This window comes from Wyeomyia smithii, chromosome 3 (assembly GCF_029784165.1).
Source record: "Wyeomyia smithii strain HCP4-BCI-WySm-NY-G18 chromosome 3, ASM2978416v1, whole genome shotgun sequence".
Classification (NCBI taxonomy): Eukaryota; Metazoa; Arthropoda; class Insecta; order Diptera; family Culicidae; genus Wyeomyia; species Wyeomyia smithii.
This window is the reverse complement of record NC_073696.1, coordinates 101,611,076-101,748,663: the sequence shown is the minus strand read 5'-3', so window position 1 is coordinate 101,748,663 and position 137,588 is coordinate 101,611,076. Positions and strand designations below refer to the sequence as shown.

General features: G+C 38.8%; 4 protein-coding genes across 5 annotated transcripts; all 4 read right to left on the bottom strand.

The window, feature by feature from the left end:
- Window positions 1-7,810: 7,810 nt before the first annotated feature.
- On the bottom strand, window positions 7,811-11,040 carry LOC129730972 (thioredoxin-2). The gene is made up of 2 exons (XM_055690645.1): window positions 10,842-11,040; window positions 7,811-8,477 (listed from the first exon to the last, which is right to left on the bottom strand). Exons 1-2 carry the CDS (start codon window positions 10,863-10,865, stop codon window positions 8,178-8,180), a joined length of 324 nt encoding a protein of 107 aa, XP_055546620.1. The 5' UTR covers window positions 10,866-11,040; the 3' UTR covers window positions 7,811-8,177.
- A 14,010-nt stretch (window positions 11,041-25,050) lies between these two features.
- Window positions 25,051-112,500, bottom strand: LOC129731443 (protein rolling stone-like). 2 transcript variants are annotated; one of them, XM_055691449.1, is made up of 6 exons: window positions 111,870-112,500; window positions 79,452-79,586; window positions 79,167-79,389; window positions 27,980-28,099; window positions 27,725-27,905; window positions 25,051-26,099 (listed from the first exon to the last, which is right to left on the bottom strand). In XM_055691449.1, exons 2-6 carry the CDS (start codon window positions 79,545-79,547, stop codon window positions 25,823-25,825), a joined length of 897 nt encoding a protein of 298 aa, XP_055547424.1. In that variant the 5' UTR covers window positions 79,548-79,586; window positions 111,870-112,500; the 3' UTR covers window positions 25,051-25,822. The 2 variants fall into 2 exon arrangements, with proteins under 2 accessions (XP_055547424.1, XP_055547425.1); XM_055691450.1 differs by lacking the exon at window positions 111,870-112,500 and adding an exon at window positions 79,672-79,692.
- Window positions 101,477-104,017, bottom strand: LOC129728447 (uncharacterized). The gene is made up of 2 exons (XM_055686890.1): window positions 101,878-104,017; window positions 101,477-101,798 (listed from the first exon to the last, which is right to left on the bottom strand). Exon 1 carries the CDS (start codon window positions 104,015-104,017, stop codon window positions 102,269-102,271), a length of 1,749 nt encoding a protein of 582 aa, XP_055542865.1. The 3' UTR covers window positions 101,477-101,798; window positions 101,878-102,268.
- A 6,369-nt stretch (window positions 112,501-118,869) lies between the features above and the next one.
- LOC129728649 (serine protease inhibitor 28Dc-like) lies at window positions 118,870-126,882 on the bottom strand. The gene is made up of 3 exons (XM_055687101.1): window positions 126,730-126,882; window positions 120,314-120,976; window positions 118,870-120,254 (listed from the first exon to the last, which is right to left on the bottom strand). The coding sequence occupies exons 2-3, from the start codon at window positions 120,970-120,972 to the stop codon at window positions 119,354-119,356; spliced, it is 1,560 nt and encodes a 519-aa protein (XP_055543076.1). The 5' UTR covers window positions 120,973-120,976; window positions 126,730-126,882; the 3' UTR covers window positions 118,870-119,353.
- Window positions 126,883-137,588: the final 10,706 nt, after the last annotated feature.

Here is a 137,588-nt window from a genome sequence, read left to right as displayed (position 1 = left end):
AGCGCAACCGGTTGCTTCAAAAATACCGAAACACAGGCGAAGATTTTGGATTGTAAGCAATTGCGGTCCATGTCTCTCGTCGGCGGTAGAAAAGTTTACACTCCGTCAGACTCGTTTCGCGTTACGTTTGCCGGATCTGCTCTCCCTAGCCACGTCTCAATCGATCGGGTTCGTCTGCCTGTGCGATTGTATGTACCCCGTGTTATGAATTGCACCAATTGCAAGCAGTTAGGCCACACAGCCGCCTACTGCTGCAATAAGGCACGATGTAGCAAGTGTGGGGAGACTCATGCGGAAGATTCTTGCAGTGTTAATGCTGAAAAATGTATTCACTGTGGGGAAAACCAGCATGAGCTCTCCACATGCCCGGTGTACATGCAGCGCAGAGATAAAATCAAGCGGTCACTTAAGGAGCGTTCAAAGCTGAGATGCTGAAGAAGACCGTGACCACTTCTACCATAACATCGAACCCCTTTGATCTGTTGCCCTCCGATGAAACCGATTCTGACGATTCATCAGCGGGAACATCTTATGCCAATCCTGGGGAGTCTAGGAAGAGGAAAAATGTTTCTTCTCCTAAACTTCCCCGTAAAGGTCCTAAGATTTCCCAAAGTGTAATGAAAAGTACGAACAAACCAAACAGTGCTGCGGAAAAACCGAAGCAAACTCCTCCTGGGCTTGCAAATTTAAAGTCCCAGAAGGAGTTCCCAGCACTGCCAGGAACATCTAAAACCCCAGTTGTTCCTTTTGCACATCCAATTGATGAAACAAACTCTGGATTAGTGAAATTTTTTGACATTGTGGACTGGATTTTTGAAAATTTCAATATACCCGATCCAATTAAAATTTTTCTTACAGCATTCCTCCCAGCAGTTAGATCATTTTTGAAGCAGTTGACTGCCCAATGGCCCCTCCTTGCAGCGATTGTATCCTTCGATGCCTAATTCAACTGAGTATATGAAGGATTCTATCTCTGTCTTACAGTGGAATTGTAGAAGTATTTTGCCAAAAATTGATTCGTTTAAAGTTTTGATAAATAAAAACAAATGCGATGCATTTTCCCTTTGTGAAACTTGGCTTACTTCAAATATTGATCTCAACTTCCATGATTTTAATATTATTCGCCTTGATCGAGACACCCCATATGGAGGAGTACTTTTAGGGATTAAAAAGTGCTATTCTTTCTATCGTATTAACCTCCCCTCGATTCCAGGCATCGAAGTTGTCGCATGTCAAATGACAATACAAGGTAAAGAGCTTTGTATTGCCTCAATATATATTCCTCCCAGAGCACAGGTTGGGCAACGGCTGCTCTTTGATTTAATAGAACTTCTTCCCTCGCCACGTTTGATTTTGGGAGACTTCAACTCTCATGGCGTGGCTTGGGGTTCCTCATACAATGATAACCGCTCCTCTTTAATCTATAACCTTTGCGATGACTTCGACATGACTATTTTAAACAACGGTGAAATGACACGTATCCCGAAACCTCCAGCGCGCCCAAGCGCTTTGGATCTATCCTTATGTTCGACGTCGCTACGGTTGGATTGCACATGGAAGGTAATCCTTGATCCTCACGGTAGCGACCATTTGCCTATTCTTATTTCAATTAATAACGGGTCGACTCGCATGCGACCAATTGACATTCCGTATGACCTCACACGGAATGTCGATTGGAAGTTATACGAGGAAATGATTTCAAAAGCGGTCGAGTCGATTCAACATCATCCACCACTTGAAGAATACAACCTCCTCGCGGGCTTGATTCTCGACGCCGCGTTGCAAGCCCAAACGAAGAAATATCCCGGCGTAACGATCAAAGAACGGCCTCCCACTCCGTGGTGGGACCAAGACTGCTCCGATGTCTACACGCAAAGATCCGACGCGTTTAAGGCCTACCAGAAGGGAGGTATACCTGGCGACTATTTACGGTATTCGGAGCTTAATACCAAGCTTAAAAGTTTGGCTAAAGCAAAGAAACGCGGATATTGGCGTCGGTTCGTGAACGAGACGTCGAGGGAGACATCGATGAGCACTCTTTGGAACACAGCCTGAAGAATGCGGAATCGCGTAACGGTCAACGAAAGCGAGGAGTCTTCAAGTCGGTGGATATTTGATTTTGCCAGGAAAGTATGTCCGGACTCTGTTCCTGCGCAAAACTTTGTTCGCGATACGTCTCCGGGTCACGACGCGATAGAATCACCTTTTACGATGGCAGAATTTTCAGTTGCCCTCCTGTCCTGTAACAATAACGCGCCTGGGTTAGATAGAATTAAATTCAACTTGTTGAAGAATCTACCCGGCAATGCCAAGAGGCGCTTGTTGAACTTGTTCAATAAGTTCCTGGAGCAAAACATTGTACCGCAGGATTGGAGGCAAGTGAAGGTGATCGCCATCCAAAAACCAGGGAAACCAGCTTCTGATCACAACTCTTATAGGCCGATTGCAATGCTATCCTGTATCCGGAAATTGATGGAAAAAATGATACTCCGTCGTTTAGACCATTGGGTCGAATCAAATGGCCTACTATCGGATACTCAATTTGGCTTCCGCCGTGCCAAAGGGACGAATGATTGTCTTGCGTTGCTTTCAACAGATATTCAGCTGGCGTATGCTCGCAAAGAACAAATGGCGTCTGCGTTCTTGGACATTAAGGGGGCTTTTGATTCCGTTTCTATTGACATTCTTTCGGGTAAACTTCACCGACAAGGATTTTCTCCAATTTTGAACAATTTTTTGCACAATTTGTTGTCCGAAAAGCACGTGCATTTTACGCACGGCGATTTGGCAACTTTTCGGATTAGCTACATGGGTCTTCCCCAGGGCTCATGTTTAAGCCCCCTTCTTTACAACTTTTATGTAAATGACATCGACGAATGTCTGGCAAATTCATGCACGATAAGACAACTTGCAGACGACAGTGTAATCTCTGTTACAGGAGCCAAAGCTGCCGATTTGCAAGGACCATTGCAAGATACCTCGGACAATTTGTCTGCTTGGGCTTTACAGCTAGGTATCGAATTCTCTCCGGAGAAGACTGAGATAGTAGTTTTTTCTAGGAAGCATGAACCTGCTCAGCTTCAAACACAATTAATGGGTAAAACGATTTCTCAGGTTTTGGTACACAAATATCTTGGTGTCTGGTTCGACTCTAAAAGCACCTGGGGTTGTCACGTGAGGTATCTGATGAAAAAATGTCAACAAAGAGTGAATTTTCTTCGTACAATAACCGGACAATGGTGGGGAGCCCACCCAGGAGACCTTATAAGGCTTTACCAAACAACGATATTGTCTGTCATTGAGTACGGGTGTTTCTGCTTCCGCTCCACAGCAAACACACATCTGATCAAACTGGAGCGAATACAATATCGTTGTTTGCGTATCGCCTTGGGTTGCATGCAATCGACCCATACGATGAGTTTGGAGATCTTAGCTGGAGTACTACCATTGAAAACCCGCTTCTGGAGCCTGTCTTCTCGTATTCTAATCAAATGTGAGGTCTTGAACCGTCCCGTGATTGAAAATTTTGAAAGGTTAATCGAACTTAATTCTCAAACCCGTTTTATGACCTTGTATTTCAATCACATGTCCCAAAATATTAACCCTTCTTCGAATATTTCAAATCGTGTCGACTTATCAAATACTTCTGATTCTACTGTGTTTTTCGATACATCCATGATAGAAGAAACTCGTGGAATCCCGGATCATTTACGCGTGCAGCAGATCCCTGAAATTTTTTCCAATAAATATCGAAACATCAACTGCGACAATATGTACTACACTGACGGATCACTTCTTGATGGGTCCACTGGCTTCGGTATCTTCAATAACAATTTAACCGTCTCCCATAAGCTCGATAATCCTGCTTCTGTTTACGTCGCAGAATTAGCTGCAATTCAGTACACCCTAGGGATTATCGAAAAAATGCCCACGGACCATTATTTCATCTTTACGGACAGTCTCAGTTCCATTGAGGCTCTCCGATCGATGAAAGATGTTAAGCACTCTCCGTATTTCCTGGGGAAAATACGGGAACACCTGAGTGCTTTATCCGAAAAATCTACTCAGATTACCTTAGCGTGGGTCCCTTCTCACTGCTCGATACCGGGTAATGAGAAAGCGGACTCTTTGGCTAAGGTGGGCGCAACAAACGGTGATATTTATGTAAGACCAATTGCCTTTAATGAATTTTTCGCATTTGTACGTCAGAATACGATCATCAGTTGGCAAAATTCTTGGACCAAGGGGAAACTGGGAAGGTGGTTACATTCCATAATCCCCAAGGTATCGACGAACCCGTGGTTCAAGGGGTTGGATGTAGGTCGGGATTTCATTTGCGTGATGTCCCGGCTTATGTCCAATCACTATAGATTTGACGCGCATCTCCGTCGTGTTGGGCTCGGGGAGAGTGGTATCTGTGCCTGTGGTGAAGGTTATCACGACATAGAGCACGTTGTTTGGTCATGCCCTGTACACCGTGACGCCAGGTCTAGATTAATAGCTTCCCTGCAGGCCGAAGGTAGGCAGCCGGCTGTTCCTGTTCGTGATGTCTTGGCGAGCCGTGACCTATCCTACATGTCCCTTATATACGTTTTCCTGAAATCCATGCACGCCCCAGTTTAGTCCTATCCCCTTCCGCCTACATCCAACCAAACGACAAGAACACGTTAAGACCCCGGATCCGGAAACAGCAATCAGACCCGCACGATACTCTCAAGGCCCGATGGAAACAACCCAATATGCGAGTCCGTAATATCTTGGCCCAGCAGCGGAACAAATTTAATATGCTGCTTACCTATGGCAATGAAAACCATCAAACAGCAAACCTGTGCTTTTAATGCAAAATATCCTAGCTTTAAGTTAGATTTAGTTTCAGCTCGTAGTCGGCAGCGAGGATAAAAAATTTGCTATTAGTTATTAAGATACTTTAGAAAGTAAGCTACCAGATATAATTGGCGCCGTTAAACATTGAATTGTATTTGTGCCGTGTCAAATAAACTATAGATGAGAAAAAAAAAAACTTGTGGAAACGCCTAGTACATTGCAGTACTTTGGAGGTAACCAGTTGAAGAATATTATGCGTAGTGTACAAAAACAATCTTGAAAAATACATTTGGATTATCTCAGCAATGGATGTATTGATTTGATTTCCTTGGCTGCAATTGGAAGGGCTTGAAGGCCATTAGGCCATCATCGGACATTTGTTTGATCCGATGGTTCATGCGAAAGTTACAAAACAAAACGTGTTTACATGATATGAGACCAATTAAACATGCTATGATAGCAATTGAACAGAAAAAATTCTTACATCGGTTTGACCAAATGAAGCAAATGTTCGTAAGAATATTCTGAAATCTATGCTAAGCAAAGTAAGCAAAGCCTTGGTGCTTCATTCCGATTCGTTCATTATACACAGACTTCGCAGTCAAATGTTTAGTGTAAAGGACAATTGCAGGGTTAGCGCTACGATCATACTATCACTAACAGTTTCTCCCGAGCCGAGACTCGAACCCACGACGACTGGCTTGTTAGACCATCTCGGGAGATCCATTCTAAATTGATTTCAATATACCTAAAAGTGCGAGTATACTTGTCTTGCAGTAGACATAAAACTGTGTAATGTTGAACACTGCTCAACCAGGCTGTGCAAACACTAAATAGGTACTTTTAGCATTAGCGTATTCGTAACCCGTATGTGTGAAAATTCTTACACTGGGATGAAACAAATAAACACATACTTTTACACATGTCCCACGTAGCCTTTTGATTGATTTGATTTTGATGCGAATTACAAGAATGCACCTTATAGATTTCTAAAATCAGTCAAACCGATGAAAAAAATCAATTAGCTTATCAGTTCCCATGTAAATTGATCACCTTTTCTTACGTCATTTTTGAATGAACCTTCGGATCAAAACGATATTTTCCATCAACTAACTAAACTTTTAGCTCAAACGCGACTAAGAACAATCAAATCGGTTCAGCCGTTGCTGAGAAAATCGAGATACATTGGTCGTAAGAATGAAAATAAACACACATACAAATACTTCCGCACACATACATACCTTATTCGATTTTTGAAACAGGAATCATTGGTACCCATAGCTTCAGGTATGAAAGCACTCAATGAAAAAAATATGTTTGGAGCAAAATTTAGTTGTTTCTTGTCCAAAATAAATTCGAATGTTGTATGTGTGGAAATCCACACACCAGGGTGAACAACGTAAGTTTTTAAATATCTCATCAACCAAAAATATTTTTCCCTTGGAGAAAATGTATTTTGTGTAAGATTGATAGTTTAGGAATTGTCAAGAAATTTCATCAAAATCGATCGAGAAGTTTCCGAAAAAAAATCAAAACAAAATTCATTTGTGTGGTTTTCCACACAAGGGTTCAATGAAGGTTAAGTCGGAAAACCATGTCGTATATTAACAATCAAGACCAAATTTAAAGCTTTTTTAATTGTAAGTAATTGAGCTTAAGGCTGTAATTTTTATTTCGTAATTTGGGATTTGGGATACTTAGACATACATAAAATGCATATTATGCAAGCATTCTAATCTGAAATAACTCAACTTAATATTATTATTTTGAATTTTTTTAAATAGTTCGAACCAGGATCAATTTTTGTATGGTTCGAACCAGGATCAAAAACCTTAATCGCAATTCAAGTGATTCATGGTGTAAAGAAATAACATAAACTTACACATTTACGATTGAGTGAGCACTGATATCAGCTACCTACTCAGTTTTCGACTGAGTAAAAATTTAAAACCATTTTTGATGATAACGCTAAAATTGAATGATATTCTATTGGCTACGTAGATAACTGCAACACGCTTGAAAGTAGATAGCTAAAATGTTTCTAGACGTTTACCAGGAGGATGGAAAAGTAACAAGTGAATGGGGCTTACAGGCTATACAGCTTTCCCGATTAAACGATCCAAAAACAATTGTTTTCACAACGTCAGCGTCACGTTCGCTACAGTTGGTGCATACGCCAGATCTTATCCACCGATAGCTTGTCTGTGGTATGACGTGTTATCGGGGTTATCGGTCGAGGATTGAAACATCTTCCAAAAATAAAATTGTAGCTGCGCAGCGGACAAACCGGTAAGAAATCAACAGCGTGAATAACGCAGGTTTGTCATATGTGCACTTCTTCAAAGTAAGATTAGCGAAATTGAAATTTAGTTCACCTCATTTCAAGCCCAGGTTTTCAACCAAATTCGAATCCCATTCACTAAGCGACGTCATCCAAAGAGAAGCAGTCTTGCGATTCTCAATCTTCTAGATCAGCGGTTCTCAACCTGGGGTACGCGTACCCCTGAGGGTACTCGAAAGCCTTCAGGGGGTACGCGAAAAAAATATCAGTAATGGCGGACAAAGCAATTTTTCTTTTAAATACCTCATTCGTGGTTCAATCTTACTCTAAGACTGTAGCAAAAAAACAAACAAACAAAAGACGATAGTTGAATTTGAAACTTGGACTAGACTACCACAACATGATCTACAGCTACTCTCTCTCACTCTGCGAAAACATTTTAAGCCAGGGGGTACAAACGATATGAAAAATATCGCCAAGGGGTACGCGGACAAAACAAAGTTGAGAATCGCTGTTCTAGATCTTACATTAAATGACCTTAAAAGACAACCAGTCATGCAAGTGACAGTGAGTAACATGTTCTAGAAGCGAGAGTTCGATCAAAAAACCTGAACTTTCATCATGACTAACCTTGCCGTAAAACAAATCATCGTCATTATCAGCTCCAGTTGAAGCCAAGGTCTGTGATATCGTGAAATTAACATGTTTTGACGTGAACAATTAGAGTGTATTCCTCTGTCACTTTCTTTGCTTCATATCTCCAATCAGTTGTGCTGAACTTCGTGTCTGTCGCTATCCAAACCTGTGCCGCAAATGGCTGTTATGTTATTCTACTTTTTGAGTGTGTATGGAAATCGTGACTAAGCTGCTAACTGGTTTGTGGCAAGCATTTTGAACACCGCATCAATACTAAGGGCACAATAATTGGAAATGTTGATTATCGAAAATGTTTTACAATTATGTAGACGGTCAACGAGGAGGCCCAATCAGGCAGACAATCTTCAACGTACCCCTCTCTCATACTCAAGACACGGTTGCATTTCTATACAAATGAGGATACCATCTAACACGTTTATTCGATGAGTTTCTTGATACAGGAGCCCAGCTTTTCGGCGTTGGCACCGGAAAACGACTGGACGACGTTCTTATCCTTGAGGAACAAAAAGGTCGGCATACTAGTGATGTTGTACTTGGCGGCCAGGTCTTCGCACTCGTCCACGTCGACCTTGATGACGACGATTTTGTCGGCGTACATACTCTGGAACTCCTCCAACTTGGGAGCGATCACCTTGCAGGGGCCGCACCAGGTTGCGAAAAAGTCCACCACGACCAGCTTGCTGCCTGCGGCTTCCAACTGGCTGTCGAAGTCAGCCTAAGGGGGAAAAGCAGCAAGAAAGAAAGTTAGAATCCCAAAGAACCAAGGTTGAACCGTATAATTATCTTTATGATAATTATCAGTTCCGTTTGTTTGTCTAACTATAGAAATGTTGAAGGTATGTCTCAAGAAATAATTAATTGAATTATCCTGCACAATAATTTATTGTGCGAGTAAATCAACACAAAAAATACAAAGAAAACACAAAAAATACGATGACATTATTCACGGTCTTGTAGTTATCGTTTGCAACAGTCCTTTTTATAAAACAGCAAATCTTTCAGTAAACAGAATGATTCAAAACTCCAAACTGCAATGGCAGCAAACAAACAGACACTCAAGTGCAATTTTCATTGATCGAGTATGCAAAAACACCGGCATTTTACGGCATCGAATATCAAACGAAACGAGAGTGCATAACAAACACACTCTGAAGCACATAATCGTTAAAATGTTTACTCACTGGCAGATTTGTGCTAAGCGACGGATGGTTTGGTTTTGAACGTAATTATCGGTGGAAAACGGTTCTGCTTTGCACCTCAAATAGAAAAAAATGTTTTTTGTTTCTCGTGAATGTTATATGAAGTTCAATTCTAAAAATTATTACTCATATTAATATTAGTTTTAAACTGAGGAAAACAGATAAATGACGTTAACAGTTTCACTCCGAACCGGAAGATGTATCATTCCATATAAATAGTAGCATTATATGCAACTCGTAGTATTGCTTTGAACTGGTTTAGAGGTACATTACCAGTTTCTTGATCGATATTGGCTTATCATCGGAAAATATATGTGAATAGAGTTTTGTGTGCACGACAACTGAGGCCATATGGACCAACCAGTGTGTGTTAGTAAATTAACATATCATCGTTGTTGGTGCGTTAGTAGATATGGTTGGCAGTTTAGATTTTCCACCCAGCAGTTTGTTTGTTGAAAACAGGTTTAAGATTGTTCTGAGCAGGCAACTACTATTTCAACCGCAAATTCCATCCATGCTTGATTGAAGAAAATCAATTAGTGTGTTGGAATCTTTCAGTCGAGAATGCCAAACAATACAGCGACTGAATGCAACACAAAGCAAAGCATGTGTATCCGAAGAAAGTGCGCATGCAATAGACAATTCTTTTTAAAAATACATTTTAACTAAACACAACCGTCAGAAAAGAAATGTAAAATTAAATATAAACTGTTCAGTTATCTTACATGGTAAAATACCAAGAATTCGGGTGCTACCAAAGTGCACGTTTCGTAAAGTTAGTTCCTCTTTTCGTTGGTAGGTCTAGCATGAATTTTCTATCGATACCCTGACATGCGTGGATATGTACTAGATGGCAAATTCCTCAGTACATTTGTCCCAGTGGGTATTTTTATAAAATAATATTGCACATTAAACAAAAATAACCTTGATTTATTCAAAACCATCCATTACATTGTAGAATTTTGTAGAACCCCCTGATTCCATTTACTATATTACTCACACTTTGATATCCTTTTTTTTTTTTTTTAATTAGGAACATGGGACGAATATGCGTAGAGCATTAGGAAAGCAGTATGATGAATAACTTTCCCGCTTAGTCAATTTAAAAAATTAAATTACATTCAACCAACCACCATTAGAGCTGTTATCACGGTTATCACCGGCACCAATTGTTAGCAAAATTTTACATAACCTTTACCACCTTTAATCATTGCCGATAAGTAACCGTTAGAACATCTCTCTTAATAATTACATACGTATCGCTCATAACTAGAAAACATCACACCTAGCACTATTCCTTGTCATACCCCAACAAATCTCAAACACACCTACCTAACGCGACATCGTCTCACTGTCACTGCCACTATCGTGACTAAGCACTTCTAATACTAAGAAATCGAATCCAATGCCATGAAGTAAACGCAAAAAACACTATGTACCGGACAAAACTAATTTGTTCCGATTAGAGAAAGCGTGGGTAAAAAACTTTCCGCCATATTCACGCAGCTTTTGAGAATTTTTTTTATCAAATTTTGGTTCATTTTTAGATAGATACTTTTAGTAGCATCTAGTATGGGAAAAACTGTTGCATTTGCTCATGAACTTCATGAATACGATCTATATTGGATGGATTTAAGCATTACCTTAGATGTACCAAAACAATAACTATAAAATTAAGCACATCTAATTATGGAGTAAGATGTATGAATTAGTTTCCTGATTCACACAACTATTCAAACCTTTTCACCTCACATCCTGGTATTGATCGGAAGACAATTAATACCAGTGTGTTAGTCATCAGGCGGAATTTTATGAGGCGTGGAATTACACAATTCCCCCCAACACAAAAAAAGAGCAAGCGGAAATCACGTTCTACTTACAGCATCCTTTACGACGTACACCATTGTGGCTAGAAGGCAAGCAAACTCACGAAACGGAAACCGAAAGGCACAATTTTTCTCCGATCAGGCCAAAAGTTGACGGACGAAGTTTAGATTTAGCAGCAGCGAGTTGCCTCAAGCGAAATTCACGGATCGCGTGTTGACCGGCCGACTGACACTTTACAAATGCGATGTGAAGCTGGATGTGAATGCGATTGTGAATGTTAATGCAGGGATGGGCAGTATCCACGTACCGTCGAAACAATGTCGATATCGTTGTTATACAAAAAGTATCGATTTTTTGACACAGTATTCGCAGTTAAAAGCTAAATATCACATGTAGTTGGTAGGTAAGAGCCTTTAATCTGCAATGTAGTATAGACGTAGAAGTAAAAAGTTCAAATACAGGACTTTAAACATTTAGTTACTTTAAGGAGATAATTTTGCAAATAATAAATAATTGTTGTAATTGATCAAAATTCATCTGACAAAGTGTATGTCTTAATGAATAACTTGATACTAGAACAATGTCAATAAATTATGACAAATAAGCTACCTAACTCAAATTCCATTTTTAAAAGCTGCGCCAATCATATTAAAATCAAACGCATCTGCCGCTGTGTTAAAACTGGCCGAAATGAAGCGTATATAGGAGATCGTTCGTATCGATTTCATCTATAAGTAATTTAACAATGAATGCAGCTTGTGCCTCGAATCGTCTCTGCTCAAGAATTTGCATTCCTGAAAACCGACAGCGTTCAGTGTAGGCTGGTAGATTTGAGGCAAGGCAAGAGGCAGATTACGCCAAGGGAGGAAGCTTAGCGCACATCGTACAAATTTACGTTGCACGGATTCAATTCTAGCAATCCAGGAGTTGTGGAATGGACACCATTCAGCAGAATTCCAAGATATATAGCGAATATAGAGAAATGTAGCGCTCTAAGACAAAACAGGCCACGAAACTCGTTGGCTATCTTAAACATGAATCCGAGTTGTCGATTAGCTTTAGCGATGATCTCGTTGTAGTGTAGTTTGAAAGATAGCGCAGTATTCAGAATAACTCCCAATACCCGAATTTGTGTCACTATAGATAGAGGTTCACTCAACATAGTATAGAGTTCTCCAAGCGAAAACACACGAACACTACGACACAGCCCACTTTACATTGAAATTTGTGAGAGTGTGAATCAAATTCGGTAGTTTTTTATTCTCTCTTTTAGATGACAGTTCTCACAGGTGACAAAAAATTCTTACAGCTAACAAAGAAAAATCGAATACATCGCGCTAATACAAACGCGCCTGGCGAACTCTATAGTCAAATAAGATTGGTTTTCTTGTCCGATAAAAATAGTTGACACTACTTCTCTGAATGCTCACAGAAAGAAGGAACTGTTGGCTGAAAATATTCACTAGTTGCTGAAGCTCAACACAGTCCGCGGAATTTCTCGCAACTTTAAACAGTTTAACTTCATTGGCGTACAATTTACGACAACCTTCCGGAAGCAGCAAAGAAATATCATTGATGAATAACACGAAGAGTCGCGGTCCTAGGTTGCTATCTTGCGGGACTCCAGAAACATTCGTGAACTGCGCAAAAAATTGAAGATAGCTTCACACAGAGTGTTCGATTCATCAAATAGTAACCAAGCCATTGCACGAGAGCAAATGAAACTCCAAGTTTTCAGTCTCCTTCTATGGTATTCGGAACTCTTAGAAGCGGAAAACAATCAGCAGCGTTTCTATGGAAAACTTGTACGCGAGTGGAAATAGTTGAACGATAACTGATAAATCAAAGAACACATTTGCATAAAAAATTGCTAGTGTGTAAACTTTTCCATGCTTGGTCGTCGCGCGACAACACCGTCTGGGACGCTGTCATGCAATCTTATACATATTTGGTAGTTCCCCATTTGACACATGCAGTGAAGCTAGCGCTTATTTTAAAAATACAAGACGCAGCGCGAACACGGCAGCAGATGGTGCTAGCACAGACTAACAGACGTAACACTGGAACTTAGCTTCATCGCCACAAAAAACGATCGTTTTATATTTCCAATCGAACAACTCTCGTCACGCCGTCTGGGGCGCTGTCATGCAATCTCATACACATTTTGTGGCTCCCAATGTGACACATGCACGTACGTTAGCGCTGATGTCGAAATACAAGAAGCAGCGCGAATACGGCAGCAGATGGTGCTAGTGTTACTATCGTAAAGTACTGGTATCATCCGAACCAAAATTTTATTGAAAATTTGTTTTTAATGTTATGTCTGTTAGTCTGTGGTGCTAGTGTCACTAACGTAAAGTATCATCCGAAGGACGATTTTATTGAAAATTTGTTCGAAGTGTCATGTCTGTTAGTCTGTGCTAAAAGTATTCTGTGGTCTACTCGAATAAACACCGCTTTCAGATCGGTGTATACTGCGTCAATTTGAGCACTGTTACTCATGTTTCGCAAGCAGTTCATAATGATATTATAACAAACATTCTGTGTAGCAGCACCGATGTGTAGCACCGGTTACTCAAAATAATGTTTTTGGCGCTTGGTTCGGTCTGGCTGCACGCCTACTAATTGAAAAGATATTTATCTTCATGACTGAAAAATTGAATCAAATCATTCCGCACGAAGCGTTTCGGTTTGAACCGAGCCAGTAACATTGACAATGAACTCATGTCCTGGGCTCAAATTAAATTGACCGCAGTGCTGTAAGATAAAGAAGTATGAAAAGAGGCGGTGATATGCTATCTCGTTTACAGATATGTTGAGAAGTTCATTCTTGAAACATGGCGCGATGCCATAGACGTGGTTTGCACCTAAGACGAGCAATAACAAGACACACAGCTCCTTGCATGTGATTGGAAGCAAGGTCGAAACGCCCTCAACGCATCCAAGAAACATCAACTGTGTCTGTGTGCGTGTGCGTGTTAACGGTTTGGTACGATTGACATGACATTTCTGTAGTTGTTATTGTCAAGCTCGCATTTGATAGTTTATGCACATTACACACATTCACCATTAATGTTTCTGGGAGTCGTTCAGGGCGCCACATCACTGAAAGATCGCAAGGTATATGAGAGGATCTGACACTTGTGTATCATGTTATCTAGTCTTTGTTTTAACTCATATGCGTGTGAATTTACGCCATCTATGTGAGTATAATCGTTTCGTCATATGCTACGAGTAGAGTGCCTGTATATTATTAGAGTGGCGCCATGTCATCTAAAGTAATGCTGGTATCATTCTTTTTTTTTTCACACGAGTTTAATAGGTTGTTTGCTCGATTGGAATGACACTGACAGATCCTTTTTGTTCCAATTTTGACAGTGCCGCCACTCTATATACAGGCTCTCTAATTACGAGTACAGACTCCAAACCGAAACATCATATTGAGAAGACTGGAAACTCTGTCTGAAATCGAGCGCCAGCGTTGGCAGCGTAGTCTTTGAAGTAAAGGTGGAACTAACGCATGCTAATGTGTGTGCTGGCGTTGCGAATGCAAATTGAAGACACAAGCAGGATCATCGATGTATTAGCGATGTAATTACTACCTTACTTACTTATTTACTTTTACCACAGACAGACGTTCATATAATAACAACATTGATTAAAAATTCCGTGTAAATTTTCAAAGAGATTCAAAGTTATAAATCACTTGTACACTACGCCGCCTGATGAGCTTATCGCTACAGTTCATTTTTTTTCGCTGTTGAACGAGGCTAGCATCACTGGTAGCGCTATTTGGTTACGAATTGCCACTACAAAAAACTTTACACCAGTTTGGAACTCAGCTTGGACGTTTGTCTGCGCTTTTACTTTCACAGCAACAGACCGATTATTGATCCTTTGCCGAATCCAGAATACATCGCCATGTCACTCGGCTACTATTCTCCAATATCGCCTAGCACCTATTTCGCGGGCATCCTCGTCTACAACACACATCCAACGAGTGCGGGGCCTACCTCGAAGCCGACGCCCTTTAACGGGATTAAATACAGTCTTCGCTGATCGTTCTTCCGGCATTCTAGCTACATGCCCAGCCCACTGCCACCTACTGTGTTTTAACATGGTTCAGGCGTCTGCGCTAAACACCATTTTCTAGTTTGCCGCCAAGGATTGAACGCAAAATCCTACACTCAAAAATACCAAGTGCACCCGCAGTAAAAGGGCCTTTTTGCAGCTGCTATCCGCCTTTTTATCGCACGGCTGACCTCCTTGTCACATGTCACTAGTGTACCCAAGTAAATAAATTCGTCGACAACTTTAATAGTTCCCCTATCTAACACCACCTCAGCACCAGCATCCGTCGGACTACCACGTTCTCTACCAGCCGCCATGTGTTTCGTTTATTTTTAAGTTAATGATGAGCCTTATTCTCGCAGTTTCCCTCCAGAGAGATCCGAAGGCCTCTTCCACTGCTCAACGGATGATACCAATGATGTCGATATCGTCTGCAAAACCTAGCAGCGTGTGAGACTTCGTAATGATGATGCCGCTTCTTTGCACGCCAACCCTCCGTATAGCACCTACGGTATTGAACATTAAGTTTGACAGCCAGTCTGCCTGCTTCAAACCATTTAACGTCACGAAGGAGTCCGATATCTCACCGGATATCCTGACGCATGATGTATAGAGCCTTCAAGGGTGGCTCGAATCAGCCTATTTGGTTTTGCTGGGAAACGCTACCCTAAAGTCTATGAACAGATAGTGAATCTGCAAGCTGAATTCTCGAAATTTATCGAGGATCTGTCGCAGGGTGAACATTTGGTCCGTAGTGGAGCGTCCCTCTCGAAAACCACATTGGTAATCGCCAACGAAGGTCTCCGACAACGGCCTCAGTCTATGAAACAGTAAACGGTGTTGAGAAGGGTTATGCCTTGATAATTACTACAGTGCAGTCGGTGGCCTTTCTTGTAGATCGGACATATGAGAACCTCCACCCAGCCCGAGGGTAATTCTTCATCGGACCACTCTATCAGCATGATCCGGTGTAAAGCACGATACAGCTGTTCGCTCCCGACTTCAAAGACTTCAACTGGAATGCCGTCCTTACCAGCTGCCTTGCAGTTCTTCAGCTTCAACAGACGTTATTACTACCACTTTCACAAAAAGTTTCCAGTTTTTATAGATAGAGTGCGCGACTTAATTTGGCGATTGTTCTTTTGGGATCGATCCAGAGATGCCAGTCTTCTTGATATGATGTTTTTTGCTGCAAGCAAAAGCAAGGCTCCAAATGAACAAAGTAAACAAACTCATGCTCACTTTTACAAAGGAGCAACGTAAACAACCTAATAAATAATTTTCGTAAAGCGCGAGTGTTACAATCAATATAAAATTTTTCCTGCAATTATGTTGTCATTGGAAATTGTGTTAGTCAAGCTCAATAATATGAGAGCTACACGCCGAGTAAAATATGTGTAGTAATAGTCCCAAGACGCTCAAGAATTTTTTGAACATTCATTAATTCACAGACTAACAGACATAACACTTCAAGCAAATTTTCAATCAATCCATAGTTCGGCAGATAACAGTAGTTTACGTAAGTAATACTAACACCACAGACAAACAGATGTGTAACTAGATGACGACTTTTTCGTCCAAGAAATAACGAATATTTTAAATTTTTCGTCAGCAGGCAGTACAGGTCGGACTCGATTATATACAGTCTCCGAAAATTTTTTACTATATATAATCGAATCCTGTATATAATCGAATCAGAAAAAATTTTTTTTTTGTTTATTTTGCATAAATATTTTGTTGTTTTTGAATAAATAAGTAGGATTTTTTTGACTAACCCCCTTAAAGTCGCAAAAAACCTTTCTTACAAAAATATATGTATGTATAGATTTCGTAGTTATTCTTTATGTTATTGCAGTCAGCCATGGCAAGAACACTGCACCGTGCTGCACGGGTGCCACTTTTGCATAGAATCACTACACGGCGTGTATTGCAACTTGCACTGCGTGATGCGTATTGGATAGATAGTAGATTAGCTAAAAACATCGCCTTTAATTTATTTAAATTTTTGCTCACCAGTATTGATTTCAACTTCATAAAAATAAGTATTTCAAAAGAGTCAATCTCTACCACCTCAACCTTAACATTGAAATAGTAATATTAGGGTCCATTCAAATTTAACGTGACATAAATATTAGACTTCCGGAAAACCCTCACCACTTTGTCTAGCATGTTTCCAATACTCAGCACACCAGGCATAAAAAATTTTCTCAGCCCTGCTTGCGTTATGTAACATTTAAACAGGCTTTTATGAATCAATAAGGAAGCGCTTATTTATAACGTAACGCAAGAATAATAATTGTTGATCTCCTTTCCCCCTTTGCCATGCTTTTTGGTTAAATTTTCCCTATGGGTTGCAACACTTTGCCAACCCAACACTCTTTCCCGTTTCCTGAGCGTTACATAATTTGTAAACGTTCCCTCGCGATAATTCTGTTTTAGATCAGCTTTACTTTACTTGAAACATTATGGCTCAAAAATCAACGTTTTGGGTCAAAAAATGTTGCGTTACGTCATATTGGACTGAAGGGAACGTCCATTAGTTACGTACCGTAAATAAAAACTATTTTCGAAACCCTCTTTCCTCTAGGTAACGCTATTGGTTGTAACGTTTTGTATTGATTGTGACGTTTTGTCAGATCTCTACCTCTCCCTAAGCGTTACGTATTTTTGGACGATCCCTATACGACATTGTTGCTTTAGGTAAGTTATATTTAAAATTGAAAAAAAAAATTATGATTCGATTATATACAATTTTATATATAATCGAATCATATATATCAAGTGGCATCTACAAGGTCGCGTGTAAGATACGGCCACTGTGTCACAACACGAAGCTGGATCGTCATTGTTTGTTCTGCGGAGACACTCTTCCAGATTGATCCTACTAGCAGCCGTGAGGTCGTGACTTAGACGTTCGGTGAAGTATTACCTTTAGAATTTTTACTATTATTATCAATATTATTACTATGTTATAATAATATTATTAATATTATTATTGATATTATTATTATTGTTATTATTATTATTATTACTATAATTATTATTATTATTATTACTATTGTTATTAGTATAAGTATTACTGTCTTTTTTTTATTTGATCCATTGTAGTTTGAAAAATTGTTTTTAAAATTTAATATCAACTACTTGAAAACGAAATTGCTGGCTACGAGCTCTTCACGAGAGAGTATCGTGTGTACATCCCTGCCAATGATGTAGAAATCGACGGTGTGGTTACCGAGGGGAATCTCACTGTCGATGACATTTTGCGTCATGGAGTTGGCTGTTTTAAAAACCCCTTGATGCAAAGTGTAAAGATACTGGATTGCAAATAATTGCATTCAGTATCCATCGAAGAAGGGAAGAAGAAATTCCTCCCTTCGGATTCCTTCCGAGTAACATTCGCCGGATCCGCGCTTCCGAACTACGTCCGCTTGGACAGGGTTCGTCTACCTGTACGCCTGTTCGTACCGCGGGTCATGCATTGCCAAAACTGTAAGCAGTTAGGTCACACAGCCACCTACTGCTGCAACAAGGCACGCTGTAGCAAGTGCGGAGGCAATCATGCTGAGTACGCTTGCAGTGGGGATACTGAAAAGTGTCTTTATTGCGAGGGAACTCGGCATGACCTTCCGGCATGTCCCGCGTACAAACAGCGCGAGGAAAAAATTAAGCGTTCCCTTAAGGAACGATCAAAGCGCTCTTTTGCAGAAATGCTTAAGAAGGCTGAGCCACCCTCGACAGGAAACATCTTTTCCTTCTTGCCAACCGATGAGGGTACATCTGACGATCCCGTCGAAGGGTGTTCCTATGCCTTGCCAGAGGGATCTAGGAAGAGGAGAATGCTCAACTCTCCTAATCTTTCTCGCAAAGGTCGTAAGATAACCCCTAGCGGAATGACCAATAAAACAACACAAAAAGGAAGCGGTGAAGAAAAACCGAAGCAAGTACCCCCCGGTTTTAATTTCAAATCAAACCAGGAGTACCCACCGCTTCCTGGGGCACCAAAAACCCCTCGTGCACCCATTTCTCGATCAGAAGACATAAAAGAAACAGGGTTCATAAAATTCTCTGATATTGTGGACTGGATATTTAAAACGTTCAACATACCAGATCCCCTTCAAAACATTCTTCTTGCCCTTCTCCCTACAGTGAAAACCTTTTTGAAGCAACTCACAGCAACTTGGCCCCTCATTTCAGCTATCGACGATATTTCGATGGCTAATACGTCGAAAGAGGTTAGGAATTTTGTCACTGTGTTACAGTGGAACTGCAGAAGTATCATCCCCAAATTTGATTTATTTTCACATTTGATAAACACATACAATTGTGATGCGTTCGCGCTCTGTGAAACTTTTCTCAATTCAAATGACCAACTTAATTTCCACGATTTTAACATCATTCGTCGAGATCGAGACTCGCACGGTGGAGGGGTACTTTTAGGGATCAAAAAGTGCTATTCTTTTTTCAGAATCGACCTCCCCTCGATCTCGAATATTGAAGTTGTTGCCATTCAAACGAATATGAATGGAAAAGACCTTTGCCTTGTTTCGTTATATATTCCCCCATCCGCGCGGATTGAACAGAGCAACTCCTTGATATAGCAGAATTGCTTCCCGCACCTTTTTTGATTTTGGGAGATTTTAACTCTCACTGTTCGCTATGGGGGTCGCTGTACGACGACAACCGATCTTCTTTAGTTTGTAACTTGATCGACGACTTCAATATGACACTTTTGAATACTGGGGAAGCGACACGTGCACCTAATCCTCCAGCACGTGAAAGCGTGCTTGACCTATCCCTCTGCTCGACAACACTAGCGTTAGATTGCCAGCAGAAAGTAATCAACGATCCCCACGGTAGTGATCATCTTCCAATCGTTATATCAATTGCTAATGGTTCTACTCCCCCGAGCCCAATCAATATTTCCTACGATTTTACACGTAATATTGATTGGAAGCGTTATGAGTTTATTATAGCGGAATCTATCGAGACTCACGAGGAACTTCCTCCGGAGGAAGAATACGCGTTCTTAGCTGTCTTGATAATCGACGCCGCGACTCAAGCTCAGACGAAACCGATACCCGGGGTAACGATTAGACAGCGCCCTCCCAACAAATGGGACAAAGAGTGCTCTGAGAAGGTCCGCGGCGTATAAGGACTACCGGGAGTGCGGCACTGTCAACCTACTTCGAAAGTACGAGGCACTGGGCAGGCAGATGAAGAGCTTAGTAAAGGCGAAAAAACGCGGGTACTGGCGGCGGTTCGTAAACGCGTTGTTGAGGGAAACAGCGATGAGCACTCTTTGGGATACCGCCAGGCGCATGCGGAACCGGGACGTTTCGAATGAGAGTGAGGAGTATTCAGATCGCTGGATACTCGATTTTGCCAAAAAAGTTTGTCCGGACTCTGTACCGGAACAGAAAACCTTTCGCGACGCGTTTATAGTAACTACGGAAGAGCCTCCATTTTCGATGTTGGAATTTTCAATGGCTCTCCTGTCGTGCAACAATAAGGCTCCAGGGTTAGATAGAATAAAATTCAACCTGTTGAAGAATCTACCCGACTCTGCAAAAAGACGCTTGTTGAATTTGTTCAACAAGTTTCTTGAGCTAAATATTGTTCCGCATGACTGGAGGGAGGTAAAAGTCATTGCTATTCGGAAACCCGGGAAACCTGCCTCTGATCACAATTCATATAGGCCGATTGCGATGCTCTCTTGCCTCCGGAAATTAATGGAGAAAATGATCCTCTTACGGTTAGACAAATGGGTCGAAACAAACGGTTTACTTTCAGATACTCAATTTGGCTTTCGCCGGGGCAAAGGGACGAGCGATTGGCTAGCGTTGCTTTCTACTGAAATTCAACTCGCATTTGCTCGAAAAGAGCGTTCTTGGATATTAAGTGGGCTTTTGACTCTGTCTCTGTAGAATTTTTAGGCGCGAAACTTCATTCGCAGGGACTTTCACAAAATTTGAATAACATTTTGCTCAATTTGTTGTCAGAAAATCATATGTATTTCTCACATGGCGATTCGACAACTTCCCGAATTAGTTACATGGGTCTTCCCCAGGGCTCATGTTTAAGTTCTCTCTTATATAATTTTTACGTCAATGACATCGATGAATGTCTTGCAAGTTCATGCACGCTAAGGCAACTTGCAGACGATAGCGTTGTATCCATTACTGGTAGCGAGGCTAGCGATCTGCAAGGACCATTGCAAGATACCTTGGACAATTTGTCTGAATGGGCTCTTAAGCTGGGTATCGAATTCTCTCCGGAGAAAACTGAGAAAGCATAACCCAGCTCAGCTGCAGCTCCTACTAACGGGTAAAACGATTTCTCAGGTTTTAGTCGCTAAATATCTCGGGGTCTGGTTCGACTCTAAATGCACCTGGGCTTGTCATATTAGGTATCTGACACGAAAATGCCAACAGAGGATTAATTTTCTTCGTACGATAACCGGAACCTGGTGGGGAGCCCACCCAGGAGACCTCCTAAGGCTTTACCAAACAACGATATTGTCAGTTCTTGAGTACGGCTGTTTCTGCTTTCGCTCTGCCGCGAACACGCACATTATAAAATTAGAGAGAATACAATATCGTTGTTTGCGTATTGCCTTGGGTTGCATGCAGTCGACCCATACGATGAGTCTTGAAGTGCTAGCGGGTATTCTTCCGTTGAAACGTCGTTTTTGGAATCTCTCTTACCGGTTGCTAATTCGATGCACAGTTATGAACCCATTAGTAATTGGAAATTTCGAGAGGTTGGTCGACCTTCAATCTCAATCCAGATTTATGACTTTATATTTTGACAATGTGGCTCAAGATATTAATCCTTCTTCATACGATTCCTCCAATGTCGCACTTTAAGATACTTCTAATAATGCTATATTCTTCGACACCACCATGAAACAAGACATTTCTGGTATCCCGGATCAATTGCGACCCCAAGAGATCCCTAAGATTTTTTCCAATAAGTTTAAACATGTTAGTTATGATAAAAGGTTTTACACTGACGGATCTAATCTAGATGAGTCCACTGGCTTCGGTGTTTTCCACGAAAATTTCACCGCCTCCTACAAACTCGATGCTCCTGCTTCCGTGTACGTCGCAGAACTTGCTGCTATTCAGTACTCACTTGGGATCATCGAAACCCTGCCCATAGACCACTACTTCATCTTCACAGATAGTCTCAGTGCCATTGAGGCTCTGCGATCGATGGAAAATACGGCGGTTTTTAAGTGCTTTAACAGATAAAAATTACCGGGTTACCTTAGCGTGGGTCCCTTCTCATTGCTCGATTCCGGGTAATGAAAAGGCTGACTCTTTAGCTAAGGTGGGTGCTATTGATGGCGATATTTATGAAAGACCAATTGCTTATGATGAATTTTATAGCATTTTGCGTCAGAGAACACTCAACAGTTGGCAATCATCATGGAACTCAGATGAACTGGGACGGTGGCTACATTCCATTTTTCCTAAGGTATCGACGAAAGCATGGTTCAAGGGGTTGGATGTCGGTCGGGACTTCATTCGCGTGATGTCCAGACTTATGTCCAATCACTACACGTTAAACACGCATCTCTTTCGTATAGGGCTTGTAGACAGTAATCACTGCGTTTGTGGCGATGGCTACCATGACATCGAGCATGTTGTTTGGTCGTGTACCGAATACTGTGGTGTTAGGTCCGAGCTTATAGATTCCCTTCGGGCCCGAGGAAAACAACCGAACGTACCCGTTAGAGACATTCTGGGAAGCGGTGATCTCCAGTACATGACACAGCAATACTGCTTTCTGAAAAACGCTGACATTAAAATTTAAAATTTTCTTTGTCTATTTGTCAGATTAAGGACAACAAATTTTCCATGCTGAAGACACGGAAACGAAGAGCCCGCATCTATGCTTACACAAATATTTTGAACCCACAACAAACAAGTATACAATTGCTCTACCAGTTCCAAAATAGTTTTAAGCCAAAGTTCCAAAATAGTTTTAAGTCAAAATTGTACCTCCCCTCCTCTCCCCTTTAATCCCCACTAGCTCGTAGCCGGCCGCGAGAATAAAAAAAGGCCTCCTTCTTTTCCCTGCTAACGTAGAATTAATACGAATTGTACTTGGCTCAGTAAAACAGAAAATGTATCGTGCCGTGTCAAATAAACTAATTTTAAACCTAAAAAAAAAGAATCATATATAATCGAGTCAATATATAATCGAGTCTGTATATAATCGAGTCCGACCTGTAATGCCGCCATAAGCAAGCGAACACTCTCATTAGGAAAGACAAATGCCGTCAGTTATGCTGCTAGTACCATTATAAGCAAGCGTGCACCTATTATTAAAGACGAAAATCGTTTTCACGAGAATCAGTGAGTTGGCTCACATGGTGGCGTTACACTCATCGTTTCAAACAAGAACGAAGATATTTCGAGATTTTTCAAGATTTTTCTTCGAAGAGGCACGTCTGTTTGTCTGAGCTGGCACCATCTGCTGCCGTGTTTGCACTGCATTTCGTATTGCGACATCAGCGCTAGCGTACGTCAATGTCTCAAATTGAGAACCACAAAACATGTATGAGATTGCATGATAGCGATGATAGCGCCCCAGACGGTGTTGTCTCGCGACGACTGTTGTTCGATTGGAAATTTGAAATGATCTTTTTTGTGCCAATGGAGCTAGGTTCCAGTCTGTTAGTCTGCCCTATTTGCTTTCTTTGTGAGGTGAACAAGGTATTTTTTGTTTATTAGTCTACACACTAAATTTGTTTCACCGATCACAGTGATCTGCTCGGTACCTTTTTACCGAAGAAACCCGTCAATACTCACAAATTACAGTACAATGCACAGTTTCTTTACTTTTTACTGGTATTCAGCAACATGCGGAACCGTAGACCAGCACTTTTTTCCAAAAATGTCATTTGAACTGCTGATTCATTCGGCTGTGTGAAACGTCTTCGATACAGTAAAATTTTCCAGTAAAAATTTACGGGATAACCATTACTATTTTGCTGAATTTTTGTATAGGTTTTTTCTTGGTTGCTTTTTTGAGTGTGACACGACTCGAAATCAGTTTGACGCCATTTTGCTAATAAACGTGACCAGTCAGCTCTCGGAACAAATATTGAAAAAGTGAAAATGGACGACATTTTGAACCAGATTTTACAGCCTGAAGACGCGTTTCCTACGAAAAGCGATTCTCCAGTATTATACGTGAAAGGAGAAAGTAATGAGGAACAGCTAAGTGTAGCTCTTGTATGGAAAGAAAATATTCCGAACCGGAACTGAATATGCAGCATTGTTTCCCCCTTTTTATGTGAATCATTATTAGTGTTTAACACTTTTTGTCATCCGGTAAACAAACAGTTCTTCATTTTTATGTCTTATGTTTTGCTCGGTGTCGGAAATCTCGAAACAACCGGTGAAAGATTGATGCAAAGTATCCAGTAACCCTGACTTATTTTTATATTTCTATACTATACTGTTACTTATTCGATAATACCAGAAAATAAAAAACACCTGATTCCAAAATTTCCACAGTAACTTTTAAATGACCTTATCACTTTAATTCATTGTAACTCCACATTAACTAAAGATAGTTAATGAAATTTAAATACAAAAGTTTATACAATTGAAAAAAAAACGAAAAAAAATACTGAGCATTCAGTAATATTTTTCGAAAAAAGACGTTTCATAGTTTACCGAACTTTCGTCATGTAGTAAGATTACTGAATTGATTACCGAAAATTCTTCAGTTCTAATATCGTCAAAATTTTTACGGAATTCGGTAAAAAAAACTTAGTGTGTATGCTTACTAGCCTACTGTATGCTCGCAAGTAAGGCGGCATCCATAAATTCAGGGAGTATCCTTGAGCGTTACGATTTGTTACATAGGGGAGGGGGCAGGTAAGATCAGCGTTACGTAACAGAAAATCTCTGGACAGACTCTCCAAAAACGGGCATTTTTAATAAAGCAAATTCTTCTACAACGTTACGTTTTTTTTTATGGGGAGTAGGTGTTGGCGTTACGTTGCGTTACACATGGGGGGTAGGGGTCCAAAAATTGAAGAGAGACTAGGTATTAATTTGGTTACAGAGAAGAAGGGTAGATAGAAGAATAGAACGTTTAAAGTAAAAAGTGTGGTTAAATTGTAGATAGTGAGTTTGTTCTTTCAAGTTGCGCAGTAGAAGGAAAATATTATTTTCTTATTTTATTTTATGTGCCTATAAATCTATGAAAATCTATTTATAACATACTCAATCGACGACATTTTGAATATGAATACAGTTTCTATGTATTTCGGAAACCCCCTAATCACAGTTGCACTGGCATACCTACGTATTATATACGAGTTATCCACGTAATATATGTTTAGGAATGTGGAGAGAAACATATTTCTGTCATCGCACATTTCACTTTTTACGCAAAAAATACTGCTATTTTTGATTTAAACATTTAGATTCTTTTACAATTACGTATACATTAGGATATGGTAGTGCTTTTCTTATGATACATATCTAAAACATTCATATAAATTAATCTCGCTTCAGAAAATGTCAACGACATCTTGTCGTTGTTTTTTTAATGTATTCCTCCTGCTAGTTGGAAATAAGCTCTGTTGAATGTCACATCACCAAATAACCTTCCATATTCTATGTACATAAGTTTCATTACTTTTGGAACCTTTTTACAGGTTTCTATTAAAATGCAGATTTCTGCAGTTTTTTGGGCTATCTATTTTCAATTGTGCATCTTCGATTCGTTGATGCTTAGTACCTAGTGTTGGTTTATGGTACATCATTGTATAACAAATTCACAAAATCAAATCCTAGAGTTAACCCCGAATCCAAATGTGTCCTCTTGTCAATTCAAAATCATGATTTCTGTATTTGAACATTCGTAGTTTGTATTTGCAAGAAATATCTCACAACACTATTACTCAAGCCAGGCCTACTGCCTGCTGAATGTTCTAATACTTTTCGGGAATGGTGAATCCAGGATTGTCGCCCCCGTACACCATCGATATACCGTCACAACCCTTGCCCTGCTGGAGATTGACCGTAGAATTGGTCGGCAGAATTGGCTTGGGGTTGAAGTAGCGTAGATAAATGAAGCTGCGCATTTTGTACGTGAAGAACATTAGCAGTTGTACGATGATGGCCAGCACGATTGTCCCAACGACGGTCACCATGGCTCCGCTGGGTTTACTCCAATCGAGCACTTTGTAGATGTAGGGACGGCCTTTTCTGGAATGAGAAAAAGAATGTTTCATTAGGAGATAAATAATTTCTTGCAAATACTTGCAAAGTTGCGTTAATGCATTCTTTTTAAACACAAAATTCGAAACGTGTTTCGAAAACACGAATTTAAAAATAAAATAAAAAAAATTCTGCACAAAATCTGATTGGAGTATTGTTAATATATTAGTTGTAGACCGTCCCAGAAAGTATGGCTACAATATATTTTTTACATTCAAACATTAAAGCGAGTGCGACAAAATGAAATGTTCCGCGTCCTTATTGAAAAAGGGTTAAATTTTCTGTGGAAAAACGTAATGCCATTGTACACATTTCAGGCTTTTTGAAAATTGAGCAAAAGAGGAGAAAAGGACATTAATTTTCGGTTGTGATAGTTGTTGAAATTTCCACTAAAAAAGTCAATGATTATAACGAAATTTCGCATATTTACATGCTGACATGCGGTATTCTATCATTATTGTTGGGATCATTAGAGATTGAGAGAAAAATATATGATGATTGTCCATACGAACGCGATCATTTCCTGTCTGCGATAATTATCATCCGGCGATTGTTCTCTGTATTATTGACGCAAGAAGCCAGCCAGTTAATGGCGAACTGTTGGATCAGAACGCTGTTGTCGTTCGATCCGGTATAATGATTAATTCAACACATCGATAAACACGGGTGATTCAACACTGAAACGAATCGAATGTCGTTCGCTGATGTGATCGCTTATCACCAGCAGTGCTTCAATTGTTCCGAAATGTTGGGAAAAGCATATACACGGTAATTCTTTTAATTCAATGCTAAATATTGTTGAATAGTTTTTCTCTATCTTAAAAAGCACTTTTGTCAAAAACCAACTACGGGCCGAAATCAATAATTGATTCGAAGCAAAGCCCAGTACTAATACAGCGTTACTAAATAAAGATACTCACTCGATCAGTGAATTTCTATAGCAAAACCCAAGAAAAAGGCTTTATTGAACCAATCAAGATTACCCACTTTGCTAAGCCAGTGGACAGACAGGTATCTTTTGTTCATACGTGGCTATACACCTTGCCCCAGACAGGAATGTTGGCACCTCTCAGTGCTTCAAGCAGTAAATTTTTCTATAAACCGAAGGTTTCTCGATATAACGGCATGAGACTCGCGAGGACCAACTTTACTACAGCACTAATAATCTCCAATATGGGATCTCTGACAAATTTCTCGTTACAGTTACAGGCACCTTGCATGCGTTATGTAATTCGTTTGATAGTCGTTCTCTGTTTCTGAGCCGGCCGATGGGTCGGTCGCCTCAAAGTGTGGTGGACCCTGTCACTAGTGCCCACAGCCCAGCACGCAATTATATGAAACTGTACCAACAAAGAATCTGTCCAGTACCGTCGGTAATAATTTTTACATTGGACGCACAGCAAACGCTGCAGAAATTAACCGTTTAACAAGAACATAAACTGATCGGTGGCGTGGCATAGTTTACAGCGTTGTAGTCCGCGTTGTCTTACTGCAAGCGTCATTAGTCAGTTCTGCAGAAAGAAGGAAAAAACCGCAGCCGTGCATTTTCTTTGTTGCTGGTCCGCAGGTTGTTTTATGTGGGAAAATAATGTGAAAAAAATCAGAATACTTACTTGTCAGTTCCATCGCACAGATAGTAGACCACTGAAAACAGACAGTAAACCAGACCGAAGAGGATCGGTTGCACCACGTGCCAGAGCCGCACAGGGTAGGCCACAATGATTAGATCTATAACCATAAATACGCAGTTTGTTGCGTGGATCAGGATATTGTTAGCGTCCACTGGCATTTCCTCTGTATCAAGTAAAAAAAATAAAGCGTTTTATAGCGGAAGATCATTACAGGCAGAACATCTGCGAACAACTCACCATTATGTAAGATGCCCCAGTAAATGATTGTTATGCAAAACGATACGACCAGCGTTATGTTGTGCATCATCCAGTAGACCTTGAAGATCCGTGGCATTTCTTCGCAGTTGCATATTTTCTCTGAAAAAAAAACCGCGAAGAACTAAATATATACTCTTGTCCTGTATTACTAAGTATCTAAAGTGTAAGCAGAATGAGTTGCCATTATTTTGAAGAGTCTCTGCCTTATTCAAACCAGTCCCAATCCCAACAAATAACGCTGAGATGTTATCGACGCCTTTATTTTCTCAACACACTGAATAATTTATAAAACTTTTCGAAATTACATGCTGTTTTGATCTTGACCCAGATTCGTGCCCTAACTGGAAAGTTTTACCGTTGTTCACGATTTGACTGAGATAGGCTAATTTATTTGCAGCTGGAATTTCGACGACAATCGGCCGTTTTACCATTGGAGTGTGTCTGGCCGAAGTCTCTCACGATATATGACTACATGACGCGGGGAAAAAAGCAAACAACATGAGCTCTATCAATCCTTCGGTAGATAATAATCAATGAGGTTTGAAGGTGCGTCCCGTCGGCAGTGCAACTGTTTCAATTGATTTGGCCGACACGGGCCGAGGCAGTGGCGAGGCGATGTTACGTAAAGATGTCGCGACATTGCCGGTCATCTCGCGGCCTTTGCTCGAAATCACTTGAATTTGTTTGCAATAAGTTGCCGCTGCCGTAAACGGTGGGAAAACATCTAAAGGGTTCTTGACTCTTACAACCCACATGAAGGTTATATTTATCCTATATATATCAAAGTCTAGACAAGTATGGAAACGCGTGACTTGGCAAGGAAAAAGTAAAATAAGGTATAAAAACTAAGCTTCTTGTATAGCTTATATTCTGTTTACATATTTAACATCAATTATCTGGGTAATTCATTTTTTGAAATTGCCTAGCACAGTTCCATAAGCTAAGTTGATAAAATACTACAAGATTCACAACCCTGGGGGTTGTATGAAATGGTAACGTATAACTAACAATTTAGTAAAGGTAGAAAGTCCACTTAAAAACGCCTAGTCGTAGGCCCGAATCGTGACCGAATTAGCCAAGAGCCTCATTTAATCTTCCATCCACCAAGTTGAACGATTTGTTCTTATTGGTTCTATTTATTATATGAATCTTGCTCTGAAAAGGTATTGAAACCTCCATATAGAGACATTAAAAACCAATGATTTAGGCAGAAAAAACAATCAAAGAGAAAAAAATATAAATTTTCTCATATAATACATAAAAATTACGAAAAATCCCTCTCACTAAAAATACTTTTTTTAGTTTAAGTTTGGTTTATTTGACACGGCACGATACATCTTATGTTTTACTGAGCCAGGTACAATTCTTATTATGTCTAAGTTAGCAGGGGCAGAGGGAGGCCATTTTTTATTTCTCGCGGCCGACTACGAGCTAGTGGGGATTAAAGGTTAGAGGAGGGGAGGTACAATTTTGAATTAAAACTATTTAGCACTTTGTTTTTAAACTGGTAGAACAGTAATAGTGATGTGGCGCAGTTTTGGTCTGAAGTGTTTACATAGATGTTGGCTCTTCGTTTTCGTGTCTCCAGCATAGTGGTATTCTGACAAATAGACAAAATAATTCTAAATTTTAATGTCAGCATTTTTCGAAAAACAGTATAACTGTGTCATGTACTGGAGATCCCCGCTTCCCAGAATGTCTCTGACGGGAACGTTCGATTGTTTTTCTCGAGCCCGAAGGGAATCTATCAGCTCGGACCTAACACCACAGTATTCGGTACACGACCAAACAACATGCTCGATGTCATGGTAGCCATCGCCACAAACGCAGTGATTACTATCTACAAGCCCTATACGAAAGAGATGCGTGTTTAACGTGTAGTGATTGGACATAAGTCTGGACATAACGCGAATGAAGTCCCGACCTACATCCAACCCCTTGAACCATGCTTTCGTCGATACCTTAGGAAAAATGGAATGTAGCCACCGTCCCAGTTCATCTGAGTTCCATGATGATTGCCAACTGTTGAGTGTTATCTGACGCAAAATGCTATAAAATTCATCATAAGCAATTGGTCTTACATAAATATAGCCATCAATAGCACCCACCCTACCTAAAGCGTCAGCCTTTTCATTGCCCGGAATGGAACAATGAGAAGGGACCCACGCTAAGGTAACCCGGTAATTTTTATCTGTTAAAGCACTTAAAAACCGCCGTATTTTCCCCAGGAAATAAGGGGTGTGCTTTACAGTCTTCATCGATCGCAGAGCCTCAATGGCACTGAGACTGTCTGTGAAGATGAAGTAGTGGTCTATGGGTAGGGTTTCGATGATCCCAAGAGAGTACTGAATGGCAGCAAGCTCTGCGACGTACACGGAAGCAGGAGCATCGAGTTTGTAGGAGGCGGTAAAATTTTCGTAAAAAACACCGAAGCCAGTGGAATCATCTAGATTGGATCCATCAGTGTAAAACCTTTTATCCCAACTAATATGTTTAAATTTATTGGAAAAAATCTTGGGGATCTCTTGCGGTCGCAATTGATCCGGGATACCAGTAATGTCTTCTTTCATGGTGGTGTCGAAGAATATAGCATTATCAGAAGTATCTAAAAGTGCGACATTGAAAGAAACGTATGAAGATGGGTTAATATCTTGAGCCATATAGTCAAAAATCTGGATTGAGATTGAAGGTCGACCAACCTCTCAAAATTTCAATAACTAATGGGTTCATAACTGTGCATCGAATTAGCAACCGGTTAGAGAGATTTCAAAATCGATGTTTCAACGGAAGGATACCCGGTAGCACTTCAAGACTCATCGTATGGGTCGACTGCATGCAGCCCAAGGCAATACGCAAACAACGATATTGTATTCTCCCTAGTTTCATAATGTGCGTGTTCGCGGCGAAGCGAAAGCAAAAACAACCGTACTCAAGAACTGACAATATCGTTGTTTGGTATAACCTTAGAAGGTCTCCTGGGTGAGCACCCCACCAGGTTCCGGTAATCGTGCGAAGAAAATTAATCCTCTGTTGGCATTTTCGTGTCAGATACCTAATATGGCAAGCCCAGGTGCATTTAGAGTCGAACCAGACCCCGAGATATTTAGCGACTAAAAATTGAGTGATCGTTTTACTCGTTAGTAGGAGCTCCAGCTGAGCTGGGTTATGCTTCCTAGAAAAAACGACCAACTCAGTTTTCTCCGGGGAGAATTCGATACCCAGCCTAAGAGCCCATTCAGACAAATTGTCCAAGGTATCTTGCAATGGTCCCTGCAGATCGTTAGCCTCGCTGCCAGTAATGGATACAACGCTATCGTCTGGAAGTTGCTTTAGCGTGCATGAATTTGCAAGACATTCATCGATGTCATTGACGTAAAAATTATATAAGAGAGGGCTTGAACATGAGCCCTGGGGAAGACCCATGTAACTAATTCGGGAAGTTGTCGAATCACCATGTGAGAAATACATATGATTTTCTGACAACAAATTGAGCAAAAAGTTATTCAAATTTGGTGAAAGTCCCCGCGAATGAAGTTTCCCTACCTAAAGCGTCAGCCTTTTCATTGCCCGGAATGGAACAATGAGAAGGGACCCACGCTAAGGTAACCCGGTAATTTTTATCTGTTAAAGCACTTAAAAACCGCCGTATTTTCCCCAGGAAATAAGGGGTGTGCTTTACAGTCTTCATCGATCGCAGAGCCTCAATGGCACTGAGACTGTCTGTGAAGATGAAGTAGTGGTCTATGGGTAGGGTTTCGATGATCCCAAGAGAGTACTGAATGGCAGCAAGCTCTGCGACGTACACGGAAGCAGGAGCATCGAGTTTGTAGGAGGCGGTAAAATTTTCGTAAAAAACACCGAAGCCAGTGGAATCATCTAGATTGGATCCATCAGTGTAAAACCTTTTATCCCAACTAATATGTTTAAATTTATTGGAAAAAATCTTGGGGATCTCTTGCGGTCGCAATTGATCCGGGATACCAGTAATGTCTTCTTTCATGGTGGTGTCGAAGAATATAGCATTATCAGAAGTATCTAAAAGTGCGACATTGAAAGAAACGTATGAAGATGGGTTAATATCTTGAGCCATATAGTCAAAAATCTGGATTGAGATTGAAGGTCGACCAACCTCTCAAAATTTCAATAACTAATGGGTTCATAACTGTGCATCGAATTAGCAACCGGTTAGAGAGATTTCAAAATCGATGTTTCAACGGAAGGATACCCGGTAGCACTTCAAGACTCATCGTATGGGTCGACTGCATGCAGCCCAAGGCAATACGCAAACAACGATATTGTATTCTCCCTAGTTTCATAATGTGCGTGTTCGCGGCGAAGCGAAAGCAAAAACAACCGTACTCAAGAACTGACAATATCGTTGTTTGGTATAACCTTAGAAGGTCTCCTGGGTGAGCACCCCACCAGGTTCCGGTAATCGTGCGAAGAAAATTAATCCTCTGTTGGCATTTTCGTGTCAGATACCTAATATGGCAAGCCCAGGTGCATTTAGAGTCGAACCAGACCCCGAGATATTTAGCGACTAAAACCTGAGTGATCGTTTTACTCGTTAGTAGGAGCTCCAGCTGAGCTGGGTTATGCTTCCTAGAAAAAACGACCAACTCAGTTTTCTCCGGGGAGAATTCGATACCCAGCCTAAGAGCCCATTCAGACAAATTGTCCAAGGTATCTTGCAATGGTCCCTGCAGATCGTTAGCCTCGCTGCCAGTAATGGATACAACGCTATCGTCTGGAAGTTGCTTTAGCGTGCATGAATTTGCAAGACATTCATCGATGTCATTGACGTAAAAATTATATAAGAGAGGGCTTGAACATGAGCCCTGGGGAAGACCCATGTAACTAATTCGGGAAGTTGTCGAATCACCATGTGAGAAATACATATGATTTTCTGACAACAAATTGAGCAAAAAGTTATTCAAATTTGGTGAAAGTCCCCGCGAATGAAGTTTCTCGGTTAAAACTTCTACAGAGACAGAGTAGAAAGCCCCCTTAATGTCCAGGAATGCAGAAGCCAGAATTTCAGTAGAAAGCAACGCTAGGCAATCGTTCGTCCTTTTGCCCCGGCGAAAGCCAAATTGATTTCCGGAGGCAAGAGAGCATTGCAATCGGCCTATAAGAATTGTGATCAGAGGCAGGTTTTCCGGGTTTTCGAATAGCAATGACTTTTACCTCCATCCAGTCGTGCGGAACAATGTTTAGCTCAAAAAACTTGTTGAACAAGCCCAACAAGCGTCTTTTTGCAGAGTCGGGTAGATTCTTCAACAGGTTGAATTTGATTCTATCCAACCCTGGAGCTTTATTGTTGCACGAAAAGAGGGCCATTGAAAATTCCAACATCGAAAATGGAGGCTCTCCCGTGGATACTAAGAACGCGTCGCGAAAGGTTTTCTGTTCCGGTACAGAGTCCGGGCAGAAATTTTTGGCAAAATCGAGTATCCAGCGGCCAGAATATTCCTCGCTCTCGTTCGAAACATTACGATTCCGCATGCGTCTGACCGTGTCCCAAAGAGTGCTCATCGCTGTTTCCCTCGACAACGCGTTTACAAACCGCCGCCAGTATCCGCGTTTTTTCGCTTTAATTAAACTCGTCATCTGTCTATCCAGTACATCGTACTTCCGGGGCAGATCAAGAGCACCGTGTTTTCGGAAGGCCAAATACACCGAGGACCTTTGCGCGTACAGTTCAGAGCACTCTTTGTCCCACCACTTGTTGGGAGGACGCTGTCTAATCGTTACCCCGGGTATCGGTTTCGTCTGAGCTTGAGTCGCAGCGTCGATGATCAAGCCAGAAAGGAACGCGTATTCTTCCTCCGGAGGAAGTTCTCATATGACTTCCAATCAATATTACGAGTAAGGTCGTATGAAATATTCATTGGGTCCGGGGGAGTTGAACCATTAGCAATTGAGATAATAATTGGAAGATGATCACTACCGTGGGGGTCATTGATTACTTTCCACCGGCAATCTAACGCTAGTGATGTCGAGCAAAGGGATAGGTCAAGCACGCTTTCACAAGCTGGAGGATTAGGTACACGTGTCGCTTCCCCAGTATTTAAAAGTGTCATATTGAAGTCGTTGATCAAGTTACAGATTAAAGAAGATCGGACGTCGTCGTAATGTGACCCCCATTGCAAACAGTGGGAGTTAAAATCTCCCAAAATCAAAAAAGGTGCGGGAAGCAATTCTGCTATATCAGAAAGTTGCCTCTGTTCAATCCGCACGGATGGAGGAATATATATCGAAGCTAAGCAAAGGTCTTTTCCATTCATATTCGTTAGAATGGCAACGACTTCAATATTCGAGAGCGAGGGAAGGTCGATGCTGAAAAAGGAATAGCACTTTTTGATCCCTAAAAGTACTCCTCCACCATGTGAGTTTCGGTCTCGGCGAATTATGTTAAAATCGTGGAAATTGGGTTGGTCATTTGAATTAAGAAAGGTCTCACAGAGCGCAAACGCATCACAATTGTATGTGTTCATCAAATGAAAAAAATAGATCGAATTTGGGGATGATACTTCTGCAATTGCACTGTAATACAGTGAAAAAATTCCTAACCTCTTTTGCCGTATTAGTCATCGAAAGATATGATAGCTGAAATGAGGGGCCAAGTTGCTGTGAGTTGCTTCAAAAAGGTTTTCACTGTAGGGAGAAGGGCAAGAAGAATGTTTTTAAGGGGATCTGTTATACTTGTAATTATTGAGGTAGTGCTAACGTAAGAGCTTCACAATACAATACTGATAGAACGGACACGTAGACGGGACCAGACCACAACACTTATTGCTCTTACTTAATATTAGGTTAAATTGTGAAATTTACCTTTTAGCGTCGACCGGACGGGACGAGGCCTGATGTCCAACTGATAACAAGATGCGCTGCTGCAGCTTCAACGACTCAGAGAGATGCGGGGCTCTGAGTTCTAGACGATGTTTTCGCCGTGACTAAGGAACGCCTCTTGCCACAAACACTCAATTTGTTTAATGCGCAGTACCCTTCGATTAAATTCACAGTAGAAAAGGAAAAAAAAGGTAAACTACCATTTTTGGACCTTCTTGTTTCTAGGAAAGAAAACAACTCGTTAAAATTTGGGATATACCGCAAACCAACATCAACAGACCGCTACATAATTTACGATTCAAACCATTTTGGTGCACAGAAACAAGCAGCCTTCCACTCGATGGCGCATCGTCTCTTCAACATTCCGCTAGAAGAAGAGAAATTCAACACCGAAAGAGATAAAATCCGAAAAGCTGCTGAACTGAATGGATTTGACTGGAAGTTTGTTGAAAAAATCCTTCGGAAACATGAACGCAAAAAACATCGCCAGAATGCAACAACACTACAACCGGAGAGAGATGAAACAGTTTGAAGAATCAGCTTGCCGTTCTACCCAGAAATCACTAACACCATGAGGAACACACTAGAACAGCATAAATTTGCTGTTGTCCACAAAAGCGGTAACAACCTAAGGAAATTACTGCGCCATCTCAAAGATAAAGTCCCCCCCGACGAACGATCCGGGATTTATCAAATTGGTTGTGAAAGTTGCACAGCAGTATACATAGGGCAAACCCGTCGCAAATTCAAAACCCGCTAAAAAGAGCATAAACATGCTGTGAAAAACAATAAAGTTAGTGTTTCAAGTGTAGCTGCACACTTATCCAGCTTGAAACACGATATCGACTGGAAGAGCGCAAAACTAATCAAAACGGTCAGGAAAGTCTCTCTGTTGAATGCATGGGAATCAATGCTCATTGCTAATGCGGAGAAACCTTTAATGAACGAAGATGAGTCACCAATCGTATCGCCTCTCTTTAGCCTAGCTAGAAAGAGAACTCAGAGCCCCGCATCTCTCTGAGTCGTTGAAGCTGCAGCAGCGCATTTTGTTATCAGTTGGACATCGGGCCTCGTCCTGTAGATGAGCATCATAATGCTCGAAACCGGTCGACGCTAAAAGGTAAATTTCATAATTTAACCTAATATTAAGTAAGAGCAATAAGTGTTGTGGTCTGGTCTCGTCTAGAGATCTGTTATGTTGAATGTTTTTAATATCCAGTCTACAATACCAGAGAAATTCATAAACCCTGTTTTTTTTATCCTCTGATCGATAAATGGGTGCACGAGGGATTTTTGGTGCCCCGGGAAGCGGTGGATACTCCTGGTTTGATTTGAAGTTAAAACCGGGAGGTACTTGCTTCGGCTTTTCTTCACCGCTTCCTTTTTGTGTTGGCTTATTGGTCATTCCGCTATGGGTTATCTTGCGACCTTTGCGGGAAAGATTAGGAGAGTTAATAATTTTCCTCTTCCTAGATCCTTCTGGCATGGCATAAGAACACCCTTCGACGGGATCGTCAGATGTACCCTCATCGGTTGGCAAAAAGGAAAAGATGTTTCCTGTCGAGGGTGGCTCAGAAAACACCGAAACCAGTGGACTCATCTAGATTAGATCCGTCAGTGAAAAACCTTTTATCACAAGCATTTCTGCAGTAGAGCGCTTTGATCGTTCCTTGAGAGAACGCTTAATTTTCTCCTCGCGCTGTTTGTACGCGGGACACGCCGAAAGGTCATGCCGGGGACCATCGCAATAAAGGCACTTTTCAGCGTCCTCACTGCAAGCGGTCTCAACGTGATTCCTTCCGCATTTGCTGCAGCATGCCTTGTTGCAGCAGTAGGTGGCTGTATGACCCAACTGCTTGCAGTTTTGGCAGTGCATGACCCGCGGCACAAACAGGCGTACAGGTAGACGAACCCTATCCAAACGGATGTAGTTCGGCAGTGCGGATCCGGCAAATGTCACTCGAAAGGACTCCGAAGGAAAGAATTTCTTCTTCCCTTCTTCGATTGATACTGAATGCAATTGCTTGCAATCCGGCACCTTTACACTTTGCATCAGAGGGTTCTTGAAACAGCCCACCCCGTAACGCAAAATGTCTTCAACAGTGAGATTCCCATCGGTAACCACACCGTCGATTTCTTCATCCTTGGCAGGGATGTACACGCGATACTCTCTCGGGAAGAGCTCGTGGCAAGCAATTGCGTTTGCTTGCTTCAAGCTGTTCACGACAACTCGCAGTTTGTTCGGTCTCACTTTCGTAATTTCAGTGACGTCCGAAAAATTTTTTGCCAGGTCCTTGCCGATTTGAAAAATATTCAATGGCTTTTTAATTGGCCTGAAAAAAACTACGGAAGGATCGCCAGCGGCATCTGGGTAAGCTTTTGCCCGTACCGGGACCTTCGGTACTGGCTAGGTACAGGGGAAGGCAGGGGGAACTGCAGTGGGAGATTTCAATCTCTTCCCCATTTGTTTCCACATCCAGGAATAGTTCCATCTGGATGTTGTCCATTTTTTCGGGAGCGTTCTGCTCTACCGCACGCAAACTATAAATATGCGTATATAGGGGGGGTCAAATAATTTTTGTAAAATGTGAAAACAATTTTCCAAAATAAGATGTGTTGAATAGAAAAAAAAGACTATTGTATTGAAAAAAAAAAAAAAAAATATATATATATATATATATATATATATATATATATATATATATATATATATATATATATATATATATATATATATATATATATATATATATATATATATATATATATATATATATATATATATATATATATATATATATATATATATATATATAATAATAATAAAAACAAGACCTACGCGCCCCACTGGCTGATAGTTGGGTTGATCCAGTAGGTGGCAGGAATCGCAATCAGTCTCCTTCAGCTGAGCCAGCACTATGGACTAACTAGCGGTTGGTGGTGCGGGAAGTTTCCTTCGGCAGCTGAACGGTTTATATAGTACTGCACTGGTAGGACAAACGACATGTGTAAAAATACTTATGTTTATGCAATTTTAGCGCTCGAAGGTTATATAAAGAACATGTATTTTCCCTAAATAGACACGTTTTTTGCTTGGTCAGCATTTATGTGGTAACCCCCATTGAGCACCAGCATTGGTGATGTAGTTATCACTTGGCTGCACACAGATGGAAATCAAGTTCTGCTGCACTAAAAGACGACGAGTGACTATCGCTGTGTTAGCATATTTCCTTTCAAGACATCAGACCGATGCACCTACAGTACCAATTTTTACTAGCAGGGACTTCATTCACAACGAACCAACCTGCGCTTACTTCAATTAGCCCTTGCCTTGTCATGTTTCTGTGAACCATAACATTTTAACTGCAGATCGTTAAATTGTTTGATAAAGAAGATTGTTGCGAACTTCTAAAAAAAGTCTTACCATCGCGATATCAAAATGGTCTAGGCTCATGGAAGCAGTTTAGTTGATGTATTGGAACGGGAAAATTCTGTCAGTTTTTGTTGCCACTGATATAGAGGATATCACAGCAAGCGGTTTGTGCCTATTCATGACGTGCTCGCCCGTGATTGATTGATTGTTCGTGGGAATTCGTCCTTGGAACATTTCATCAATTTTGTCTGCTAAACAACCACTTGGGTATCACTAAATTGTCCATCATCTTATCAATCCAACAACATATTACTAAATGCAATCCGTTATGTGGCTACGCAAGTATTGCCGTTCGAAATATTTCATTTCACCGTTACCGCTCGGTTATAGTTTCCGCAGAATGTACTTACTTTACTTTTTTGGCGTAACATCATTAAGATATAGCCTGATGAAATTTCTCCAATAAACGCGGCCAGAAGCGTTTCTCTAATCCCACGGTCATCCCATGCTTGCCAGGGGTTGCTCCACTTGGTTTAACAACTGCAATCGCTGCGCTCATCTTCGCCGTGTTTCAATCGGATATCAAGCAATCACCAATTTTGTAGCGTACTTGTTCGGCATTCATGCGACATGTCCTGCCCAGCATATCCGTCCAGATTTACGCACCTTTGAGATACTGGGCTCGCCAGCGAGTTGCTCCAGCACGTGATTCATCCTCCGCCGCCACAAACCGTCCTCCTGCACGCCGCAGAAAATGGTTCTTAACACCCATCGTTCGAAAACTCCGAGTTCTCGTATGTCGTCCTCGAGCAGTGTCTCCATCTCATGCCCGTAGAGAACAACCGGTCTTATAAGCGTTTTGTAAAGGATACACTTTGTGCGGGAGCTGTGTCTGTTCGACAGCAGATGCTTGTGAAGCCCACCGGATCGCACGGCTGGTGTCGAACAGTGTTTTATTTTACCGTTTTCGTGCGATTAGTTAAACAGCGTTTCAAATGTTGATTATAGCCATAATGTACGTTCGGGGGAGTTTCTTGAAACTTCTATAAACACATATTATGGCTATAATCAACATTTGAATCGCTAAATAATTAATTGCACGAAAACGGCAAAATAAAACACTGTGTGTCGTTGTCCGAAGTTACCGCCGAGCCAAAGTATACATATTCGTCGACTACCTCGAGCTCATCGCCGTCAATTGTCACAAAACATACTGCCTAAACGGGCACGACAGGGCTCGGTTCCGCCAGCCAGCATGTATTTCGTTTTAGACGTATTAATCTCCAGCCCAACCTTCTCTACTTCGCGTTTCAGTCTGGTGTACTGCTCTGTCACCACCTCAAATGTTCTGCCAACAATGTCTACGTCATCAAGAAAGCAGGTCACTTGGCTGGTTCGGTTGGAAACAGTAGGCAAGAGAAACCATCACCTTGCCGATGTCCTCTGCGGGATTCCAATGCACCAGATAAAACACTCGAAATCCTCACCTAGCACTGGTTTCCATCCATCGTAGCCCTAATCAATCGGATCAGTTTCCCGGGAAAACCCCTCACATGCAATGCCAACGGACTATTGTTTTTCCTCTTTTCATGTCTGTTGGTTTTTCCAAGCTGTCGCTCCGAGCGGGATGTCAGGTGATTATGATTCACGAAAGTAATGCCGATGCTATAATGGAAGCAAGACGAATCACGTTTTTTTTTCTAACATGGGGAAAAACATCAACAATGGGAACACATATGAAACGGTTTGCTTCATATTCATTATGGAATCGGCCTGAAAAAGGAGAAACGAAGGAGTGCGAGTCCAATATCATCGATGACAACCGAAGCCGATCAGCAGGCTGTCAACAGCGCATCTACAACTTTGCCAAAGAGACTATGCCATTCAAACAGACCGTCTTATCTGTAGAAATATATTAAAAATATTTCTACAGCCAAAACGGTTTGAATGATAGGCATAGTGACAGGGTGACCAGCGAACCGGGAAAACCTGGAAAACCGGGAAAAAGCCGGGAATTCGAAAATGAACTGGGAAAACCGGGAATAAGCCGGGAATTTCAATACTAAACCGGGAAGTTTGTCATGTCTTTTTAAAACATTATTTTTCATTTACTACATGCTTGGGATCTGTTGTATAAGTTCAACACGCTATACATTTTCTGCCATCTCACAAACACTGGTAGACTCAAGGAACCATTTAGTTAGTCTCGGGGTAAGATGCTAGAGTAACAAGCCAGTCGTCTTATGTTAGAATCTCGGCTAAGAGACACGACCTTTAGAGTCAATAGGATCCTAGCGCTAGCCCCGCAATTGTTCTGTACACTAACAGTTCACTGCGATTGTTTTTCTCTAATTTGTCTACCTTCTCATTCGCATTGATTAGGGATTCAACAGTAAGTGGCGATCAAACATCAAAACAATCATCACTTTACAGGATCAACGTCTAATGTCATTTATGTCTCGGTATCTTTCAAAGTTGTGTACCGAATTGTTCATAATTGACGTAAAAACATTCTTTAAAAAGAAACAAGATTTGAATCTTAGGTTACAAATCGCCAACAAATACTTACAAAACCCAGGGAAGGTTAAAACTTTAAATTACTAAAAAATATTTTAAAGGTCAGAGAAGTCAAGAATGATTCCAATAAGGCTTTATATTTTAACTTGAAATAGGCAAAAACTAAACTATGGTAAAAAATATCTAAAAACCAAAACAAGTAACGCCTCCACAAACCACCAACGCCATAGGTGTCGATGGTTGTGTGGTGACGTTATCCACCCATACTCTACCAAAACTGATCTAGATTCAATCCTCCAAAGATTTCTGAGGCGAAAAATCTCTGGATTCGGGCCGTTAGTTAAGATTCTAGTTGGAGTCGCCTCGCCGGGTGTCGGGGATTGACACAATAGTGGCGGAAATAGACCGACAGAAAATAAGCAAAAAATAATAAAAAATAGTAACCCATTCCCGGCGGTGATGCCATATGGCATCACCTGACATTCGAACTTTGATTTGAGTTCAACAATTACACTTGAAAATTTGCACGACGATACTATTCAGCATTGTTAGAGAATAGATTGATGTTTAATATGCAATACAGTTTGTGGTAACTATGCATATAGTTGATTAGTAATAAGAGTTTAAAGTTCATTGCTTGAGGTAAAAACTGATTTTTCTCCACCGGGAATGGGTTAAGCTTAAATCTGCTTGAGAAAATGTCTTGAGGCCAGAAATTTTAAAAATCGATTTTAAAGAATTTACGTTTTCAAAGACCAGAGGCAAAGAAAATAATTTAAAATTCAATTCAATATTTATGAAATAGTATTGTAGAGGCTTAAAAATGCAGAGCCTGTCTTTGTTTTTTTTTCTCAAATTGCTTGCATACTCCTCCAAAATCAAAAAGACTTATTTCTCAAATAAAAAATTCAAAACTATAAGGGCCATAGCGAAAATTAATCGTTTAAAATAATTCTGGAAAAATACCACGCAAGGATAACAATGGTATCAAATTAGTCCTTTCTCTATTGTCGAGGCAATGATTGAGCCTCAAGAGATCCTTAAAAAAACGGAAAAAATATTTTGAACGACAGAAATACACACAATTGTTCATAATTCAGCTCACAATTGCCATGACACGTTTACAGAGACTAGAAAAAGATAATAAATATGTTCAAATATTTCTGAATATTTATAAAGTCAGCAATCAGATTTTAATTTAAAGTCAGAAATGCACCAAAAACATAAAAAAAAATCAGTTATAATATAAAAGTAATAAATTCAATTTTTTAAATAGATTTTTGTTGAAAATTTGGAAATTTAGAACACGGATTCAGAAAACACAAAACAAGCTTCTTATTTAGCTCAAAAAGGCAAACATTGTTTTTAAGTAGCAGTAAAATTGTATTGAAGCCTGAAAGAAACTAACAACATCAATGTAAAATCAATTTCGAAACTGAATCTAGAAAAGTGTGTGCAAAAATTTATTCTCAAACAAATTTAAAATTCCCAGAAACGGCTATCATTGCAGTTTCAGGCAAGACGAAAAACTATCTCGATTCGAGGTCAAAAAAAAGGTCCTCTAATTATTTTGAAAACTCTGAAAAATAACTAGAATGTTTTCTCTCATACACTAAAAATGACTATGAAAAAGTTATCAGAAAACAAGAAAAAAAAATATTAAATAATTTTTAAAGTCAATTCAATAAAAAATTTTAAAGTCAATTCAATTTAAAATTAAGTTTTAAAAGAGAAAATGAAGTCAGAAATGGGGAATTTAGTTAAAAAAATTATATTTTATTTTTAAATAAGCACTTTGAATAAGGCCGAAATCCGTAATAAAGCTTAAGAACAATTGATGAAATTTCTCAAGGCTTGAAATGATAGGAAATGATTTGCAGTTGCATTCCTCAGCCATGAAAATTCGAAAAATCAACAGCAAATAGATGTTGGCCGAAGTAGTTAGCCCTTTTGAGAGTTTTAAATGAAATAATAATACATATTGAAATCCAAATTCTCTCACAAATTTATTTTGTCAATAAATGAACGTGGTTGAACTTTTATATTTATGCGTTTTAAAACCGGGAAAAACACCAATTTCTTGCCGGGAAAAACCGGTAATTTAAAATTGGAAATCTGCTGGCCACCCTGGCATAGTGTCTTCGGAAAATTTGTAGATAGCGATTTTGTTCTTCCAAAAAAATGCCCCTTGAAAAAAAATTTTTTTTCCAAAAAATCATAACTTTTTTTACTTGATTTCTCCATGATCGGACTGGCTGCATTTTTTAGGTAATCTTTTTTGGTTTTTTATAAAAATCAGATTTTAAAATATGAGCTTTTTTAGATTATTAATTTTTAATTTTTCTTTTACCTTTTTTTTAAAGATAATTTTTTTAGAGTGTATATTTTTTTTCTGAAAGACAAAATTATTATCTACAATTTTGCTGAAGACGCCACACCGATCTAACAAACCGGCCTAAAAATATTTGTTATCAATACCTTTCCAAATTAGCATTTTTCAATAGCTTCTCAAAAATGAGTCATGTTCCAAAAAATTAAACTAATAGCACAGAATAGCATCTTTTGCCTATAGAACCGTCTATGCAAAGTTTCAGCCAAATCAAAAATGGCCGATTAAATTGGTTGCACGTTTTTCAGTGGAATTGCTCTAAACTTTTGAGACCGCGGTTACGGTGCTCCCACAGACCGTTATTATAAAAAAAATGCACCAAAGAATCTGAGTACACCATTCGATTCGTTATAACGTCCAGAATGTCTGGTCTAAATTTCAAAATCATCGTACGGTACATTTTTGAGTAATGCCCTTTCGAAGGTTGTAAAGTACAAAAAAGTGATATAAAAACGACGAAATACTTATTGTAAAGCACGTTTTTCAAACACCATTTCATGAAACAACTTCCAAAATAGTTTCTACTCATTCCAAGGGTTATATTTCAAGACAATAACAATTGGTGGAGAGATTTATTTGAAAATCCCACAGTGCACAGTGGTCTAAACTCGAAAAATCGTGATAGTCCTAGATTTGACTGTGAAAAATTGATTTCATGTACTCCATGTCTTCAGCAAAATTGTTTCATAGAGCAAGTCCCTACTTTTGGCGTTTTTAGTTTTTCGATCAATCCACCTAATAGTGAGATGAAAAAAATATTTTTTCTAATTTTCAATATATCAAATTGCTTCCTTCAGCAAAGTTGTGGAAAATTTTAAAAGAAAAGTAGGAGGGTGGAATTCAAGACACGACCGCATGACGTTGGACTACGGTATTCTTATATTCCATTAAAACAAATAATAGAGAGAATTGCAACTCTAGTATTTGCTGCAATTTTATATAACAGTGCATTTCTGAATGCTGAGACGTTAAAACGTTATAAATAATGATATATACTAAAAGAATGGATATCTTTTATTTAATCGCTGTCATTTCATACATATTCGAATCAACCCTTTGTTTGCTGCACTACCAAGACAATCAATTAATTGAGCGAATTGGTAAAATTTCCCTATCTAAGCAAAAAGCAAACTTTACGAAACTATCTGAAATTGGAGCCCAGAACGATTCAAACGAAAATTTTAAATTTGAAAATTGTTTGACGTTTGATCGATAAAACTCATGCTAGGTTAGTTCAAGCCCAGCATATAACTTCATGTATTTGAAAAAAAAAAACGTTTGGTTCAATAACTCAATATAGCAAGAGCTCAATCACACGTTTTTCGGTAGTTGTTATCAAGGTTTGGGCGAGTGACAGGATAATATCTTAACTTCTTCAGTTGTGATTTAGAGCATTTCTAATTGTTTTGTTATTTTTCACGATAGCGACAAGTTTGTTTCTTTCTCTGTGTGCGAGAAACAAAATCAAAACCGCGCACCGAGAAACAAAAACGAAAATCTAATGAATGCTCATTGAGAAAACTTGCAACTCTTTTTACCAATAATTTATGATACTCAAAAGAACCCGTTTTGATCTAAATCAAATTTCTAGTAAATAAGTGTTGATCATCATAGGTAGTAATTTTTCCTCGATGAATAAAGACTGGCTGAAGAAGTTAAAATCGCTGCTGTAAAATCAAATTCACAACTGTGTTCGTTAAGACGTTTTAATATTTTCAATGACAATAATAATCTTCGATAAACACCCGCTATAGTTATTCACACACATGCTATAACTATCTAAACACGCGTTAAAACTATTCATACACACGCTGTAGCTATAGTTTTTTATACACACATGCCGAAGCTATCCATACACACGCTATTCCTTTCCATACATCCGATACAACTATCTATACACACGCATAAGCTATCCAACCATGTGCTATTACTATCCATACATACGCTATAACTAATCATTCCACACGCAGCAGCTATCCACACACAAGCCAGAACTATCCGTACACACGCTGAAGATACACGCAATAGCCATAATATGCTACACATGCTAGTGTCTTACACACGCTATAGCTAGCCATACACACGCAATAGCGCCATACCTATCATCGCAAATGTCATAGCAATACAGATGCACATACGCTATATGTGCACACTGCACACACACTTAATGGCGGTAGCTTTCCTAGTGGCGGTGCTGGCTCGTGCAGTTTCTGGCTGTTTTCACCCAACGATATCTGAATTGGATTACCGCTGGTGGGGTCCAACTCGGATCGAAGGGGAACCGAACTGAATGAAGAAATGCAGCTGCCCACTACCTCCGCCGCTGCTGCCTGATACCACCGCTCAGATTCTGCTGCAGCTCAGTTTCGCCACTGGAATCAGCCACCGCTGCTGGTTATTCAGGACCGTTCTAGTGGCCTTCCACTTGTTAACTGATGACTGCTATGAGACGACGCATGCTATTATATAGCCCAAAGCAAAAATCCATCCGCGAGCGAAGTAGAAGCGAGCTTGTGATTGGTTGAATGTGCACGACTTTTAACACAACTTTTAACTAGTTTAGTATCGAAAACATATTTAAATTATTATATGACAATCTTGCGCAATATTTCCCCTATCAATCAAGCCATTGGTGTTTAGAATCTGTTTAGTGGTAATGATAAAAGAAGCATTTTAAAACGGTGTTGAAACACCTGTTGCAGCTACCGAAAGCGAGCTCGTTATTGGTTGAAAGCTGCGCGAGACTGTTTACAAAGTCAGATAGGTTGTATCCGTTAGTGTCGACTGTGCTTGTGAAGAGAGGTGGTGATTGGTTGCACGGTATGATTTAGACAATCGATGTGATTTATCAATTTTTCAATAGTGTATCTCGAACAATAGGTTATTTTTGTTACATAAATTCAACCGTAAAAGAATTTCTGATCGGTTGATGCCAAAACCTCGGAATTCTGAAAAGAAATGACTGATATATAAGCTCTCAAAACCTGACCACTTTTCCCTGGTTTTCCCTGGTTGAATTACTAGATTTTCAAATTCAGGTGCCTAACTTCGATATAGACGTTAGTCCAACGTCAAAAACAATTGCTGAATACTGCGATGTCCTATCTGTACGTTGAACACGACAAAATAGAGTTTTTTGTGGAACACCCCTCCTTAAAATCAGTTTTTTGTCTACTTGAGAGAATATTAGTTGAATGAAAAAATCTTAGAACATTTTGCATTGTTTTGACCATTACAGACAAAATTATAGACAAAAAACTGATTTTAAGGAGGGGTGTTCCACAAAAAACTCTATTTTGTCGTGTCCAACGTACAGATAGAACATCGCAGTATTCAGCAATTGTTTTTCTTTTAAAATTATCCACAACTATGCTGAAGAAAGCAATCTGATATATTGAAAATTAGAAAAAAATAATTTTTTATCTCACTGTTAGGTGGATTGATCGAAAAACTTAAAACGCCAAAAGTAAGGCCTTATTCTATGAAACAATTTTGCTGAAGACATGGAGTACATAAATCAATTTTTCACAGTCAAATCTAGGACGATCACGATTTTTCGAGTTTAGACCACTGTGCACTGTGGGATTTTCAAATAAATCTTTCCACCAATTGTTATTGTCTTGAAATATAACCCTTGGAATGTGTAGAAACTATTTCGGAAGTTGTTTCACAAAATGGTGGTTGAAAAACGTGCTTTACAATAAGTATTTCGTCGTTTTATATTACTTTTTTGTACTTTACAACCCTCAAAAGGGCATTACTCAAAAATGTACCGTACGATGATTTTGAAATTTTGACCAGACATTCTGGACGTCATAACGAATCGAACGGTGTACTCAGATTCTTTTGTGCATTTTTTTTATAATAACGGTCTGTGGGAGCACCGTGCGGTAGGTTACTTCTGAACAGGACTTGCGTAGTAACCGATATTTGAAGCCTAATTTGGCTTTGGATGTACATAACTTGTTCATATTTCTTATTGACTTTGACGCTGCAAACACTATAATAGTTTCCCCGTGATTCCCCGTGATTCCCTAATGAAGAGCGAAGTACTGGTCGCGGTGATGAATCTATTCGGGTAAAATATAAGTGCTCGGATTGCGTAATGAGCACTTCATTTCGCATTCTAATCGCATTTCCAGAATCTAGAACTTGAGAAGACAATTGAATAAATTTATTTTTGTAAATAAGATTCGTTATTTTTTATCTTTGCATTAAGTGCCATCTGTGTGAACAAAATAAAGTGTCATCAGCTTGAACTCATCAATTAAATCCCATAAGTGTTTATTCAATGGTTCATTAAACGCAAATAATGAAGTATCCCTGCATTTATGAAAGTCAATAGCCCAACTGTGGTGATCAGATTCGAAAGAACAAGAAGCTGATTTCTTTCCTACGAAGAAAAGTTCTTAACGATAAGTACACAGTGCTCGTTCCCAGCACGCCCAGCACGTGCCTAGTGTAAGCTCGACCAAAAGCAGCAGTCATCATGAGTTGGTTCCAGTGAAAAGAAACCAACACCTGTTTCTCTTTAGTCAGTAGGTACGTGTCTGCATGACCTTGCAGACAAACCATAAACATTAACGGTGGTGCCGTTGCTCGCAAACGGCATTAGAAGGCGGAACTGAATAATAAATATATGTGTTTACTAACATTTTTCGAGAATTGCGCCACCAGTTGAATTCGCTAAAGCAATTCCGATGTTCTAGTGTCGCGTAGACCGCACAGCGGTGGTTCTATTTGAGCAGAATACTTAATTTCTCATTGCGCTCAACCAAAATCGAGTTCTAGTTCAGAAGTGGTAAAGAAATCTGTGGATATGAACCTTTAAATGCTCGCTAGCAGAGCGGTAAATTAACCGCATGGCAGACCGGTTCTTTGGCGTCTAGTTTTTCGAACGGTGGTTACTTTCAATCCTAATGTGCTTAGTTCAAGTGCATACTGTAATTTGCATAAATTTTTCTGATTCTGGTTCTCAAATGCCTTTTCAATCTTGAAGCGAGATAATAAGATTGTATAGCTATAGTGTTTAATCATTTATGCATAAACGAGCAAGTTGAACGGTAATGAAAACACATGGATATAGTACGAAAGTAGCAGAATCAAGATATTTTCAATATTTCTATGAAATGGGATCGATACTTATGCAAATAAGAAAAACTTCCCATACACATTTTGTACACTGCGAAATCCGTCAACGAAAAATAATCGGGACTCTGAAAATGTCGAAACCTGCCTATATTCCATCTATAGTAAATATTGGAATAGTATTAAAAATATTTCTCGCTAACACGCCACATTTGCATTCCAGGATATTTGCGTTTCATTATCAGGCCGATGTTATACTGAAAACGATGCGAACTGTGAACTAAGTATTTTGTCATGTGTTGAAGTACATCCCGAACTATTTCGACGCAGTTCGCGCCGCATTGCGTTCAGTATAACATCGGCATTAGAAGAAGATCAGAGCGAATGCGTAATAGAATATATATACCGTCTTCCTGCTTTGAACTGTCAGAACCGGTCGATTTAACTAAAACGACCGTTTCCAGTATAAACCAAATAAATCTGAACGTTTCAGCTCGCGTTAAGAACTCTCCATCATTGACACTGGTGGTCTATGTGGATGTGCTCACTCAGCTGTCAAAACTTATTGTTTCGATGTTAAAAAAATCTTAAAATCTTAAAAAGTATCGCTTCTTCGAAAATTTTCAACCTGTAAAGATTCCACAATAGCATTGCATAAAGCAAATAATTTTGACCTTTGAAAACGATAGTGGCGTTGCATATCGCTTGGCCTATTGCACTCTGTACGGTGGCAAAAGCGCGAACCGAAGCAATCTTTCGTGCACGTGTTTCTTCTATCCGGTATAATTGGCCAAAATGAATAAAACGGCAGCGAAATGGGTGAACATATTTACCGTTTTCATTCGCTTTTCATTGCTTTCCTCGATTTATGAAACGTTTGCGGCTTCGATCGCTTGCGAATTATGTTGCATTGAAAGAATTCCGAGTGGATGTCAAAACGTGCGCAGCGTTACAGCGGAAGCGATCTTGCGAGCAGGTAAGGCACGATGCATCGCGAAGGTTACAGGGTAGAAATAGACTCACAGCACAGTAAGTTCATTACCAGTGAGTCTCAGACGCAAGCTTTTATTGTGATAATTTATACCTCATGCATATTCCGCAACCGACAACCGGCAGAATAAAGATTGTATTGGCATCCAGTGAGAACTCAGTTGTATGTCTTCCTCTGAGTGTTTACTGAATCTGTGAATCCGATGAAATCTTCACGGAATAACACCTTCGTGGGGTGATCAGATGTTTACACAATTCATCAGGATACTAAAACTAAAACTTCATAAAATTTTGATTACCAAGGCGACAACAAATAGAAGTTATGAAACATTATCAGAACGCGGTACAGAATGGTAAAGATGCAAGTATCCCAAAAAATGTCGGAATATGTCGAATAACTTTCTTATTTTGATCACAATGTTCAGGAAGAATATGCACTTTAGAATGTCTGATAACTTTGTAGAAGATTTGAAAATTTGCAAAATTTTTGAAAAAGAGATAAAACAAAAATTGGGATTTTTAGTGCCTTTCCATAGAAAACTTTACGTGACTCGTAATACGTAAAATATAGAACTATGATGTCCTTGGCAAAGTATTTTGTTTTGACATCATCCAAAACATTGTTGAAGACACTACGTGTCCATCTCAATCTGATGAAAAAATGATTTTTTTTAAACTTCTCCGAACACACGTTATGGCTATAATTGACATTTGAATTACATACTATTAAATTAAACACACGAACATGGCAAATTAAAAGTTAAATTTTTATTGTAAACTATGTCCAGAATGATGTTATTCTACACAGAGTTGTGCAAAAGTAGTAAACTATTGAGTCTAAATGATAGATCAGTTCACTTTGACATTTAAAAAACATTATATAATGATAAAATCGGTTGAAAAGGTGACAAATTCGGGGGCAGACAAAATAGGGGTGCGATATAATTAGCTGTATTGCTTTTTTATATTTTCCAACAAAATATATAATTTAATACTTATTTTCAAGTCAACAAATGTTGTATCATTTTTCGAAGTCTACGACCCCACTTAATTCCAAATCATCCCAATCATGATTTTTCCATCTTCCCTTCACTTAAAACCATAAAAAAGGAACACACCAAATAAACATCTTCAATGTCATTTGGATGCGAATCCAAATCTGCACCGGAAGCATGACTGAATACAAGGCATTTTCTCAGCCTTCGGTGCCTGCTGCTCGAGCAACAAAACACTGTTACAGTGTTTCCAAAATCCTTTCGGCTTCTTGCCACTTCAGAGCAGTTAAAGTTTTTGCGGCATTTTAGTCGTTTTAATACATTTACTGCTTCACAAAAAAAAACTGCTCTAATCACCGAGTCGTGAACCGTCGTTTTTGTTCTGTTTTCATCGAACCGTAATACCACGTCAAGCATTCAGATCCCCAGTGTTACCAACAATTCAAGTGTAATCATTTTGAGACGAATGACAATACTAAATATCGGGAATGATTCGGTGTTTGCAAACAACAAACTAGAAGAACAAAAATGTCCTGTTTCTACACTATTTGAAATTCGAATTTTTTGATAATGGAATCCGATATGAGCACTTTGCCAGCACTGACCGACGATTGCTACACATTCTTGTCATGGCAACTGCAAGACGATGCATAAAACGAATCGGTAGGTCGTGTTAGTCGTGTTTATAATTTGAAGCTCCATGAATTTTGAATTAGTTTTTGTTCGTTTATTATACTAAATCGCTTAACAAATGATCCGTACAGTATGTAGGGTTATATTAACATAGCATAGTATGAGCAGTTGCTCAAATACGTATACCCCCTCTGGACCCCTCCCCGTTTTTGTGAGACGCAAATATGTCTGTGTTTTTTTCTAATCTTTCAAACAGATTGAGCAAACACTGGTAATTTCCATACGTATTAATTGCTCCATGTATCAAATCATGTCAGGTGGATGAAATATGGTATGTAAGAGTGAATTTTGGAGTTTTCAAATTATTTCAGTACAAAATCACAAAACTACGTATTTTTATGAAAATTCAAACAACAACACCGTTCTTCAAATTTTAAGCTCTACATTTTTGCGGTAAGGTCTCCTGAATCCATACGGGATGAAATATTTATTTTAGCATGCAAACATTTTGAGAAAAACCTGTTTAAATTCACCAAAGTACGTATTTTCATGAAAACCTAATATTCTCAGTCTCCCACGGTAGGTTTCAACTTAGCTCTTCAATTTTCAAGCTCTATATTTTTAGAGTAACGTCTTCTGAATCCAAAGATGCTGAAAGATTCATTCTAGCATGCACAGATTTAGAGAAAATGAAGTTTTCATAAGAACTCGTACTTTAGTGAATTCAAACTCGTTTTTCTCTAAATCTGTGCATGCTAGAATAAATCTTTCAGCATCTTTGGATTCAGAAGACGTTACTCTAGAAATATAGAGCTTGAAAATTGAAGAGCCAAGTTGAAACCAACTGTGGGAGACTGAGAAAATCAGGTTTCCATGAAAATACGTACTTTGGTGAATTTAAACTCGTTTTTCTCAAAATATTTGCATGCTAAAATGAATATTTCATCGCGTATTGATTCAGGAGACCTTACTTCAAAAATGTAGAGCTTAAAATTTGAAGAACGATGTTGTTGTTTGAATTTTTATAAAAATACGTAGTTTTGTGATTTTGTACTGAAATAATTTGAAAACTCCAAAATTCACTCTTACATACCATATTTCATCCACCTGACATGATTTGATACATGGAGCAATTGATACGTATGAAAATTACCAGTGTTTACTCAATCTGTTTGAAAGATTAGAAAAAAACACAGACATATTTGCGTCTCACAAAAACGGGGAGGGGTCCAGAGGGGTGGCACCTTTACCAAAACTTAGAGCAACTATTCCCCTTGAATAAAAGTTCAAGTTTTCCCAAATCGGCAGTTCCAGTGCTGAGAACGAGCATTTTCAAAAAAAAAAGTTCCGTCCCGGGTCTTTACGGGTTAATAACAAATTTGCCCAGTCGCATGCGGAAACATTCTCTAAAGTGCATTTATTTCGATACGCTCAATAGTCTGTACTAAAACAAAACTTGTTTCGAAAGTCCTGCTTTTCAGAGCGAAAGGGTTAAGGTTTGTTTTTATTGGGTTAATTAAATCACGCGTGTATAGGCAAGCAGCTCTGCCGTGGGCGGGGATTCTGACGTAAGCGCCAAATTTTCAAATTTCGTTTTTTTACGTATTACTATAGTAAAGGTAGCCCACTTCAAGATGCTTGTTGCCGTATTTAAAAATATTGAAAAATAACTGAGAAATATCAAAAATAAAAAGTGACGTTAGCGCCATTTCATATAGAAATGACGATGAGGTAGGAGTGCTGCGATGCTTCTGGAGCGATTTTGTGTTTCTGGTGCTTACGTCAAAACGCCAGCCCACGGCAGAGCTGTTTCTGTTTTTTTTTTACACATCATAGCTTCCTCGGCACCGGAACATCTGTTTGTTAAGCTGCTTATGGAAAGCTCTTGGTGCGTTCGTGCTGCCTCCTCTTCAGTACTCTAGTTGAAATAGAAATATTGATTGCTTCGCACTTACCATTTCGGTAACCACTCGATCAGTTTTGCTAGAACAATCCAAACACAAAACAAGTGGAAGTGAAGCAGAAGGCACTTCAATTCAATTTTATCTATCGTAAATGTTTTCAATCAAAACTTCTTTATCTCTTTTATCTTAGTTAAGAGTTGCGATTTGATTATATTAGCATGCATGATGTACATGTGAAAAATCAAAACTTTGATTTTGTCAGCTCAAATGGAATAGAATAGAACCAAACGCACCTGGAAAACCAATTGTTTTTGATAACGGAATGAAGTATGTCTGTTAAGCCCTCCGTGTAAAATGAAGATCTGTTGAACATATTGCGGAAGCCAATTATTCTATAAGTAACTGGAAAAATCCCCTAAATAGACTACCTTAAAGTAGCTTTATTTGTTTAGCGCGTTATAGACCAAAACGACTAAACGGATTTTGCATTGATGTATTCATTAGCCACGGTAAAATAATTGATCTTTTTTATCTCTTCCAAGTACGTCGTCTGGTATCACGTATAACCTTGAACTTGATTTGTCGATCTGCAACCCACAACTGGTTGCATATCTTGTTTTTTTATAAGCCTTTAATTTTATTGTTGTTGAGCAGAGCGCCCATAAAAAAACTTGCCTTGCTGCTGACGCTGGCTCAACAGCCGATCGCTCGACTGTTTGTCACGCTAACAATACCTACGAAAAGCACATGCGTTGGTCTGCTATGTTTTCCTGCTTCTGTTTAACTTTTTCATGCATCGCCGAATGAATATTAATTGCCGCAAATACGAACAGGTTAATCCAAAATATCGCTTCACTGCGTGATTTTAGCATAAATAATGTAATGCGTTAGAACGGGCATTCGCTTTCGTATAAAAAATATATATTCAATAACTAGATGAATATCAAGCTCTGCTTAGTCATGCGTGTATGATTAAACCCAAAACCAGACTTTGAAAAATTAGCATAAGGTATTTTTTTTAGGTCTCACACTATCGAACATCAATTGAGTCATTATGTAAGCGTTAGATTATAGGGTTTATCTTTTAGCACTGCTACCAGCGTAAGTTAGCAAGGTCTGTGCCGTGCTTCCGTGATCAGTAGAGAGCTGACCGATACGGTCAATGCCGTTTGGTTTGGTTCATAGCTTTCAGCTTAATTATTACAATAGTCGGCATATTACTAAAACCGATGCTAAGTTATGACCGCGTCGCGTGATTATATATGTACATAGCTGTCATGACTAACATCTCTTCTCATAATTTGCTTGTCATCACAGGAAGTGGTTTTCGTCGAAATTTGAACCGATTCTCTTAAGCCGTAATTAGCGAGAATTAGCGAGTAGGTGCAACTAAGGGATAGAAGGTTAATTTTGGTTTTATTTCCGGAAAATATGAAAAGAGTAATATATAATAACAGTGGCAACCGAAGACAATAGAACAAGTCTATTTCAACCACTGAAAGACCATAAAAATCTAATATTTCTACACCATGAAATTTTCTGCAAAAATACATACAGCTGTATGAGGGAATTTTTTTCATTTTTTTCTCTCCAATTAAAATTCATGAATGTAGTACAGGTTCACAAGTTCTCTCTCTCTCTCCTTTGAATAATATTGTAATAATTTAAGAAAATACTATTCATCAGTGATAGAACATAAACTGCAATCTTCTACAATTTATTTAAAAGTCCTGTTGAACCTTTTCTCAGAGAAATCACTGCTCTTACTACTCATACTAAACCGCATACTTTTACCATAGCTAAATTATTCAGCATAACCCCTAACTAAGAGCCAGTTATAATTTATTCTCACCTGACAAGAAATGTGCGTTGCCACCAAATATCCAAACTCTTCTCCGCTGATGTTTGGTAGTATTAAAGTTGTTCACCTTGAAATACCCCAGACATCCAATAAAAATTCAAACTAATTCGGTGCGATGACACCAGAAGAGAGCTGATTGGAAAGCGGCGATACCCGAAACCAATGAAGTTGGGCTTGAGAAATGTTGGCGCTGCAAATAATTTAATTTAAAAACCGATGCAAGGCCGTCGCAACGCCAAATTCAGAGAGAAAATATGATCAAAATGCAGCTTCTTCTCAACACAATCTGCCGACGTTTTAAATTGTAGTACCAACCCTTTGACTGCTTTATGGCGGCACTTTTGTAAAACTCTGCCGCAAACTTTATGTTGGCGGATCAACAGAGTTTAGCATGCTATTTAATATTTAAATCTGTGTTAATCCTATTATTCAAATAAATATCTTCCGGTCAAGTACTAAATCATCTTCAAAATTTTCGTGGCATTTGTTGAATGTTTATCATTTTCATTGTGTATTCTCCACAACTGATTTTTGTTGGAACCCTTTCACAACCAAGTAAACCAACATTAAAATGATATCATTAGAGTGCTGTAGAGGACGGTATTCAAATAAAGTCTTCTAGTCGCTAACCTTTTTGGTTGCATAACGACTCAAGGTTGGGCTCTAGTAACAAACCATAAATATCCAATATCCAAATTGGACTCTAGTACCAAATTCACACGCATATGTGTAACTCAGCATCCATCTGGTCCGGACACACTCGCTTACTCGCTGCGCGCAAGCATTTTACTGGGTCATCGCCTCTTGTCTTCAGGTGTTTGACCAAATTTCAGAAACGCTGGAAATTGTGTCATGATATTTTTTTTTTTGACAGTCATCTATCGTTAATAAAACTTTTCTCTCTTTTATCATACAATGGCCAGCGTCAGTAACATGCAATGCCGTTTATTGCTCGTGAATAGAGGCAGGATAAAAACTAAAATTATGCAAATGCGTATAAGATAGTTTTGCCGTCCAAAAAGACAACGCTACTGTTTTGTATTTTTCTCGCAAGCTTTGCGGCTTGACTTGTTTTGATAAATTACTTGAATAGCGTAGTTGCGAAGCATTTTGACTAATTTTGGTATTAACGACAAGAGATAAAGTCTAATATTTTTGCAATTCACTGCTTATAAATCCGAAGCGGTTTCAGAGTCATTGTTCTTTCGTGGTAGGTTTCAGATTCAGCTTAATAATCGTTGTTGATAATAATGTGGGTAGCACTCTCTAAAAAAGTTTGAAGTTGAAGTTTATTCACTCGTGAGATAGTTAAGCAATCAATTGCAAATTAAATAGTATGAGAGGCCATCAAATAAAATACTACAAGGTATACAGCCCTAGGGTTATATGGAATGGTGACGTGGGACTGAACACTGTAATAAGGGGATTTTTTGTTACAAAATATACAGAGTCTGCAGACAGAATCAATGTGTTTGCTCAGCGACTGTACGTATTTTTATTTTCAGCCTCCCCCGGAAATCAACTTTTGAAATATATTCAACAACACTCGAAAGAATAACCTTTATATTTGGCGATATTGTGCCTGTAGTATTTTTTTGTGCAAACAACATGTATATGACAATGCACAAGCATATCGTGCTTGTTGAAGAAGCACCAAGAATTTCTCGTAATGCGTCAAAGTGAGAATCAACTCTCTATCCTCAAAAACCAAATCCAATAATACGTTATAATAATGAATGGTTTTGTCTTATTTAACTCTAACTAAATCAAATTTATCGTATGGATCTTACTTTCAAAATAATTTTATTTATTTATTTCGTCAATCATATATGTAGACTGGTTACAATAATTTCTAAACTATACACTAACATAAAACAAATTAATTTTGTGTCCTCAGCCTCAAGGACTTGAAATACTGTTTTAGTTTATAACGGGACATCGTAAAGTCAATGGCTTCGCAGTGTTGATTATAAGAATTCATCATACTATTTATAGGTCCATTTTTTGCGTATTCCGTACGACGATGGTTTAGAGCAAATAAACTACGGTGTCGAAGTTGTCGAATGGGTGCATCAAAGTTCAATTTAGAAAGTAGTACTGCTGAGTCAACGTTCTGCGAAACGATATCGTTTACAAATGAAGCCATCGCGTACTCTCGCCGTTCTTTTAATGTTTGAATGTCAATCAACATGCAGCGTGCTTCATATGACGGAAGACGATGTGCGGTCCAACCTAGCTTACGAAGAGCATATAGTAGAAATTGCTTTTGTACTGATTCTATTCTTTCTTCACGTACGCCAGGACGGGGAGACCACACAATGCTACAGTATTCCAGTATTGACCTCACATAGGCAATATACAAAGTTTTGATAGTGTACGGGTCTGGCAAATTTTAGCAGAAGCGTTTGATGGACCCTAACATGTTGTTTGCCTTGTGTATGATAGTGTTATAGTGGTCGATGCAATTAAGTTTAGAATCTAAGATTATTCCTAAATCCCTAACTTTATCACATTTCTTCACATTCTGATCCCCTAATGCAATTACAATTTTGGGCGTTGTTAATTTTCTGCTAAAGGATAGTACATTGCATTTTTTTACATTTACTTCAAGTAGGCTTTTCTTTCACCAGATGTAAAATGTGTGGATTTCATTCTGAAATACATTGATGTCTTCTTGACTTTTTATTTCCAAAAACAGCTTCATGTCGTCGGCATATATTAGAACTTTAATATTTTTGAGGATGAAGGAAATGTCGTTTACGTACAAAATAAAAAGAAGTGGTCCTAAGTGGGAGCCTTGGGGAACACCTGAAGTAACTTGAATGGGATTTGACTTTTTCCATTAAATTTTATTATTTGTTGCCTGTTTGTTAAATATGATTCAAGCCACTTCAGGAGACCAGACTCAATTCCAATTGTTTGCAGTTCAAAAAGTAGCATTGGTATGTCAATACAATCAAATGCTTTGCTAAAGTCTGTATAAAGAGCTTCAACATGGTTCCCATTATCCATTGCATTCAATTAGTAATCTACGAATTCAAGTAAATTTATGGATGTAGAGCGGCCTTTGAAGAAGCCGTGTTGTTTGTCAGTTATTCGATTTTTGACTTGAGCAAATATCTTTTCATTGACAATTGCCTCAAAGAGTTTAGGTATTGAAGAGATAATAGCGATTCCACGATAATTACGTATGTCAGATTTACGCCCAGATTTGAAAATAGGCACTAAAAATGAGCTTTTCCATATATTTGGGAAGACTCCAGTTTCCAACGACATATTGAACAGCTAGAACAAAGGAGATGTAAGTTCCTTCGAAAGATTTTTCATGAGTGCTGGAGGTATTCCGTCAGGTCCAGGTCCTTTGGAAGGGTCTAAATTTCTCAGACCCTGCAAAACATCCTGTACCTGAAGTTGGTTGACACCAATGTTTCTTGGATATTCTGGATAAAATGCAAAATAATCGCGGTCGCGATTTTCTTCGGAAAATGTGGTATAGATTTCCTGGAAAAATTTTACAAAGAGATTGCAATTTTTCTCCGAGTTATCACCAACATGTTCATCGAGTTGCATTATTGATGGAAAATTGTCTGATTTTAGTTTTGTTTTGACGTAATTGAAGAAGTTCTTTGGACACGACTTAATTTCTAGTTCAGTTTTTGCATTGAATTCTTCAAATGCAGCACTGATTGCAAAGTTCAGTTGATCACATATTTCCAAGTAAATTGCTAGATTTTCACTGCTATTGTGTTTTTTGAAAATTTTGTGGGCTTTTTGTTTGCGGTTTTTAAAATTTTTTATTTGTTTGTTAAACCAGACTGGATGTTTAGTAATATGGAAGCCCTTACAAAGGTTCATCAATTGGCAAACATAAGAAAATATTTTAAACAAAATTATTAACAAGTTCCAGTAAAAAATCGTAGCAATCCACAATTACATTTTTATTTTTGCTTGAGATTTTTTTCATTTTCCTACAACTACATTCGCTGTATTACGAAGACAGCTAATATGCGTTACCATAATAAAGCTTAGAATAATAATATATCATCTAACAATTTTGAAATGTAAAAAGAGATTCTGTACGAATCTTACTAAATAAACAAAAAAATCACAAGCATTCGCAGGCTCTTACTCTTCTATAAATGAATATATTTAGGAATTTACTCTTCCGATACTATCCGGTCACGATTATTTAGTGAATATCGAAGATAAAATTAAATAAGTATCCGTTGCAAAAATTTTCAATTTTTGTTAATTAATTTATGGTAATCATATTTATGAGATAAATCAACAGCAGCATTGCAGTTTTTCCTCAATTGCATACGAATAGAAATGTACGAACAAAAGTGTACCACTGCAATACGAGTAGTACCGCTGCAGTACGAATAGAAGTGTACCGCTGAAATGTACGAATAGAAGAGTACCACTGCAATCATAGACGACAAGAGACCTGCGGTTCTATACTCCACTGGTACTGTTGCTTTTACCGGCATGTTTTCTTTCAAGACATCAGTTTTTATTAGGTTCTCTAATACCTAACACACAGGTTTAGAAATTGTTCAAGGAAGGGTATTGTTTCAAACTTTTAGGAAAACTTTTACCTTCGAGACATCATATTAATCTAAGCTCATGGAAGCAAAAATAAATTGACCTATTGGGACGGGGAAACTCTGTCAATTTTTATTTCGAAATTGATACAGGGAATATCACAGGGAACGGATTGTGTCCATTCACGTCGTCTGTGCTAGGAATGCTCGCATGTAATTGGTTCATTATTCGCGTAAATTTGTTATTGCAATTTTTTATCAATTTTACCGCTTAGCAATGAAATTAGAGTGATAATTAACATATTACAAAATTGTTATACATTTTATCTTTCCAACAACATATTGGTTATTATTATCCATCATGTGGATATGCTGTTATTAACGTTTGAAATCTGACGCAACATTTGCCCGTTTCATTTCCAATTTTACAGAATGCATCCCAGTATAGTAAACAAAGACGTGTCCCACGTCAAAACAAACTTGCTCGGATCAAAAGGTTTAAAATTTATGAGACATTCAAAGTTTAAAATTTATAAATGGAATTTATTCAAAGATTAAAATAGTTTAAAAATGGCGTGGTAATGACAAAAAGAAGCCTTACAATATGCATATCCATATTATTGAAACTCATTAAACATCAAAGCACTGTAATTCATTATTGGATGCGCAACTAAGTTCTAACTGTTTTTTAAGCATAACATCTGATAAAAGAGTTACCTTTAAATCTGTTTACAGCTTTGTCCCATTTGTCCCCATCAAAGCTTGAATACTGAAACGGTAAAAGTGTTCGTTTTTTTTGACGACATCCACGAAAAAAGCCATTTTGCGTAGTCTTTAAATATGTGGATATGGAGGCAAATTCTGTGGGTCACACCATGGCAAGTTTCTTAAAGCAGTTCGGACAAATCGTTTTTGGATTCTTTCAATTCGTAGACTCCAGGTCAGTTGATGTGGAAGTCAAACTGGTGAAGCATTCTCTAAGATGGGTCGCACTGAAGAGCGATACAGAGCTACAAGAAATACGCATCATAGAAATCTTTGGCTATGTATCTTGGTTAAAAACCCTAGCTGACGATTAGCCTTAGCAATGACGGCGGATCGATGACTGGCAAAGAAGATTTTTTTTTATCCATTATCACACCCAAGTCATTCATTTCTTCAACCCTGTTGAGCACGATTCCATCAATGTGCTAGATAAACATTGTAGGCAGCGAGTTCGGATGAAATATCATTACAGAGCATTTAGAGATGCTGATAATCAACTTATTACGATAGCACCATTCTACAAGCATATTCAGTAACTGCTGCAAACGGTGACAATCTTCTAAGCACTTCACAACGAAATAAAGCTTTGGGTCATCCGCAGATATAAAGTTTACATCCATCAGCAAGCAAAATACTAACATCATTTAAAACTATTGTAAAAAGCAACGGTCCCAAGTTACTTCCTTGAGTTACAACACTCAAGTTAACGAAAGGAACTGAGATGCGCGCTCCCAATTTCACCCGAAGAGATCGATCACACAGGTATGAACTAAGCCACGCAACTAAGTTGTCAGGGGCACCAAGCAGGTTAATTTTGCGCAATAGTATATGATGGTCAATTTTGTCAAATGCGGCTTTCAAATACGTATAAACCACGTCCACTTAGCATTTTGCTTCCAGTTGTGTAAACCACGTACGCGTAAATTCCAACAAATTCGTAGCAGGCGAACGTCCAGGCATAAAACCATGCTGGTGTGTAGAAATATAACATTTATTCCAGCTAGAAAACATCGATTGACAATAATATCAAATAACTTCGATGCAGCAGAGAGGTTTGTAATTAAACTGAAGTTACGAATGTTACTTTCATCTCCACTTTTAAAACTGAATTAGAAATGATTGTTCCCATATTTTCAGGAATTTACGCTGCTCGAATAAGCTATTAAAATTTAAGCAGAGTGGGGAAATTAATGCGGCAATACATCGACGGAACACAACGGTTAGAATCCCTTCAGGTTCACAGAGTTTTTGAGCTTATTGGTCGCAGCAGTAATCATCGATTGCGTGATCTCGAACGTGTCCAGATTAATAATATCTGCGGGAACATCAACAACTGCTTGTTTGACCTCATTATCAGAAGCGATGTTCTGTGCAAAAAACCTAAATTAATCCACCTAGCGGTCAGACCCAGCCTTTCTCATTCAAACTTATTATTTGTAAAAATAGATTTACATGAACGCTTCAATCCAATAAATGTGTATTCACTTTTTGGGTTCTAAAATAATGATGCTGTAATAGAAGTATAAAATATGAAATTTGACGTAATGTAAGTGCTCAAGAAATAGCGAAATAAAAGACATGACTCTTAATTTCGAACAATTCAATCACGAGCGATACCGGGAACATTCAAATGGTACGATACCACATTTAAATTATATTGTGGCCACATATATTGATCAAAGCAGGTATAGTTTTAAATAGCCTTTGAATTTCTTTTCTTTCCATAACTTTTGAACCACATATCAAATTGTTATGAAGTTTGTTATTTGTAAGTTTGAGAGATGACTCGTTCGTATGAGACTAGTTATGTTCAAATAAGTCGTGTAATCTTTGAGAGAATAGAATTTCGATCTTTTATAAACAATTTAATACATAACGGTTGCTTAGTTCGATTATAATCAAATGAAATGGAAACGTATAGGGCAGTCAAACTTTGAAACCAATTCAATCATAATTCATCAGTTAACCTTTAACTAGCCCGTTCATCTGATAACACTATTGATCAAATCGGTTGTGTACTTTCTGAGATAATGGAGTTTCGTGATTTTCACAATTCGGTACATTACAGACGAAGTTACAGTTCGATTACAGTAAAATTCAATAGGGTGTTATGAGTCAGCTAGACCTTTCATTTGACACTAATTTCGTGAAAATCGGTTCAGCCATCTCTGAGAAAAGTGAGTGAGTCCAAGTATTCTTCGGAATATGTTTCTTTTCATAGCTAGATTTCACATTTTTAAACATAACAGGCAAAGTAATAGTCCGATTGCAAAAAATCAATAGGGTCTTATGGGGTAACTAGACCTTTCATATGACACTGATTTTGTGGAAATCGGTCCAGCCAACTCTGAGAAACATGAGTGAAATTAAACAGTCTTCAGAAGACGTTTCTTTTCATAACTTTTGAACCACATGTTCAATCTATATGAAATTCAAAAGTTAAGGGTTTTTAAGATAGCCCGTTCATTTGATTCCAATTTTATTGAAATCGATTGTGTGGTTTCTGAGATATTGATGTTTCGTGATTTTTACATTTTTAAACACAACCTCTAAAACAAAAATCCAATTACAATGAAATTTTATAGGGTCTTATGGGGCAACTAGAACTTTCATTTGCATATAATTTCGTTAAAATCGGTCCAGCCATCTCTGAGAAAAGTGAGTGAAAAAAAAAATCTACACATACACACACACGCGCACACACACAGAAACATACATACAGAAAATGCTCAGCTCGTCGAACTGAGTCGAGTGATATATGCCATTCGGCTCTTTGGAGCACTTTCATATCTTCGGTTTTGCAAGTGATTCTATACCTTTCTAGGAGAAAGGCAAAAAGTTAAAAAAATTATTAATTAGGAGTAAAATATTCGTGCTGAAGAAATAGCGAAATGAAAGAAATGACTTTGAATTTCGTACACTTCAATCACGAGCAATACCAGGAACGTACGAATTGCACAATACCAAATTTAAATTTTTTTGAGGCCATATATTTTGATCAAAGCAGTTACAGTTTTAAATAGTCTTTGAATTTCTTTTCTTTTCATAACTTTTGAACCACATATCAAATTGCTATGAAATTTCTTACTTGTGAGTTTGAGAGACAACCCGGGGGAACCTATAGGAAAGCCAAACTTTCCATTTGACACTAAAATTGTTGAATTTAGTCCAGCCATTTTTGGGAAAACGAGTGAATTTGAAAAGTTACCGGAATATGTTTCTTTTCACAATTTTTGAACCACGTGTTTAATCACTATGAAATTCATCAAAGAACCTTTAACTAGCCCGTTCATTTGATACCAATATTGTTCAAATCGGTTGGGTACTTTCTGAGATAATGAAGTTTCGTGATTTTCATATTTTGATACATTACAGACAAAGTAAGAGACCGATTACATTGAAATTCAATAGGGTGTTATGAGGCAGCTAGACCTTTCATTTGACACTAATTTCGTGGAAATCGGTTCAGCCATCTCTAAGAAAAGTGAGTGAGTTTAAGTAGTCTTCGGAATATGTTTCTTTTCAAAGCTGGATTTTTAAACATAACAGGCAAAGTAATAGTCCGATTGCAAAAAAAATCAATAGGGTCTTATGGGGTAACTAGACCTTCCAAATGACACTGATTTTGTGGAAATTGGCTCAGCCATCTCTGAGAAACATGAGTGAGATTAAACACTCTCCAGAACACGTTTCTTCAAATAACTTCTGAACCACACGTTCAATCTTCATAAAACTCAAAAGTTAAGGGTTTTGTTAGTAGCTCGTTCATTTAGAACCAATTTTGTTCAAATCGGTTGAGTAGTTTCTGAGATAATGATGTTTCGTGATTTTCACATTTTTAAACATAACCTCTAAACTAAAAATCCGATTGCAATGAAATACAATAGGGTCTTATGGGGCAACTAGACCTCTCATTTGCAAATAATTTCATAAAGATCGGTCCAGCCATCTCTGAGAAAATCGAGTGAGATTGGGAGAGCGTCACATACACACACATACACACACATACACACACACATACAGAAAATGCTCAGCTCGTCAAACTAAGTCGATTGATATACGAGATTCGACCCTTTGGAGCACTTTTATACCTTTGGTTTTTCCAGTGATTTGGTTCTCCATTGCGACGAGGCTATAAAGGGATTCGATTGTAACTCTCTGAAAACAATGTTCCTGAAAATAGCTAAAGATGGCCAAATACCAGCTTATTTGAGTGTTGCCGGAACCAGGATAATATTAATATGTCGTAAATCGACCCCAATTAGCATTTTCAATTGTTCCAGGCCCACCACATTATTTCCAGAGATTTACACTAATAAATAGTGTTGGATAAAAGTTATTAACATCAAGAAGATGGTCTATCGTAATCTTAGCGTATATCATTCAACGAATTTGCGATCACTTCCGAATGTAACAATGCAAGTGTTGCAATGATATGTAGTTTTACGTCAACCTTGCGGTCGTGGCTTTTCACACAACCCTTCTATTTTTTTTTCTTCATCTATAATTTATTTGACACGGCACAAATACAATTTAATGTTTAACGGCGCCAATTATATCTGGTATCTACTTTCTAAAGTATCTTAATAACTAAAAGCAAATTTTTTATCCTCGCTGCCGACTACGAGCTGATACTAAATCTAACTTAAAGCTAGAATGTTTTGCATTAAAAGCACTGATTTGTTGATTGATGGTTTTCCATCGCCATAGGTAAGCAGCATATTGAATATGTTCCGCTGCTGGGCCAAGATATTACGGACTGGCATATTGGGTTGTCTCCCTCGGGACCTGAGAGTATCGTGCGGGTCTAGTTGCTGTTTCCGGATCCGGGGTCTTAACGTGATCTTGTCGTTTGGTTGGATGTAGGCGGAAGGGAATAGGATTAAACTGGGGCGTGGATGGATTTCAGGAAAACGTATATAAGGGACATGTAGGATAGGTCACGGCTCGCCAAGACATCACGAACAGGAACAGCCGGCTGCCTACTTTCGGCCTGCAGGGAAGCTATTAATTTAGAGCTGGCGTCACGGTGTACAGGGCATGACCAAACCACATGCTCTATGTCGTGATAACCCTCACCACAGGCACAGATACCACTTTCCCCGAGCCCAACACGACGGAGATGCGCGTCAAATCTATAGTGATTGGACATAAGCCGAGACATCACGCAAATGAAATCCCGACCTACATCCAACCCCTTGAACCACGGATTCGTCGATACTTTGGGGATTATGGAATGTAACCACCTTCCCAATTCCCCTCTGGTCCAAGCATTTTGCCAACTGATGATCGTATTCTGACGTACAAGTGCGAAAAATTCATTAAAAGCAATTGGTCTTTCATAAATATCACCGTTTGTTGCGCCCACCTTAGCCAAAGAGTCCGCTTTCTCATTGCCCGGTATCGAGCAGTGAGAAGGGACCCACGCTAAGGTAATCTGAAACGATTTTTCGGATAAAGCACTCAGATGTTCCCGTATTTTCCCCAGGAAATACGGAGAGTGCTTAACATCTTTCATCGATCGGAGAGCCTCAATGGAACTGAGACTGTCCGTAAAGATAAAATAATGGTCCGTGGGCATTTTTTCGATAATCCCTAGGGTGTACTTAATTGCAGCCAATTCTGCGACGTAAACAGAAGCAGGATTATCGAGCTTATGGGAGACGGTTAAATTGTTATTGAAAATACCGAAGCCAGTGGACCCATCAAGAAGTGATCCGTCAGTGTAGAACATATTGTTGCAGTTGATGTTTCGATATTTATTGGAAAAAATTTTGGGGATCTGCTGCACGCGTAAATGATCCGGGATTCCACGAGTTTCTTCTATCATGGATGTATCGAAAAACACAGTAAAATCAGAAGTATTTGATAAGTCGACACGATTTGGAATATTCGAAGAAGGGTTAATATTTTGGGACATGTGATGGAAATACAATGTCATAAAACGGGTTTGAGAATTAAGTTCGATTAACCTTTCAAAATTTTCAATCACGGGACGGTTCAAGACCTCACATTTGATAAGAATACGAGAAGACAGGCTCCAGAAGCAGTTTTTCAATGGTAATACTCCAGCTAAGACCTCCAAACTCATCGTATGGGTCGACTGCATGCAACCTAAGGCGATACGCAAACAACGATATTGTATTCGCTCCAGTTTGATCAGATGTGTGTTTGCTGCGGAGCGGAAGCAGAAACACCCGTATTCAATAACAGACAATATCGTTGTTTGGTAAAGCCTTATAAGGTCTCCTGGATGGGCTCCCCACCATTGTCCGGTTATTGTACGAAGAAAATTCACTCTTTGTTGACATTTTTTCATCAGACATCTCACGTGACAACCCCAGGTGCCTTGAGTCGAACCAGATACCAAGATATTTGTGTACCAAAACCTGAGAAATCGTTTTACCCATTAATTGTGTTTGAAGCTGAGCAGGTTCATGCTTCCTAGAAAAAACTACTATCTCAGTCTTCTCCGGAGAGAATTCGATACCTACCTGTAAAGCCCAAGCAGACAAATTGTCCAATCCTTGTCGGTGAAGTTTGCCCGAAAGAATGTCAATAGAAACGGAATCAAAAGCCCCCTTAATGTCCAAGAACGCAGACGCCATTTGTTCTTTGCGAGCATACGCCAGCTGAATATCTGTTGAAAGCAGCGCAAGACAATCATTCGTCCCTTTGGCACGGCGGAAGCCAAATTAAGTATCCGATAGTAGGCCAGTTGATTCGACCCAATGGTCTAAACGACGGAGTATCATTTTTTCCATCAATTTCCGGATACAGGATAGCATTGCAATCGGGCTATAAGAGTTGTGATCAGAAGCTGGTTTCCCTGGTTTTTGGCTGGCGATCACCTTCACTTGCCTCCAATCCTGCGGTACAATGTTTTGCTCCAGGAATTCATTGAACAAGTTCAACAAGCGCCTCTTGGCATTGCCGGGTAGATTCTTCAACAAGTTGAATTTACAGGACAGGAGGGCAACTGATAATTCTGCCATCGTAAAAGGTGATTCTATCGCGTCGTGGCCCGGAGACGCATCATGAACAATATTTTGCTCAGGAACAGAGTCCGGACAGAGGCCTGTGTTCCAAAGAGTGCTCATCGATGTCTCCCTCGACGTCTCGTTCACGAACCGACGCCAATATCCGCGTTTCTTTGCTTTAGCCAAGCTTTTAAGCTTGGTATCAAGCTCCGAATACCGTAAATAGTCGCCAGGTATACCTCCCTTCTGGTAGGCCAAAAACGCGTCGGATCTTTGCGTGTAGACATGGGAGCACTCTTGGTCCCACCACGGAGTGGGAGGCCGTTCTTTAATCGTTACGCCGGGATATTTCTTCGTTTGGGCTTGCAACGCGGCGTCGAGAATCAAGCCCGCGAGGAGGTTGTATTCTTCAAGTGGTGGATGATGTTGAATCGAATCGACCGCTTTTGAAATCATTTCCTCGTATAACTTCCAATCGACATTCCGTGTGAGGTCATACGGAATGTCAACTGGTCGCATGCGAGTTGACCCGTTATTAATTGAAATAAGAATAGGCAAATGGTCGCTACCGTGAGGATCGAGGATTACCTTCCATGTGCAATCCAACCGTAGCGACGTCGAACATAAGGATAGATCCAAAGCGCTTGGGCGCGCTGGAGGTTTCGGGATACGTGTCATTTCGCCGTTGTTTAAAATAGTCATGTCGAAGTCATCGCAAAGGTTATAGATTAAAGAGGAGCAGTTATCATTGTAAGGGGAACCCCAAGCCACACCATGAGAGTTGAAGTCTCCCAAAATCAAACGTGGCGAGGGAAGAAGTTCTATTAAATCAAAGAGCAGCCGTTGCCCAACCTGTGCTCTGGGAGGAATTTATATTGAGGCAATACAAAGCTCTTTACCTTGTATTGTCATTTGACATGCGACAACTTCGATGCCTGGAATCGAGGGGAGGTTAATACGATAGAAAGAATAGCACTTTTTAATCCCTAAAAGTACTCCTCCATATGGGGTGTCTCGATCAAGGCGAATAATATTAAAATCATGGAAGTTGAGATCAATATTTGAAGTAAGCCAAGTTTCACAAAGGGAAAATGCGTCGCATTTGTTTTTATTTATCAAAACTTTAAACGAATCAATTTTTGGTAAAATACTTCTACAATTCCACTGTAAGACAGAGATAGAATCCTTCATATACGCAGTTGAATTAGGCATCGAAGGATACAATCGCTGCAAGGAGGGGCCATTGGGCAGTCAACTGCTTCAAAAATGATCTAACTGTTGGAAGAAATGCTGTAAGAAAAAATTTAATTGGATCGGGTACATTGAAAGTTTCAAAAATCCAGTCCACAATGTCAGAAAATTTCACTAATCCAGAGTTTGTTTCATCAACTGGATGTGCAAAAGGAACAACTGGGGTTTTAGATGTTCCTGGCAGTGCTGGGAACTCCTTCTGGGACTTTAAATTTGCAAGCCCAGGAGGAGTTTGCTTCGGTTTTTCCGCAGCACTGTTTGGTTTGCTTGTAACTTTCATTTCACTTTGGGAAATCTTAGGACCTTTTCTGGGAAGTTTAGGAGAGGAAATATTTTTCCTCTTTCTAGACTCCCCAAGATTGGCGTAAGATGTTCCCGCTGGTGAATCGTCAGAATCGGTTTCATCAGAGGACAACAGATCATAAGGGTTTGATGTAATGGGAGAAGTGGTAACGGTCTTCTTCAGCATCTCAGCGTAAGAACGCTTCGAACGCTCTTTGAAAGACCTCTTTATTTTATCCCTGCGCTGCATGTACACCGCACATGTCGAGAGCTCATGCTGACTCTCCCCACAGTGAATGCATTTTTCAGCATTTTTACTGCAGGAATCATCCGCATGATTCTCCCCACACTTGCCACAACGTGCCTTATTGCAGCAGTAGGCGGCGGTGTGGCCTAACTGCTTACAATTCAGGCATATGTATCATATACCGACACTTTATTTCTCACATCGAGTGTATTAGTGACTGCTCTTTCTCTCTTGCTCGTAGATTTTCCATGTACGTGCGACGAGACTAGATACGTCACATATAATTTGCAGGTTGCTCTTTCGCTTCTTTTTCGGCTCGGGTTGCGACGCGCAAGATGATGTCTCGTCGCTTTACGAAATGAGCGAGGCACCCGTGCTGTACATACTAGATGCCAGTGTTGTTAGTCTCACTCATACTGTCGATGCGTGCTTGCTGCTACTCAGGGGAAAGCGTGTGTGCAAAAGACCTGAGAAGCGTAGCATATGTCTCGCTCTCAAGCAGAAAGGAGGAGAAAGGTTTTGCTTCTCGCTCGCTTTGCGAAGCTGCTTGATACCAGCTGAAACTGTTTAGGTGTAGTAGTTTAGAGGTGACAAATACATTGAAAAAACGCTAGAGCATTAATTGCGTTATGGAACTCCTTCTGGGACTTTAAATTTGCAAGCCCAGGAGGAGTTTGCTTCGGTTTTTCCGCAGCACTGTTTGGTTTGCTTGTAACTTTCATTTCACTTTGGGAAATCTTAGGACCTTTTCTGGGAAGTTTAGGAGAGGAAATATTTTTCCTCTTTCTAGACTCCCCAGGATTGGCGTAAGATGTTCCCGCTGGTGAATCGTCAGAATCGGTTTCATCAGAGGACAACAGATCATAAGGGTTTGATGTAATGGGAGAAGTGGTAACGGTCTTCTTCAGCATCTCAGCGTAAGAACGCTTCGAACGCTCTTTGAAAGACCTCTTTATTTTATCCCTGCGCTGCATGTACACCGCACATGTCGAGAGCTCATGCTGACTCTCCCCACAGTGAATGCATTTTTCAGCATTTTTACTGCAGGAATCATCCGCATGATTCTCCCCACACTTGCCACAACGTGCCTTATTGCAGCAGTAGGCGGCGGTGTGGCCTAACTGCTTACAATTCAGGCAGTTCATGACGCGAGGCACATATAATCGCACAGGGAGACGAACCCGGTGGATCGAGACGTGGCTTGGTAGCGCTGACCCGGCGAACGTAACTCGAAACGAGTCTGACGGGGTGTATACTGTTTTGCCACCGATGATCGATGCTGACCGCAATTGCTTGCAGTCGAGCACCTTTACATCGGGACAGGTTTTGTTTTTAAAGCACCCTTTGGCACTTTCCAGTATACACTCGACGGACAGACTCGAATCGGTTATGACACCGTCGATCTCCACGTCTCGTGCGGGTATGTAAACGCGATACTCGCGTGTGAAGAGCTCAGAGCAAGCTATATCGTTGGCCTCTATCAGGTTACTGACCACGACACGGTCCCGCCTTTGGCCGAAAATAGACAGTATAGCTGCCCTGGGCTCCGTCTGGGTAAAGCCTGGGGCGAGGGGGGACTGAAGAATGAACAGGGGAGGGGGTAACAGAAGGGTCAGGGTCAGAGGGATTCGGGGATGGTGACGCGGGAGGCGAGGGATCTACATCCATCCCGCTAAGTCTAGCGCACTAGCGCCGACAAGAGCACGTACCTTTTTACTTCTCCCTTCCAGTAAGGTTGGTTGTCCGATCGTTCGAAGTTGCAGCCGTTACAGCCAGCAGCACCAATACAGCAGCACCAAACAGCCACCAGCAGCGAGCCAGGTGTGAGATCACTCCACACAGCGATACTACTCACTGTCAACTGATGGCTTCTTATTTTTCCTCTTTTGTGTCTCGTCCACTGCTGTAGCACAATTCAGCCAGCAGTCAAATCGGCTTACGCACCAGCTGGTAGTCACGATGCGAAACAGTTGCACAAAGGCGCAACCTTGAACCCGGATTTATTTCACTCGACCAGGCAAACAATGCCAACACTTGTTCACACGTCTTTTGTTTTATATTCTATCGGAGCGATCACCGATCACACGTCCGATACTGATGCGTGTTCGGCACAGAATGTACCCTTCTATTATTCAAACTAAAAATTAGACGGCAGGCAGGGTTTCAACGGAGCACAGTGGTATAAATTTTGAAAAGTCGTGATCGTTCTACACTTGACTGTGAGAAATTGATTTTATATACCCAGTGTCTTCAGCATGTTTGTTTCATACAACAAAGCTTTACTTTTGACGTTTTGGATTTTGACGTAGAACTACGTCTCTCAGGAAGTTCGGCTACATTCTCGGCTATATAGGGATGTAAAATGAAAATCTAAAATCGAAAGCGGGGTAAAATATGTCCAATTTCAAATGCTAATAAATCGGTTGGTTTTCGATGGATTTCCTTCGTTCTTGCAGCAATAGATTGGAAAATTTACTAAGATTCTTCCCAAATGCAGAAAATTCTAATTTTATCATTCGAACTATTGTAATACAGGTCGGACTCGATTATATATAGTCTCCGATTTTTTTTCACTATACACGCAAAAGTTGAAGTCTTGTACTATCATTGTGTCTTCCCGATTCGCACAAATGTTGCACAGAAATCGCACAATAAATGTGTGAAACGCATAACGCAACAGTTGTACTGCGAATACATTGACATAGATTGATATCAGAATATGTATCATATACCGACACTTTATTTCTCACATCGAGTGTATTAGTGACTGCTCTTTCTCTCTTGCTCGTAGATTTTCCATGTACGTGCGACGAGACTAGATACGTCACATATAATTTGCAGGTTGCTCTTTCGCTTCTTTTTCGGCTCGGGTTGCGACGCGCAAGATGATGTCTCGTCGCTTTACGAAATGAGCGAGGCACCCGTGCTGTACATACGAGATGCCAGTGTTGTTAGTCTCACTCATACTGTCGATGCGTGCTTGCTGCTACTCAGGGGAAAGCGTGTGTGCAAAAGACCTGAGAAGCGTAGCATATGTCTCGCTCTCAAGCAGAAAGGAGGAGAAAGGTTTTGCTTCTCGCTCGCCTGATACCAGCTGAAACTGTTTAGGTGTAGTAGTTTGGAGGTGACAAATACATTAAAAAAACGCTAGAGCATTAATTGCGTTATGCCCAACACGCAATCATTGTACTGGTACCAAACCACATCAACAATTGTGCTAAAAACCCACGATTTTGTACTGGTTTCGCACCATCCAACTTTTGCGTGTATATAATCAATTTTTATATATAATCGAAACCGAAAAAAAAAAATGTTTTATATTTATTTTTCATAAATGGTTTGTTATTTTCGACTTAATAAGAAGAATTTTATTTTTGAGTTATCTCCCTAAAAGCCAGAAAACACATTTCTTACAAAAAAATACATATCTTGTAGTTATTCTTGATGCAATTGCAGTCAAATGTAAAGAAAAATTATTAAAAAAATATAAAAGCATATGTAGATTTGTCAACTTATTTTTATTTAATTTCTTAAATTACGTATTTTGTAGATATTCTCTCACGATATATTCGCTCTAGTTATGTCATTTTTGAAATTCAAGAAAAAAAATTTGTTGGTTCTACACCCCCCCCCCCTCCTTTATGTGTACTACGACCCGTATTATACACAAAGTGTAATAAACAAAAAGTAACACGCTTGTATGTGTTTCTGCCGGCAAACATACAACCAAGAACCGCAATACATGTGTATCGAGATTTCACTCCCTGCATTTGTATTGATGCAACGATCAGGTTTATTTCTTTCCCTTTCATCACACATAATCAGAATCTCAGCCGTCAACCTCAAATGTCTTATTAGAACTACTTTCGTTTCGTTCCCCAGTGTTTACTTGAAATGGAAATATGTAATACCATGCGGTCAGAGTTGCCGGATTTACGAATGCTGTTCTTGACAGGCACGAGCTTTGTATCTTCAAACAGGTCCAAATGAGTTTCCATGAACCAATGAGTGTGTGTTTTAGATAGCTTGCAAGGAAGCGAATGTTTGTGTTTTACTCTGACGCAGTTTACAGATAGCGATGTGATTTCAAGACGCATTTGAAGTTTCTGAAATCATCAACCTTTGCATACTGTATGCCGGGGGAAAATGCTGCTTGGCAGCTCTTGTCATATTTTTTCTCCGCATGCATACATATTTTTTCTCCGTATGCATACAACGAGCGAACTAATACGCGCACACCGGATGAATTGGAGATAGCAAAAACTAGTAAGGCCTGAAACATGCTAAACGCCAACGCAAACGATCGGGCGAGATTCTTGCCGTAGGTTAAGGTGAAATGGGACGGAATCCAAGCATCATTGCATCATTGTTGACACCACTACATCTTTACACTCATATGTGGTTGTATTGGTGCAACATGGTAAAACAGTAGATGGTTGCCAGATTTTTTATTTAACTTAATGTTAGAAATTCAACGAGTTTACCGATATAAACATATTTTATATATTTATATCGATGGTAACTTTTTTTTGTATTACATGCTTTTAAAGAAGCCTTGAGCGCCTTTTATTAGAAAGAACAAAATAGATATTTTTCCAAATTAAATTAAGTCAACGGTCGGCTTCGATCAGCTGTGCCGCAACGTTCTGTGGTGCTGTACAGCTTTTGAAAACTCACATTCAAAACAATTGCAAGGTTAAAAAGGTAAACAAATAAAAAGGAATTTATCTCACCTTTACATTCGGCAGACTGATCAGAATATACCACATCGTTTGGGATATGTACAGGAACGTTAATAGATGATGAGGTTTCACAATCGTCGGAACTTGTAAGTTTTTGTTTTTTCGATGTATCTAACTGGTTGCTCCATATGTCCGATATATATGACTATTATATGACTACTAGTTGCTCCATATGTCCGATATATATGATTTTCATATGTCCGTGCCAAGGGATCAACAAATAAAAAGGAATTTATCTCACCTTTACATTCGGCAGACTGATCAGAATATACCACATCGTTTGGGATATGTACAGGAACGTTAATAGATGATGAGGTTTCACAATCGTCGGAACTTGTAAGTTTTTGTTTTTTCGATGTATCTAACTGGTTGCTCCATATGTCCGATATATATGACTATTATATGACTACTAGTTGCTCCATATGTCCGATATATATGATTTTCATATGTCCGTGCCAAGGGATCAACAAGGAGAAAGGTTTTGCTTCTCGCTCGCCTGATACCAGCTGAAACTGTTTAGGTGTAGTAGTTTGGAGGTGACAAATACATTAAAAAAACGCTAGAGCATTAATTGCGTTATGCCCAACACGCAATCATTGTACTGGTACCAAACCACATCAACAATTGTGCTAAAAACCCACGATTTTGTACTGGTTTCGCACCATCCAACTTTTGCGTGTATATAATCAATTTTTATATATAATCGAAACCGAAAAAAAAAAAATGTTTTATATTTATTTTTCATAAATGGTTTGTTATTTTCGACTTAATAAGAAGAATTTTATTTTTGAGTTATCTCCCTAAAAGCCAGAAAACACATTTCTTACAAAAAAATACATATCTTGTAGTTATTCTTGATGCAATTGCAGTCAAATGTAAAGAAAAATTATTAAAAAAATATAAAAGCATATGTAGATTTGTCAACTTATTTTTATTTAATTTCTTAAATTACGTATTTTGTAGATATTCTCTCACGATATATTCGCTCTAGTTATGTCATTTTTGAAATTCAAGAAAAAAAATTTGTTGGTTCTACACCCCCCCCCCCCCCCTCCTTTATGTGTACTACGACCCGTATTATACACAAAGTGTAATAAACAAAAAGTAACACGCTTGTATGTGTTTCTGCCGGCAAACATACAACCAAGAACCGCAATACATGTGTATCGAGATTTCACTCCCTGCATTTGTATTGATGCAACGATCAGGTTTATTTCTTTCCCTTTCATCACACATAATCAGAATCTCAGCCGTCAACCTCAAATGTCTTATTAGAACTACTTTCGTTTCGTTCCCCAGTGTTTACTTGAAATGGAAATATGTAATACCATGCGGTCAGAGTTGCCGGATTTACGAATGCTGTTCTTGACAGGCACGAGCTTTGTATCTTCAAACAGGTCCAAATGAGTTTCCATGAACCAATGAGTGTGTGTTTTAGATAGCTTGCAAGGAAGCGAATGTTTGTGTTTTACTCTGACGCAGTTTACAGATAGCGATGTGATTTCAAGACGCATTTGAAGTTTCTGAAATCATCAACCTTTGCATACTGTATGCCGGGGGAAAATGCTGCTTGGCAGCTCTTGTCATATTTTTTCTCCGCATGCATACATATTTTTTCTCCGTATGCATACAACGAGCGAACTAATACGCGCACACCGGATGAATTGGAGATAGCAAAAACTAGTAAGGCCTGAAACATGCTAAACGCCAACGCAAACGATCGGGCGAGATTCTTGCCGTAGGTTAAGGTGAAATGGGACGGAATCCAAGCATCATTGCATCATTGTTGACACCACTACATCTTTACACTCATATGTGGTTGTATTGGTGCAACATGGTAAAACAGTACATGGTTGCCAGATTTTTTATTTAACTTAATGTTAGAAATTCAACGAGTTTACCGATATAAACATATTTTATATATTTATATCGATGGTAACTTTTTTTTGTATTACATGCTTTTAAAGAAGCCTTGAGCGCCTTTTATTAGAAAGAACAAAATAGATATTTTTCCAAATTAAATTAAGTCAACGGTCGGCTTCGATCAGCTGTGCCGCAACGTTCTGTGGTGCTGTACAGCTTTTGAAAACTCACATTCAAAACAATTGCAAGGTTAAAAAGGTAAACAAATAAAAAGGAATTTATCTCACCTTTACATTCGGCAGACTGATCAGAATATACCACATCGTTTGGGATATGTACAGGAACGTTAATAGATGATGAGGTTTCACAATCGTCGGAACTTGTAAGTTTTTGTTTTTTCGATGTATCTAACTGGTTGCTCCATATGTCCGATATATATGACTATTATATGACTACTAGTTGCTCCATATGTCCGATATATATGATTTTCATATGTCCGTGCCAAGGGATCAACAAGATCTCTCTTTATTTTTTTTTTGCGTTCTCGCGAGCAACCGCTAGTTTATCACACTTGACGAATGAAAACACTACTACTTCACACAACTCATTTCAAACTATATGCTCTAAGTGCTCGCGCAGTGTGCTGACTTTGCTGCCAACACGGGCGCACAGTTTGACAGGTGCAAACGAGTTGAAAATAGAAAAAAGCAAAAACGGTAATTTCGCGACGTGCTACACTTTAAAGGCAAGTTTTAGCCCATTTCGGTCGAGTTTTTGTGAAAATCTAAGTGCTCTAAGTGCTCGCGCAGTATGCTGACTTTGCTGCCAACACGGGCGTACAGTTTGACAGGTGCAAACGAGTTGAAAATAGAAAAAAGCAAAAACGGTAATTTCGCGACGTGCTACACTTTAAAGGCAAGTTTTAGCCCATTTCGGTCGAGTTTTTGTGAAAATAAGACACGATCTCGATGATCATAAGTGTAAAGAGAAAAGTATACGTAGTTTGAGTGATTACGCGACTCCTCATCTATTCATCTATGATTACGCGACTCGTACGTGCCGGTATTCGTGGAAAACATTCTAGTGGCTACCGGCGTGAGAATATAAACAAAACTGGGAGAGAAAAAACAGTGGCGTGAAAAAAAGCAAGATTAGAACGTTTTAAGGGTTTCACGCTAAAACCAAATGTGCAAATTTATTGAACTAGGTGTTCCGTTGCTGGGTTAGCATTTCGACAATAAACAATTGCAGGTTAGTCGCCTTTTTAGTAAGAGATTTGTTACCCAAAAGGCAATTTTGCGCTGTTGCTTTTGAAGTAACAAGGAAAAGTTTTGCGTGTATATATAATCGAGTCTAAAATTATATATAATCGAATAATATATAATCAAGTCCATATATAATGGAGTCTCTATATAATCGAGTCCGACCTGTATTGAAAATTGTCAAGCCTTGTCAAAACGCAAAATTCTACCTTGTCGTTATATGATTGCTTCCCAAGCACGGTCGACAAGAATATAGACCTAGTAATTTGAAATGTACTATTTGGCCTATATAAGAGCCTGTTCCAGCCGAAACTGCTTATATTAGTTCTAAACAGCGACAACAGCAGTCCTTACTTAGCAGTAGCGACAGCGGGTAGAAGCTGCTTTGGAAACGGATAGCAGTAGCAGTAACTTGTGACTAGGGGCCACTGGCAACGAATAGCAGCAGTTGAAGCGGGTATCAGCTACGATAGTGGTAGGGCCAGCTGGTGCAGCGACACTTCCTTTAGTAAAATGCTGTCTCTGTGCGATAGCGGGCACTAGTAAATGCATCTAGTGAAAAGTTGCCTTATTTTGACAACACACCAACGTTCTGGAAAGCTTGCGGTTAAAAATACATGAGCCGTCTAGTTCTGAGTGTTAAAACAGCTTTTCACTGTGTTAACTATCACAAGGAACACTTTATTCGCACTGTCAGTGATACCGCAAAGATGTGATCGGCATCTTATTCGATATTGAATTAAACAGCAAATTGTCCTTTTCAGGATAAAATAAAAGGCTTATTGAAGAGTTAATATTTTCTCTTACAATAATAGCACAATAATAAACACAATATCCGAACAGTTCTTATTATCTGCATAAAAATTAGGTTATCGCATAATCAAACCTTAAAAATTGTCAAGCCCTCACAACTATGTTATTGAAAATGGTCAATCCTTGTTTAAACGCAAGCTTCGATTAATATTACTGGCCGTAATATGATTGCTTTTCCAAGCACGGTTGACAGAATTGTAGACCTAGTAATTTGTAATGTGTTATTTGGCCTGAATAAGAGCCTGATCCAACCGAAACTGCTCATATTATTTCTAGACAGCGACTACCACAATTCTTGCTCAACAGCAGCAAAAGGCAGCGGACAACAAACAAATTATTCAAGATTTAGTATTTTCTCGTTTTGCGCTGGAATTTAAAGTAAAATGTTATTTTAATCTGCAGCAAAATTGAAGAAAAAATATAAGAAAAGAACCCGCTGCTGCTTAGCTAGGACCGTCCTAGTTGCCATCCACTAGTAAACTGGTTGGTTTGAGCAGAAGCAGGCTCTTGTATAGCCCAAAGAGTGCATTCCCGGTTTGATACGTATATAATTCTGTCAACCATGCTAAGGAAAAGAAGCATCCAATCTGAGGTTGAAATCTGCGTTTCAACAAGGCTAGACAATTTCCAATAGTGTAATAGTTCGAATAATTAAATTACAATTTTCTACGTTTAAGCAGGTGCATAGATGATTTTCTAAACGATTGCTGTAAGAACGACGGAAATCCATTGGAAGCTTACAACATTTATAAACATTTGAATTGGACATGTTTTTCTCTTTTCACGTGTTCAGATTTTCATTTTACATCCCTATGTAGCCAAACTACCTGAGAGACGCAGTCAAAAGCGGGCATACACAAGACGACCTTGTTTAAAAAATTTTATGATTTTACGGATTTTCTATTGTAATATTTTTCTTAAAATGCATTTGATTTCCTTTAACTTTTCTTCTGTTAGTTTTTTGAAGATATAAATAAATTAAAAATACTTTCTTCTAAAAACTTATTTCTAATAAAAAAATCATCAAAAAGTTAGATTATCTAGATTTTTGAACATGTATCCAGAAAGGTAAAAAGTCATCACTTCGCATTTTACACAAAATTTTGCAATTTTGTCATATCAAATGTTGCGTACCTCAAGAATGTTATCCAAAAAATATGACCTTTTGTCTCACGAGATAACTATAAGGCTTTTTCCAGATTTTTTTTACTTTTTCCAGCTATTGACGAAATTGAACTGGCAACACTGCTTGTGAGAGTGATCTTACCGATTCGCTCAGCTAATATTGTGGTGCCAGCACTTAATTGGAGTTCGGAAGTCGGACTTCCGACTTCTGAACTTTCTTCCAACTTTACAAACACAAAAAACAATTACATGTTCACACAGCATGGACTGCGGTAATGATTTCAATGTATTTGTTTTCGTAAACCGAACTGACAGCGCAGTGGCGGCTAAGATGGTTGTAGTTTTGTGAGGAAATAAAAAAAACATCGGAAGTGAGCCTGACTGTCAGTTTATCAATGACGTTTTTAAAAAATTTTATTTAAATGCACAATATTTTCTTTTTGTGTTGTTTTCACATTATGCGATGTTTCCTTCAAACAATGTGCTAGTCACAAAAGATTTTTGCAAAACTAGATCAATTGACAATTCAGGAAGACAGGCGAGCCAGTTTTGCTGGAAATTAGCGTAAGTGCAGGTTTAACTAAATACTGTCGATCCAATACTCATGAGTCTCTTGATAATAAATCAGCACTGTCACGAAAACGATGTTGTCTTGTGATTTGAAATAATATTGAAAAAAAAAACACTCACCTGAATACTCCGGATGAAAATACCATCGAGACACCAGGGCAGCCCCCAGCACGCTTGTTGCCATACACATCATGATACCCCAATGGGTCAGGTAGATAAAATATTTGCCCCAGTCCTCCGGTGTGACGACCATCACGATTGAGTTAACAACCACCGCCGTGAAAAAGACGGCCAACGCTAACCTGTACAGCAGGAACATGGTCGATTTGGTTCTGGTTTGCCACTGCAGAAAATAGGAAGTTGTTTTATATTTAACTGTTTAAGGATTCACATTTCGCTATTGACCTGTGATTTGACGAACTCTTCGGCAGGGTAATGACCCATACCACAATTATGAAGCTCCAGCTCATCTTTACAGGCTCGCGCTATTTTTCTTGGCATTTTTTCCACCGTATACTCTTTCCGGTTTTTAGATCGATCCTAGGGGGCGCGTGAAAGAAAATTTAAATAAAGATGTCATTAGCATTCGAAGTGCAATGTCAACGTTGTCGCTTAGCTTACTAACAATTACTATAGGTACACGTTCATTTCGATTAGATAGTTGTGTTCATGTTTCATGGTGGTCCCCGTGGCTCTGTGGTTAGCGATGTCGGTCGGCTAGCTCTCCCACACGGTTGTGATATCGGGTTCGATTCCCGATCGAGTCGAGGATCTTTTCGAGCTGGAAATTTTCTTGACTCAGCACTGGGGCACGGTGTATTGTTGTACTTATCCTACACATACAAAATGTGCCAAAAACAATATCGATAACGAATTCTCTCAACTGATCTAGTTGATCGAGACCGCTAATAGCCCCAAGGCTGAGCGTGCGATATTGTGTTTTGTTCATGTTTCTTGTCAGCGAAGTCACGTATAAATTGTTTCCTACTTACAGTTTCTACTTCAATTAACTTACTTTCCCTATAATTTAAGAGTGAAGTACGACAGTAAATCATGATAGTATATCATGTTTGTGGACATTTCCAGTGTTTATTGCGAACGTGCCCGAGCGTGTGGCATTTGCCAATAAAACGTTTCTGATAGTTCATGGATTACAATGTACAGTGCCTCTACGCAATTGAGTAAATAGTTTGGTGGTCTCCACCTGGTGAAGCAGGTGGTACTGCAGTAGAAAAGTAATATGATGCAGAACGGTATTATAACTTCATTGCTCTTATTGAGCGTCACACTATGAAATGGCTAGCGATTACTTTATGGTAGGTTCAGACCAAAACTCATGCTGCTACATGTGATAAGCTATTCGCGCAATATATGGTATCAGCAAAGATAAAGTGAGTACAGGTCGTAATTCAAACTTTCGATTAGTAACTAATTTTTCATAAGATTGAAATCAAATTGAAACAGTACAAACTCCTGAAATGGAACAGAAAATGCAACTTTTACTCTAGTTAGGCAGATGCAGAAAATACTGGCGTTATTTCTTAAATCGAATCTCCATGAGAATTCTCAGCCATGTCTAATGATAGTTTAAGAATCCAAGACATTAACCATCCACGCATGCGCTCAAACTATTTGACCTTCCCATTACTATTTCGTCTGACCAGTCAGAACATTTTTATCATTTTAATAGACTTATCGCCAATACCGCAATAGCCTTAATCGGTATGGCCGGTCGAGCAGTTATTTGACTTTGAACGTTCCAACAAACCACATGCCGAAAGGGTTTTCAATGCAACTTCCTATCGGTCTTCGTTCACTGGTTGGCACATCGTATGAAGCAGAACGTGGTTTTACCAGAACCAACCAGCAGCTTGAGTAAACGACGACCAGAACTATCTATACGGAGAGTGTTTGCACACCCCCTTGAGTCTACCCCCTCAGATCGAGAGCGGGTACTTGAATTTCGAAGGCGAGGTGGCGGCTTCCAAAAGCCCGGCTTGCGTATTTGGTTTGTTCGCTTGCATCAACCCACGGGTGATCGACCGACCGTTCTATGTTTGATTTCCGCCAATTAAATGCCGAACAGTGCAAGTCCGTAGCAGCCCTCGTGGTCAACCGGATCGTTTCACCTTTTTTCCGTCTTGACTGAGCAGATTGAGTTCGAATGCACTAGCAATGCATAAGCCTCTAGTACGTTCGATTCGGTCGAAATAAGCAGTTAATCATCAAGTACGTGATACCCAAGAAAAATATGAGTTCTCGTGAGAAATGTATAGAAACGTGGCGCTTGTATTTTGCTACCGCGCATGACCATAGATATCAAAAGGGATGGATAGGCACGCAGTATTAATCGTAGTGCATTACTGATTACTACTTGAGAAGGAAAAAAGCTGGACTATGTTTCCGAAACATTTGTCGATGATTCGCATTTAACGCACGGCTGTTAAATGACTTTTTACGGAATCAAACTATTCATTATTTCGCGCGATGTGGTTAATTAGCCTCTATGATATTAGGTGAGGCAGTCGAAAATAATTAGCTACTTACTTGTGTATCAATACTGCAATTATGGTACGGTTGCATGTATATTGCCCTCGGTGGTCGGACGTCCAGGGACCGTAAAGTAGCTAAATCGTGTGCGAATTTATATATTAAAAATCGCATTACAACCTCGGTGGATCCACCCATTGGGCAAACGATATAAGAAAAAAAACATTTCTGGTGAAACGAATAATATTCAATAAACTAAAATGTAAAATCCTCTGAATTATCAATACGAATCCAGCTATCAGAATGTGAACCACGACTACGGCTCATTGAAAATCTTTGTTTCCAATTTTATATGAGTAAACCAAATACAATTGGGAACAGTTATTTTTCAATAAATGTAAAATTGTATATAAGATTCTAAGTTATGCATGATGGAAAAAAATCTAAACTAGGAAATAACATTGAAATACGAATTAAAATACGGAACGAAATCAAACTTTGTGATCAAAATCACAAAGTTTGATTTCGTTCCGTAATTTAATTGCCAGCATGCCAGCACAAATGCTGGCAGATTCAACTGCGTTGTCCTGTGTATTTTTTGTGCAACACTAATGGATAGTTATTTTTCGTAACTTTGGAAATCCCATTGTACAATACTGTAGAAATCCTTTAAAGTTAAAAACTAATTATAAATTCCACCCTTCACTCGAAGGTTTACGAAAATGGCATTGTTTGCGGAAGTTTTACCTCAGCTTCTGTCCATGATAGCACACATCTTGATGAAATGACGAAATAACAATGGCGATCAAGGGGGGTCAATGAAACATTAGACAAGCTCGTTAGCATCTTGCTTGACACATGGTGCATGAGAAACGGTATCACAATAACTTGCAAATTGAATCGTCTGTGGATTCGAGTAGAGCATTTTTCCCACGTATTTAATGCTTTCCGTTCAGATCAAATTACAATATAGACTGTGAGCATCTTTCCGTACACTTGAATTACACAGATTGCGGATGCGGATAACCTTTAAAGCCGTTAGATATGTGCAAACACCTTTCGATCATGAATAGACTATAAGTCCCAGTATTCAACTAGTGGGTGGAAATATTGCATCAAATAACATAAGATATCTTGCTACTCAATCACTGAATGCTGCTATGCAAGATTCGACCTTCTTGTGTAGCATGAAAAACGTTAAACCCCCGGTCCTAGTGGAATTATCCACGTAAAGACAGGGTCATTATACTTCGCAACGGTATGAGACGACACTTTTTTCATTAAAGATCCCGCTCAAATTTGGACAAGGGAGATTGCCTTTGAACAATAGTCTTTGTGGGGGTTTTGAAAATCGTGCCTAGATCAAGCAATCTATAAAAAGTAGGTAACTAACGAAATCACAGTCCGTGTTGCACACGGGGGCTATAAAACCGTAGACTGTCGGCCGTAAAACAGCCCAGCATAGAACGGTTTGACCTAAATAGTGGCGACCCCTACCACATGCGGCGTGACACGGCTGTTCACACGGTGCAGTACCCTAAATGGACGTTGAAATTTAAAGTCGATAAAATTTTGCTTACCGAAGCATCACCTAACCCGTAGCTCAATGAATACAAGTGGGAGAAGTAAACGTTTTCCAAAATGAGAATCGCACTGCAGGGTTTGCCGAATTATTTAAAAACACAGCAATAATTATCGCTACAACGTATCTCGGGGAGGTCTACCAAAGTATATATTAAGTCACTCAATGCTATTCCTTTTTCGATCGCGAAATACAAACAAACCGACAGTTTATCAACAGAAAATCGAACAACTTTTCGTTTGAATGCATCAGCGAAAAATGAGACACTTTTTCAGATAAGGCCACATAACATTCCATCAGTCTGAAAGTAATAGTAACTAATCAGCCAGCGACCCAACGACGACGATACGATTTCAATGATGTCAGCATTGAAAGAAATAGTCATTTATCGACACTGCCCGATGTCGTACCCGGGGCTTTCACATTGCATTGGCTCGGCGCTGTTCACATTTGAATAGTAGTTTACGATAACTGATGCCACACAAATTTCAAACGGGTTTGCAATGTTTGGCAAAATTTCGGTTTTACTCGGGGGACACACGTACTGCATATGAATCAGCGGACTCAGAAAACAGTTATTGTATTTGGATGGTTGTTGGTTCCTGCAGCACCACGCGAATCGAAGGTTACGTAACGAGATTTTATTATTAGCCGTTGTTTTGTTTTTTTGTTTAAGAGTATTTGAAATTTGATAAGAAAACGGAAACAGTGAATTTTTTGTTAGCTATTTTACAGTTGTCACTATAGCCAGTAAAGCATATTGATCCGTAACCGTATCATCTCTTGTTCATTGATACACAACTAGTTCTGATAAAAGATCATTTGCACTAGCGAAATTCTTCGATAATTACAACCAATCTTTATCGATTTCCACTTCCAATGAACGCAGAACTCTTTCAAATATATTATATTTTTCTTGTAACGAGTTGTGATACTCTGATGAAATATTTCACGCATATCTTTCACGGTCACGTAAAAAAAATTGCTGAAAATTCAACCAAATGATTTTCACCGTTCCTTTGGTCATGCGGAAATGAATTTCAAGCAGCAAGCGTTATCAAAATGAAACGTCAAAATTGATCAAAAAGCGGATTTTCTGGAGCCGGTTCCTCTGGGAAGATATCATCCCTTCATTGTATCTTACAAACGGAATGAAATAAGTTGGTAAACTATGCTGGAGAATGTGCAACTTGTTTGTTACGAATAGAAAACACAGGATTCAAAATATACTAGATTAAAAAGAATCAAACTCAAACACCTCCAAAATATTTTTTGTTCAAATTTAGGTTCATAAGTAAACCATCTATGTTCATCCTTCAAATATGAAATCAATAACCATAAGATTTATAAACATGTAAACTAAAAGAATAGGTGATGTTTGAACCGATATCTTGAAGAAAACTATTTAAAAAACAGTTTACTAAACTAGTTCTTTTGGGTAGACTTGATCCCTGAAATTCGTGAAGACGTGATCCCTTTGTGCTAAAGACAACTTTTTTCATTTTATTTACTGATTCATCTGTTAGCCCATACACAACGTCAAAGTTCTGTTTTATTGCAAGGGGATTTTAATTGATGAACTATTGGTAACTTTATTTGATAACTAGCTGACCCGGCAAACTTCTTCCCGCCCTGTTTTTCTTTATTTTGATAATTTCAATAATTTTAGTACAATCACGGTATTTACAATCAATCGGACGGTTCCGGATGGTTTTAGACGTCACCTTCAATTCAAGTTCCGTTATGATGGCTATAGATGTGAGGAAAGCATCTTTTTACGAATTTCAGTACTCGGCGTTCATTTCTAAAACTAGTTTCCCTTTCCACAGTCGTGTTTCTGATTTCTTCTGGCATTTATTTTCTGAGAGCAGTCGATGGTTTCTGCCATTTTTTTTTTTTGAAAGTTTCACCTTTATTTTGTAGTTTTTGATCAGCCGTTTTGTATCAGGACTGAAATGTTTACCGCGACCCTTCACCGGTAAGCAAAAAGCAAAATTATGAACCCAACCTATGAACTATTAGTTTATCAGTAGGGTAAAAGTACCGGTTTTGGCCATAGTATGTTATTAATGAGAGATATTTGGCCTGCTTCCTTCGAAAAATATGTAATTGAATCAGTTCAAAGTGGAAATCGGATGAACTCACCTATATTTTTCACTAACATTGAGTTTAAATAGTAAAATTATGTTATTTTGTTTATATATTTTCCAACCAAAAAACTTCTCTAGGCTCTAATTTTGGCCATAGCGTTTCTTAATTGGCTCCTATTTTGGCCAATTCGCGAAAAAGTTGAATTCACACGAATTTATTTTATAATTTGCCTTTACCATGTAGATATATTTTATCAGCAAAAAATCCTCGTTATTTAACTGAGGGGCCGTACAATAATTACGTAAGCATATTTTTCCACTTTTACAAACCCCCCTCCCCCTCGTAAGACATCGTAAGATTTTTTAATACCATCCCCCCCCCCCTTCCCCAGTAAGATCTTACTGCCGGCATATATAGGTATTAATTTTAGTTTTATCATTATGAAGCAAGCACAGTACTTCGTTTCCTCTCTTGTCCTTTATTCGAGTAATTCTGTAATTTTTTTTTCATGAATTTTACCGTCCACACTTTCATGAACATGGTTATTTGAACAGCTGCACTAACAATGTTTTTCTTATGTAAGATAATTAATTCACCCCCCCCCCCTCCTCCCATATTTTCTTACGTAATAATTGAACGGCCCCTAACTAAAAGACCAGTATATCTATTAATCAAACTTAACAATTATATTATATTCACACATAGCTAGCAGTGCAAAGTACTTCGAGCTAGAATTTTATTTAAATTGATATTTAATGACACTGACATGACATCATTGATCTATGTTAATTTTTCTTCTGTCATCTATCCTTATCAATAAGCATCCGCTCTTTGCTTTTTTCACATAGAAACTTATTCGTATTATTCACCAACTATAGTTGAAAGTCCGAAGCGTTAGTTTCGGTAAATACAACCGAAGTTACGATTTTGAAAATAAATTGAGCAAATAGAGAACGGACATATTATACGGAACGGATGTACTATATCAAATAGTCCAGAGAACCCACCGCCAGAACAAAGCTAGATAAAGTTCAACGACTTGCGAGCATTGCTATAACAGGAGCAATGAGCAGCACCCCATCAAAAGCTCTTGATGCAATTCTTCATCTGTTGCCATTGTACGAATACGTGCAACTTGAAGCAGAAAAGAGTGCATTGAGGCTCAAACGAACAAAAACTATCTTGTCAGGTGATCTTGTGGGTCACCTGACTATACTGGACTTTTTCAAATGAGGGCCAGTGATGAGTATGAATGGAGACTGGATGGCACCTCAGGATAACCATGATATTCCCTACAAGGTATGCGAAACGTCGCGTACAGACTGGGAAGTCGGAGTTCCTGATGTCCGTCCCGGTTCAACGATATTTTTCACAGATGGCTCAAAAATAGGTACAAAAACTGGTGCAGGAATCTTTGGCCCTGGAATTAATATTTCAGTGGCAATGGGACACTGGCCAACAGTGTTTCAAGCAGAGATTTTTGCAATCCTTGAAAGTGCGTATGTTTGTCTGACTAGAAAATACAAACATGCAAATATTTGTATTTTTTCTGACAGTCAAGCAGCGCTGAAAGCACTTGATGCTTATAAATGCACATCGAAAATTGTCTGCGAATGTATTCTCACATTGCGACAGCTGTGTTAAACAAACTCAGTAAATTTGTATTGGGTTCCAGGACATTGTGGCATTGGTGGGAATGAAAGGGCAGACGAACTTGCAAAACAAGGATCTAACTCACAGTTTATCGGCCCAGAACCTTTCTGTGGTATATCCAACTGTGCAGTGAAAATGGAGCTTAAACGCTGGGAGAAACAAAAAGTGACAACCAATTGGTTGGATGTCAAAAAGTGTTCCCAATCTAAAAGATTTATAACACCAAACGAAAACAATTCAAAAAAGCTCCTAGAGCTCAACAAAAGAGCTCTTTGTACATATGTCGGCCTAGTAACGGGGCACTGTCCGAGTAGATATCATTTAAAGAGCATTGGCCGGGTTCAGGATGATATCTGTCGCTTTTGTAATACGGAACGCGAGATATCGGAACATCTGCTTTGCAGTTGTGGTGCATTATTTAAACGCAGATCAAGGCTTCTTGGCAGTGGCTTCTTACAGCCCAAAGAGATCTGGGGTTTGAATCCTCGAAAGGTGATTGGCTTCATAAACCACATTTTACCTGACTGGGAGCGTGTCGGTGCAGGTACCTGATCACTCACTACAATCAGCGTTGCTAAACGAGCGAGAAGCAAAACATATCCACTCCTTTCTGCTCGAGACTGAGATGTGTGCTACGCTTCTCCAGTCGTTCGCACACACACTTTCGAGAAACTCTTTATTATCCATGCATTTGCCAGAGCAGCAGCCAGCATACAGCCGCTCGCGAATTCTCTTTTGCTTTTTTACTCACGCCAAATACGCGAGTACTCGAATAAGAGTACTTGACTAGGAGTGCTTGAAAAAATGTGCCCGAAAACGAAAATGCTTCGTTCACCGACTCACGCATGCGGCTTGTCCATCGCTAATCTGATGCCAAGCAGTTTTGCATCGTGCACCGACGAGCGAAAGTGGGGTGATAAATCTATATAGAATCGCATGCTTGAACGTGTATGATATTCGACCACCTACTCGCAGTGATGCCACAATTTCAACTGTATTTCGAATCTCAGAAAATCACCTTGGTGGTATTTCAATCTGTATAAATATCTGCATATGTACTGGACATATCCCTTGAAATAAAAACACAATTATGCACACGTTTATGCGTAACATATAAATATAATGAAACCTCCAATACGCTCAATAGCATTTGAGTTCTTTTTCGATTTTCAACCATATCGAAAAGTTTGTTTCGCGATCCACGAAAATCAAAAAAAAAATCTGTATAGTTCTGTACTATTTCCAGAAAATCTGTAATCTGTATATACAGATATCTGTATAAAAAATACGCAAAAATCTGTATAAGTACTGAAAAATCTGTATATGTGGCATCCCTGCCTACCCATCGAAATATTTTTTTCGCCACTCCGCTTTGTCGTACCTTGTCACTCCGTATCGTCATAATGCGTCTTGACGGTTGTGCTCGCGAGAAAGGGAGGTACACGCGAGTGGGAAAGTACGCGAGCGAGAGTGCGTGTCGGCCTATGAGAAAACTCGCAAGCATCAACGCTCGGTAGTGTGAAATGAAAAAAGGAAAAGAGAATGAGAAACAGTACGACAGGAGTATCTCTAGTGTGAGATTTCGGTAGCGGCGAGAACGCCACTTGGAGTATCGCATGCTTTTTGCGAGCGAGTTTAACAACGCATACTACAATAGTGGTCATTGTATTTTGCAAAGGGACACGTGTAGCAATTGACTGGGATATATTACAAAAGTTCACATCAATGGACAACGTAATCCTAATTCCCTAACAAAAAATAAATAAAATAATATCAAATAGTGGTGCTCTAGTAATACAATCTATCTTATCCAAAACCAGTTTTGTGTTTTCACGAATCTCATGCGATATCTTATGACAGCCCGAAAAACTTCGTACTTTTCATGTTTTGCATCAATGTTAATACGTTACCATGGATTTGTTTACATATGGCCAATATCAGGATTATGAATTACGGAATTGCTTTGATATGTGGCCAAGAATGGATCATTGATCGTTTTTGGAAGCTTTTGTAATTTTTGATATTGCAGAGAAAATCATACCATAATACCTATTTTTTTTATTCATGTGCTGTAATAAGTTGTGCCTGATGCTGGTAACAAAATTTGCTATAGAAATGTACAAGATTATGCTCTATCAAAAATAGCTTGCAAATTACCTAAACGTTAGACTGTACAGTAAATCTGGGAGAGTATAATTAGTTCCTTTATTAAAATTAAAATACGAATACTTGTTTGCTACAGTAAGTAATGTATTTGTCGAACAACATCATCAGTTTCAATGGGAAACTTCGAAATAGAAGTAATTCCAGATATTTCTTCACAATTATCAATTTTATTCTATCATGGCCAAAACTGGTGCTATGGCCAAAACCGGTGCTGCTACCCTACAGACTTACTGTTTCCACTCACAGAAAACCATAAATCAAATTAACAGTCACGTCACGATGTACAGTTTACTTTACGCTTGTTATTTTTTTCACTTAAAATGTTGGCCAATAGCAGTTTTTTTTTCGCTCACGGACAAAATACCATGAATTTTGACAGTTTCCTATTCATTGTCCATAATGTAAGCAATCTCACATAGATATTGTGTTCAAATATGCCTTATACATGATAGGTTAACATGCAGATGACTTTATAAGCAATGCTCACACCTATTATTTTTTCCACCACTGTACATCCAAAGATTGGCCTTGCGATGAGTTTATAGTCTGCAAATGCATGACGAATCAGTTATTGAATACGTTCAAACTCAAAAAAAAAATTGTTTGCAATGATTGGTTTTATCATAATGGTAACATCCTCGCATTTTGTCTTCCGTACATCACCTTGTTTCTGGAAATATCCATATTGAGTGGTATTGGGGCATTTTGTCATTCCGGAAATATCTATATTAGGTGATAGGTGATTCTCCTCCTAACACCGCCAAGTTGTTGATACGAAAAAGCAGAACATTCTAACAAACCACTTCGTGACAATTACCAAAAGTTTGTATAAGGCTTTAAGCCCCGCCTTTTCGACGCTTTTTCAGCATTCCTGACCATTTACAGAAAATATTCTTCGTACGAATATGAATTTTCTTTTAAAGGTCACCAACATGCCATTTGTGCGGACTGGGTTGGCCGCTGTACATTATTCCGATCTATTTAGACTGTTTTTCGCAAAATTGGTTGAAATATTTGTTTCATTTGCATTGGAAACGCCCCCTCTCCTTCAGACTATGGAAAAGTGTCAAACCACCATAGATACATTTTTTGCTCTCAAAAACACCCACATGTCAAATTTTGTTTCATTTGCCTCATTAGTTCCCGAGTTATGCAGAAATTAGTGTTTGATTTGTATACACTCAAAATATTTTTCACGTAATAGTTACTGGAAAAGTTACGTGGGTATTTTCCACTATCGTTTTCAAATAGATTCTACGTGATTGTCATTTGAGTTCATCACGACCGAGTGCGATGAACTATCCTTTGAATCTTATTCAGTAGACATATGCATTTCATGTGAGTTTCACGTAGAATTCATCTACTGGTAAAGTGAAAAGCATTTGAGTATCTGATATCTGTCACGTTTTATGCAACCTATAATTTTCATTTATTTGTTCGATTTTGAGGAGATAGGAAATACTATTCAAAAATTATTGCAATATGTTGCGTAGTAAATCACTCAGGTATGCATTATTGTCAGTTCATAAATGAATGAAACGACGTAAAAAATGATAAATATTACAACATCCGCGAGGCCGATAGATACTGTTTCCTGCAGCTGTTTGTGTTCAGGTAACTCCACCACCTTTGAACTGGAGCTGTGTGCAACCTGTGAGCTCAAGACTCGACATTATTAAGATTTTCCAGAAATTCACCTATTTGCAAGCGATCGAGAAATTCCGTTTTATGTGACACTGAATCAGTTTCGCCATTTCGATTTCTGGATATTTTTGTTTGACGTTGTCAAGTTAACGTAAATGGTATGTGATTTTCACGTAGACGTTATGTTTGTCATATAAATCATGCAGAATGACAGAAAATGAACAAGTATAGGAACTTTCACGTAACAATAACGTGAAAAATATTTTGAGTGTAGGAACCCCAGAAAAGGGAAGGATGTTGAACCACCATAAAAATATATCTTGCTCCCAAAACATCCACATGCCAAATTAGGTTACATTGACTCAATGACAGAGTTCGAAGTAGAAATTTCCCTGCGTCGGTCATGTGTAATGACAAAGACGGAAACCTGCTTACGGATAAGCCGACGATTGCAGCCAGGTGGAAGGAGCACTTCCAGTGCTGTTAAACGATTATGAGTGACGAACAAGCTGTGGAGCCACACCAACACAGGAGGAGGTCAAAAAAGCGATTAGGGAGCTGAAAAACGGCAAGGCCGCTGGGAAGGATGGTATCCGGGCCGAATTTCTAAAAGCGGGAAGCGATCCACCAGACCATACTCCACTATCTGGGTGGGCAAACAAATGCCGAACGACTAGTTGGAAGGCCTCATAAGCCCAATCTACAAAAAGGGCCACCGACCGAAAATTTTTTATCCTTAAAAACATTTGCATGCCGAATTTGTTTTTATTTACTTGATTAATTCTTGAGTTATGCAAGAATTTGTTTCGTTTGTATGGGCTATCCCTTCCAGAGGAGAAAAGTGTGTCAAACTATCAGAGAAATATTTTTTTAGTTTGTTACCGTATTATTGTTGCAAATTCTTCTCTTGAACTCAAACCACGAGTGTAAAACATTCGATCGTAAATTCCATACTATTATTATACTAATGTTTTTACTAATCTTACAGCTGCCAGTAGACATTTTCAGTAGGTGGTGTCCAGTCCACTAACTGACAGCTTCTAGCAGGGTTGGTTGTGTAATCAAAATTTCTTTAAAAGCCTGACCTAGTCACGATATCTTTGGCCATGTCAGGTCAAAGCGTAACAAATCGTGTCCGCATGATTTAGGTGTTATTTAGGATACATCGAGATTATTGCAAAACACTACAATGGTGAACCCGCAGTTCACCTTTTTATGATAGCCAGCTAATTTCGATGGGGCTCCCATAGTATTTTTGATCATTGTCCCGCTGTTTCGCGTGACCTTTTCCAGAGTCCGCATCTATCATTCGCACACTGGACAGCAAAACTTGATGCCATGCAACTAAATTCTCGTGTGCAATATGCCAATTCATGGTGTGACCTGCATCAACCCAGCATTTAAAGCCTGCTTCACAAAATAAGTAAACCAATTTTCTTGTGTGGAAGGCGGAGCAGCAGTTTTTTTTTGCTTTGTTTTGGTGTTTTGGTCACTACCTCTTTTCCGTCCAACGCCCTAATTTTTCCAAAAATAAAGTGTGAATTAGTGTTATTCACAGGCGCTATGGCTTAGGTTAACCATAATCCAAAATTTACTAAGAAAATTATTGATAAGTTGGATCGCATTTAAAATTAAATATGACGTTTATGATAACAAATGATGGAAAAAAGAATAAAAAAAGCATATAAACAGTAAGAACCATCTAAAAATCATTACTAACAATATCGAAATTAGATTAAAATTCCAACAGTTATGGATTTCAATTTGGTTAACCTTGTCGGGCAAGTTTTGTCATGTTTTTTTAAGTCTGATAACTGTATTGATTCGACATTTATTACATGGTTGACGGGGAGCATAGATTGTGTTATTTAAAGTACTTGTTGGAATGGTAGTTGAAATATAAAAAAAATATATTCAGTAAAGGGTCAAAATAATTAGAGTTTCACAAAGAGATTTTTTCATAAAGCCTGACGACGCGTGAAATATGACCAGTAGTAAAATAACAATGTTCACGTTTTTATGCTACTAGTAAACCACTATGAACAGTATCATTTATTATTCATTATGTTCATCATCGACACGCGTGATGGCTATTGTTGTACCAAGTGACACGCCCAATACATCACATACATTAAATAACGATAAGTCAAAAGAACGCCCCACGGAATAGTTCTACTTGCGCTCTGCTAATGATGGCAGATAGCTTTCGTGTTGAGCATGGGTGAATATGGTAAATAAAAAGTCAATGGCAATCGTATCGGAAATTGAGTATGTTTCCGTTTTGTTTTGTTTCCGTCCCTTGACCAAACCACCCTTCTGCAAGCCCAACTGCAAGATAAAATCAGTATCCTTTTTATGCACCATTTAATTGCACATTATTTAAGGAATTTCAGCATTGCCTGAGGCAAGGAGGGTGAATGAACGTGAACAGTTGACGAAGCAAAAACAACATCACAAGATGTCAATCACATAAACCGATACGGTGACGCTCCTCCGTCCACTCTAAACTGGCAACAAGCCCCCAGCCTTTGAAACCAGTCCCGATATCAACACATGCACGCAATGACTAGACTTTTGTGGGCATGAACACAACACGATGCAGCCAATGATTTCCACTGTCATGTACTGTAGGTTAGTTGTTCATGTTTTCAGCCTTCCATCCGAAGGGAAGCGGGTTTCTCACCCGTTCAAGGGTTTGAACCCTAATGCACGCTCTCCAACTCTTTTAGGTTTACACCAACGTTACGTCCATTCAAACCATCAATGACAGAAAAGGGGGTCAGATTGTTAGGAAAACGATTTTAGACAAACCAAACCCCCTTATTAAAGCCCTTACGTAGCATGCTTCAGTCTTAAAACAATTTGGTACAACACATTAAAGTTAACCTAAATCTGTTTGCTGGCCAACAATCTGCAGCTCCTACCTTAACCAGAAATCCACAACAGTTTGCAGTCGGCTTGTCGATTGCCTTGACAGTGAATAACGACGGAGTTAATAGAATTCAAAAAGACAAAAATTTGTTGATGCTTTGTTCCGTGATCAGTGCTCGTACCTGAGATCAGTGCAGGCAGGTACATCACAATTATAACGAATGCCGGCGCTGCCGCCGCCGCCGTCGCCATTGCAACCGGTAACGCTTTTATATGGGACCGCTCACGCCATTTGCCGTAGATCGGCACGGTATTAAAACACTGACTGGCAAGGTCTGCCATATAGATTGTAACGCACGAGAAACTTTTTCGGTCACGCAATGTGTTCTAAAATTCTAACCTCACTTACGTATAGCAGCAGCATTGTTTTGAAAAGCGCAAAACGTCAATATTTTGCCGGTTTTTACTAGCAGACTGCTTCGATAGTAAATAGGAGGTGCCATGCAAGCATAGCACTAAAAACAAAAAAAAAATGAAAGCGTCATACTTTCGTACGAACGCCACCGCCGCCTTCGGTCGGTCTGACCTACATCGTAAACGTAGTGTATCGAGTGTGGCTGAAAATATTAACAGAGGATTGCCCTGTTGACCGGTTGATTGATGATATTGGATTGGTTGATTATCCATTTGACTTCCTGCTCGTGGTCTAGCTGCCGAGATGTAGTTTCGATCTCTTGAGTTCGGGTTCTGAGGACAAATTGCTCATAACGATCAATTAAAAGTTTATTGCCATTTTCGCTTGAAATAAACCTCTTACTTTTTCGTCTTTTCGTTCGATAAAACGCGAAATAGAATACGTTGAATGCTCAGCTTCCATTAGGCAGATGTGCCGTATACAATTTTATCATTTGTCATATCATTAAATTACATCAGCTCAGCAAAATTGCCACTCGTGACGAATCACATTGAAAATCAATTTAGAAAGGTTAGCGTTTATCAGTAATTTTCCATAGGGTAAAAGATTCTGTTTTTGGCATAATTGGGCTGTGTAAAATGTAATGTCCCTCTAGAAAATTTGTTTTGAACTCAAAAAAAAGCTTATTTTCAAAAACAAGTTAGAATAAGGAAGCATATTTGTGTAGAAAGCGTTTTTTATCTGTCACTTGAAGCTTTTAGGAAATCAAATGAATTCCTTTTTGAATTTTAAACTAATATGTTCTATTGGGATAAAATTGTTTGAAGATGTAACAACAAGTGAGAAAATCACTTAGTGAAAATGTCTTGTTATAGAATATGTCTATAATATATTCAAAAATTTACATATTGGTTAGAATAACGACTGACTGGAATTATTGTTCATACCTTCGTACATTTTACATACTTAAAAAATCTTTCGTTAATTGCCCTTTTCCACGTGGAAACAGGATCATTTTATTGTAAAGTATCATGAGGTAGCATGGACATTTTCTACTTCTCATAACAAAGAGCGACTGTGTACTGAATATCTCTTTGTTGACAAGTATTATATAACGGATGGCTTTGATAGTAAGTTTTATCATGTTATTTTTCGTGTGACGCTACTGCCTCCAGCAATAACAATTAGGCTTTCTATCATATTTCAGGCCCTATCTCACACATTTGTCGGCTAGCTGAAGGTTCTTCCAGAACTCGCTTCAGCTGAATAAACTGTTTATGAATTGAGACTTTGTGTTGTTGTTCCCTTTAAAAGGAAGTTGCGGTAATCGAGTGTATGTGCGTAGTTAACTCCATTAACCTTACACGATGAACGTGACGAATCTCGATATATCCTATTTGACTAATGACTAACGACATTTTGACAACAGGTAATAAACGTTAGCAATCAAGCGTGTGACATGGCAATTTCGGTTTTGTCAGACCTCGAACGCTTAGGGGCGTATTGTGCTATAATACGTGCCACAGTACTTTTTGCTAGGTAGTTTCATACCCACATGAACTTGTTTGGAGATATAACATTACTGAAAAAAAATCTTGTTTCCGTGGGAAATCTTTTCACTAACTACAAATCTGTAGGTGCAAATAGCAATTTGTTAATCGTTCGAAAATCACTTAGTCGACGTGCTTCAGCATGAATAAAAATGAGTATATCGTTTTACCTGCTGGGACTAATGTGAGCTACCTGTTATAATTAAATTCATGTGCTAGGCATCGTATTTGGGCCTAAGCACCGGGTTTCACCTGTTAAGACAGTCATTTTTGTCAAATCAGAGGTTGTAACGCCAGCGCCTTGAAAGATGAATACATACCATTCCCAGGAGCTCCGAAGTACTACAATTAAATCACACACCAAACAGCGAACACTAAAATAAAATGTTTTCCACCTTTTTTCCCTCAAGACATGTCATTTACTGATATAATTATTATTCTTGAGCAGCTCAATGATATCTGGTACCAGTTTTACCAGATCATAGCACCTTGCTCCTCGGGTCTCTGATACTGATTGGATTATTAAGAGGGCCGGATTTGACGGCTCTGTCGTTCGACAACCTCGCGACCGCGCCGACCTATCAGAATCTCCAACAGTTCATGGAGTTTCATAAACCGGTCTAATGCCGGGTGCATATGGCGCCAACTTTATGCGATACAATATACACTTCGTGTGTCATTCCAAGGGCAATGTGGGCCCGACTATCGGCTTCAATGTGACACTTGTTTGGTGAGGACAACAAGGTTCAAAAGACTGGTGGTCACAAAGCAATTCCAAAGAGACAACTTCATGAGGTCGTTTGTATTTTCGTCAGACATATTCTAATCTAATATTGATAATTGAGTTCTGAAACTTTGAAATTCGAAACGAACGAAAAAGCTTCCAAATTCAAGTGGTCGTGGGAAGGCAAAGTAGAAGATTTGTTCCATTATAAATCTTAGCCCATATATTCATGCCATGAAACAGTGACACTCAATCAAAAACTAGAAAAATCTCATTTTCTAGAACTAGATCAGGCTGCCAAACCATGGAACAAATATTTCTCAGTCTTTTCTAGGTTTCTCATTGGACAGAAAACTTCAAAACTAGAAGCTCTTAATATGATACAATTCACGCTCAAAAATTCAAGAATCTCAATCTCCTTCCTCAGCCCAGCCGCACTGCTTTATATGTCTACTACGGCATTGGTTAGAAAACAAATCGAAGTTTTGATAGCAAACCATTCTCCACATTAATTATTCATAGTTTGGAGTATTCTTAGTCAATAAACTAATAATACTTCAATCTTTAAAGTACACATCTCAGACTTTCGAGAAAAAAAAAACTCCAAATGCCAAAAATATACGATGAATTTAAATTTTCATCTGTTTTCACTATTTTTTTTTAATAGGGGGATTTGTTAGTAGCTTAAGTATTTATGATAAATATTAGTAAATAATGAGTATGTGTGTCCAATCACAAATGGTGACTTCTCAACACTGTTAGAAATTTGTAATTTTTATTGTTAGGATTTGTTTGCTTTCGCAATTAGGACTTATCATTCGTAGGGATTTAAACCTTCTTGTCAAGAAAGGAAAGTAAACTTACAACTAACTTAATTGCTAACTTATTGACTATAAAGAGAGCTTATCGTAGCAATTGAGGATTGCAACGATTTTTGTCGAAAATGTTAATAATTTTATTTGACATAGCTTCTAATGGTTCAACACCAGTAAGTCTATGTAATTCGAGTGCACCAAACCAAGGAGGACGCTTCAAAAGCATTTTCAGAATTTTATTCTGAATCCTTTGGAGCGTTTGCTTCTTTGTTGAACAGCAACTTGACCAGATCGGTACAGCATAAAGCATTGCTGGTCTAAAAATTTGTTTGTAAATCAATCATGTTCTTTAAACAAAGTTTAGAATTCCTGTTAATGAGAGGATATAAACATCTCGTATATTTGATGCACTTGGCTTGTATACTGATTATTGTTTGGCTTGAGGAAAGAAGCCCTAGGCTTATGCGGAAAAATTATCATTTGAGTTTTAGAAGCATTGGGAGAGATTTTCCACTTTTGCAAGTAGAAAGAAAAAATATCTAAACTTTTCTGCAATCGACTGCATATGACACGAAGACTTTTTCCTTTTGCGGAAATGCTTGTGTCATCGCAGAACAATGACTGTGTGCATCCTGGAGGCAAATCAGGAAGATCTGAACCCAAGACTGAATCTGGACCCAAGACTGAACTTTGAGGTACACCTGCTCTGACAGGAAATCTATCAGATTTTGAATTCTGATAGACAACCTGCAGAGTTCGATCAGTAAGATAATTTTTCAAAATTTTGATTAGGAAAATTGGAAAATTAAAAGTTTGCAATTTCGCAATCAAACCTTTATGCCAAACACTGTCGAATGCTTTTTCTATGTCTAAAAGAGCAGCTCCAGTGGAATAACCTTCAGATTTGTTAGCTCGTATCATATTAGTAACTCTGAGCAATGATGAGTAGTGGAATGCCCATGGCGGAAACCAAACTGTTCATCTGCAAAAATTGAATTTTCATTAATTTGTGACATCATTCTGTTAAGAATAATTCTCTCAAACAGTTTACTTATTGAAGAAAGCAAACTGATTGGTCGATAACTTGAAACTTCAGCTGGGTTCTTATCCGGTTTTAAAATTGGAGTAATTTTTGCATTTTTCCATAATTTAGGAAAATATGCAATTTTGAAGCAGCAATTGAAAATTTTCACTAAATTCCATTGTGCTCTCAGGGAGATGTTTGATTAAAATATTAAAGATTCCATCGTCACCAGGTGCTTTCATATTTTTGAAATTTTTAATAATTGATTTAATCTCATTCAAGTTAGTTTCAATTATTTCTGCAGGTAAAAAATTCTGGGAAGAAATTAAATCAAATTGACGTGTGACTTCATTTTCAGTTTGACTCACAAAATTCTAATTTGAGTTATGAACACTCTCAAACTGCTGAGCAAGTCTTTGAGCCTTTTGTTCATTGGATACAAGAAAACGTTCACCATCTTTTAAAACTGGAATAGGCTTTGAAGGTTTCTTAAGAATCTTCGACAGCTTCCAAAAAGGTTTTTAATATGGTTTTAATGTTTCAACTTTAGCCTCAAAATTTTGATTTCTCAGAAGAGTAAATCAATGTTTAATCTCTTTCTGTAAATCTTTATAAATAGTTTTAAAAACAGGGTCACGAGAACGTTGATATTGACGTCTGCGGACATTTTTCAAACGAATTAGAAGTTGAAGATTTTCATCAATTATTGGTGAATCAAATTTCACTTGAGCCTTTGGAACAGAATAATTCCTGGCATCAACAATTGCACATTTTAATGCTTCCAAAGCGGAATCAATATTCACTTCGTTTTGCAAATCAAGCTCATTATTGAAATGTCTCTCAATATGAGTTTTGTATCTTTCCCAATTAGCCTTGTTATAATTAAAAACAGAGCTCATAGGGTTTAAAACTGATTCATGTGACAAAGAAAAAGTTATTGGAAGATGTTCAGTGATCAAATCACTACATACATGACTTTGATCTGTTAGCACCAAATCAATTGTTGAAGGGTTTCTTACAGAAGAAAAGCATGTAGGACTATTCGGAGACAAAATAGAATAGTATCCTGAAGAACAATCATTGAATAAAATTTTGCCATTGGAATTACTTTGAGAATTATTCCATGATCGATGTTTAGCGTTAAAATCGCCGATTATAAAAAATTTCGAACGATTTCTGGTGAGTTTTTGTAAATCACCTTTAAAATAATTTTTGTGCTTGCATGTGCATTGAAATAGTAAATATGCTGCGGCAATAAAAAAAATCCCAAGTTCAGTTTGAACTTCAATTCCCAAAGTTTCAATAACTTTCGTCTCAAGATAGGGAAGAGCACGATGTTTGATACGGCGATGAATAACAATTGCAACTCCACCGCCGGAACCCCGAATCCTATCATATCTATGAACCACGTAATTGGGATCATATTTTTATTTTATGTTAGGTTTCAAAAATGTTTCAGTAATAATTGCAATATGCACATTATTTACTGTTAAAAAATTAAAAAGCTCATTCTCATTGGCCTTCAATGAGCGAGCATTCCAATTTAAAATTTTGATTGGTTTATTTAAAATCATTGCTAAATTTCAAATTAGAAACAATTTTAATTGTAAAATTTGCACCTATTTGGATGGCTTCAAACATTGATTTTGCCTGCAACATGGCGTTCATAAGATCGAACATTGCTTGTTGCAGAAATGAAAGTTTACCCGCCGTAATAGGCACAGGCAGTTGACATTAGAAAAAATATTTTCGGTAGCAATATTAGCTGGGGTAATAGGTGTACAATTATTTTCTAGTGTGTTTTGCTTACCCATATTAACGGTCATTTTCGAACTACCAACACTAGGCGGTATAAAGTTCGAACTACCTGGTACCTGTGCATAAGTTAAACGGGTATGCAAAGGAGAAGGTAAACTATGCGTCACTGGTACGCTTGGAGAATTTTGTTTTGAAGCTGGTTTTAATTGTGAAATTGAATTTTGTTTACCTTGCCTTGCCTTAACATTTGCTAAACGGACTGGGCATTGATAAAAATTTGACATATGGTTGCCGTTACAATTCGCACAGCGAAAATTTTTACTCTCTTTCACAGGACATGTGTCCTTTTTGTGAGAAGAGTCTCCACAATTAAGACATTTTTGGTCCATGTTACAGAATTTGGAACCATGGCCATAACGTTGGCAAGTACGGCATTGGGTGATATGCTTTTCACCTCCGCCATACTTCCTATAAATCTCCCACTTTACACGCACATTATACAAAGCATGTGCTTTTTCAAAAAATTTTAGGTTGTTAGTAAGTTTGATCTCATCAACGGTTTGATCGTTGGTGAGACCTTTCAATACGACCTTGAACGGCTTGGCGCTCTTCGTGTTATATGTAAAAAATTCATACATCTTTTCAGTTAAATACTGAATAAGACGATTACGACCCTTTATAGAGTCGGCTAATGAGCGGCATTCGCCTTTACGACTATTTTGATAGGTAACTTTAACGTCAGAAACAAACGTTGAAAGTTCCTTTTTGAAAATATTGAATTCAGAAGAAATAGTTACCACAATAGGTGGAACTTTTTCCTTTTTTAAAGAATTGACATTTTGTATAGTTTCATTACTAATTACTTCCATTTCACCAGCTTCTTGCTCAAGCAAAATATCAAAAGGATTGTCACTACAGACACTCGAAGTGTCAGAAAGAGATGCCTCTCTTTTCCTCCCCGCAGCGATGCGAGGTTTCTTTTTCCGTCCAACCATTTCAGGTGATACGAAAAAAGTTAAAACAAATGTTAAATTCAAAAGTAGGTAGTCTTTAGAAAAACTGATGGGAAATAACTTTCAGGTAGTCTTTAAAAGACACACTGACAAAACACAAACTTTGAAGCTATAGGCAGTCAAAGACCAGTCCACAAGCACCCGAAAAAACGTCTGATCTGTAGGACAGTTCAAGACGCACTGATCTGTTTTCACTACGTTGAAGGTAACTCTGGTCGACAAAATTGAAAAAAAAAGTTGCCGTAAAAAGATTACGCCTTTCTAATCATCCCTAATTTGGTTCCGCTAAAAAATGCAGAAGTGTGTCAAAAGGTTGCGGAGTAATTACTCGCCAGGTTCATCGCTTCTACGATTGTTTATGAGCAAACTCATTCAAGTCTCTGAAAAGGTTCTCTTTGCAAGAGGCACCAAAATTCACAGGAATGGCTGAAAAGCTATAATTTGTCATTAATTTTTTTTTCTATTTTTATTAACACGATAAAATCATGTCGAAAATATTGAATTATTTCAACATATTTGACACAAATCGGAATGCTAGAAGACGATGCATTTAATTTCTTTATACCTGTTGCAATTGCAACGAGAAAGACAGTTTTTTTCCGATTTGATAACGTATATTTTGTAGATTGTAGCGTACGCAACGTAACGTTAAAAAATTCCTACCGGAGAAACATAATTGTACGGTAGTGAATAACTATTAGGTTAAGTTAATACTAAATTTTACATGTGTATATGGGTTTTAAATGAGTTTATGTGGGTAATGTACAATATAGCATGTAATGACTAATATATAGTATATAATAGGTAATTTATATAAGAATGAAAGATAAGTCGAAAAGCTTACGTTTAATGCCTCTTTTTTAACTCGTATTCCTAGGCAATCAGTGACAATATTGTTTCCGGTTCTGTTTTCGTTAATTATTTGTTGAATTCTCCCGTAGACATTCGGGCAGCAGCTGAGCACCGTAAATATGAAAGGTATTACTTTTAGCCTCGTTTTTAATAACGTACAGCTAGTCATTGCATGATACAAACCTCGTTTTTAGACCGTACTTAGGACCGTACTATTAGATCGTAAGTTTTAGCTTCACAATTTTAATTATGCTTTTAATTTTTCACTTAGTTTTATTTAGTGTTCCAATTTTTAATAATTTTAGTAACTATTCGTGTATAGATATATAAGTAAACTGTTAGTTTAGCAAATTTTAATAGCCGCACGTTTTCGTTCACACCTTCAGTCGTCAGAATCTTTTTTTTCTTTTTTCCCTCGTTCTTCCGTTCTGCTGACGTTCTGTAGTGACAGCCAGTGGCGCCTTGACAACGCACAGGGCTGTGTGTCACTTTGACCGCTGCGTTTCGCATTGAAAGGGTTGGACCGAAGTGCGAAGCGATGAAAGATCGCGACACTCCCCCCAGTACTTCGTGATCAAGGGTCCGACGTACTTACGGTTGCACTAAGGTCCAACACCGCAAGTTTTACGGCCGGTCTCTCCAGGATACCATTAGCTGTCTGCACCTGAGCGCGACGAACCTGTCCATCCTTCGACCGGATTGCATTCACTACCCGACCTTTGGGCCAACAGTTTCTCGGTAGCGTCTCATCCACCACGATGACAATATCTCCTTCGGCGATAGGCTTCACCGGCTGAAACCACTTCGTCCTTCGCGTCAACGTTGCTAGATATTCTGCTATCCATCGTTTCCAGAACCGGTTTGCGTAGATCTGGGACATCTTCCAGGTGTGTTTCAGGGCATAATACTTATCGTCGAACGCGATCGGGGGCTTAGAACCGTCTGACGATCCGAGTAAGAAATGGTTCGGTGTGAGTGGGCATGACATTTCGTCATCCAGCGGTAGCTCGGTTAAGGGTCTAGAATTTACGATTAGTTCGATCTCCGCCATCATGTTTCTTAAAAGCTCGTCGGTGGGTGTGCGCGAAATTTGGAGGTGCTTTAGGGTTTTTTTAACAGACTGAACGAGACGTTCCCAGGCTCCGCCGAAGTGTGGAGATGCAGGTGGGTTAAATGTCCATTTTGTGTCACTAGTGACAAAATATTCCATCAACTTCTCCTGATTCAGCTTCTCTAGCTCTTGCTTTAGCTCGCGACTGGCTCCAACGAAGTTAGTTCCCCGATCACTCACTATTTCGAGGGGCGTACCTCTTCTGGCAATAAAATTCCTGATGGCAAGTATGCATGAATCTGTTGTGAGACTGTATGCAATTTCTAGGTGTATGGCTCTAACGGTGAGGCAAGTTATCAATACCCAACGTTTTTCGGTTCGTCTTCCAACAACAACATACATCGGACCGAAATAGTCGATGCCTATGTAGGAGAAGGGGCGACAAAAGGCCTTCAACCGCGTAGAAGGAAGTGCGGACATCTCTGGGGTAAACGGCTTCGCAAGGCGGTTTTTACAATACTGGCATCCTGCACGCACCCGGTTATAAGCTGAGCGAAGCTGAGGCACATAGAACCTACGCTGAATTTGGCTGAGCACGGTCTGGTGGTTGATATGACAGTATCTTTGGTGAATTTCAGCGATAATGAGGTCTGTAACAGGATGACGTTTGGGCAGCAGTACCGGATGCTTGGTACGCTCGTCAACAAATTCGCATGCGTCTATTCGGCCTTTCATACGTAGAATCCCATCTTCGGAAATGAATGGACTCAACCTGTACAACGGACTACTTTTCGGTAATGCTTTCTTCCAGGGTACCTTGTTCGGTTTGTGCAGTGACTCTATTTCAGGAGCGAACACAGCATTCTGCACCAGTTTGAGGATGAAAATTTCTGCTTCCTTGAGCTCTTTTTGAGTCAGCACTCCAGTAACGATATTCTGCTTCGCTTTTTTCCTACGAACGTTCGCTGGGAACCGTTTCACAAATGCCACCTGGCGTAGAAGCCGTTTCCATTGTGAGAACTTCTCCCATCGAAACAGCGCACGCTCTTCGACGTGATATAGCACGTTTGGACGTATTTCCTCGACGGTGTGCCCGTGATTCAAAGTTGTAACGGGCCATTCAACCCTTTGATCCCACAGGTATTCAGGACCTCGAAACCAGCGACTTGTAGGAGACAGATCCGGCAACCTCTGCCACTTCGTGGCATCATCAGCAACGTTTAGTTTCGACGGAATCCAGTTCCATTCAGTTGGTTCGGTCAACTCCAGCATTTCACTGACTCGTACTGCAACGAACTGGCTATATTTACGGTGGTCCGAATTTATCCAGCAAAGTACGTCACGTGAATCTGTCCAAAAAAATCTTTGAGTAGGTTCGCCAAACGAGCTCCGATTACTGCCGCTTGAAGTTCCAGCCTAGGAATCGACACGTACCTCAGGGGTGCCACTCGGGTCTTAGCCCCGATTATCGCGCACTCAATGGTGTCATGTTCTTCGAAGCGTAGGTACGCAACTGCTGCGAATCCGTTTTCAGACGCGTCGACGAATATATGTAGCTGTATCCGATTTTGTTCTCCAATGCCAGTTTTCTCTCGGTAACACCTTGGAACTCGTACATCCTCCACGTGAGGAAGAACTCTTAGCCACATTTGCCACTTCTCCCATTGCTCACTTGCGATGTGCTCGTCCCAATTAACACCACTGCGCCAGATCTCTTGAAGCAAGATTTTCAAGAACATCAGGAAATTTGCCAGTAATCCAAGCGGATCGTACACCATCATCAGGGTGCTCAAAATCTGACGCTTTGTCGGTATGACGCGGCCTTGTAGTAAATCTGCACTTATCCTCGGAGGAACTTTGAAAGTAAAAGTATCGGAAGCGGTGCACCACCACATACCAAGAACTTTCTCCGTCCCCAACTCGCTCGACAGATTTAAGCTTTTTTCGCCCGGCTCCGCCTCTAATTCTTGAAGTACTCGCTTTGAGTTCGACAGCCAATTACGTATTTCGAATCCAGCCTGTAAGTGGATAAAACGGACGTCTTTTGCAAGCTTCACCGCCGCCTCTTCCGACTCCTCACTAGAAAGCATATCGTCAACATAATGCTCTTTCAGTATAGCCTCGGCCGCTCTTGGAAAGCGGGATTGGTATCGTAGTGCGTTATGGTTTTTAACGAACTGCGCACAACTAGGTGAGCACGTAGCCCCGAACGTCATAACTTTCATCGCGTAGACATCTGGATTTCGGGATTGATCGCCATCGCGCCATAGGAATCATTGGCATTGCTGGTCGGTTCTGTTCACCAACACCTGGTGGAACATCTCGCGGATATCACCCGTAACAGCAATTCGGAACTCCCGGAAACGGTGTAACACAGACGGAAGAGAAGTTGGTCCGGACCACTGAGTAAAAATGAATTCAGCGAAGTTCCCGCCACCTTTGCAGCCGCATCCCAGACTATGCGAAGCTTTCCAGGCTTGTTTGGGTTAACCACGGGAAATATTGGGAGATACCAGACACGCGAGAATTCCTCGGACAGTTGAGTCTTTGTCAACTTCTCGATGTATCCGTTTCGCTGATAATCGTTTATCTTCTCCTTCAAAACTCGTGCCAGTTCGGGTTCTCTTTGCATACGCTTCTCTAAGCACATCAACCGCTTCATTGCCATTGGTTTACTGTCCGGTAGTTGAGCATTGTCGTAACGCCAGAGTAATCCAGTTTCATATCGCCTACCTTTCACCTGGGTCGACGATTCCAGCAAACGTACCGCTCGATCATCGTCTTTTGATAAAAGTGGCTTGGTAAAACGCGCAACTCCGAGACTGTCTAACGAAAAATATGCTTTTACCGTGTTATGTAGTTCCGCATCCTTTCGCTCACAGCACTCGCATATATGGAGGTTATTACACGCCGGAGAGTCCGATACCGCTGGAGCAGCTGTCGACAACGGTCCAAAGATTATCCAACCTAGACGTGTTCTAGCAGCAATCGGTCCATGTATCATTCCCTCTCTGCTATCCAGCGATTGTCCCAGGTAGCAGTTATCTACTCCGATGAGTATCCGTGGTTGAACGTTCTGATATGAGTCAGTTGGTAAATCCGTCAAATAATCGTATCGGTGTACCAGTTCGTTCATTTTCAAAGTTTGTCGCGGTAGAGCAATATTTTCAACAGTATGCACCTTCGGAATCCAATACCTCCTCGTGTTGTGCGCTCCAGAAATCTCCAACGCAAGTTTTACGGAATTAGCTTCTTGCCGTTGCTGGTTCGCTGTCCATCCCAGACATAACGGATATGATTCGCCTTCGATTCCCAGCTCTTCCAAAAGGCCGTGCTCCATTAAAGTTACTGACGAGCCTTCATCCAGGAAAGCGAAAGTGTGAACAGATTTTCCCCTTCCATAAACGACTATCGGAGCGTATCTGAAAAGAATCTCAGAGATCTTACTGACATGAGCATTGCAGCTTGCGGTATTATTTTTCGTGGCATCTAATGAAGTTGATGGTGGAGAATTTGCATTCCGCTGGTATCTAGAGTCATCGTGTAACAGCTTGTGGTGCAGATAAGAACAACCGTTTCTGCCGCAAACTTGTTGATTCGCACACGCTCCAAAATGCTTCGTCAGACACTTCCGGCATAGTTTATTTTCCTTCAATGCTGTCCATCTGGCTCCCACATCAAATGCCAGAAACTTTTTACAGTTCTCCACCTTACTGCATTCACTGTGACAGATGACGCATTGTTTATTTGCCGGTTTCGCCGTTTGGCTGTAGGGGGTCCCTGTGTTGGACGCTGAGCTCGAACTAGATTCAAGGTGTACACATACCTCTTCCTTACGACCACGTCTCTCAGGTTTTCCAATGAAAGTGCCAATTGATGACGGGACTGAAACCACGCAAGCTGCTTCAACCAGCTCACCGAGCCAGTCACTGAAATCCGCTAGCGTAACTGCATTCAATGTCTGGCGTCGTCTCGCCCAGTCCAGTTTGATAGATGGTGGTAGTCCCTCGACAAGTTCTTGAAGGAGTGCCACGTTACAAAGATGATCATTCAACCCACAGGCTACAATTGTGGCACACATATTCTGTACTGCGACTCCGAAATCGATTAAAGTTCCGAGTTTCTCGGTCTTCGGCGATGACATTTCCCGAATTTTGCATACCAAAGAGTGGACGATTACTTCCGGCCTGCCGAATAGCGTTCGCAATGTGTTTATAACGCCTTCAAGCCCCGCTGGATATAACAAACGACTACGTACTGCTTCGAGTGCCTTTCCTCTTAAACAACGTTGGAGTCGCAGCAGATTCTCCTCGTTACTGCCACACATTCTGGTGGTACTTTCATACGAGGCAATAAACAGAGGCCACTCCTCAGGATTACCAGTGAAGATCGGGAGCTCTTTTGCCACTGCATGGCGCGCAGCAAGTTGATTTCCGCTCAGCTCATGAGACAAATCCGAACGTTGGTTCGGGTCGAAAGGATACGCATTGACGTTTAGATTACTGCGGCTGTTCTATCGTCCTCAATCGTTCATCTAAACTTTTGGCTACGGAATCCTGTCTGTTTGCCATCTCCTGAAGCTGTTTCTCCATTCGTTCGACCGTCTTGCACATATCTGCAGCTACATGGTTTCCACTTTCTACTGCAGTTGAATTCGCATTTGGTGGAGGTACGACAGTCTGAGCCTTCAACTCCTCTCGGACCTGTTGCTCTTTTTCCCTTAATCGAATCTGGAATTGGCGCTGCAGGTCACTTACTGCATTCTGCATCTCTTGGTCCTTTTCTTGTAGCAATTTTTCGTACGCTTGTTGTTGTCCTTCGAACCTACTGTGCATTCGATCCATCATTCTTTGCAACTGTTGAAGTTGCAAGCTCTGTTGTTGTTGGTTGCTTGACGATTTTTTGTCCGCTCCACCCGGTGCAGGTATCGTAGTGGGGACCGATGCGTCCTGGGATGTACGCTCCGCTTCGCACGACGAACAACTCCAGTCTACGTCTTCGATTCCTTAATCGACACCTACGCACTTGAAATGAAACCATCGGCAACATTCGTCGCAGCACACCATTTGACTATTATCCGGATCATTGCACTCTCCACAACTCACACCCGGCTTAGGCCCTTTAGCACGACTATCTCTCGGCATATTTAAGCTCACCCCGATCGCGACTAAACGAATTTTTAAAAATGTTGCAATTGCAACGAGAAAGACAGTTTTTTCCGATTTGATAACGTATATTTTGTAGATTGTAGCGTACGCAACGTAACATTAAAAAATTCCTACCGGAGAAACATAATTGTACGGTAGTGAATAACTATTAGGTTAAGTTAATACTAAATTTTACATGTGTATATGGGTTTTAAATGAGTATGTGGGTAATGTACAATATAGCATGTAATGACTAATATATAGTATATAATAGGTAATTTATATAAGAATGAAAGATAAGTCGAAAAGCTTACGTTTAATGCCTCTTTTTTAACTCGTTTTCCTAGGCAATCAGTGACAATATTGTTTCCGGTTCTGTTTTCGTTAATTATTTGTTGAATTCTCCCGTAGACATTCGGGCAGCAGCTGAGCACCGTAAATATGAAAGGTATTACTTTTAGCCTCGTTTTTAATAACGTATCAGCTAGTCATTGCATGATACAAACCTCGTTTTTAGACCGTACTTAGGACCGTACTATTAGATCGTAAGTTTTAGCTTCACAATTTTAATTATGCTTTTAATTTTTAACTTAGTTTTATTTAGTGTTCCAATTTTTAATCATTTTAGTAACTATTCGTGTATAGATATATAAGTAAACTGTTAGTTTAGCAAATTTTAATAGCCGCACGTTTTCGTTCACACCTCCAGTCGTCAGAATCTTTTTTTTCTTTTTTCCCTCGTTCTTCCGTTCTGCTGACGTTCTGTAGTGACAGCCAGTGGCGCCTTGACAACGCACAGGGCTGTGTGTCACTTTGACCGCTGCGTTTCGCATTGAAAGGGTTGGACCGAAGTGCGAAGCGATGAAAGATCGCGACAATACCTATAAATATGCTATGCTATCATTTTGATTATTTCTTCAAAATTCATTGTTTTAATATACAGCAGTAAAGTAAAGTAAAGCTGAACCTGACAGCACCACAGTTGTTTGAGTACGTACAAAATCGGTAACCTACCATGACGAAATTGAAACATGTACAAAGAATGTGTGTTGGACATGACACATTCGATGCTCTAGTGAGTTTTAAATGTATTACGCTTCTCCAAACCACGACACTTATAAAGCATCAACTGGTGATCAGCAGGCAGGTATCGTCGAAGCAGTGCTGCCAGCAATCAATACTGATAAGTTGGGTACTGACTCAATGAATGGAAATATGAACTGATTAATGCACATTCATGAATCCGGTCATTTCAAAACATTATTGAATCATTAACAATCAAAAAGACACAACATTTCGCATTTAACTATGGACCCTATTGTAGAATACGAGACGAGCGGCGAATTACTGGTTTGACCAATTTTGGTATCGTAGATGATGAGTCGACTGTCACCAGCCAAGTTTCACTCGCGTTCCTCAATACAACACTTTGCTCGCCTCATCAATGACTGCAAGTGAGGCGAGTTTCTCACCTCGTCTTCTGTAACAGGGACCTGTGACTCTGGTTTTATTTATACACATTCGGTTCTACATTCCTAGCACCAGCATCAGTTAATTATGTGTCGTAAAACATCGCTGATGGCGCTGTGTCGTGAAACATCGCTGATATGAACCGGCTTACAAAAATGACCCACGGTTTTCTGAGCCCCCCGAATCTGGTCGTTTGCTCGAAACCGAAGTTTACCGAAACATCACGATTGTTGTATGTATTATACGTATTCTGATTTCGATCTCTGTCAATGTGTTTAGTGTACAACTGTTGCGTTATGCATTTTACACATTCTTTGTGTAATATCAGAGCAATCATTGTGCGTTTTGAGAGGACACATTGGTTGATTAAAGCTTTAACTTTTGCATTTGTAGACACAAATCTGTTAATTATCAAATTACCTGAATTTGCAGTTTGTGATGCTGGCTGACTATAAATGACCAAAACTCTTTTTAAAGAACCCATAATTTTATTTTATTTCATTATTTAGTCTCCTTAAGTAAAAAAAAACTAAACAAAAAGTTACATTCAGTGGGTCAATAAAACCAAAATGAATTAGTCAGTGAATCACAATAACGACAACTCTTTGCAATTTTTGAAAGTAGAATCTATTTTTGCAGATATTTTGTTTTCTATTTCACTGCAAACTCAACGAAATAACGATTAACTTTTCATAGATCAAACCAGTCTGCTAACAAGCCTAAAATCAACGATTAACGAAATCACGAATTTGCTCACTAAAAATTGAAGCATTATTGATTCGTGACTTATCTCGAAGTAAGATGCTGATAGGAGGAGCTGCGTAGCCGCAAGGTTACAGCATCCGCTTCGTCAAGCGGATGGTCGTGTCAAACAGAACTTAAGCATGGGTTTATTCTCAGGTTATCTCACCATTTACCCTTCCTCTAAACTGAAATTTATATTACCTTTGTATGACTTCCTCTTACCGCAAATAAGTCCATCATATCAATAAAATTAGCCAGAAGGACGCACAACCAAACTTCTCCAGGGAATTATAATTGGCGATATTTGGCTTGAGGAACGAAGCTCGGCAAAGTAGAGCAGATAGCGTGTAAGGGGAAGGGTAAGAGCACATTACACACAAGCACGAATAAAATAATAATAAGCATGCCACTACTCAAATGGTATTGCTTGTAATAGAAGTGTGGGTAACATCAGATACCCGGGTAGACTTCACAAAAGATCAACGATTCTGGTCGCAGTTAAGAAGTTAGCCAATTGTCGTATGTCCGAATCACGGAGAGACTGTTAGCGTCAGTAATTGTAACGTCTAGCCCAAATATACAGAAAATCGAATTTCGAGTCATCCTGGACTTTACTTGATTGGTGATTTAGCGAACGGCTACGGAAGTTTAGTTGCCTCTTGGCATAAGTCTCAGTCGGTATAATTTCCTATCAATATATTCTTTATGCTCCAGTAATGAATGGTATCGATTTTGACCTTGTGCCAAGAACCTAACCCGTATATCGCAGCCTTTCTACCTACAATCAAACTTAAAACCAATTTTACGGAAAACTTAGCTCATTTATTAAGTTAGATGGTGCCAATTACATTAATTTTTGAAACGTGAATCGAAATAAAAAACGCAAAATCTCTCGAGCTTGAAGAAAAGTGGCGTGTGAAATATACAACCCCCATCCCTTCACTGTCACTGCCGCTCGGTATAATCCGTTATGTTTGCGACTATTTACGATTGGGTGAATGAATTTTAACAATGTCATGCACCGGCAAACGATAAGAGTGTATTACTTATTCTAGAAGCGGTGATTTCGTTCAAATAAAACTGAACGACTGAATCGTGCGTGAAATAATCGATAAAATCACGGAAACTATGCGATGAGTTGCATACCGGGAGTAGTTTAAAAACGATATCGTTCAAATTTTTCTTTCCTTAACCATATGTATATAGCAAATGAATCTTCTTATGCATAAAAAAACTTTCAAAACTTATTCGATGGTAAAAATTTACATATTCAACTTCTTGTTTAAAATTTCAATTCAAGTTTTACCAATTATTAATTTTCTCAACATTCCTCTCTACTGATTACACCAACACGTACTTTACAAGAATATGTATGTAAATAATTGGATTTTGCTCAGGGCCGGATTTAGACGGTGGGGGGCCCGGGGCAAATTTGTTTGTGAGGCCCTCTTTTCTTGAAACATTTAGAGGTAACGTTTTTAACGCATTTGCCCCCTTTGCCCCCCCCTCAAATCCGGGCCTGATTTTGCTCAATATACGTCAACACACTTGAGCAAAAAAAAACAACATCACAGTCATCACTTCCAATAAGGAAATTTTTCAGAATAAGCACTTGAGAATTGTAAATAATGACTTTACCACAGAGAATACAGATGAAATATCATAAGTGACTCAACCTTCACCATAGAAATTGCGGAGAACGTGTTGCTCGAGGTCTGTTACAGCTGTTTGATACATTGTATCCAACCTTCCAGCTAGCTTACCTATTACAACTGGTGTCGGCAAAGTATGACGATTGGAATAACTCCGTCCAACATATACAAAACAGTTTTGGTATGATTGTACTAGATAAGCTTTACACTATTGAAATGACAGCCGACATCGGTTGTACAATGAAACTGCAAATAGCTTTCCACAAAACACTCAACTGCACCAATTGGACCACACTGTCCAGCAATTTCATCGAACGACGCGGTTGATGAGTAGAAACTTTTAATTACTGAAGGGTATCAAAACATGATGGATATCTGCTTCTCACACGCGGTTTTCGTTCCACTGAATATCCCACATCGGACGGTAAATCAGTCTGTTTGCAAACAATTTCCACGCACTTATGTTATCAGTACGCTTATAACTCAAGCTAAAACGCTTGGCGGAGCATCGGAATCACACTCTGTAAAGCGAAGAAAAACAGAAGGCGTGAATAAGGCACGGTCGAATTTGCAATCTTCTCGCAGAGTTTGTACAAAAAAAATAAATTAGCAAAACTGCTACACGCGATACCGAAAAACCACCAGCTCAGATCCAAATCTGTTTTCAGAATGAAACGCTAACAGCGCGATCTTTAAGCGAAGAATTATAATTCGCGTGCAGCCACATCCGAACGCGTAGAGCGATGCGCGAGAACTAACGGAAGCCCCGCGCGTGCAAAGCCGGCAGAAGGCTTCTACCTGCGCCAGCGTCAAACGATACAGGAAAGCCCCCTCAACAGTTGGAACCGCGAAGCGTTGCGCTCACTGTGGTGAACCCACCCTCCGCGAGTCGCACGTGAGCAAGTGAACAAGTGAGCCAGTGTATCGTGAAGAGCATACGGTTGATTTACTCAGTAAAGCTTCGATGGAAAACTTTGCTGTGCTTTTTAGTTGATTTAAAAGCTTTGTATTTAGCGAAGCAAGGCGGGATTCAGCAATTTTATTTTAAAAGTATTTAGAGAACAGATATTCTATTGCACAATGTTTTTATTTCACTGTTTGTATTCTCAAAATATACAGCATATATACCATCACTTTTTAGAAAAAAAAAAACACTGAAATGCGAACTTTTACCCATCATGTGGGGCAAAAGTTCGCACTGTATGAACAGTGTGTTTATTATACTATCCTTAATAAAGTTAATTGTTTTTGCTAGTTTTGCACCGATTTTTTTTTTAGCTGCGTTAGAGCGCTGCCCCGAAACAATTTGCTTATTACCGGAAATCTGGTTTTCTGGGGATATGTTCCGAATCTTAGAAACTTTATGAATATTTGAACAGAGTCTTACAATTCTTGGTTCAAAGGTCATAAAATTACTTTCACAGGCCAGGTTTTGGAGTGTTTTTGTGATATGCCCCGACAATGGACCTTGAGAAATAGATTCCACTGGGACTTCTAGAGGCCATAAAAACAAATTAATAAACTTTATTTTCGAAACCAGGATGATGCACAGAGATCCGAAATGACTCCAGATTGGATTAGATTCCAAAATAGCGACTTCCGGTTTCCGAAAAAGAATCCAATATGGCTATTTCCGGAATCGAGTTGATGCTCTCAGTTTAAAAAATCAACTTAAGATGCTATTTTTAAATTAAAGATGATGACTTCCGGTCCGGTAAACAGTAAAAATTGACCAAATACCACCCGATATGAGTTATTTCGGAATCGGAGTGATGCCAAAAGACCTAAAAACGATCCCAGACGCCTTCTTGAATTCCAAGATGGTGACTTCCGGTTTCCGAAACACAACTCAAAATGGCCGAATACCAATATTTATATTTCAGGGATCGGAATGATGCGCAGATACCAGAAATCAACTCCAAACGTGATTTTTTAATTGAAGATGGTGACTTCTGGTTTTGGAAATTAGTATAAGTACTTTTGGAATCGAAATGATGCCAAAAGACCAGAACACGACACCAGACGAACCGGAAGTCACCATCTAGAATTTGAAAATGGCGTCTGAACTCGATTTCCGGTCTAATGGCGTCATTCTAATTCCAGAAATACACATATTGGTGGGTTCTCGACCATTTTGGGTTGCTTCCTAGAAACCGGAAGTCGACATCTTGGAATCCAAAATCGTGTCTGGCGCCATTTAATGGTCTCAGAGCATCATCTTGATTCCGAAAATACCCATATTGCCTGGTATTCAGCCGTTATTTTCGTTATGTTCATCAAAATGAAACGAACTATAAATAATTACTATGTATTTATCGAATTATGAAGCATCCGCTCTGGATTTCGCATTTTCACTTTTTTTTATACGCTGCTCAATATTGGCCCATAATACTGGTAACGAAATTTGGTTTTCCCAGTATTATAGGCCACCTAGTAATATCGGCTAGGCTATATTTTGTATTAGTTTTTAACGCATATTAATGACTTTTGATAGTCAAATTGAAGTTTAGTGCACTACTGAGCATAACTTTTGAATATATTTATTTATCGGCATTTTAATTAGTGAAGAAACTGGTACTAACGTTGGTTTATCCTGAATTTTCATGATCTTGCTTCAAAGTCAATATGAACCCTGCAAAACAGTGATTTCTAAACTTCGGTGACTGTACCCAGTTTCTTATTGGTTCTTATTGGTTTACAAGCACTCACTGATCGTTCAGCCCGCATTTTCACAGTTATCAATTACGCTTATGCTCTAAGGCAGCCGACCGAATTTCAGGTAACAGGTGACTGTATCGGTAATCAAACTCCTGCCTTCTAGCTTAGATTGCTATGCTCTTTTCGACGGAGTTTTAAGATCCCTATTGTCAAAACATAGAAAAGCAAAGCAAAGCCTTGGTGCTACGATTCGGAACTCGATCTGAGTTATTTATAGATAGACTGTTCTAGTGTACAGGACAATTGCGAGGATAGCGCGCTACGATCCTACTGACACTTACAGTCTTTCCCGAGCCGAGACTCGAACTCACGACGAATGGCTTCTTAGGCCAGCGCCGTACCTCGAGACTGTCTGGGAAATATTGTCTAAATATATGAGTATTCATGAGAAAAACAAACTTTGAAAAAATGCTGAGCAAAATATTACAATAATGTGTTGTCGAAATTGATTCAATATCTTTCTGATAGTCTAACCTGCCTCTCAATGTTAACCTTACTGTTGGAATTGCATTGCATGTTTTCTAATTGTTTTTTTTTTTAAATTTTTCACAACTTTGCTGAAGGAAGTAATCCGGTATATTGAAAATTAGAAAAAAAAAATTTTTTATCTAACTGTTAGGTGGATTGATCGAAAAACCAAAAACGCCAGAAGTAAAGCCTTGTTTAATGAAACAATTTTGCTGAAGACATTGAGTCCATAAAATCAATTTTTCATAGTCAAATCTAAAACGATCACGATTTTTCGAATTTAGACCACTGTGCACTGTGGGATTTTCAAATAAATCTTTCCACCAATTGTAAATGTCTTGAAATATAATACTTGGAATGTGTAGAAACTATTTTGGAAGTTGTTTCATAAAATTGTGGTGAAAAACGTGCTTCACATTGAGTATTTCGTCGTTTTATTACCCATTTTTTGTACTTTACGACCTTCAAAAGGGCATTACTCAAAAATGTACCGTACGATGATTTTGAAATTTTTACCAGAGATTCTGGACGTCATAACGAATCGAATGGTGTACTCAGATTCTTTGGTGCATTTTTTTATAATAACGGCATCGTGAGTCATTAATCAGTTTTGCCCCATTTTACGGTACTCATTGGTTTCAAAACTTACTAAAAACATTTATTCGGAACATTAAACACCCGAAAAAAAATTGCTGTACTTTTATTTCAAGATATCTAAAAAGTTACGTTATATCGAGGTAAAAGTTACGTTAGATCGAGTTACGTTATATGGAGGTTGCCTTTTATCGAGATTGCCTTATGTCGAGGTATGACTGCATGTGCTAAATCAATTTTTCAAAGGCCATGAGAATAATAACCTAAAAGCAAACCAAGTAAAATGCCCGTAACCGTCCGGACAGAACTTACCATAGTAGGCGATGCGAATACTTAAAATACTTGTGTCGTTCTTCAGTTAGAACTCTGTTGATTGGGTCATGACCCAACGTAATCAACTAGATGTCAAAACTTTTTGTCTAATTGAACTTGACAACCAGATTTCGAATTGTTTGAAAATATTTGTTTGAGTTATGAGAATGTATATTTAAAGTGCATGAGACGTAGCAAAAATCGATGAAAAGAAACAAATATTCATGAGAAATAAAGTTTAAGAGCTTGCTTTTGGGTCCTCATCATTTGCGTTTTCGTTTGGAATCTAATGACAAATCTTTTTGGAGAATGCTGGTAAAATTGCCTAATACATTCAAGATTATCGTGGTTTTCAAATGAAAAATACCTTTTCAAAACCGTTTGTTTCAATCGGCTGACTTCTTTATTTTTTCACGTTGATTCGCTTTTGCATAATCGAAACAATACGACCCAACTAGCGAATCTAATCCGCTAGTAAAGTCGTAGTGGTGGTCCAACTAGTAAATTTCGGTCCAACTAGTGAATTTTTCTGTATACAAAAGCTAAGCAGAAAACTGATGGTGATCTAATAGGTTTCGGCCATTTCAGTGTTGTGATAGTGAGCGTGTTCAAAGAATTATGACGAGCTTTTCTTTCGAACTCACAACAAGATTTATAATCTAATAGGGTAATGTATCTAATAGGGTAATGTAATAGGGTAATGTATCATCCGACCAATTTAGACTATTGTCAAGGTACATCGCTTTTCATGTCACATTTTCACCATTAATATTACATGTAATCATAAATAATATATATTTATTGGAAAAGTCTATCTGTCTAGTTTACAAAAATAACAATTTGTAGCAAATCTGACGTAAATCTGACGTAAATTCATTTAAATATATCGTTTTGCTGACCATAGAATTTGTATCATGATCGAACCAGGGTGAATCATGATCGGACCAAAAAATATATCATAATCGGACCAGTGTGCTTCTGAGACTTCACGCGATTTTCCGCTTCGCGTGCTGGGCTTTACATGCACAGTGCTTGGTTTGAGCTTGATAATATGTTTTCGTGATTCTAAAACTATTTTCAAATTTTTTTATATTATTGCGAAAATGTTATGAATCATATTTGAGCTTCCAATACGGCAAATTTGCTTATTCAATTTGTGGGTGTTTTTTCGGTTGCAATTTCGTTTTACCGATAGCTCACTCCACCAGCACAATTTTGAGAAACAATGTATGACCAACTTGTAGTCCCCAAGTAGTACTACAAATTTCCGAATATTGCAATGCTCTAACTTTTATGCCTGAAGTGCGATATTTAGCCAATGGTACTTGTTACGGGAGTTACCTCACGGTGAAATATATTTCACTCTCACGCTCGCTTCATTTTTTGAGACCTATTTCCGATTTCATCTGAAGTGAAGTGACAAAAATTAGCTCCGTGAAGTGAGATTGACAGTGAAGTGAAAATGAGAATGTGACAAGTGAAATGAGTTTCCCAGCACAAAAATTTTCCAAAAAGCACAAAAAGTTCCAGAAAGTCGAGTTTTTCCGATTTTTTTTTCGGGAAAACACCAGATCTCGGCGTTTTACGCAAGTCTGAGATATTTGGTATCAACAAAAATTTCCATATCGCTTATTGTATGAACTGTGCCTTTCGTCATCAGTCGAAAAAGTGAGACTCAAAGCGGTCAATTTGAGACACTACTTCCTCAAGTTCGATTGAGTTGAAATTTTGTATGGGGATATTTTTTGGAGAGACGAAACTTTAAGCCCTATCGCTAAACGAAATTCAATGATTAGTTTTTTGCCTTACGTTTCCTTTGCCGCAGCTCAAAAATTAGTTAGTCTCAAAGAGAGTCTTATTACTGATAAATAAATTCGATACACATATTATCATTAGATCACAAATCAATCGATTTTTAAACCTTTCTCACCTTCGTGAAATCATTTTACCGTTCAAAATAATCGTTTAAAAAAAGTGCTTCCTAAATAAGGATGACACTGAGTTATATTTTTCCTATTTGAAGCATAGTGGACTATTTATAGTGAAGTTTTAAATAATTTTGCTTTAGTTTGCGAACCTTACGTCGTTTTTGAGAGGTTTTATTCTATACAAAATAAGCTTCATCATTTTTATTCTGTTCCAATGAACTAAACGTGAAATCCTTCATTGGGTATATCGAGCATAGGCAAAGTGAAGCAGTGATGTCTCAGAAGTAAGTTGGTCCGATCATGGTTCAATGCTGGTCCGATCATGATACAAAACAGGCTTTCGCGTTTCACCAATAATTCAAACTTTAAAGCAAATATTTCATATAAAAAGTGTTCCTACATTGAATTTAAATGTTACAGAAGCATATTACTAGAAAATATACTCCAATTTTTAAATATTCGATTCTATAATCACTGCTTTAAAACAAGACTTGGTAACAATTGTAAGGGCAAATTGTGCTCGAAAATAGACCATTTTTTAAAACTTTTTTAATAATAGTAATACTTAAGTAATCTGAATGACACCTTCTGAACATCATCAGAAGAAGTTTTTTGATGATGCGGGTACATATTTGATACCGTTTTTTATTCAATAGAGGAGAAATCTCGCATATAAAAAAATGGTCCGATCATGGTGCATTTTCTGACTGGTCCGATCATGATACAACCCTAGCACACTTTTTCTCTGCAGTTAAAATTTAGCGGTCCAAAATAAGCAATAACCAATTATCATCTTCGATCCAAGCAACGCAGCGAAGAAAAATGAGAATTGCAATTCCGCCGAAACTCGTAAGCACTCTTGACTTCAGTACGATAAACTGGAAAATATTTACAAATTTTCTAAAAATACGCAAAAAACTGTTAGCGAAAACTCTTTCACATTTACTCACCTGATCCGCTGTTTATTCTTCGTTAGATAAACTCTATATATTTTTTTTAGTTTTTACTTAGTACAACAGAAATTTTTGTTTGTACAATGCAATATATCTTCAACATATTTCGGCATTGAATTGAAATAAAAACCATGAGCATTCTACGCTTGGACGAGTAATTAATCTTATATTGACTCAATTTTAATAAAATAAAATTCACTAAAAATCTATTAAATGCAAGTATTTCTACGTTTGGTATAAATAGATTTAATCTAAAAAATATCGATTCTAAACACATTCCATGAACGTGTTGTTGTTTAACAATATAATGTTTATCTAGCTGATAAAATACTTATTTTTTCACGCCGTCGCTGACTGTTTCCCCCACTGACTGCACTTTAGAGATCATCAGCAAATTCATGATAGCTTTATCCTTACTCACGATATACATTTGAAAAATAAAACATCGCTACCGCTTAGTCACGCATTAGTCTTTGGTACAGGTAAAACCTATTACTATTCACAAACCGTAACGAACCCAGTTTCGTGTGATCATAATTGGTATGGCACAGCGGCAACAGTAACCAAATTCGGCTCCGGCGAAATCATGTAGTAATGCTAATAAAACAAAAACTTAACTACCTCAATTCCGGGGATCGAATACCGTCCCGTAGAACAATGGCAGGCGAGTGGGATCGTGGCGAACATAGATCAGGAACGGCTGGTTGGCATTGAAGTATACTTGGGCACCAGCACGATCGATTAACGTCATCGTGACAGCAGCGCCCTCTGTTCCGCGCTCGTCCACGCTGAGATTCACTTTGTGTTTAATCTGACTCACGTAGAGCGGCAACTTTCCTTGTGCATCCGATTGATTAAGCATCAGCCGCAAATTGCTTTGCTGCGGGCTAAAGATAGATTTAACTCCCAGGCGTCGGAAAGCTTTTTCCAAGTCCGTGTTACTTTCTAACTGCATTCGGGGGAAATTGATTGTTGTGCTGCGAAGTTGCATTTTTAATAGTATCGAATCAAGCCGATCGGCCGTCAGTTGTTCTTGCAAACTGCGCAACTTCGTTCGGGTCGAATTTTGCGGCATTAGGACGTACATTGTAGTGGCGTTGTCACTGTAGGGTAAACCTACCACCCGTAATCCAATATCCCGTTCAAAGTGATACGGCAAACATGCGCTTAGGGACATCGTATCAATTTTGAACGAAGGGCGATCGGTTCCATCCGGATAAAAGGGTCTCGGCTTAGTCGACTGAGCAGTAAATTCCGTCATCCAGGTAGCCTTGAAGTATAGAGAACTGACCAAAACCATATTTGTGTCTCGAGGAAAGCCGCCGCTGGCTATTTCGCGGATTTTATTGTTTGTGGCCTGAGCGACCCATTTGTTGATAATCCCTGAGGCAGCTAGAGAGTCGCGGAAGTTAACCTTTTGTGTATTGACATCGTACAATTGACGGGCCAGTGACACTGTCTTGTCATTCAATGGTAGCGTTGTTTGAGCGAAAATAGCATTAGCAAGTCGCAGATCTTTTGTGCTGTAAGAAAAAAAAAATTTTATGAGCTCATTGAAAAAAATAACATAACGAATACCAACCCCTTTGGTGTAGTTTGTGGTGAGGTTTCTTCGTCAGAGTACTCATCTTCTCCGCAAGATCCCGCTTTCCAAGCCAAATTGTCCAATTCAAGCGGATTGCTGGAGAGCAGGTTATTCAACATCCCGGCAGCTCTGCTATGAAAAGCTTTAGGCTTCATATTTCTGTCCAATTGTAACACGTTAAGTAGTTCGGTTCTGGTAAGGCCTTCAGCACCCAGCAGCAGCAGGTTTATAATTCCCATAATGCTTACGGGCGAGAAAACTTCCACGTTGCTGGTCTGTTCTGAGAAACTGCGCCCTATATTCAAGGCCAGATCTACAACCGCGCGTGCAAGCTGCTGATCATTCTTTGATAGCATGACGTTTCTTGGACCACCCTCTCTCAACCGGGATCTAACGTCGGAAACGCCATTCTTCGGTGGCATAACATTTTCCGGGTTAGCCTCCCCTAACCGGCTTCCAACGGTAAACCGAGTGCTCAGCGTCGAACTGGGACGAGGTTTAGCAGTCCGAACAATATACGCATACGGGTTTTTCTGTCGCGAAAAGCTATCATAACGTCCTGCAAGTCCGAACTGGTCTGTGTATTTATACTGCTGGGCCGCTACCGTCGCTAAGTACACTGCCAGTGTCAGCACTGTTACGCTTGTGATTTTCATGGTTCTGGAAGTGAGATAAATAAAAAATGATTAACATCTTTGCTCGTTAAATCCTGTTTAGCACGTTAATAACAGTTGAAAGAGAAGACTTGACAAAAATTTGAATTGCTTATGTTTAAAAATGAACAGCAGCACTTCCAAACAATTTTGACCGTAAGCAAGAACTTTCAGCATGGTTCACGAGTTAGGCGATAAATGGAACTTGAACTTTATGATATTAATTAAACTCTTTTGTAACGATGTATCGTAACATGGAGGTGTATGGTAAAGATAAGGAATATAAAATTAATCAAAACAGTAAAATGCCTAAGCGCGCAAATATAGACTTGATGTACGGATGGCATGACGAATAGTTTTTGGCAATGGTTCGATATCCTTCCTCGTATACAATTGTTCAATGACAGCTGCGAACATTTGCAATACGAAAGTGTATTTTTAGAATTTTGCATCACAAACGCATTTTTGATTGCAAACGAAATTGCACATGTTGTAAAAAATTATACTGATTGCTACACTTATTCGGTAGGTACGAAAAATACCCACGCATAAGTTTATCAACTACACATCCGATTTGACGGTCCAAGGAGAGTTTTTAGTCTCACTACTTTGTGCGTCTGTTTTTAAAATAAACCGTAGAGTGTACGTTCATTTCTGAATACTACAATAAAAATTGAATTATGTTTGCGTCGCGAAATAAGCATTGCAATAGTTACGATTAGAATATATATCGACAGAGTTTCATTCTGTTTGCAAACAGCCACTGCACAAAAACGAGTAGAACAAGGTGCAACGATTTGACTGAAAAGTAGGCACGAGGTGAGGAAACGTTTTTTCGCTTTGCAGGGTTGGAGCCGAATCATCACTATGAAACTTTTTCTTCCCATCAAACAATTTCATTGATTTACTGTTTTTAAGCTATATGTAACGTTTGCGTTGAAAAAATTGGCAAAAATTGCCGATTTTTCATGGGTTTACCTTCACACGCACTGACGAAACCACCTATGCAGCATCAACCGTAGTACCCCTGAGTTAGAAGAAAAAAATTGTCAGCTCTATCAGTCAAACTTTAATCGTGATGACCAAACAGTGAAGCTACTTCGTTCAAAAGTCGCGTCGAAAACGAACATCGTGCGGCAGTTCGTGGACACTGAATACGCCCGTTCCGACATCTCGGCACTTTTGGACAACAATTCCAGTTCCTGAAGAGGAAGACCGAAGGGAAAGTGGCTACATCGCTGAGTGCGCTTGGCCGGGGGGTCGGTGCAACCAACTAAACAGTGCTAAACAGTCTTATAGCTGCGGGCAATGACGCAGCGGCAGCGCTTGAATAAGATGGTCAAGTCGATTTTCCTGGCAAATAGTGACGTGGTGGTGGTGATGGTCGACGAGATTTGTCTCACGCTAGATGGTAATGACTGGAAGGGCACATCGTATTTTACTTTCCCCACGAAGGAAATGAACACAGAGGGGAAATTCATTTCACACACCAAATCCCCCAAGAAGTTGCTGCTGTGGCTCACAATCACCAAGAAGGGGATGTCAAAGCCGTTCTTCTTTTGCTCCGTATTGGCCGTGAACGAGGAAATTTATAGCACGAAGTGCCTGCCATAAGTTGTGTCGTTCATCAAGAAATACGGTAAGGCCGAAGACGCAGTGTTTTGGCTGGAGCTGGCGCCGGCCCATGACTCGAAGCGACCGTTGGAGGAGATGGAGTGGCTGAATATCGATGTGGTACCCAAGTTGGCGAACCCGCCCAAAGTCCCCAAGTGTCGTCCCATCGAAAATTTCTGGGCAAACCTTAAGCGTAAGATCTACTCCATCAATTTTGTCGTGCAAACAAAGGGGGGAATGATAAAAAAAGAAGAAAGAATTTAAAAAACACGCATGTTTTCGTCCGCCATGGTGAATGTCCCGGTTAACTACCAGAAGGCCGCTCGCAAGGGTGTGGAATTTTCTTGCAAGTAAGCTAACATAATTATCTTCCATGGGAATTAATCAAACTCAAATCTCTGTCTTAGTTATTTTTTTGCCATCTTTTCCTTTTTACCGCAAACGTTATACAAACAAACTTCGGCTAAACTATAGATAAATAACAAAACTTTGATCTAAAAAAGTATTCGTCAATTTTCACACCACGATGCTTTTGTTTACAAAAAGGAAAAAAATATCGTCACGCTCTTACACTCGAAGAAACACGTGACAAATATATAAACTGCATCATCAGACAGCTTAATGTGTCTGCATACGTAGCTAATCAACTTCAATCGTTCTAAACAGGTTTTCTGCACACATTACGTACGGTTGTAGATTCCATTACTGATTTATAGCCTTGTGAAGCCTCCAAGGGAAGCAATTGAAACTAGCCACAATTGCATTATCGTTAACCCTTTATTTTCCAAGTCCGTTTTTGACGCTATTCGGAAAAAAATCTTTATAAATCTTTGATAAAAAACATTTTTTTCTTGTTGATGCTTATACTTTGCCGTAAATTGTCCCACCAATCTAAATTATTACTTCAATTATTAATTCAAAAGCAGAAAAACACAAAAAATAAAAAAAAATTTTTCGTTCCACTATTTTCTATTTCTGGCGTTAAGTAATGTAAAAGTATGAATTAAAGCGTAAAAAGAAAATTCACTCTGAAATTTCGAAAACTAGTATTTTTCATTAGAGAACTGCCCCATCAAAAAGGGAGGTTGTGCGCTATCGTCAAGATAATATCATCACGAATTGCCGTTTAGTAACTGCGGCCATCATAACTCACCAGTTTCATTTCCATCGAATTCATTCGAAAATATTTCTATAATAGACAATCGGACGGTCACGTCAACTCTGTTTACCTTCGGGTGATGCAATATTCTCAATTATAGCAGATCAATTCAATTGTGACCAAAATGCTTTTGAAATGTTGTACGTAACGTGCCAGTCAGAACACTAAGAACAATAATAATTTGAGCAACATTTCCACTACGCACACGAATGCTCCAACTGTCAGGAAAGTGAGGTTAAAGAGACTCGGTGAAATGGTCTATACTACTGAAATGTTGTTCCATCAAATAATTCAAAATAATTGTGAACCGTAAAATTTCTGACACATTAGTTCGAAGACTACAATCATACTATGAAATGTTATCGTAAAAATATGTTAAAATGTTACTTTCAAAATTATTGTGATCAGTTTACGAAAATGTAATTTTAATAGATATATGAACTGATAACTTGAAAACAAATATGACTTTTTTCTCACACGTTTTTGAAAATATACAACTAAGTACGTCTTGAGATAATTTCTTTATTAGAGGGTTAAACCATCGCATTTAATAAAGGCTTTACAAACTGCTATCTGAGCTGTCGGATCTGTCTAACGTCAACATCGTTACAAGCTTTCCTAATTATGGAGTCAATTGGTTATAGTTCTCAGGTTAAAGCCATTCTGTATTGCCAAAGTATGTCATGATTTTATCTCCTACGTGATACTGATACTTGCTGTCATTCAAAAGGGCATATTCTTCTCATGCGAAAACACAGTACAGTGCAGTGCAGTATCGAAGGGCTAATAGGTCTGTCATCGGTCTTACTTTTCTTAGCCCGCCGTTTCCATTTATTTTTTTAATTCAGACAGACTCACCACGTCACCACCGTTTGCATTACTCTTGTCCGGAGATTTGTTCTATGAAAGCAAGACTTTATTTAGTTCACTTGAAGCTCAACATATTTTTCATTGAAAAAGCATACAAACTGCGATCCATTTAGATTTCTGTGGCTTTCGAAAAAAAAAAACCATCACTAAACTCGATCATTCTTTAAAATACTTTCTTATCCATTCATTCTAATGTTGAATTCATTTTTGCGACGGTGCTACACCGTCCCGACTACACTTTGCAGCTCGAAAACGAACGAAACTACGCTCAGTTGGCATTTTACGGCGTTTGACAGCATTTGTTTTTGTTGCAGGTGTTTTCAAACCTCACCCAGTTGCTTTCGGGTGTAGTCTGGGACAGAAAAAGTGTAGTTTTGATTTAGTCCGGAAAGTTGAAAAAAAAACACCTATAAATATCGATCTGGCATAAAAATAATGTTAAAGCTTGTCATCGAAATTGAGTGGGTTTATTTGAGAAGAAAAGACGATGGTATTCTTTGAAAAATGACCATAAAATATATCAAATATTCAATCCCCCGGAGAAATTTCACTTTGTCCGAAAAACTGCAGAATTTCAATGTAATCTGTAAAACTTCATAGAACTTTTCGAGCAGACCGTAAAAATGAATGTGCTCGCTTTATTTTTCTCGCGTAAACAAATCTGACAGCAAACTTTTTCAACAGCACGATTAGGAAATTAGATATGATATCATTTTCCAGGCTGAGAATGCTGAGACTCAGCAGATTTCAAACAAAATAAACAAACTCTACGCTGTCACACCAACAACGGCGACAGCGAAATGAAACAACATAAATCAGCGAAAAGAAATATAAATATTTTCATAAGACTCAAATTACATAGCACTTATAGAGAGTCAATGATACATGAGAGAAGGAATTAACAGCGATCAAAAAGAAATATTGGTGATTCCTTCCTATAGAAAATAAAACTGTAAATGCCGAGACTCGCGAGATTTGCGGGTGACTGTCAGTAAATTGACAAAACAATGTACAAACATATGTTTAAGGCAACGATTGAGTAGAAAGGTTTCTTTCACAGACACTTGTTATTATAAAATTTAATACATTTGACGAAGATAACGGTAGATAGTTCAAAAATTAGCACTGATAGTATACTAAGAAAAGAGAAAGAAGGCGAAGGGTATTGACAAAATTATTTAACAGAGCGCAACACAAAAAATGTTTGGCTTCTTGATTGAGAAAAACGAAAAATAAATTAATTAAGTTTAATTTAAAGTTTTTAAATTGAACTGTTTCCTTATTTCAACACTCTGAAATCGCGGATTTTCCATTTTTAGGAGAACCTGCTTTAATATATATATACTCTTAATAGATGCCCTATCATAGGTATCGTATTTCACATTTTACTGGTAGTTTACATGAATTGTGTCTAGACTGTTCTGTAACAAAAGTCAGCAATGTAATTTTCTGCTATGATTTAACCCAACACAGTAAGGTATGAGAAAAGCACAGTGATGAACCGAGTTTCTAGACTTGTCTGAAGAATTTCCCCATTCGAAGATCACCAGAGTAAACCGTGTATAAATTTGGGTTATGAATTGCGTGAACGCTATTTTTCTATTGGCGTTGACGGTGTTGCTGATATTTGTTTGGTTTCTGCGTGCGGAAAAGAAAGAAGGAAATATTTTTGCTTTTGTCATCACGCACATTTTGACAATTACATACGAGAGTTCACGTAGGTGCGAACAGCCTTCGAAATCTCTTTCAACGCGAATAAACCGAATTGAAACCAGTTAACTCTTGCATCAGTATCGGCTAAAATCAGATTAATTACCGAAAGAGTTGTTTTCTTCAGACAAAAATAACCAAAATTTCTTCAATAGTCAAATGCGCAAAACCCTTGACAATGCGCTAAGAATGAAATAAACTGCGTCAAATTTTCCTACTCTCACTAGCTTCACAACAATTAACAGCTATGTGTAATATGGTATGATCGGTTCTTCAAACAACCGTTCTGGCAGCATCTTTAGTGGCCGGCCGCTGCGACCCATCCATCATCCACTAATTATGATTACACTTCAAACTGGTTGAGAGAGACAGTATTTAATATGCAAAGCGCCACTCCTTGAACTTACAATTTAAATGTTCTTCCACTTCGTTCAGTCAACACTCTTCAACGGGAAGGCTTCAGCTTCACTTTGCTTTTAATTCACGCGCGCACTCACGCTTTGTAGGCTGTTGCGATGTCTCCCGCGGTTGTAACACTGAGCGTTCACCAGCCTTTCCGTCGATTATATAGAGAGATGAATCATTGCCATACATTCACGCTGCTGGCTTAAACACCCCCATAAACAACCACAGCCAGTCACATCTGTGCAAAAACCTATTGAGCACTACTATACTGTGACGCACTAGAAGTAAACAGCAGTTCCGATTGCAAAACATTTTTATCCAGCAAGCGTGAATTTTAAGCCAGTTACGGGCAGAATAAACACCCGCGAGGTGTGATAAAGGCATGTAGTTGTATCTCGTTCACGAACGATGACGTTTGCTGGAATTTACGGGCATTCGATAAAGATATTTACCTTTGAACCCAAACTTTTTACCTTTGCTGCGCTACGGCGATTATGAAATCGATCGAATAAATCATCCGAAGTCCGTGGGCCCGATCGTTTTATGTATGCTACGCTACAATTTGACACACCTTTCTTGCAGAGCGCATTTTCAGTTATTGATGTTCTTAGGCACAAATCGAAGCACCTCAGCTCCTCCATAACTGTTAGTGGTTAATAAGATTATAGTAAGCCTCCCAAATAGGTGCCAAAGCCGGTTTCTCTCCATAAGGTATTCTAGTATTTTTTAAGAATGGTAGTACTTTTTGAAAGTGATAAATGAATAGTGAAATATTGTAATCCAATTTTATCAGAGATGGCTCACTTGATGATATATTGATAGCAAATGTATCTTCACAATTAGTTCCCCTAATATATAATGGTTATAAATATATTTTTTAGAATACAGCACCGCACGAGTTCATGGCAGCACCCAAAAACCAGAGCGGTGTGATGGTACAACAAAAATACGTTTCACCGCTAGGTGGATTGAAGCTGTTTTTTGTTATGTACCGTACTAATCGGATTTGTATTCGTGATCAATGGAGTTCAATAGGTAAAGTTTTGCGTTTGTTGTCAGTGCCATTACTCACACTCGTTCCTTTTCGGAAGCAGTTCATTTTTATTCTTATTTTGTGACGAAATCGCTTTCGCGAGAAATATGACAGTTTTTGAAATAGCAGAGAACATTACCTGCACCATATAGAAATAGAATAGCAACGCGGAGTAACCTCACCGTGTGATCGCATAGATTTTCGCTTTTGTCCAAGCTAAATGGTATTGATTTCGACCCTCGCGAGCCACGAAAATCAACTCATTCGAATTTGCACGAACAGCCATAAATACAAACGGTTGTAGATTCATTTTACAAAATTTATTGGATCCTTGTCATTCTGAAGTACTAAACCAAAAGAAGGTTTTCAACATATTTGCGCGATCCATCGTTTAACTATTGAATGGCAAATAAATTAATATCGCTTGACGTCATTACCTAATACAAATTGTACACAAAATGGACCCTAAAACACTTCCTTGCTGTACACCAAGTGTATCAGCGTCGAAATATGAGTCAAAGTACGAAGATGCGTCTTCTGAGTTCCAGCAAGGTTACATTTCAACCCATTTGTTTGCTGCTTGCTGCTCCCACACAAACAGAGCGCTCCAAGGTTTGCAACAAAAAGGGCCTGATGATTGTTTCTATAGCGCGTTCTAGATCACCTGATTTTTCAGGAATCAGCAAATTATTACTATTTAAATAATGCATTAGCTAGTCTTTAATAATTAGTGCTAAAATTTTCTCTAATGTATGCGACATTTTAATGGGGCGGAGTCTTCCGGTTTTATCCGTTAACCTTGAGGACAGAAACTAGAAACAAGCTAAGTCACTCCTTGAGGTCATCGAATGTTTATACCAACACTTTATTTTCCCTTTATCATCACAGTTTGTCATATCATTATCAAGTAAAGTATATATTGTCTCATGATCTCTAATATTATCTTCGGCCTCTGTAGAAATTTGAAAACGCGTGATCTATTAATGAAGAGAGTATTTGGAAATTCTTGAAAATTACCAACCGACAAGCCGTTCGACATAAATTGAACAAATGACATAATTGCTTTAATCAATTTTAATTTGATCCCCGAGAAAGTGCTAGGTAATTGAACTAGACGAATGGTAAACAATTCCAAAATTTCCGCGCTGCACAATGGTCCAGGAACCGAATTTAGGGGGGAATTTGGGTCTAGAGCTCTATAGCAACATTTTAGAGAAAAACTTTCTTCTACAAAATTGTTACATATGATAAAGCGCTCATTGAAAAATTATCAAAAATTAGGGTGACCAACATTTTCTATGCAATCAAGTATCTAACTTTGTTATCTTTGTAGATAGAAGAAAAATTTGTTCTACAATGTTATAGCTCCATTAATTTTAAGTAACTTTGTAAAATAATAATTCTCTATCTTTGAAAACAACCGATTTATATTGAAAAAACATATTTTACGCTTTAGCTTTTTTATTTCGAGGTTTCATCTCAAAATTGTCTTTGAACGACTTTTAGAGCTTTTTAAGAGAAACAATTTGCAATGCTGACATCGTAAATATCTCAATTTTACTCAAAGTTATTAATATTTTTCATCAAAAAATATGCGTTTTTCATTTGTATGTCATTCATTTTGGGGCAAACGTAAAAAATATCTCTTGGTCTCATTTTGAAGGGCATACTTGACTCTATAAATGGAGGAACTTTTAGAGATATGTTATTTTTTAAATTTGAGTAAATTCAATTTAAAAACAAGACGAAAATTTCAACAATTTTATACATTATGCATATAAAAGCACCCAGATTTATTTTTTGGTATTTTTTCTTATAACTAGACGTAATTACCTATAATTTGACCCAAAAAGATCGAAAATCGATCAACTGGTCCAAAAGTTATGATTTTTTTTTAAATAAAATTCATCGAATATAGCCGTTCTTATGGTCACCCCTATTTCACGCAATGATCTTCTCTCAGCACGGAATGTCCTTTTATAGCGTCACTCAGTGTGGGGAACTTGGGTGATTGGGGGAAGAATCAATCACGTGGAATCATCTCTGCTTTCTTTCTTCGTCGCTTGCGTTGGGTGATGAATGTGATGCCAATTGGCTGGCATTGCTAGCCAATGACTGAATGCGTGAAATCATTTCGTCTATGTTTTTGAAGTCTGCGTTAGGGAAATATACCAATCGTATGAAAAATGAATGTGGATATTCGACCTTCAAACTTTCCCGCAATTTTCACGGAGTAATGAGAAAATGGCAACTAAAATTATCATGTTATACAAATTTTGTATGTTTTAGCTTTCCAACGGTATATCAATAGTTGATATACCGTTCGTAAATCGGAACAGTTGTTTGAACGCTATTAGCATGTAAAATCTTCCATTTCGCCAACTAAAAACGTTACATGTTCAATCCAGTTTTCCCAGAATGTACCACAGTATAGTGAAGAAAAACGTAGTCCCACGTCAAAAGTTAGATACTTGATTGCATCGAAAATGTTGGTCACCCTAATTTTTGATAATTTTTCAATGAGCGCTTTATCATATGTAACAACTTTGTAGAAGAAAGTTTTTCTCTAAAATGTTGCTGTAGAGCTCTAGACCCAAATTTCCCCCCAAATTTGCTTTCTGGACCATTGTGCACTGGTCAACTGGTATTTCCAGATAACAACTGTTTCGTCGGTTGAACGACTTCGGCCGGTTCTTTGACGCAAACGGCAAGCCCACCATTTTAGACATACGAATGTGACATGCGAAAACATCAGCTTCCACTTTATGTTGTGGGTTCCAGCTAAATATACTAACATTAGCCGCTTTGTCTCTTCAAATCAGCATAATTTGTTGATGAGCAAAATCACACCAGAAGATCAGGAACAAATTTTTAATTTTTGATGTAACTTTGCACACGTATTAAGCTTAGCAAACCAAATATTTTTTACAGGTGAAGAAATTTTTTAGACCTGAGAGTAAATTGATATAATATTTCAAAGGACGTAAATAACTTCTGATATTATTCATCCAATATCTTCGAAGTCAAAAAATGAATTGTGTTATATCGATCGTAAATTTCAATAAATCTATGTTTGTTGCTGAAGAACTACAAATAATTAACTAAATACTGTTTTTTAGTTTAAATATTTTATTTGACACGGCACGATACATCTTATGTTTTACTGAGCCCAACACAATTCTTATTATGTCTAAGTTAGCAGGAAAAAGAGGGAGGCACTTTTTTTTATTTCTCGCGGCCGACTACGAGCTAGTGGGGATTAAAGGTAAGAGGAGGGGAGTACAATTTTGACTTAAAACTGTTTTAACAAAGCAAAGCCTTGGTGCTACATTCCGTATCGGAACTCGACCTTCTGTTTATTATACACAGACTTCGCAGCCAACTGTTGAGTGTACAGGACAATTGCGGGGCTAGCGCTACGATCCTACTGATACTAACAGTCTCTCCCGAGCCGAGACTCGAACCTACGACGACTGGCTTGTTAAGCCAGCATCGTACCTCAAGACCAGCTGGGAGAGATGTTTGCTGTTTTAACACTTTGTTTTTAGATAGACACTTGTGTTACCTGAAACTCTTATAAGCAAACCAATGTGGGCACTCTCTGGGAAAAATAAATTATTTAACAAAAACTTTTTCAAGCGGCCTTTCGTTTAGGAACCGCTTGAAAAAAAAATGTTAGAAAAACATCATTTTATGATATTCACTCATAATATGTTCCAGCATAACGTTTGAATGCCTTAACTGTTTTCCTTCAAACTTGGCGTACGAGTTCCTTTTACAGAATTAATTAAAGAGGGGGGGGGGGGGACTTCATTAGAGAGAGGGGTAAAAAATAACGATTTTTCGTGCATTATGAGAATTTCTTGAATTAATTCGATGACTTTCAAAAAATCCCATTCTTAGTAAAGATTTTTTTTTTTTTTTTTGTAAGATTTGGACCACTGCGACCATTATTTTGATCTTTTGTGGTATACCTCTTCTTTAGTCTAGGTACTCGTGGCAGACATATCACTGTTGATGGAAGTGATCGTCCTTGTCATATCGCACCCTTTCTCCCAATTAGGCACTGTATTTCGTATGAAATGTATTACCTCATTAGGATTCGCAGACCAGACCTCAAAAGGCTCCAAAGTTCCTTTTCCAAAGGCTCTTATTCTGCGCTGTATTAGTGCACTGCAGTGGCAGAGCAAATGTTCTGCGGTTTCACATTCGAACCCGCAGAGACGACAAATTTCGTCATCTGACTGACCAATTTGTTTCAGGTGATGCTTACTTGGACAGTGTCCTGTAAACAGTCCGGTAATTGTCCTTAGTCCCTTTTTATTTAAACTAAGCAATTGCTGGCTTTTCTTGACGCTTGGTTTTATAAAGCGTTTAGACTGGCGTAGCCCTACTGAGCATATCCAGTTCTCTTGTATAGTCCTATGTTCCCAGGTTTTCAATTCTGCTTTCAAGGCGCTTGATGACATCCCACAGAACGGTTCTGGGCCAACGAAATCGGTACATGACCCCTGTCTAGCTAACGTATCGGCTTTTTCATTGCCTTCCACTCCGCAGTGACCAGGAACCCAGTATAACCATACTTGGTTCCTTTCTGCCACTTGTTTCAGTGAAAGGATGCACTCCCATACTAGCTTAGAGGTACATGTGAAGGCTTTTAGTGCTTTAAGTGCTGCTTGGCTATCAGAAAAAATGCATATGTTAGCATGCCTGAATTTCCTAGCCAAACAGACTTGTGCACATTCATAAATTGCACATTCATTCATAAATAGTAAAGATTGTTTCTATATGTGTTTTTTCTTCGGCTGCGTGGCCGCAAGGTTTTTTGTCGATTTGTCGAGCGGATGGCCGTGGGTTCGAATCTTAGTAGAATCAGACGATTTGGTTGTCGAAGGATTTTAACATAGGTTTCATCTCGGGCTCCCTGACCCCTTCCTTTAAGTTAAATTCTAAAATATATTTTTGTGACTTCCTCTTAACAAAAATAAAAAAAATAAAATATGTCTCTCTAATAAATAAAACTGGCACAATGAAACCTTTGCAAGGAATTGATAAGTAGCGATATTTTGCAGGAGGCATAAGGCAAAAACATGTCCCTTTTATAATAAAACTGGCCAGAAGGCTGCCCAACGAAACTTCTCCAAAAAATTTTAAGGAACGTAACTCGGTATATTAGAGCAGTAAGCGTGCGAAAGGAAGGGTAAAAAACATATTACACACAAGCACGGATAAACGATTCAATGTGCGGAATAGATTAACGGTGCTGGTCGCAGTGAGGGAAAAAAGTGTTTTTTCACCAAAGAAAAAGTTTTTTCTCACAGTGTCTCTAACTTTCTCTCACACTGCATTTTATCTTAGAAAAGTCAACTTGTCGTTGACGGTTTTTTCACTATTGTGTGCATGCGAGAAAAAAGGTAAACCCAACTGAAAAAAATACCACCCACAACCTTTGATTTCGTTGGATCGAACTTGTTCACAGTTCCGAACGAACTGAAATTTCGACAATTTACGTTTTTCACGCGCGTTAAAAGATAATTTTGTACCTAAGAGGGCTTGAATGCTGATTTTTTGACAGTATGTTGCTCTTTCTTTTTCGAATCAGTGACTGATTTGCAAGAAATTTTTTAGTAAATTCCAAGCAAATTTTACTTGTCAACTTCAAAACAATACAATTAGCAACAGTATTGTGCCGTGTCAAATAAATGTTGTGTGAAAAAAAAAATACTATAAGCAACTAACGGGTGACAACTAAAATTTTGTATTTTGAGGCTCTCTCACTCAACAATGAACACGCCCAGAGATAAATGTGAATATGTATATGTAAGCTTTATTTGGTCTGCTGAAATAATGCAGGTAAGAAACTTCATCAAAGAAATCTGGGGGCGACTATCAATGATACCCAGAGTGATGGATGGATGGTCCCGCCACATACCCCTACAAAGGTTTGAGCTGGACGATTTATCTATAGATAATTAATGTAGTCACATTTAAATCAGTTATACAAAACAAAAAAACGAACTGATTTTACCTCCAGATATAAACTTCTTCAAAAACTGTATACTTGATTCATAGAGCACACAAAACTAGTACAGGGTTTTCATGACCTTCAGCCAGACCAACCACAACTATTTCATGATTTTCTCTCAGCATTCAAATAACAATTTGAATTTTATTGCTAAAAGAAATCATTTATATCTGAAAACCGCGCGAGGCTCATGCTTTTGTAGTCTCTTTCTATTATTTTTAAAGCTACAACAACAATAATGAAAAGAAAAAAAATCCATCATCATCACCCTGACGTACACAGTAGTTTTGTTATTACAAATTTAGAAAAGTCCAATTTAATATAAACATATAAATTAAATTTTACAACACAATCAGATCCGTTCGTATAAAACTTCGTCATTTACAAGCTTCAATAAAACAATCATTATATGAATAGAAACCAAAACAAATAGTTCATCTAAAATAAATCCGTTTGTTAAAACTTCGTCATTAAGGATCCGTTTGTTCAAACTTCGTCAGGTAAACTCTACATCATTTTGAAAACTTAGTGTCGCTCTATACAATAGAAACTTTCACGTGTGAAATACATTGTCTCTTGAACTCCGCAAGTGTTGGTGCACGTTTAACATGTCTTGGCATCGAATTGAAAAAATTTATACCTTTATAAAACAATGAATTTTGTGAAGCTCTCGTTAGAAAGAAAGGTGTTCTTATTTCATCCGCGTTTCTAGTGTTATATCTATGAAAATCTCTTCCTCTTTCAATTCGATCACTCAAATATTGAGGTAGCAAACCATTAATTATTTTAAAAATGAACACCATAGACAAATAAACAATTCGCTGCTTCACAGATAGCCATTGCAGAGCGTCCAACATGAAAACAGAGGAAGTTAATCCATCACAATTTAAAATCAAACGCATTATTCTATTCTGCAAACGCTGTAACCTCAATAGTTGTGTGTTATTGGCTAAGTATAAAAAGTAGGGCAAAAATCCAAATGTGGAGAGATGATTGACTTGTATAGCTGTATTTTACTACTAATCGTTAATCGTTTTTCAGACGACATAGAATTCCATACTTTTTGGCAATTTTCTTGATGACATTGTCAATGTGAGCGTTGAACTTTAGGTTGTCATCAATAATCACGCCAAGATATTTAATCTCCCGAACGCGACCAATTGCCTCATCATCAATCAAAACAGATACATCATCATTTACAACGGTGCGCGAGAAAATCATAAATTTAGTTTTATCAATATTCAATTTCAATTGCTTATATTTCAACCACCTGCCTAGAGAACGTAAATCTTCTTTCAAGTGTGAAACGGCTTCTTCAACATTCTTAGCTGCAATGAATAACACGGTGTCATCGGCAAAAAGATTAATATCACAAAAACGTGGAACTCGTCGCATGTCATTTATATACACAATAAACAAAAGGGGCCCTAATACACTTCCCTGTGGAACTCCAAGATTATTCTCTACGGGACTAGAAACAGAATCATTAAAAACAGTCCGTTGAGTTCTGTCAGACAAGTAGCTTTCAAACCATCTGTATGCAGTACTCGAAATTCCAAAGCGCTTGATTGTGTTCAACAATAAGGGCCTGAAATTGTCTCAAAAGCGCGTTTCAGATCCAAAAAAACAGCAAATATTGTGTCTCTATTTTCTAAGTTATCGTTCCATTTTGCTAGTACTAAGTTTAACGCGGTTTCACACGAGTGGCCTTCCCGGTAGCCTGATTGTTCCGGAATTAGCAACGAGTTACCATTTAAATATTCTAGAAGCTGGCCTTCAATAACTAGTTCTAATATCTTTTCTAATGTGTGTAACATGTTGATGGGACGAAGCTCTTTGGCTTTAATCGTTACAGCAACCTTTTGAATCGGAACAACCAACGATTCTTTCCACACCAAAGGCACGTGCCCTGTTTGCAACGATCCATTAATTAGGTCCAGCAAAGTGTGACCAATGACATTGAAGCAATCTTGAATAACTCTAGCATTTACATTATCTACTCCAGCCGTTTTACCTAATGAAAAACAAATTTTTCTCAGTTCATCGAACGTGATTGAGTCAAAACCATCAAATGTACAACTACTGTTAATCGGCTGTTTTATTTTGTCGGGTTCCTCGACCAATTCAATGGATTGATTGATCAATGAAACACTATTGACAAAATAATCATTAAACCTAGATGCAATAACTTGTGCTGAATGTTCTAATGTGCCTTCAAAAGTTATGGACCGCGGTTTACAATTACTAAGTTTTAACAAAGATTTCAAAATTTTCCATAACTCTTTGCTGTTATTTTGATGTTGAACAATCTTTCTCTGGATATATTCACAACGCTTCTTTTTAATCGCTTGTGAATATTTATTACGCGCGAACGTGTACTCAATCCAATGATTCTGATTGTTTGATCTACAAAACTTTTTGTACAGTTTATCTCTCTTGCGCTTAAGGCGCAAAAGATCCAAACTATACCAGCTGTTCGAATTTTTCAGCGAAACAAAATTATGTTCAACTAATTGATTCGTACACGCCTTCAAAACGTTAGTAAGAACAGCTGCAGATTCATCTAAACTACCGGTCGCGATTGGAAAACCCAAGCTTCTTCCAACAAGGTTCGAAACAGCCTGTTTCGAATATTTTCTCCAGCATTTCAATTTTATTGAATCATTATTATTATTATGCAAGTTTTCTAGAACATTAATTACTAATGTATCATGATCGGTTATTTTCATATCAGAATTCGTAACTGAACGAATCGAATCAAAATTGCAATAAACATGATCAATCAATGTTCTACTCCGCTGGGAAATACGCGTATATTCTTCTACACTTTGATTTAAATTGAAAGACTCAACTAAACGCTTCAAATGATTCGAATTTGCATCATCTCGCCAGTTAATATAAATGGAACGAACTGACAGTTCATATAAAGTGACGCGGAGTATACCACAATATATCTAACTAAAGGTAGCAGTAGTCATAAGCTCCTACAAGGAAAAAACCCTAAAATAATTCACCTAGCGGTCAGACCCAGCCTTTCTCATTCAAACTTTTATTTGTAAAAATAGATTTACATGGACGCTTCAATCCAATAAATGTATATTCACTCTTTATGTTCTAAAATTTTGATGTTGTAATCTATACATATAAAAATGCAGTCCGGTCTGTCAGTCTGTCTGTCTGATCAATATAGGCTCGAAAACTACCGAACCGATCGACGTCAAAATTTGTATGTAGGGGTTTTTGTGCCGATCAAGGTTCCTATGATAGTTTGAGACCCTCCCTCTTCTGGAAGGGAGACATAAATTTCTGCACAACTCAAGAACAAACCAAGCAAATGAAACCGAATTTGGCATGTGGATGTTTTAAGGGGTAACAAATATGTCCATAATGGTTTGGAGCCCCTCTTTTTTCTGTAAGGGAGGGGTTCCATACAAATGAAACACAAATTTCTGCACATCTCGAGAGCTAACCAACTAAATGTAACTAAATTTGGCAGGTGAATGTTTTTAGAGGTAACAAATATGTGCATAATAGCTCGACGAAGTATATGTTTCTGCATAACGGTTCAGGAAATACATGTTTCTGCACAAACTTCTGCACATCTCGCAAACTAATTAACTAAATGAAACCATATTTGGCAGGTGAACGTTTTTAGTGGTTACAAATATGATCAAATACCACCCAACATGAGTGTTTCTTCAACCAGTATGACGTTCAAAATCCAGAAATTGTTTGGCGACTTCCGGTTTCGGAAAAAAGCGACAAACGACCAAATACCACCCAATATGGGTATTTCCGGAATC

Excerpts from the sequence above, each read along its gene's own strand:
- LOC129728649 (XM_055687101.1), bottom strand. The coding sequence starts at position 120,972 with ATGAAAATCACAAGCGTAACAGTGCTGACACTGGCAGTGTACTTAGCG. Across the intron at positions 120,255-120,313 it reads CCACAAACTACACCAAAGGG|CACAAAAGATCTGCGACTTG; the intron begins GTTGGTATTCGT and ends TTTTTCTTACAG.
- LOC129728447 (XM_055686890.1), bottom strand. The coding sequence starts at position 104,017 with ATGCTGGAGTTGACCGAACCAACTGAATGGAACTGGATTCCGTCGAAA.
- LOC129730972 (XM_055690645.1), bottom strand. The coding sequence starts at position 10,865 with ATGGTGTACGTCGTAAAGGATGCT. Across the intron at positions 8,478-10,841 it reads TGTACGTCGTAAAGGATGCT|GCTGACTTCGACAGCCAGTT; the intron begins GTAAGTAGAACG and ends TTTCCCCCTTAG.
- LOC129731443 (XM_055691449.1), bottom strand. The coding sequence starts at position 79,547 with ATGCCAAGAAAAATAGCGCGAGCCTGTAAAGATGAGCTGGAGCTTCAT. Across the intron at positions 28,100-79,166 it reads TTTTCATCCGGAGTATTCAG|AGAAAATATGCAACTGCGAA; the intron begins GTGAGTGTTTTT and ends TTTTTTTTTCAG. Across the intron at positions 26,100-27,724 it reads CTGTGCGATGGAACTGACAA|AAAAGGCCGTCCCTACATCT; the intron begins GTAAGTATTCTG and ends TTCTCATTCCAG.